This window comes from Mytilus trossulus, chromosome 4 (assembly GCF_036588685.1).
Source record: "Mytilus trossulus isolate FHL-02 chromosome 4, PNRI_Mtr1.1.1.hap1, whole genome shotgun sequence".
NCBI lineage: Eukaryota > Metazoa > Mollusca > Bivalvia > Mytilida > Mytilidae > Mytilus > Mytilus trossulus.
In genome coordinates, this window is record NC_086376.1 from 71703570 (window position 1) to 71847748 (window position 144179).

The 144179-nt window shown below is 31.1% G+C and overlaps 7 protein-coding genes and 1 pseudogene across 11 annotated transcripts; 4 read left to right on the forward strand and 4 right to left on the reverse strand.

The window, feature by feature from the left end:
- The first annotated feature begins 4824 nt into the window (after positions 1 to 4824).
- On the forward strand, positions 4825 to 6834 carry LOC134716789 (complement C1q-like protein 3; annotated as a pseudogene).
- Positions 6835 to 18363: 11529 nt separating this feature from the next.
- On the forward strand, positions 18364 to 24210 carry LOC134714153 (complement C1q-like protein 3). Its single transcript, XM_063575392.1, has 3 exons — positions 18364 to 18459; positions 20599 to 20670; positions 23817 to 24210. The coding sequence occupies exons 1-3, from the start codon at positions 18399 to 18401 to the stop codon at positions 24200 to 24202; spliced, it is 519 nt and encodes a 172-aa protein (XP_063431462.1). The 5' UTR covers positions 18364 to 18398; the 3' UTR covers positions 24203 to 24210.
- A 4818-nt stretch (positions 24211 to 29028) lies between these two features.
- Positions 29029 to 30144, forward strand: LOC134716790 (uncharacterized). Its single transcript, XM_063579798.1, has one exon. The coding sequence runs from the start codon at positions 29029 to 29031 to the stop codon at positions 30142 to 30144; it is 1116 nt and encodes a 371-aa protein (XP_063435868.1).
- Positions 30145 to 42726: 12582 nt separating this feature from the next.
- On the reverse strand, positions 42727 to 61624 carry LOC134715892 (F-box/WD repeat-containing protein 5-like). Of its 3 annotated transcripts, none has more exons than XM_063578432.1 (8): positions 61539 to 61624; positions 58258 to 58506; positions 56975 to 57150; positions 52693 to 52885; positions 51024 to 51148; positions 49300 to 49715; positions 48278 to 48490; positions 42727 to 44107 (listed from the first exon to the last, which is right to left on the reverse strand). In XM_063578432.1, the coding sequence occupies exons 2-8, from the start codon at positions 58415 to 58417 to the stop codon at positions 43894 to 43896; spliced, it is 1497 nt and encodes a 498-aa protein (XP_063434502.1). In that variant the 5' UTR covers positions 58418 to 58506; positions 61539 to 61624; the 3' UTR covers positions 42727 to 43893. The 3 variants fall into 3 exon arrangements, with proteins under 3 accessions (XP_063434502.1, XP_063434504.1, XP_063434503.1); XM_063578434.1 differs by having other exon boundaries at positions 58258 to 58488; positions 61539 to 61608; XM_063578433.1 differs by having other exon boundaries at positions 61507 to 61599.
- Positions 61625 to 61834: 210 nt separating this feature from the next.
- LOC134715893 (small ribosomal subunit protein uS11-like) lies at positions 61835 to 71446 on the forward strand. Its single transcript, XM_063578435.1, has 9 exons — positions 61835 to 61947; positions 64264 to 64340; positions 64976 to 65177; positions 66083 to 66210; positions 66582 to 66607; positions 67584 to 67658; positions 69583 to 69648; positions 70194 to 70308; positions 71369 to 71446. Exons 2-8 carry the CDS (start codon positions 64274 to 64276, stop codon positions 70299 to 70301), a joined length of 672 nt encoding a protein of 223 aa, XP_063434505.1. The 5' UTR covers positions 61835 to 61947; positions 64264 to 64273; the 3' UTR covers positions 70302 to 70308; positions 71369 to 71446.
- A 4299-nt stretch (positions 71447 to 75745) lies between these two features.
- Positions 75746 to 89958, reverse strand: LOC134715895 (calcium/calmodulin-dependent protein kinase type IV-like). The gene is made up of 12 exons (XM_063578438.1): positions 89815 to 89958; positions 88152 to 88230; positions 87265 to 87327; positions 86649 to 86731; positions 86198 to 86270; positions 85231 to 85269; positions 83817 to 83868; positions 82400 to 82474; positions 81594 to 81669; positions 80169 to 80286; positions 79634 to 79792; positions 75746 to 76549 (listed from the first exon to the last, which is right to left on the reverse strand). Exons 1-12 carry the CDS (start codon positions 89904 to 89906, stop codon positions 76472 to 76474), a joined length of 987 nt encoding a protein of 328 aa, XP_063434508.1. The 5' UTR covers positions 89907 to 89958; the 3' UTR covers positions 75746 to 76471.
- Positions 89959 to 92919: 2961 nt separating this feature from the next.
- On the reverse strand, positions 92920 to 109073 carry LOC134715894 (calcium/calmodulin-dependent protein kinase type IV-like). The gene is made up of 12 exons (XM_063578437.1): positions 108903 to 109073; positions 107301 to 107379; positions 106581 to 106643; positions 104827 to 104909; positions 99965 to 100037; positions 99319 to 99357; positions 98681 to 98732; positions 98193 to 98267; positions 97630 to 97705; positions 96811 to 96928; positions 96395 to 96553; positions 92920 to 94545 (listed from the first exon to the last, which is right to left on the reverse strand). Exons 1-12 carry the CDS (start codon positions 108992 to 108994, stop codon positions 94441 to 94443), a joined length of 1014 nt encoding a protein of 337 aa, XP_063434507.1. The 5' UTR covers positions 108995 to 109073; the 3' UTR covers positions 92920 to 94440.
- A 10367-nt stretch (positions 109074 to 119440) lies between these two features.
- LOC134715896 (interaptin-like) lies at positions 119441 to 142151 on the reverse strand. Of its 3 annotated transcripts, XM_063578439.1 has the most exons (10): positions 142055 to 142120; positions 135217 to 135259; positions 133133 to 133245; positions 132479 to 132617; positions 128801 to 129586; positions 128502 to 128654; positions 127625 to 127857; positions 125887 to 126657; positions 125074 to 125229; positions 119441 to 122748 (listed from the first exon to the last, which is right to left on the reverse strand). In XM_063578439.1, the coding sequence occupies exons 3-10, from the start codon at positions 133196 to 133198 to the stop codon at positions 121504 to 121506; spliced, it is 3549 nt and encodes a 1182-aa protein (XP_063434509.1). In that variant the 5' UTR covers positions 133199 to 133245; positions 135217 to 135259; positions 142055 to 142120; the 3' UTR covers positions 119441 to 121503. The 3 variants fall into 3 exon arrangements, with proteins under 3 accessions (XP_063434509.1, XP_063434510.1, XP_063434511.1); XM_063578440.1 differs by lacking the exon at positions 135217 to 135259 and having other exon boundaries at positions 142055 to 142151; XM_063578441.1 differs by lacking the exons at positions 135217 to 135259; positions 142055 to 142120 and adding an exon at positions 133350 to 133374.
- Positions 142152 to 144179: the final 2028 nt, after the last annotated feature.

Sequence of the window (144179 nt, forward strand, 5' to 3'; positions counted from 1 at the left end):
GCGTCCGTAAAATTTACGATTCATAACAGTACAAAAAACAAACCTGCTATTAAAGTAGAGCAATAAGTGCACATAGGAATGCATATAATCTGTCGATAAACTTTGTTGCCGAAACGTATATCAAAATTTTTAATAAGAAAATTAACAGCTTCAATTATTTCATCATACCTCCAGTAAGTATATCTAGCATATTTACCTTAAGTTTCTCCTAAAAGGAGAAGGTTTAAAATGAGTTGAACAAATACATTGCATTCGAATTCGACCCCTTAATTAAATAGGAGAATATTTGTTTGATAAGATTGTGTGGCAGTGTAGTGTAAAGAATTGAACAGTCAAAACTGTTAACAGAATCAAAATCAATACCAAAAGCACGTAATTTATCCAAAAGACAAAAGAATTTTTTAAACTGTAAAAACATTAATTACGTTATTTTCACAAATTTCATTACTCAAATTTATGATAAGTTCTTTGATTTCATAGCTTGTTTGTGCTGTTCTCTAGTTTTGAAGCTCGTGTGATGGTAAACAAGTAAAACTTACATTCATTCAACGTATTTAAGAAGGTTGTGAAGGTTTTACAACGAGTTCAATGATGAATAAGACTATATTAACGTATATGGAAGGAAATATTAACAAGACGTTACCCAAGAAGGAAATATGTTTTTTCATTAACGAAATTTAAAAAAAAATATATAAAGCTTTATCTTTATATTCTACTTGTTTCTTTTAGCGGTTTATAATTAAAATCTTACTTAAATACATCTTAGTATAGTAAACAACTTTAAAAAAAAACCTTGATAATGCAGATCATTTCTGTATATTTGTGTAAAATTCACAGGTAAAACGAAAAACAGTCAGCGACACTTCTAAATACTAAGACCAGTACAGTTTGAGATTTACAAAATATAAGCATTGCACTACGGGGTTTTGATAACAGTGATAAAAGTGCTGATTTTTGGTTCTTGTGATATAGTTTAGAAAAAAACGTCGTCCAACATTTTCTTTGATTAAGTGCAGGTTAAAAATGAATCAGATATACCAGGATCATATAATAGAACTTCAGCCTGGAGTTTCGTCTTTCAAGACTCATTAGCTGTGCACGAGTAAAAAAAGTTGAAAGGCCAATCAAAAAATTGAAGAGCGTTACCACAACTGCAAATATCGGAAGGAGATGAATTGATTTCGCATATATTTAATGAATATCGGAAATTGTTGTTCGTTGACCTGTATTTAATAAGAATCTTCATACTTGATAATTGAATAAAAAGTCCTTTATTACTGTCGGAGCTGTATATAAAAAAATCAAAAAAAGATAATAAATTGCTATATTAAACAATGCAATAACGAAAGCGACAACTAATATTAACGATTTCTAATCAATTACCTCCCTTTATTGATCTGCATCATGTGTTTTATTAAACATGACCCCGAAAATAGAGAAAATGAATGAAAACAGCCCCATGTGAAATGTTAAACTGAGTTCATTTATTATATCACGATATTTCTCAGACATTTTGTTTGCAGTTGGTCAAAAGCTATGAAGTAAAAAGTGTCGTTTAGTTCAACTGTAATGTGCTCTAATAAAAATAATTGAATGAGCTGATGCCATTGAATGGAAATCAAATTATTGTTGAAGGGGGCCATGGACGTTTTGTCACATACTTTCTAGGGCATATGGATTTCCCTAAGCCAAGGTTGTTAAATCTTTACCTTAAAATGTTGTTCTGTTTAACCTCAGTTTTAGTTTGGAACCCGGGTTTGTTTTCTCTCAATCGATTTATGACTTTCGAACAGCGGTATACAACTGTTTCCTTTATATATCACGAAGTTAAATGACTTTAATATACTTATATATAGTTTTTTCCTTGGTGTTTTTTTTTTAACTTACCTTAACCAATTAGATAATTGAAACTGATATCGTGCATTGATTCATATGTTAATATTAGAAAATGTGTTTGCGTGCCAAAGAGATAGCACTGCATCAAAGTCACAATTTGTAAGAAGTAAACCACACCAACAAACGACAACTACTGAACATCAGATTCATATGTGCTTGATTTGTTCTATTGATAATAACATGTTATCTGACGATACTGTTTGTAAATCAAAACATGAACTGAATTAACTGGCTTTATGATAACATTTTGAATAATTATTTCGACTTCAGATGTATCAACAAGGTATGTTGTATAGCAGTGATGTGAAGGGTCATTGATTATTTGTTATGTTTTTATATGCAAAATTTGAATCAGGTTTGTCACGAAAAAAAATTTACTACGAAAGCAACACACGAATAAATTTTACTACGAAAGCTACACACGAAGAAAATTTTACTACGAAAGCAACACACGAAGAAAAAACTGACAGAAGCATTGGGCGTGCACTTTGATCGAGGAGATATAGGAAACTTAGATCGATGAAACCATTTAATTATAAACAAAAACTTTTTATTTTGTGTTGATACAGTAAGTACTCAATGCATGTAGAAACATTCTGAAATGTACGAGTCGTCTGAAGCTTCAGGGTTAAAATCCCCAAAACAGTTATAACAGACATTGGTAAGGTAACTGTCTTTATCGACAGTTGGCAACATTTTCAATCCAGATAATGAGTTAGAACTAACCAAATTAAGAATACACCAGTGACGGTTACTTTTCATTTTTGAATTCCTGTTTCCAATTTTTATTTTCGATAAATGTTTTTTAACCTACATCTAACCATGGTAAACATTAGATATATTGAAAAAAGAATTAATAAGTAGCGCAATTTGTTATACCAAAAATGTGTGTATTCTTTAATGCGTTGCATATAGCTCAATTGAGGAATGGCACGAGTCAAAGGTATTTTAGTCATATATATTTTTTAATTTAATCAGCGACATCAAAAATAAACCATTAATCAAAAGGACATTAAATGTTTGTTGTTCATCATGATATTTCAAACAAAATTATTTTTTATGCATATATATTTATTTTTCGAAACATTTTCGTTTTTTAAAAGTTGAGAAAAAAAACGGGAAAACGTTGACACATCTATATGCATCATGCAATTTCCATAATTTGGGACGCAGTTATATCATATTTACCGTCTGGCGTACTAAATTATAATCCTGGTACCTTTGATAACTTTTTACCAACAGATGTTACAATTCTATCCATCATGGTATTTTTTGCGGCTGGAACAAATATATATATATATTCTGTTTAGTATTAAATTTATATTAAGATCTATTCTGTTACATCTTGTGATCAATTTTATTTGGCAATCGCCAATGGCAGTCAGCAGGGTTAACGAACATCAGTTGTTCGACCTGTTAGTCAAATGCGTTTTGTTTAAAATACTTTTTCACTTTTTTGGTCTTTTGGAAAATGTTGTTTGTGCTGTTTTTAGACCCTTCTACAACGAAATTTGTTTTACATGCACACGTATAAAAATTGCGGTTTTTATCAAACGCAAATCATAGGTTTGAACGTAGTTTTCAATTTAGACTCGTATATATATATATATATATATATACAACTCGTCTAAACATCAACCCAACAATGTTAGATCTGTAAATTTGCTTTCGCAAATTTTTGGTTCTTCCCTCGCCGGGATTCGAACCCATGCTACTGTGATATCGTGACACCAAATCGCCTGCACTGCAGCCGTCCCGCTAGACCACACGACCACCTGGGCATATATATATATATATATAACAATAACATCTTCATGCCTTATATATCATGTACTGTAGTACGCCGCTAGATTAAAACTGACGTGGAAAGGTAACATATGGCCACCGAAAGCTCTTTTTTTGAGAGCCCAGGTGGTCGTGTGGTCTAGCGGGACGGCTGCAGTGCAGGCGATTTGGTGTCACGATATCACAGTAGCATGGGTTCGAATCCCGGCGAGGGAAGAACCAAAAATTTGCGAAAGCAAATTTACAGATCTAACATTGTTGGGTTGATGTTTAGACGATTTGTATATATATATACAACGAGTTGTATATATATATATGTATATATAACTCGTCTAAACATCAACCCAACAATGTTATATCTGTAAATTTGCTTTCGCAAATTTTTGGTTCTTCCCTCGCCGGGATTCGAACCCATGCTACTGTGATATCGTGACACCAAATCGCCTGCACTGCAGCCGTCCCGCTAGACCACACGACCACCTGGGCTCTCATTAAAAGAGCTTTCGGTGGCCATATGTTACCTTTCCACGTCAGTTTTAATCTAGCGGCGTACTACAGTACATGATATATAAGGCATGAAGATGTTATTGTTACAGATCAGCTAAATTATCTATAGTAAAGGATCCTTCAAATGAATGTAAGATACAGTCACAGAAAATAATTATATTCATAAGTACGTCTGAGTCAGTGACAACCCTACAACAGATGTATCCATCGGATCGCCATCAATGATGGTGATACATGGCTGTGTACATAATGTATATACAACTCGTCTAAACATCAACCCAACAATGTTAGATCTGTAAATTTGCTTTCACAAATTTTTGGTTCTTCCCTCGCCGGGATTCGAACCCATGCTACTGTGATATCGTGACACCAAATCGCCTGCACTGCAGCCGTCCCGCTAGACCACACGACCACCTGGGCTCTCATTAAAAGAGCTTTCGGTGGCCATATGTTACCTTTCCACGTCAGTTTTAATCTAGCGGCGTACTACAGTACATGATATATAAGGCATGAAGATGTTATTGTTACAGATCAGCTAAATTATCTATAGTAAAGGATCCTTCAAATGAATGTAAGATACAGTCACAGAAATATATATTTCTATGTTATCGAAGCCGACACAATACAACTGCAGACATGATTCTTATTGTTCTTTTAGCAAGTTTGATTCCTTTTGGAAGTCTGATTCAGTGCCATAGTAAGTCAAACATATATAATTTACATATGTATTATAATAGAGTAAAGTATAAGAAAATTCATTATTAAGTTCCAATGAAATTTCAAAAAGTCTAGATATACTCACAACAATATCTTGACTCGCTATAAACACTTCATAGGGTTAGTAAAGATTCAATCCAAATTGATAGGAATAACATAATTTTGCTTATGTTGTAATAGTATTTGTTATTGCTTCGGACGCATGAAGTTTTATGTTTTTATTTGGTTTGCATTTGTATGCATACATGATTGTTCGTGGTATCATTTTTTTAAAAAGTGAAGTTAAATATTTTTAACTTAGAATTTATTCAGAATATATATTTTAAAAAATACTGATTTTATGATTTCATTTATAAGCGTAAATGTTATTTCCAATTCTCCAGTCAACAAAACTTGTTTCTTAGTTACTTTTTATTAAACCAATTGTTTGTTATCAATGATACCGCCTTTGTACTCCTCTATGACAGTTTGTTTTCTCAGATCCTATTTTAAAATTACTGTCACATGCTGAATTTTGTAAGAGAGGCAAAATATCTCTAAAGTGTATTTCGACTCTCGTACAACATTTAGCATGCACAGAGAAGTTTTTTTATTAATTCAAAACGTTTCAACAAACGATTCAAGCATATAATCTTAAAACTCTATATTCATTTTTAAAATTTTGATCCAGTTTATAGGGCAAAATCCGTATTAAGATGGTCTTTTTTTCCTGTCTTTTACTCACATCTTTCTTATTTACAAATTTTTGTTTGTTGTATATAAGTGCCTCTTTGTAAATAAAAAATAACAATACTTTTGATTACGAAATCGTTAGATAAGATTTGTGATTTTTTTTATTTATAACACAGAAAATGAGATAGTTGAAGATCTACTTTACATTATCTTTAAACTGAAGAACAGTAAAGAATATGGGGGAGGTAAGTTTTTATGCTTTGTTAGTGCGTGTTTGAAGCGAAGGATTCGGTGTACTGTTATTTTAGTTATTGTTGATTGCCTTTTCATTAACCTATACACCAAATTCTGCAAGCAATAACCAAAAACAAGTACACGGGACTCCTGGCGTAGTACAGGCACTTCAGAATGTGGTGAGTTAAATTATTAATTCGTATTAAACATATTCCCCACCTTTAAAGATAAACTAAACATAACACAAATGTGTTGTAACACATTGCATAGGTAAATCAACTTTCATCTATCTAAACCAAAAAAAGTAAATAAAAATAAAACCTCTTTCCATAAACATATCAATGGGGGTAAACTATAATAGCGAATACTATTTCAAGATTTATTGATTTCCTTTGATCTAGTAAGTATACGTAAACCATTTAAGATATAAATGAGATACAAATTTCCCAGATGGTTGTTCTAATCTTTTATAGAATCCATGAAATACAGTACTCATTGAAACACACAACTTTCTCTCAATCCTAGAAAATTGGTTGCCACAAAAATATGTGAATCCCAGAAATTAACATTGAATTAACCCGAGTACCGTTGGTACTTTTCTCAGAACAGCTTTATGGACTATGATAATCACATTTTTTTTTTATTTAATATTCACAGGTCAAACGTCTATCCCAGCTTTTACTGCTACTTTGTCGAAGGATTTAACTCCACAAGTCAATGAGATCATAATATTTGTCCGTAAAGACAAAGGTTGGTGGACATTATTCTCCTAGTACTGGAGTATTTACATCACCTAGAAATGGCCTATACTAATATATGATATCTGCAACTATGAGGTCAACTGCTACAAAGCATTTACATTGTGAGCTATGGGTAAATGAAGGTATGAAAGTGAAGACTTTTGGCACTAATTACTCGACTGGAACAATAAACGCCGTCTTAAAATTAAAGAAGGACCACCGTAGTGGAGAAGGTATACTTGGACGTGAATGGTCAATGTTTTCTGGTTATTTCATTACATAAAAAGTATAAATTTAGCATCAATGAATACTTTTAAGAATTCTTTATATGACTTTGTTTGTTTGCTTTCTTTTGTAGTAGTTTTCAGTCGCTGTAGTATTTAGTTTACCGCCCATAACCTACCTTGTTAATTCGTTGATACGTACGGTCTTAATTATATAAGTTCAAGAAGTCATTGACTATGGCTGAGAGAGACGTATGCACTGTCCAATAATATAAAGTGCAATCAAAAGCACTAACGGCAGGCGAACCGTACTCTTCTCAAGTGCAGGAGGTCGTGGGTTCTAATACAGACCAGGTCAACCAAAGAACCTTAAACTCAGTGTTTCCTACTTCACTGATTAGGACGTGGCATCAATGTGTCAGAGCATATATATGTCATGTTAAATGATATAATAGTGTTACTAAACAGTAGGGATTTTTTTCTCCTACATTTGTCCCTAACTAGAGGGTTGTCAAAACGCCGCAATATAATTAATACGTTCCCACGCCTATATGATACACAATTGTCTAAATTATTACATAACTAAATGAAATCAAAATATCATTCAGGACAAAAAGAAAAATAGTATTTCAGTACCAATAACTCTGCCCCAGATGACTATGTCGACAAGATATATCCTTTCTCGATACTTGATGCCAAAATATTTGTAAATACAAAACTTTTCAAAATAAGAACAGCGTGTAAAAGTGAATGAAAAAAAATTAGCCAAAATTGGACAAAGAATCAGAGCTTTGCATGAGAGAGATATGTTCCCTTATTTAAACAAATTTCCAACATTTTTGTAACAGCAAATTTTAGTTTTTGTACGCAATATGCGTATTTTCATTCCAGTACTAAAGGTCTTAGTATTAGGCTGGTGATACTCTCGGGGACTATTCCATCAGCAGAGGGAGGTGTCGATCCAGTACTAGTGATGGTAATCACATTAGTGCCAAATTTTCTGCACCAATTGCGCATTTCTACGAAAATATATATTCAGTAATGCTCAAGGCCAATATATATTTGAAAGTAGAATTATAAAGAGCAAAATTATTAAAGAATCTCATTTATTTCCTGAAAGTAAATTGTCACGTCTTGAATCACTTTGTATTAAAGTATTTTGTAAAGACACATATTTTAATTATCAATGTTTTTGCGTGCCTAAAAAAAAGTATACAAAACGTAGTTAGAATTCGAAATGTATCAAACAAATGACATTCAAAAATATCTGACAAACTTTTATAGTTTTCGAAACTTTAAATAATATAAAGTGTCGACAAGTCAACCATTCAGTCTATTGCTAGTAAAAAAATATTATATATATATACATGTATATATAGAATTAATTAAAAGCTATGATTGCTTGTCCTGGTTTGGTTTTACTTTTATTCCTATATTATTTTTTTATTTCAATGACACGTATATGTTTTTTTTTAGGTTTTTTATTCTATAGATTGCAGACTTTCAAATTTGTTTCGCTTGAGCTTCACTGATGAATAAAGACAACAGTAGTATACCACTTTTCCATATCCATAAATCGTTTAAGCGAAAAGAAATCTGGGTTACAAACTAAAATCGAGGGAAGTGCATCAACTATAAAAGAGAAAAAAGGCACAACAGAAACACTGAACTGAAACAAACACAAACGGCAACATGCAGAGAAACTGACTATTTGATAGCGACGTCCATATTCCTGACTTGGTACAGTTCAATGCGATATTCATTGTCGTATATCGAATCTGGTGCAATTATATTGGTAACGTTAATATTTGACCGAAAAAAGGGATTTTGAAACTGGTTTTTTTTTCAATTGTTTTAAAGAATTTTTTGACTCGAAATTTCATCTAAAAGAGGCTAGCTCTTATTTTTTATCATGATGTTTTATCAAATTCTTGGGGAACTCACTCAATTATACCACTGTCCCAGGTTCTGTGGAGGGGGGGGTCCCGCTAAAATGTTTAACCCCGCCACATTATTTATGTATGTGCCTGTCCAAAGTCAGGAGCCTGTAATTCAGTGGTTGTCGTTTGTTTATGTGTTACATATTTGTTTTTCGTTCATTTTTTTTTACATAAATAAGGCCGATAGTTTTCTCGTTTGTGTCATTTTAGTCTTTTGTGGATAGTTGTCTCATTGGCAATCATACCGCATCTTCTGTTTTATAAGATACAATAAATCTATGTTTTGTAGAAACTTGAATAAATATTTATACATTTGACCTTAGATATTTACAAGAAGACGAAAAACGATATATAAGACACGATACAAAAACAATGTGAACCACAAAAACAAAAATATATAAGCTAAAGCAACAAATGATATTTACTTTAATCAACTACTTTTTGCCATGGCGTTGGCAGTTTATTTTCGATTTATGAGTCTGACTGTCCTTCCTGTACCTTTCGTCCTTCTTTGATGAGCATGACCATTCCATGATAATAAGATTGATTTCCACCTTAATATCGTCATTAATTGGTGAAACTATAAATATGCTCAGGCTGAAGAGGAAACCTTTAAACATTTCATATAAATAAGTTCAGAATTTGTAGTATCAAAGCTTATAGAACTGAATTAATATAATGAGAAAAGGTAAGTAACCTTACACTAATTTGATTAACGTATACTGGAAAGTGTTGAAAATATAGATAGAATTCAACAAGGAGGTATATCTGTCAGTGCTAATATTTCAAAATGAAATACACTATATATAATAGAAGGTGGAAGATACCAAAGGGTGCAATCAACAGTTTTTTTCTATGACGTCATGTTTTGAGTGACCATGCATATGTGACCCTTACTGGTGGACTGATTAATAAAGATACTTGTATAAAACTAGATATCACTGGAATCAGAATGTTCTCTAGTTTATAATGAAATAAAAATAATGTGTACTTTTGATATATTATAAAAATTACATCCAATGAACATTGGGGGGAAAAGGTATAATTTTAACATAAAAAACTTGAAATCAGGTCATGTGCACACCCATGAAGACATAATCCTTGCACATTTGTCATAATCAAAACTGTATGAATTTTGTAGGTTTTTACCTGGCCTTTCAAAAAAAACTTGTTTGAGGGTACGGTTTCCTGCTCCGAAAAGAGCTACAGTGGCTGCAAATAAGTTTTCAATTTTCACTACTAAAAAACAGACTGTTTACAGTGTTGTCTCCCCTCGAAACATGTATATTTAATATAATTTTTAAAATTATTTCAATCATTCAACCTGTTTTAATTGAAAGCTAATTAACTACTTTTTACAATCAAATACAAAAAAACATGATACTTTTTCACCAAGTAAGTAAATAAACAGGTTTCCCTCCATAGTTATTTTTAGTCGGGGAATAACCCCTAGTTTTTATTACGAAACTGTTTATAGCACCCAAAAGGAGAATCAAAACTAATAAGTCGTAGAGAAACCGTCAACATTATTTCGTAAAAACGAAAAACGACGAATCGATAAACAGCCGTCAACAAAACGACAAATAATCAAGCAAAAACAGAAAATATTCTAAGGTTTCTGTAAAATCACAATACAAATTGATTCATTCAACTCAAATGAACTGTTTTTATGGCTTTATAATCGAATTCGCTAATTGCGTTTACACACTCTTCGTTTTTAATTCGATTTAATTCGAATTGCCTAAATGGTATTATCCGATTATAGCGAATTTGACGCGTATTGCAATTCGAATTAGAATTTATGTTTGGACGTTAAACGTTTCGAATGCCAATTAAAATAATTCGAATTAGAAAAGGCGAATCGAATTCGGATTACGTGTGAACGCAGCATAACATGTCATAGGCAGCAAAATGAGAAAATTGACTAGTTTTCTTGATTTCAAACATAACCAACCGTTCTATAAGAAATCTGATGCATGCTGCAAAATTGAAAAATAAATTCTTCAGGTAGCAATAAATGACAACCTCTGAATAACAGCTTTCCAACTTTGGACAGGCACATCATAAATATAGATTACCTAAAACATATTTTTGAGATTTCAACAATCTCGTTATATTGGTCACTGTTGTTACTTCAAGATATAAGCGCAAACTATAAACATAATTTTGAAAAAAGATTTGAATTTTTGCGCCTGTCCCAAATCAGGAACCTACGACCTTTGTTAGTCTTGTATTATTTTTAATTCTAGTTTCCTGAGTAAATGTCGGAGTCCATTATAACTGAACTTGTATACATTTTTGTTAAGGGGCCAACTGAGGCACACCTTCTGGTGCGGGAGTTTCTCGCTGCATTGAAGATCCTTTGGTGGTCTTCGGCTGCTTCTGCTCTTTAGTCGAGCTGTTATCTCTTTGAAACATTCACTATTTCCATTCTCAATTTTATTCTTTTCACCTCTGGGTTTGGTGGCTCTCATTTTGTTCCTCAATCTGAAGTTTTCTATGAAGAGTAATCTTCTCTCTCTCTCTCTCTCTCTCTCATTTGAAAGCCATAGATTTATGCTTACTTCAAAATGTAAGTTTTATGACTTAAAGGGACTTAAAAAAATAAACAAATTCAACATTGCCTAAAGAAGTTTTTATAAAAATGTGGGATGTTTGCCAATGAGGCATTTATCCACCTTTTAAATGGAGTAAATGGTATGCCTTTAGTTAAGTTGATTGAAAAAAAATTAGACAGGAATAAAGCAATGTTTAGCAAGCTTACTTTAAAAAGCATGCTAGATTGACATGACCAATGCTATTGACATAATAAATTAATAAATCTGGTAATTTCCTCGACATTGAGATGCCAGTTAAAGGTTATGATGACAGAACGTTATATATATGCCATTTTAACGTATCTCGAAAAACAACTTTATTTCTATTTAATAAGTTATCATATTGAAATTCATCACAAAAGTATTTGATTTTAACTTTTATTTTTATTATCTGTAAAATGTTTGTTTATGGTTGTTTAATTTTAATTGTTTTTCAACATGACCCCGAACATATTGAATATCAATTACAGTAAAACAACCTCATGTGTAACATGTGTAAATGGTAAATTGATTTTGTTTATTTTATCAGAAAAACACTATCACTACAAGTTTTTGATGCACAGTTTACTAAATGCAAATGAAAAAAAATTACAGACTATAACTGTCATTTTAGTTGAACAAAATTGTTTTTCGATTGATTCTGATAAAACAAAATCCACAAAAAGCAAAATTACAGTTATTTTTTTTTTATTTTTTTTTTAGTTTATGAAGATATTTAAAAATAAAAAATGTGATATGATTGCCTATTATATAAAACAAGAAAAGCATGAGATGAGAAAAAGAAAAGGATACCGAAAAGTAAATAACCGAACTAGAGAACTCCAAAGAAAATTTAAAACAGAAAGTCCCTTAACAAATATCAAAATTAAAATCTCAAACATGCGAAACGAATGGAAAATATATTCCTGACTTGATACAGGGAATAGTTTGCAGATTACTTGTCACGCAATGGCAAAAATTTCATAATGACAAAATGATAACAAAGACAAGAAAATAAAAATACAAACGATGGGGTATAGTTCAGCTTCTATCAAATGAAGTGAGAGTAAGACATTACATGTAACCATAATTCCTTCGACAATGAGATAAACCCATACCATGAGGTCAATTAAAAGGCCCCGACATAAATCAAAAGATGTGAAACAAGTGAAACAAGAAAACTGACGGCATAATTTATAACAAAACAATTTACGAAAAATCAAATATGACAAACATAAAACACGACAAACAATAATTTAGGCTCCTGACTACTGGCAGGCACCTCAAAAATATGACGGGATAAAACATGTGTCTGTGCAATCAACCCTCCGTTTATAACCTGTGACAGATATGTTACAGAAAAATATAACAATTAACTGTAAAAATCAATAGCAATTGGCTTATCATAAAAGATCGATACATATAACAAAAACAACTATCATAAAACCATATAAACGAAGCACTGAAATAAGAGCATTTTTCAATAAAGAAAACTAAACAATTAGCAACCACAACCCCTTTAGAAAATTGGATAGGATTTCATGTACTCCGAATGGAAAGCAGTTCCTGGTTAATATGTGACACTCGCCATATCACTCCTATAAAATATTTTGAAAAGATATAGAAAGTATTACTTATTTAAAAATTGAAATTGACAATTGACTCTATAACCATAAGGCATCGCAAAACTCAGTCATGCAAATTTTCTTATAATACAAATTGAAAGATAAAGTGCACACTGGTCAAGATGTTGTTTTGAAGTACAACACAAACATCATTAAAACAAACAGTGATAGGTGAGGATCGAATAATTTCTGAGGCACATATAATCGTTCTTACCTACGTTCATGTTTCTGTACCATAAAATGTCAGAAAAGTCGATTTCATAAGATGGCTTCCTTTTTTAAAAATTCTACTATTAATTGATCAAATTTACATTTTCCTAATAATCAGTAGTATTTTCGTATCTTGATATCATCAATATTTTACAAGACTTTTCATCTTAAAATCTTAATTATCCTTGTACCTGATATTTAATATTACACGAAGTCTGTTACTTTAACATGGTGTTAAATATCACTTAGAGATGTCACTTATATAGATTGAAGGTTTAACCTTAAAACGTGTTTCAGAATGATATTACTTTTCACTCTTATCTCTTGGACAAAGTCTACAAAAAAGTCATAAAAGCCTTGACAATTAGAAAATCTGAGTAGATTTCCATTTGTTCCTTCGATCTTTTTTTATTCCTTTGATAGATTTATATATTTGCAGATATTGATAATGTGAAGAAGGCTTGTTGAAGTTTTATCAATGTACAAGAAACGATCTATAGCGATAAAGGAGATGTGGAATATACAAAACATTTACCCTACGATAAAATTAACAAAAAAAGACATCAGAGAGTTGTAATATATCTTTGTACAACACTATTTCATAAATTAATTGCGCAAATGTTATTCATCTAGCTGATCTAATTTGATTGCCAACAGTAGCATATTAATGTTGACGTTGGTATTTTATAACACAACCGTCAGAAGGCTAGGTATATTTTTGTTTTCAAGAGTGTCATGATTTGCAGCTAGTCTGAAACACACATGTATATTGAAAAAAAATATTGATAAGTTGCATGATGACAAACGAATTCGTTTTTTTTTATTTTGCCTTCAAATTGAATTAGTTTCGGGCATCCTGGTATAGATAAATCTACAGATGCTCTTTGAGCGCACAAAAGTTAAAAAAATGCAATTTCAGTTGTGAATTTTGAGGAAATTACTGTTTTCTTCAATGGTTAGCAAGAGGATTATTTGATTTCACATCAATTAGATCGAAACTTGAAAAAAGGTTAAACGAGAATATTTTTATTTTATCATGAAAGTATTTCATGTCTGTTGAAATTCTATATGTGAAATTGATTAGAAACAATTGATTGCCCAATTAAACAATAGTAAAACAAAAAATAAAAATAAAAAGCAACTGTTTCTTATCCTATTACTCTCATTGTAAGTTGTAGATTTATATTATGAGAAACGAAACTTGAGATGACCCCAAATATATTGAGTATAAATTAAAAGAACCACATGTGTTAATGGTAAATTAATTTCATTGATTTTATCAGCAACACACTATCTCTACATTTTTGGTTAGAGCTAGTCTAAAAAACACATGTATATTCTAGGTACAAGCGTACTGAAAATAAAAACAATAATTTAGAGGTAGTATAAGTTTTTATCCAATGGTTAACATGAGTAATATATGATTCCACATTATTTAGAGCAGAACTAGAATAAGATTTGTTAAGTGCTCATTTAAAACTATAATATTTTACTCTTTTATGGAAGAGCAAGCGTTTCCTACGCTGAATTTGGCAAAACATTTAGAAATTTTGGTCCTCAATACTCTTCAACTCAGGGGGGGGGGGGGGGTAACTTCGATATTTTTTTGGTAAGGGTGTGCCATTTTTGCCTCAAAAAACGTACCCATTTTAATATAACATTCACTGAAATTCAGTACCTATAGTTATATTAATATTTAAGAAAGAATGACCTATACTTATATACAATAGGTGAACTTTCAAATGAATTGATTTAGTTTGATATAATAATTGACCATTAATAATGTAAGATTCTCATCCTGATAGATCATACCCCAAATTAATATATAGTTATCAAACGTAATTGCATTTCAATATAGGATGTCATTAAAAAGGAGGGTCGTTTTTATATAAAATCTCGCAAAATTATGACCCATATTTTTGGCACATCCCCGTATACCCAATAATAGGAAGTTACCCGCCTCCCCCCCCCCCCCCCCGTGCTTCAACTTCGTACGTTATTTGGCCTTTTGAACTTTTTTGGATTCTAGCGTCACTGATGAGTCTTTTGTAGACGAAACATGCGTCTGGCGTATTTACTAAATTTAGTCCTGGTATCAATGATGAGTTTATTCACATTCTTAATGTGAAATTCATTAAAATCAATCGATTGCTTAATAAACCAATTGCAAAGCAAAGAATTCATAAAATCTTCTCCATCTAATCGAATAGCTCTCCTTGTAGGTGTGCATCGTGCGATAAACATGACCAGGAAATATTGAAAATAAATTAAAACATTCACTTGTCTAAATATTGAAATATCTAAATGATTTCATCTATTTAACAAGAAACACACGATCTCGAATTCACATGAAAAACACACGATATCTTAAATATCTTGTCTGCACAGTCTGTCAGTTGGCTATTGAAGTTAAAGAAAAGCAATTACTCGTTTTTCGTTAAACAGCATTTTACGTAGATAAATTCTGCTTGCATAAAAAAAATGGAATGTAAAGCAATATTGCAATTATATCTTAATGATTTGATGATAGTTTTAGAAGAACATGAGACAGAGACAGAGACAGGAAATAACAAGGATACAATAAACATTAATAATTCGGGGAGAAACTGTCAAAATAAAAAGAAGAAACGAAAAACATGACAAAAAAACATACAAAAAAATAAAGACTTAGCAACATGAACCCTTACAAAAAAGGAAGAAGCTGTATTTGGGGTGCTCTGGAACAGTTGCTTGTTTCAAAGGTTATTCCTATGAAATATAAATATAAGTTATATCAAGTGATATATCTTAATCCTATTGCAGATTGATAATTTACTTTATCCAACCCTAAGAATAATAGAACTCGGTCATGTTAAATTTCTACCTCTAAAATTTGACCAAATATGAAACATGAAATTTCTGGAGCAAAATTGTTCGCTTTTACCTGGGTCGTGTTGCTGCATTTCAATTTTTTGTACGGTTGTTCTATTTTTTTTTGTCCTTTGCGTAGTCTGTCTTTCTTTTGATTTAGATTTGCGTTACCACCTGGTGTCTTTTTTGTTTTTATTCAAATTATATATGTATTGAACATAAAGCAATAGAAACATTGACTCATTTGTCCTTGATTTTGTTCTTTTTGGTTATTATTTTGATAAGTACAACTAAATGTAAGATCGAATAATTCTATCCTATCATAAAAGTAAGCTTCATAACTAAAATCTGAAAGTTGACATAAAATTCATGTCAGTAGCAAGGGAAAAGCCTGGTGATTACATGCGTAGTCCGATGGCAGTAGCATTGGTTCTGTACAGAATATATATCAGTGATATCGGAAAGATAGCGGATTGCTTTGGACACTTGTTCTCGTGTGCAACTTTTTCTGTTATATCAATAATTTTGATATAACTTAGAAATGCAAAAAAAAAACCAGAACAGAAGAAAATGCATGACGTTTGGTTCTCCTTTCGATAAGAGAGCTTGTATTTTTTTGTATTTTTTTTAATTGTTTAATAGTCTGTTTTTTTTTTAAATTTTCTTTTAATTTGTTTGTCCTTTGCTTCTATTTTCTTACTCTTAGTGTCAATCGATACCTAGCATATATCAAAATAGAATGATAGAGAATATCTACCGAAAATATCATTCAAGAATACCGTATATAATTTCGCACTACTGAGGTACACACAATAAATTGTAAGAATATACACATAATCTGATGCAATATATGCGGATATGGAATGTTTCCCTTTTCAGCGTAGCTCAAGTTCGTAAACATGTATCGAAATTTGTAACTTTTAGTAGAAAAGAGGAATCAAAGTATGACAACCACAGTGTGACTGTTCAAATATTTGAATATTCGGGTTGCTTTACTTTTTATTCCATCTTAATGCCTGATTGTGTTATTTATTCGAATACTCGTACATACATTAAAGATACGTATTTTTTTATGATATAATGTATCTCAAATGCCAACACTAAACGCTTGGAGCACATCAACAGTGTTAACATACAATAAAATTCTAAGGCACTTGGTACAAAAAAAAAATGCTTCAAGAGTTGATTTCGTAATAGGTAAGCTTTCATTGAAAATTTTACTGATAAAAGACTAAATATAAATATTGAGTTGTCTTCAAAAGTTTAAAACCCTTCTAATGAAAATAAGTAGTGTGTATATCCTCGATGCAAGAAATGTCATTCCAGAAGAAAGGTCTTCTGAAAACTCAGATCAGAAACGGTTAATTACAGAAATTGGCAATTTAAGTTCTATGATCTCACGGATTATTTAACAATTTCCCGATACTCAGTGATATTTTTGTGTCTTCGCATCAACAACGTTCAGTGTACAAGTAAATCATGTTTGTACCTAATGTTTTATGTGGTATAACGTTTGGCACTTTTACATCTGGTTCCATATTACGTGAAAATGACATTTGAGTAAGTTGAAGGTTTTCTCAGCCCTTAAAAGTTAATTTATGATGATGTCATTCTTATCTCTAGGGAAAAGTCTATACAAAAAAGTCAATAAAGCTCTGACAATCAAGGAATATTAAGACATTTTCACTTGTCCGTTTATTATTTTCCATTTTAGGTTAGAGATTTATTAATCTTGATAAAGTAACTTCAAGTTACTTGGTGCTAATAGAAAATGCTAAGAATCGGTAAAAAAAATACTAGTGCAACTGTTTCCGTTTATGACTTATCAGCTGATTAAAGTATTATGAGTTATGGGTAAAAATCCTGCAGTTGTAGACAACGAATAGGCCCATAGCTTTACACGTTTAATTGTCAAAGAAGATGGGGTCGTTTGTCTAGTAAAGTTTTAAATAATATTTCATCTTCATTAGATACATTAATTTTGTCAAGATAATAATGCATATTTTAAAAAAAGACATCAAAATCTATTGCATAGATATAGAAAGATGTGGTATTAGTTCCAATATGACAACTCTCCATCCAAGTAACAAATTATGATAGTAAACCATTATAGGGTAAGATACGGCCTTCAATACGGAGCATGGCTCACACCGAGCAGCAAGCTATAAAGGGACCCATGCACATTTTGATACGAAAATTTCAATCTGGGTTTATTTGTCGCTATCTTTCCGTTGGCTAGGTATTTTAATAGAACGCAGAAGAAAACTTGACATTTTCTGCATCACGCAATGTCCATAAGTTAACATGCAATCATATTATATTTCGTAACAGCTGCTACAATTCTATACCTCAAATATATTGTTTCGTGGTTAGGAAAGGGTCTATGTTTTGTTGTCTATGCTAAGTTAATACAACTGCAGATATGAATTTTTGTGTTCTCATTGCATGTTTTATTTGGAATGGAAATCTTGTTCTAAGCAATAGTAAGTTCATATCAATTATTATATAAACAGTCAAATAATAAATAAGAAAGATACAAATAAAAGAAAAAAGTGTTCTAAGCGGCAATGTATTTTCATATGTGAGTGTAAACAAACATTATGTAAAAAAAGACACTGTGGTATGACTGCGTTTGAAAATTACCTATCCGGGACTAAACTATGTAGACGTTAGAGTCCTATTCTGGTCTTTAACTATTAGCCATTCCCGTATCGAATAGTTAGCCACGAATTGCATCGACATGACTAGGTATAAAACAAAATAAAAACAACAGCTTCATTTATGATATAAATAAAGGCAACAGTAGTATACCGCTGTTCGAAATTCATAAAACGATTTAGAAAAAACAAATCCGGGTTACAAACTAAAACTGAGGGAAACACATCAAATATAAGAGGAGAACTACGACACAATAGAAACACAACATCAAAATGAAACAAACACAGAAACGAACTATAATATAACAACGGCCATTTTCTTGACTTGGTTCAGGACATTTTAATGGATAAAGGAATAACACATTATGACAAACAGTAATCAACGATATCAACTGGATAACAGGCTCTCAGCTGTGGACATGAACATACATTATGTTCCAATTTGAAACATGTCTGCGAGCGCTCAATATTTCCAGGAATCTTGGACAGTAACGTTACAGCACAATTTAAGAACAATCTGATAATATAAATTTGAAAGGTTTGTACAGTACCAAGTCAGGAATATTGCCATTGCTGTATTATAGTTCGTTTCTGTGTGTGTTACATCTTAATGTTGTGTTTCCGTTGTGTCGTTTGTTTTCTCTTGTGTTTGAGTGTATCCCAAATTCATGTATTTGGTTTGATGTTATATTTGCTATTCTCATCGGAGTTTGTCTTATGCTTAGTCTGTTTCTGTGTGCTTTACATTCTAATGTTGTGTAGTTATTCTTCTCTTATATTTAATGCATTTCCCTCAGTTTTACTTTGACACCCCGATTTTTTTTTTGTCCATGGATAAACGAGTTTTGAACAGCAGTATACTACTGTTGCCTTTATTTGTATTCAGATTGGACTGGTACTCACTATCAGCTTACAAAAGAAAAAAAGACACAATGTCGTCTGAACTTGAATCAAACAAATTAAAACACCAAAGTACCGAGATTATAATGTTTCCCTTCTGCTTACGGATTTTTTTTTGGAACTCGTTATTTTTGTCATTTTGCTTTATCATGTCTTTTGTCGTCAATTATTAGTCATGTTGACGTCTCTTAACAGTCATAAACATAAATATTACAACGGAACTATAACTGCGATATCGATAACATTGCGTACGTCATGTTGTACTATGTAACTTTTATCATATACTATCCAGATTAGCTAGATGGCTAACATATGAACAAAAATTTTATGAAAAAGTGTCGTAGAATGCTACATAACAACTAACGTATGTCTAATTGTTGTTAAAGTTTACTGCAGAGTCAATGTCTTTGTATATATATCTCGCATTCCTTAATCTCTATAGATCGTTTCTTTCATATTGATAAAAAGTTCCAACACAAGAATCTAAAAGTAAAGACTAAAAATACGTCAGAAATATCACTAGGATCAACTTTGGTTCAATTTGCGAATTGATGAACTTACAAACGATGTTTGATAGATGACTCTTGGGTATGAGTTTTTTCTAATTTTCAGAGACCGTACGGCTGGCTATGTATGCTCACATCCACTTCATCTGAACTTTGGTAGATATTTGTCTCATAGGCAATCATACCACATCACGAAATTAAGCAATATCGATACATCTTCTTTGTTAAAGTGTTACGTTTAGCTTGTTTTCTTGTTTGCTTGTTACTGCTATGATGAGATTTGCAAACACGTTTACACAGTATTGTCATTATTTGTCGAATGTATTAATTAAGAACTTTCTCCTTCTTTAGACTTTCAAGCTGTGACTTCTTATTCAAATATTAGAATGCGAACTCGCTCTACCTAATTTGTTAATTTTACATTTATATTGTTTTTTTGTTTGTTTGTTTCTTCTATAATAAGATTGGCAAACACGTTTATACAGCATTGTCATATTATGTCAAATGTCTTCTTCTTTTTAATATGCCTTTTTATCTGTGGTTTCTTTTTATCAAATAGAACAAGAGATAATTGAAGATCTAAAAAACATTATCTACAAAATAAAGAAAAGTGGAGACGACTTTCGACCAGGTAATTTGTCTTACATTTAATAATTTCATTGTTCTAAACAATACAGAAAGAATATTTAAAGTAATAAAGTAAAACAATATTTCAAGATGGAACATATGTGTAGAATATCGAAGGTGACATTTGTATTATTTCCTTGTGTATAATAATATACTCATCATATAAACAAGGATTGAAATTTTATATATTTTTTTTTTAAAATGACCAAATAAAGTAGAAGTTTGAAGAGCATTGAAGACCAAACGTTTCTGAATGTTTTGCCAAATACAGCTAAGGTTATCTATTCCTCAGGTACAAAAGCCTTAGTATCTCAAAATTCTAAGTTTTTGTAAACAGTAAATTTATAATTGAAACCATATCAATGATAATCAATACCAACACCTGCGTGCTAACGACTGGGCTTGTGATACCCTCAACCAGCAGTTGCATCGACCCAGTGCTTGTAAATAACTCATCATAGATACAAGGAATGATACTTTATATTTGTGCCAGACACGCTTTTCGTCTATAAAAGACTCATCAGTGACGCTCGAATAAAATAAGTTGAAATGACCAAATAAGGAAGAAGTTGAAGAGCATTGAAGACCTTAATTCTTAAAAATTGGGCAAAATACAGCTTGGTTTATCTATCCCTAATGTAGTTTTGTAAACAGATAATTTATAATCAACATCAAATCAATGACGATTCGTGTCAACACAGAAGTGATTACTACTGAGCTAGTGAAATGTTCATTCTGATTAAAAAAAATATATGCTTATGTTGATTCCCTATAAATATCCTTATAGTAAAAAAAAATCGTAAACATTCGTAAAACATCGTACACAAGAAAGAAAAAGTGATTGTGTTGGTTAATCCTAACAACTTGGATATCTGTGTAACAGTGACTGTAAAAATCCGAATGAAATGACTTGCAACTTTGAATTTTTCGAAATTCTAAGGAATTTCTTATCCCAGGCATAGATATCCTTAGCCGTATTTGGCACAACTTTTTGGAATTTTGGATCCTCAATGCTCTTCAACTTTGTTCATGTTTGGCTTTATAAATATTTTGATATGAGCGTCACTGATGAGTCTTATGTAGACGAAACGCGCGTCTGGCGTACTAAATTATAATCCTGGTACCTTTGATAACTATTTACACCACTGGGTCGATGCCACTGCTGGTGGACGTTTCGTCCCCGAGGGTATCACCAGCCCAGTAGTCAACACTTCGGTGTTGACATGAATATCAATAATGTGGTCATTTTTATAAATTTCCTGTTAATAAAACTTTGAATTTTTCGAAAATCTGAGGAATTTCATATCCCAGGCATGGATTTCCTTAGCCGTATTTGGCACAACTTTTTGGAATTTTGGATCCTCAATACTCTTCAACTTTGTTCATGTTTGGTTTTATAAATATTTTGATATGAGCGTCACTGATGAGTCTTATGTAGACGAAACCCGCGTCTGGCGTACTGAATTATAACCCTGGTACCTTTATATAACTATTGACTGATTAGAATTGTATATGTTACAAATAACATTTTAAAAAGAAAAAAGGTATAATGTTGCTTTGATCGATCATTGCTTTATTTGAATCATTAAAAAAAAAACACTGAATTATTCGTTTGAAGAACATGTTTAGCTAAATCTTATGTAACTTTTTATTTATTTTGTAAGAATGAAAGCAGGTCGATCATATATTTTATTGCTCGCTCCTTTTTAAAAAATCAGTGTTTTTGAACCATTTGATTGAGTTAATTTCAGGTCACAAACTAATTTATCATTACATCAAATGTATTTACATATTGAAGAACATTATCAATTGCTGAACTCTAATTGGGTGTAGTGTTTGCAAATTCATTATTCACAAATATCTAAAGAACTGCTTTGAATGTTTGGCAAAAACACGGGATACTGCAGGCGTGATATTTCGTTAAAAAGATATATATTGATAATATTTATCAAAAAAACAAAACCCATTTGTCTGTAGTACAAAATGTATGTTAACTTCTTGCTTTGTTTGTGTCATGTAAAATTAAAATTGAGAATGGAAATGGGGAATGTGTCAAAGAGACAACAACCCGACCAAAATAAAAAAACACAACAGCAGAAGGTCACCAACAGGTCTTCAATGTAGCGAGAAATTCCCGCACCCGGAGGCGTCCTTCAGCTGGCCCCTAAACAAATATATACTAGTTCAGTGATAATGAACGCCATACTAATTTCCAAATTGTACACAAGAAACTAAAATTTAAATAATACAAGACTAACGTCTTTCTCTTGAGAACATTATTAACACCTCATACATCTTCATGCAGATAAAACGAATAACTATTATTATTGTTTAATTTCAACAGAAGGCAAATTAACTATATGATTGTCTAAAGTACAAAATAGTATCTATAATACTAAAATAACGAGGTCCAATTTGTCAGCCGTCAACACGTAAAAACGACGAATTAAAGAATTCAACTTTATATATAACTAATATAGTACAAAGGTATAGATTTAAAATTACACAACTCCAGGTCCTTTTGTTTTCAACATAATTGATATTGCCAATAATTTAGAAGTTCCGGGTCGAGTCCGATATCGATAGCAATAGTATATTCACTTGTTACCTATTACCTTATCTGTATGTTCTGCATCTGACAGGCGCACCACCAAACGGTGTATTCAGGATTAATATGCTATATACACAGGTCATAATCATAGGGTTGACACTAATACATTGTCAAATTGTAACCTATTGTAGTATTCTAATCAGTAAGACTTTCTAAGATAACAATACGAATACTAAAAATCTGGACTAAAAATAAGGCGTATAGGTACAGTTTCCAATTTGTTAGCGGGCATGACGTAAAACAGCGAATAAAGAATTCAACTTTATTTAAAACTAATATAGAACAATGCTGTTGATTAAAAAATACTCCATTCTAGGACCTTTTGTTTTCCAAATAATTAATATTACCAATAATTGATAAGTTCAAGTTCGACGGGTTCAAACAGAAAGATTTGAAAGCAGAGAAAAGAATGATTTTGAACAATTCACATAGCAGTTTACAGATGATATCTTTGATCTGTTTTCACAGGGATGCATCATACAATAAGAGAATATACTAATAAAACTAACAGAACTTGTGGTTTTATTCTATACTTTCAGGTCCAGCGTCTATTCCAGCTTTTACAGCGATTTTGTTGAAAGACTTTACTCCACTATCCAATCAAATTATAAAATTTGATTCCGTGAAGACAAACATTGGTGGACACTACTCGACTAGTACTGGAGTATTTACGCCACCAAGGGACGGACTTTATATGATATCGGCTACAGTGAGGTCAAACGGTGGACAACATTTGCATTGTGAGCTATGGGTTAATGATGCTATGAAAGAAAAACTCTTTGGTACAAATTACACGACAGGAACTGCCAACGCCGTCTTAAAACTGAGAAAAGGAGACAGGGTTTTCATAAAGAAAGACCACCGAAGTGGAGAACATATGCTTGGACGTGGTTGGTCGATGTTTTCTGGTTATTTTATTGCATAATAGGTCTTACATTAGGATAAATAAATATCATTTTTGATCTGTTCATGCTTGTTGTTCTTTGTTCTTTTGCTGATTTGGTGATGTGGAGCTGTTATAAAATTAATGAGATTTCTTTGTATTCCTTGGTTGATTTCAAATGTCCGAAGTGTCCATAAGCATTTCAGCTAGCTCAGTAAAAGGCAACGTTTTACTCAAAATGTAAAAAAACAAGTATAAGAACTAGAAAAACTGATCAAAGACAATTCTCTGTCAAGTAATGTTTAAACAAATGGTCGAATTTACGAAAAAATATTCATGACCTTGGAAGCGTGTTGAACATTATACTTGCATATGCAGCTTATATTTTTTTTTAAATGAAAACCTATCAAAATCAAGAGTTTCTGACTCGTGGAAATAATCTGTGATATATTAATATTATAACAATTTTTTCAAACTTCATGAACACAATTAATCACATAAATACAAACATAAGCACGAGTAAATAAAAAAAAGAGACAAAGATAAAACAAGTTATTCCAGAAAGACAAAGGTCAGCACACAACCCATCATACTGAACACGACCTATTGCCCAAAATTACTGTTTTACCTAGTGTGTATTTGCATCGCTCTACAACTCGTCTCGTTATTTTATACATCCAAAATTCATGTATTTATTTTTGATTTTCTGTTGTGGTTTCGGTAGAACAATATATTATGTCTGATCGTTTGTAGTCCACATTATTATAAAATAGCCTGTCAATACCGTCATTTTCATAATAATTGTTTGGAATGGTATTGTGAAAATAATTGTATGAAGTTCTTAATCGTTACATAAGTGCGTTACTGATTGTGATGTACTTCGCTGTCTGTCGTTAAAGGAATATTTACTTTGTTGTTCTGCGGTTTGCATGTTATGTCGACCATTATATTATTTGTGCGTTTCTCTGTGATGAGTGTGTCTGTATGTGTTTGTGCTGTCTTCTGTCACGTAGTAACAGTGTTCTCAGTACCGCCACGCTATATTTTCTTCCCATGACGCTTTAATAATTTCTGCGACGCTATAACTATTTTCAGGGTGTTATTTTTCTCGTTTCTATATGGCAAAGCCATGACCTAAATTTTGAACTTTCATTTAATTACCGCTTTTGATCTTAAAACATATATCACCTTTAATTGTAATCCCTTCAAGTTTAGACAATAGAGTCAACTTAAAGTGATTGAATGCTATTATGACAATAAAATTGAGAATGGAAATGGGGAATGTGTCAAAGAGACAACAACCCTACCAAATAAAAAAAACAACAGCAGAAGGTCACCAACAGGTCTCCAATGTAGCGAGAAATTCCCGCACCCGGAGGCGTCCTTCAACTGGCCCCTAAACAAATATATACTAGTTCAGTGACATTGAACGCCATACTAATTTCCAAATTGTACACAAGAAACTAATATTAAAATAATACAAGACTAACAAAGGCCAGAGGCTCCTGACTTGGGACAGGCGCAAAAATGCGGCGGGGTTAAACATGTTTGTGAGATCACAACCCTCCCCCTATACCGCTAACCAATGTAGAAAAGTAAACGCATAACAATACGCACATTAAAATTCAGTTCAAGAGAAGTCCGAGTCTGATGTCAGAAGATGTTACCAAAGAAAAAAAACAAAATGACAATAATACATAAATAACAACAGACTACTAGCAGTTAACTGACATGCCAGCTCCAGACTTCAATTAAACTGACTGAAAGGTTATAATTTCACCATATGAACATCAGGCACAATCCTTTCCGTTAGGGATTTAGTATCATACCATCATAAAATATATGAGAAGTTCCGACGCAAAGACCTTATCAGTGACTCAATATTAACGCCAAAATATGCAATCTTTAATGACTTGACAACAGTATCGTAATTATATCCCTTCTTAATAAGTCTATTCAAAGGTTTTGTAAGTTTCTGAGGTGAATACTGACACCTTTGTGCTTTATAAAGAATATTTCCATAAAAATTTGGAGGTGAAATACCTGAACGTATAAGAAGTCTGCATGTTGAGCTATATTTACGAATGATGTCTTTATACCGATGATAAAATTTAGTAAATGTTTTGACTACTTTGTGATATCGAAAACCCTGGTGTAATAATTTTTCAGTAATACATAAATTTCTCTCGTTAAAATCTAAAACATTGTTACATACACGAGCGAATCGTACAAGTTGAGATATATAAACACCGTAAGATGGTGACAAGGGAACGTCACCATCTAAAAACTACTACTAGTTTTGTCATTATAGCAATTTTTTTTAACATTTCTAGATAAGCTGGAGGTTTCGCCTGCCGTGAATCTTGGTTTAATCCACCAATGTTTTAAATGTCCTGTACCAAGTCATTGTTTGGTATGGTAATTGTTATCAAGTAATTTTTTTCTTTGTCTCATATTGATCAAAATGATTTAAATTTATTGTCGCTTCACTTGAATATAATTTAATATGTCACTTTAAACACTTTCTGATTTTCTCTACTGCATCTGTTTGAGCTCTTCGCTGATATCTTTGCGTCTGGGTAGTATTTATTTAGTATGAATCGGATTCACAAATCTAAAAAGGATATAACTGAACCATTGGTCTGATAAGTTTAGAGTAAGATGTTCGGACCGTCGCAGATCGCACAAGGTAATCGTTTCCATAACTACATCTCCTAGTTTTACACTTTGATTGTTATTTCCAAACACTCGGTGAAATTCTCGTAAAGAAGTCAAATATTCGTGTTTCCATCTTGCTAAGAATTGTTCAATAAGACGGACTCTTCTTTTCGCTTGATCGTTCATAGTTTCATGATTGTTTGTCAAATCGGAACTATAACCGTCTGTTACATCTGTATGTAACGGACACGGAAAAGATTTAATTTGTCTTCAATACAATAGATGCGACGGGGTAAGCGGCTCTGGATCGGCAATGTCCGACGATATATAGGTAAGCGGTCTATTGTTAAGGTTATCTTCAATTTCCACAACTAATGTCTGTAACAGAGCAAAAATCTATACATACGCGTCCGAGAATCTTTTTTAGTATTTCCTAAAATCAGCCGTACCATGAAGCACGTTTTGGTATGACTTTCCATGTGGTTCAAAATTTGCCTAACTTGTCATGTAAAAATTTAGAGTACTTTGAATTGCCTTTATTTTTCATGTCGAACCTTTTATACCCGACTATACGGTTTAGGTTTTTCGCATTGTCTTCATTTGCTTACATCTTCTTTATTTGAACTTTGATGGATAGTTTTCTCGTTTGAGAATAATACCACATCTCCTTTTTAATAACGTACTAAGATAATTTAAAAATCTAACATCATCACAAAATTACTCATATTTGTACAAAGGTCTTTGTACCACAAATCACACACACAGAAAACGTCATCACAAGGTGTTTCATACAGACAACCGTTAAGACTTAAATCTTCACAAACTAATAATCAACACAAAGTTCATCGTACGTACAAACGTCAGCACAAGGTTAGTGACGAATGACGTCAGCGCCAATTTTATCACAAAAAATCACGTCAACACACAATCATTCGCATAACGTGAATCCCAGAAAAACATCAGTGAAAGTATTGGACAAAGACATATGGTTACACACAATTCAATACAACATAAAAGTCAGTAAAAAATAAGTCACAAATTCAAACGTCAGCACACAGTTCCTAATAAAGACAAATGTCAATTAAAAGTTTATCTTGTAACTAATCATAAAGATATACTTCAGCTGAAATTTAATCAAATTCAGCACCAAGTTCAACACACAATTATCAAAAAGACATACATAGTTTTCAGTAACAGACAAGAATGTGTCCATAGAACACAGACTCTCAACTCGCACTCTCATTTTCTATGTTCAGTGGATAATGAAATGGTGGTAAAAACTCTAATTTGGAAATAAAATTTGAAAGATCATATTATAAGGAAAATATGCATTAAGTGTTATGTTGATTGGACTTCAACTTCATCAAAAACTACCTTGACAAAAAACTTCAACAAAAAACTTTAACATGAAGCGGGACAGACGGACGAACGAATAAATGGACGCATATACCAGAAAACATAATGCTCAAAATTGAGCATAACAAGTTTGGTAACCTGAAGTCCCCTTCGATGTCGTCGGTAGGGAACTTGTAATGAATCAAAAATCTTCATTTACTGAAATAACTCCTATCATTGGGTAATTGGATAACGGATATAAGAATTTTGACTCAGATTTTATGTTTAATAATGGTTTCTGGATAAAAGACATTATTTTGTTTTCAGTTAATCAAAGTTAAATTGCACTTTAAAATACAATTTCTATACCCTAGATTTTATATTATTCATAAAGCCATATGTTAAGTTTAACTGAAGTTGGTTCATTATTTTCAAAGAAGAAAATATTGCAGTAGTTTACACTGATGACTACTGATGACAAGTGATGGCATATAAAACCTACAATATTAGGACCATAAATAAAGTTTTAACTTTTAAAATATTTAAACATGTTGTCAATTTAAAATTCATATTCCCTATGATACAATAATAACAAAAAAAATTCGAAAAATCAATTCATTGACATTGTTTGAATGGAAAATGAATAGATACAAAAGAAAAAGTATTTTAAATCTAAATTAAACAATGGAAACTACTGTGCATGTTATAGAACGATTAATCATACTTGAATAATATATATCAATTTGTATATGTAATCATAAAATCTTCAAACAATTCATATAATTTATGCAAGAAGTATGATTTAAACTAAACAACTTATTTACTAAAAGTTTTACTTTAAGCACAAATAAAAAGTATATGTATATCTAACAATAATGGCGTCCTCTTGGTCTGTTATAAGAAGTCAAGCCCCAGCTAAATGTGGAATATGTGATACTGATCGATCAATAAAGTGGAAATGTATTGACTGTAGTAGATTAATGTGCAATCGTTGCAAAGAAAAAATACATCCAGAATTCCGAAACTCCAAGGATCATCAGGTAGTAAACATCAAAGATGTGGGACAACAAACTGTTGTAGCACTAAACATCTATAAACAATATCAAACTGAACTTTCTGGAGTTGTGGAACAACCGTCTATCGTAGAACTTCAAATCAATAAAGAATATCAAACTGAACTTTCTGGGGTGGTGTGCATGTCTTATTGTGATGACGATTCGCTGTGGATATGTACTTACCACGAAAAAGTATTACAGAGAGTAAAACCTGAAGGAACCAAACTGAACATACTTTCCAACTTTAATATCAAGGTTGTTAGTATGGCTGTTACTCAATCAAGTAATCTACTTATAACTACTGTTGCACCAAGACTCCAAGAAATCAGTAGTAATACAGGTACACTAACAGACTCAGTATATGATGTGTCACCTTTCATTCCTACAGCAGTCCATTGCACCAGTGACAATACAGTTCTAGTAGCAGGTGTTAATAAAGACTACCCTTACCCAGGAAGAAGAGTTGTTATACTTATGAATCAAAATGGAGACCACGAGAGAGTATATGAACATGATCAACATAACCAACCTATACTCACCAATCCCAAAACAATAACAACAAGTACTAGTAATGGGAATATTCATGTGGTGGATAGAGTAATGAATGACAGAGGCAGAGTAGTAGTGTTAGGACAAGGTGGCGATATAATCAATATCTATGAAGGAGATATAAAGATCAACAAGGTCAGACCATTCATGCCAAGAGACATAGTGACAACACCAAGATACAATGTTATTGTAGCTGATCCAGGTACTAATACACTTCATATCTTGAACAATACTGGTCTGCTGATGACATCGTATAAAACAAGTGACATAAACATAATGTTCCCAATGTCTCTTGCTTTCACTCAAACAGGAAAAGTCTACATAGGATGCTTTACAACAGATGACAGTAAAGCCAAGATATATGAAGTGACCATGTCAGGATGTTAAAACAGTTTCGTACCATTTATATCTATAAATAACTATAAACATTTTCTGTCTGCTAATAGTAACTTTGCAGAGTGTCTGCAGTGTAGAACTTTATGTGAAATGTCCAATAGATTGTAACATTATGTGTGTTAGCCTGATAGGAATAGATTAATCAATGACAATATCCAGATGTTTAAACATTTCTTTAACATTTACATGCATTATATAAACCATTGCCGATAGAAGCTTGTGTGTTAAGTTTACTTAATTTTTATGAAATCAATAAAAAGTGGAGTATAAACTACTGAAACTGCAACCTTACAACTTTATTTCATCATTGATTTATAAACTGGCATTTTCATGGATGTACATGATGTGGTGTTCTCTAAATTATAACCATAGAATATTTGTAATTTGTTGAAAATTTCGTGGTTCCCTGTACCTATGAAAGCCCCAATAATTGGTATCCCACAAATACAGAATGACACCAAATAATTTCATTGTTTCAAATAAACATATAGAAAAGTAAGTAACAAAATATGTTATTCTCAGGAAAATTCTATATAGACAGTCCCTTTTCAGATGACAAAATCAAAAGCTAAATTTTTGTTAAAACTGAATCAAAGGTTTTAGAGAAGACAGATATCACGAAAGTATTAAACGCTCGATAACGTTAGTTCTTTAAAAGATTTTTTTATAGAGAAAAATTTGAAAAAAATAACAAAACATCATAACAAAAACATCCACTAAAGGTTGACTATTGCTTGGTCATACAAAAAAACCCATTTACTAGCCTGCATCTTGGATTAATTTGAATTGAGAGTGGACGCACAAAAGTATATCACTCTGTCCTGCATACTGTGAAAGTACTTTTATTATAGGTAACCAATTTTCGTGGTGTTCGTAGATGACTTTATACACGAATTTAGGTGTCCAAAGAATTATAACAACTGTTGTCCAAATGAAGACACGGTAATATATAAACTCATCATAAATTCCAGGACTAAATATAGTATATACACCAAACGCGCGTTTCGTCTACAAAATACTCATCAGTGACACTCGAATCCAAAAAAGTTAAAAAGGCCAAATAAAGTACGAAGTTGATCCTGATGTAAGGTTATCTACATGAATACAGGCAATTAATATAGAACTTTTTATTTTTACAAAAAGGGTACCAGTTTTACATACAGGATTTTTTTAAGAAGAAATATTAGAAGTAAGCAATATCCTTTAACTTTACCATCCGCTAAATAGATAATGTTCTCTCACAAAATAATTCAAAACTTTGTGACTATGTTGAACGAATCTATCCCCTCTAACTAGAGATACTACAGATACAGTTAAGTCTGCCTCATATCTTGACTTACATCTAGAAATTGACAATGAGGGTCGGTTGAAATCAAAACTTTACGACAAAAGATGATTTCATCTTCCCAATTTTTCCCGTAGACTTTGAGTTTAATATGTTCCAATGATTATACGAAGAAATCAATGAATGTGATTGAAAACTTGTAATACAATAAATGTTTTTCAAGGTGTTATTTCTGTCAAATTACCATTGAACACTCTTTGATGTCAATGAAAGTCAATAAACATTTACAGAATACATTTGACAGTACTTGTTACTTAAATCTGTTTGGATTTACTTTCAACTATAGTTTGAAGTTGATCTATGATAATAAAGGATTTTAAGTTAAGAATCTTTATATAGGTTGAACGTTTATAAGTACAGTCGTTCTAAGGATTCATTAAAAAAAATTCTAAGGAAGAGTCGTTTTGTAGATAAAGGCAACAGTAGTATACCGCTTTTCAAAAGTCATAAATCGATCCTGAGAAAACAAAGTTGGGTAACAATCTAAAACAGAGTAAACATATAAATTTTAAGAGGAAATTAACGAAACAACAGAGAAGAAATCGCAGTATGGGGCAAATGATTTATTTATTTGTTGTTATAGGCTTTTAACTAGTTTTAGTAGCTGCAACTACTATACGATGGGTATTATGTGTCGTATGCCTCTAACTTTTAGTTGTTACTTTTGTGTTGAGACCATATGAGGAGTCAAGTCCTTTCCAAGCAGTTTGTTTAAATAGTGTGTTGATAGTCGACTTTCTAAAGGTAATGAAGGATTGAGTGCTCACCAACATATTACACTCCGTCACATTAATATGTACCTGTTATCAAAATGCAGTTTTGTGGTTGCAGTTGGTAACTATATGTTATATTGTTTTTCATTCATTGTTCTGTCATAATCTTGAATTTGTTTTCTTACGTTTTAATTGTTGCGTGACTTTCTTTATCGGGGATTTTTATAGCTAACTATATACAGTATGGGGTTAACTCATTCTTGAAGACCATCCGATGACCTATTAAAGTTAACTTGGCAAGAAAAGGATATTATGTTAAATCGAGTTTTATAATTTATTCCCACTAAAATCCACTGCTTCGTAATATTTCAAACATTCAATCTATTGTGTTACTTTTGATGGTAGAATGAGAGAAAAGATTCAATTATCAAAGAAGTTTCTATAAAAATGTATATTTGAAGTTACCTTAGCAATATCTATTCATATGCATAACAAAAAATCATGTTGAAAACTACGGTATTATGAAAAATTACATGTATGAAATATCAAGTAAGGTCAGCAGCAGATGAATTTTCAGTGATAAATTGTTAAATAGGGAACATTATTAATTACAGAGGAAATACAAGAAGCGTCATGTTTTAAAATAATCATGTTGTATGCTTCTTAATCATTGTTTTATGTTTACATGTACTTTTCAGTTTTGGTCCCTTTTCCAAAATTATCAAAACTGTTCCTGCCTGAGGGTATATTAGATACATTAACACTTTTTTTTATGTGTATGCTTTCTTATATATAAGAAGACAGTCAAACAAATCTAAAGATAACTCGTGTAGTATATTTTGAAGATTGTCATATGTAAATTTTCTGGCTGGTTTGGTAGGAACATTCAATATCTTGGATATGAGAATTCTGCATCTAATCTTTTTTTCAACGGTGGTTGTTATTTGCTTCTTCGTGCTAAGTGCTTGTAGCCTGCTATCATATTGTTTAAGCTTCTTACAAAAATATATTACAATATTTTACTGTTTTAAAATTAAGGGGGAATATTTTGTCAGAACAAGAGATATTTTGATTCCTTGGATTACAGGTAACCATAAATGAAATATTAACAAGTCCACTGACATCTCTCTTTTAAGTGGTACCTAGAATATGTCGATGTGAATATTTGTGGTATTATTTATTTTTGCTGCATGAATCAGGTTCAATGGCAGATGAAATGTTCGCATGTACTTTCAGTACCATTCTTTCACGCAGACGAGTTCGACAGAATCAATTTCAATCAGATATAATTATTGTTCTTGTAATCTAAGAAAAGGTTGTCCGTATTGTATGAGATATTAACATATACCATAATCTGTATTGTGGATCTGTGTATGTTAATATAGGCACCCATTCAGTATGAAGTTATAAAATCAAGTCACCAAGAGAATAATCACAAGAATGTGTCCATAGTACACTGATGCCCCACTCGCATTATCATTTTCTATGATCAGTGGACCGTTAAATTGGGGTCAAAAGTCTAATTTGACAATTAAATTAGAAAGATTATATCATAGGAAACATGTTTACTAAGTTTGAAGTTGATTGGACTTCAACTTCATCAAAAACTACCTTGACCAAAAACTTTAACCTGAACGAACGAACGAATGAACGAACGAACGACCGAACTAACGGACGGACGGAAGGACGGACGCACAGAACAGAAAACATAATTCCCCTCTACTATCGTAGGTGGGGCATAATAAAATTCTGTAAATTATACAAGTATGTCAACATATTCCTTCACCAGTATCACACACATAGTCTTAGAAATTTAAATAATTTTCAAATAAAAATTGATACACACTCCACACACAATTGGTCTTTCTTTAGTTTTCTCTATCCTTTGCTTTGAAGCTTGTACCTTTGCATATGCATATTATATATATAAGTGTTCTATAAACTGGTTCATCATAAAAGCTTATACTGCTACATTAAAGGTCATACGAAACAGTTTTGATCCTGTATTTACAAGTTATTGAAAATTTGCATATAGGCTATTTTTTACTTGATTAAATTAGATATGTAATAAAAAATATACCTTCATGTGCTACTTTCTGAGTAAAATGAGTTCGAAATTTTGTAAATTTGATCAACATTCAGATTTTCGGCCATAAATTCTTTTTCGAAAGAAAGACATAACTTTTTTGTTATAAAAGATAAACACAAATTGTTTTTTGTTAAATAATCGGCAATTTCTGTATTTTATAAGTATCCTAAAACATTATGCATTTTTTATTCAGAAATAACTCATATTTATCAAAAGTTCACGAATTGAGGAATATACTTTGCTGCATGTTTATCAAAATTAAAAAAATATCCTCTATTTACAGTTTTATTAAATTTGGGTCACATAATCTCCCTGCAAAATGAAACAAATTGCTGTTTTGAAAAATAGGGGTCCATGAACTCGTTTTCAAATTAAATCAGTTTGAATGATAAAAATCAGTAGAAAAACACATCTTTTCCCGAAATGTCACAGTTTGACGTCGTGAAAATAACATTTTACGTTAGCAACGTCATTACCTCTTTTGTGCTTATAACGTGACTCTGTACTTTAAAAGATCCCGTCAGTATGATATTTGTCTATAATATGTCATTATGATATATTTCTATTATGAATTACTATATACGTTGAACCACAAACGTCAAAATCAATCAATGGCGTAGTGGAATTGACAATTTTTGGATTCTCATAAATTCCATGTATAACTTTTGAACTAGTTTGAATCTCGGTCTATTTCTGTAATTTATTCTTACATACTTTTGATTTTTTAACTCTGTATGCGTACATTGCCTATGAAATTTTTTTAAAATTGTTTGTATGCACATTGAACAACAAATTTATGTGACGTATTTAATTTTTCTAACGTCAGACACTCAAATCAATCCATGTGTTCTTAGACAGTAGATGTTATTGTGTCCTGTTAAATTGTTCCCTTTAAAAAGTTTTGGATTCTCATATATTCTATGTATAATTTTTGGACTAGTTTGAATCTCTGTCTATTTCTGTAATTTATTCTTACATACTTTTGATTTTTTAACCCTGTATGCGTACATTGCCTATGTAAATTTTTAAATTGTTTGTATGCACATTGAACGACAAATTTATGTGACGTATATAATTTTTCTGACGTCGGACACTCAAGTAGATCCATGTGTTCGTGGATAGGTTTTTGTGTCCTGTTAAATTGTTCCTTTTAAAAGTTTTGGATTCTCATAAATTCTATGTATAACTTTTGGACTAGTTTGATTTCTGTAATTTATTCTTACATACTTTTGATTTTTTAACCCTGTCTGCGCTCATTGCCTATGTAAAATTTAAAATTGTTTATAATCCAGGTACTTTTGATAACTATTGTATTCACATTGAACGACAAATTTATGTGACGTATATAATTTTTCTGACGTCAGACACTCAAATCAATCCATGTGTTCGTAGATAGTAGATGTTGTTGTGTCCTGTTAAATTGTTATACGATGATGACTGATGTTCCCATATTTTGACTATTTTATTGATTGTGACTGTTTATTTAACGCATCATGTAAATGTAACGGAATTTGATGAGACTGTTATTAAAGTGAGAGGGTTAGCGCTATAGAACCAGGTTTAATCCACCATTTTCTACATTTGAAAATGCCTGTACCAAGTCAGGAATATGACAGTTCTTGTCCATTCGTTTTTGATGCGTTTTGTTTTTTGTTTTTTGATTTTGCCATGTGATTATGGACTTTCCAAATTGATTTTCCTCTGAGTTCAGTATTTTTGTGATTTTACTTTTTGTAACTGTATCGTATGCCCTTAATAGTTCTATTGCGGAGACAGCATTTCACAAGGTGTTAATTAGCACAGGGGTTACGTTTACATCCAAATAAATGTTAAAAAGTTCTAACATTCTACGACACTGCTCACATAGTAATTTAAGAAGATTTTCTCTCCCCAGTGCAGTATTAGATAGTATGACGTGTTCTATAGTTTCGTCCTCTTAGTTGCAGATTTCACAGATAAGAGGTATATCACATTTGTTGAACCTTTGCCTGCTGAATGTAATTTTCTGTTGTAATTTTAATCTGAAAGGTATTATGTTGATGTCTCTACAGTTTGGTGTGTTTGTTGTAAGTAGTTATCAAAGGTATCAGGATTATAATTTAGTACGCCAGACGCGCGTTTCGTCTACATAAGACTCATCAGTGAAGCTTATATCAAAGTATTCATAAATCCAAACAAGTACAAAGTTGAAGAGCATTGAGGATCCACAATTCAAATAAATGTTGTGCCAAATACGGCGAAGGTAATCTATGCCTGGGATAAGAAAATCCTTAGTTTTTCGAAAAAATTAAAGTTAACAGGAAATTAATGCAAATGACCACATTATTGATATTCATGTCAACACCGAAGTGTTGACTACTGGGCTTGTGATACCCTTGGGGACGAAACGTCCACCAGCAGTGACATCGACCCAGTGGCGTTAATAAAATCAACGGTACCAATTTTGTTGCACCAGATGCGCATTTCGACAATACATGTCTCTTCAGTGATGCTCGTGGCCAAAATTTTTGAAATCCAAAGCTTATATAAAAGATGAAGAGCTATAATCCAAAAGGTCCAAAAAGTATAGCCAAATTCGTGAAAGGAATCAGAGCTTTGCACGAGGGAGATACATTCCTTAATTTATAATAATTTTTAATATTTTGTAACAGCAAATTTTAATAACACAAAAAATCCGTATTATCATGCCAGTACCGAAGTACTGGCTACTGGGCTGGTGATACCCTCGGGGACTAATAGTCCACCAGCAGAGGCATCGACCCAGTGGTAGTAATAAAATCAACGGTACCAATTTTGTTGCACTAGATGCGCATTTCGACAATACATGTCTCTTCAGTGATGCTCGTGGCCAAAATATTTGAAATCCAAAGCTTATATAAAAGATGAAGAGCTATAATCCAAAAGGTCCAAAAAGTATAGCCAAATTCGTGAAAGGAATCAGAGCTTTGCACGAGGGAGATACATTCCTTAATTTATAATAATTTTTAATATTTTGTAACAGCAAATTTTAATAACACAAAAAATCCGTATTATCATGCCAGTACCGAAGTACTGGCTACTGGGCTGGTGATACCCTCGGGGACTAATAGTCCACCAGCAGAGGCATCGACCCAGTGGTAGTAATAAAATCAACGGTACCAATTTTGTTGCACTAGATGCGCATTTCGACAATACATGTCTCTTCAGTGATGCTCGTGGCCAAAATATTTGAAATCCAAAGCTTATATAAAAGATGAAGAGCTATAATCCAAAAGGTCCAAAAAGTATAGCCAAATTTGTGAAAGGAATCAGAGCTTTGCACGAGGGAGATACATTCCTTAATTTATAATAATTTTTAATATTTTGTAACAGCAAATTTTAATAACACAAAAAATCCGTATTATCATGCCATAGTTATCAACAATTCCAAAAAGTTGTGCCAAATACGGCTAAGGTAATCTATCTCTGGGATAAAAAAAAAATCATATTTTAGGCATGTTTCCTTTTCTTCTACATACCAGCTTTCAATTAAAATTCGATTTTGATTCTTTCTTTTTTTTTGTTAATATTGATGATTTGGCTATAGTGTTGTCTCCAAAACGTTTTAAAACTTTGAGGTATACTTACGTCTCAATTGGTATTATTAATATAATTATGTATATGTCCGGGTCAGTTGTTCGTTTAGACACTGTGAATATTTGTTTTGTGCTTGTTTTATGGAACTGTTGAATAGTATCCAAAATACTACCTATTCCAAACCATATGTCAGAATATGTATTAAAAGAGTTATTTATGTTTCGGGGTCTAGTATAGTCTCCCCATGCAGGACTGCACCCATTAGGCTTTATCATAATTGTATTGCTTTCTTGATGTACTCGTCTCAATCGATTTTGATGAGTTTGTCTGACCTTTTTGTAAACCAATGTGACGACTGTCATAGGATTATTGCCTTGGTTAAGTCGATGAGAAAATGAATTATCCGATTAATTAAAAGTAGGAAAATGTACACTTGCATATTGTCTAGTTGTCCAAGTGATCGAGTGTGCTACACACATTGTTTTGTTTGACTGAATTCAAGAATAAATAAACTGTCGATATAAATCAAAAGCCTTTTAAAAAAGCCGTTACCACGGCTGTCAAATGGAGAAAGTTTATGATTGTAGAAAATTCTCGTATTTTACCAAGAATATAAATTAAGATCAACGCCAGAAAAATAACATAGTCAGATCATGGGCTTGTCAAATGTTGTTTGTACTGCGGCTATAAAAGTGTACGATAATAACAGAAGTGGTTAAATGTTAAACTTAAATAAACTCAAAAACTTGTTTTCTACAGAAAAAAAAAACAGAAAACGATAGCCAATGATTATCTGCGATTTCTACTTGTGACTCAAAGCAAAAAATCCAACAACAATGTCTTAGCAAATCTTATTGTGTCGTTGCAGTTGAATTATATGCACGTTTGTGTCACACTGATAAACACTTTTAATTACAAAACATAATAACAAAAGCGGTATAAATCTGATCCAAATTGTATTTTGAAACAAATCTGCAAGATACAATAAATGCGAGGAAAATAATCTGTAAAATTAATTGCATCAATGCGCATAAACAGAATGTGAGAAAAACATTATTTTCCGACTGGTAAACAAGTGTAGTATAACTTTACAGTGTTTGAAGTTATAAGAGAACATAAACATTTAACAGTTTGTAGAATCTTTTCCCCACACTATTTAGTCTGAAAATCTCCACGAATGCCAAAAATACGTATTGCTCCCAACCGGCCATATTTCAGTGGGAACTATGTGTCTCCATGTTAAAACTTAACCAACAGTAAATGCGAAGCGGTTATAGAAGGCCTTCAAATCATCAGGCACCTGGAATTTCAAAACATTTCAGTCTTTAGGTGCTTTTTTTTAATTAGCCAGAGACTCATTGATGAATTTTGACTGCAATGTTTACAACTCGATAAAATTATAGAATAATTTTTTTTGAATAACAAATACTTAGTAAATAATAAGAAACAAAAACATTTTAAAATCTTTCAATCTGTTGAGACTTGCGACGGAAGACTTTCGTTTTGATACCGAATGTTTATATATTCGTTTGTGATATGTAATCTGTAGAAATTGTTTCTGTTCACGTCTCAACATATCCCTCAAGGACATTCCCTAATTAAGTTTGGTTATAACACGGCTTGAAGGTCAGCTTAATTTGTGGTCAGTAACTGACTGTTATTGAAAAAATCAAATATGTTTCTATAGACGTACATAAATAATGAACAGCTGAGGTCAGATATGCTTACTAATCAAATGAACATCAGGGTTTATACTTTGTGACTGGATCTGATACTGGTTATTGTAAAGTACTCCTTGAAGGTTGCTATTTTTATTAGATGTCGGACATTTCTTTTCATATCTGCCTCGAACTGATCGGCAACAACACACTTTCCTATTACATCTCCATAGAAAAACAGTCTATTCTAGTGGGATTAAAACGTGATAACCAAAGAAAGGCTTAATCAGTTCATATCGGTGCATTTCATTTGCTCGCTCTACTTTTACATTTTTTTTGCATACAAATCATCACATGTTCCATCAAGTAGTAAGTGTATCCTCCTCACTTCTATTGCATGGTGTTTCGAGCTCTCCATAAACTTGATATATGTAGTTGGTAGAAAAACAAATAGGCATCGGTGTCCTGAATTATATTCTCTAAGTCGGAGACAAAAAACTGTTTACTTTACAATATTCATAAATAAATTTCATGTATCATGTATTATGACTCGCGGGGTTGATAGTGGCCATTCGTATATACAAATAATCCCGAAATTTCCCTCTATAACAAAACATTTGTTGTCTAGGTAATAAAACCTTTGACCATAATAGGAAGTTCTATTAATGTTAATTACCCCCATAGTCACTGTGAAAAAGTTTTACGTCAGTATAGATATAACACATTTGATAAACGATATCAATATATCAGGTTCTCGGAATCTACAGACTGGAAAAATATCACCCTTGATTCAAATTGCAGTGAGTGTGTATGAAGCTTCATAGACAGCTGATATTTATATTGTCATAAAGCTATAACTAGAAGTGTGCAAATTTTGTTATGAATTAAGAAGATCAAACAGTTCAAATACACGACGTAACAATTGTATATCAGTAAGTCAATTGGCACGAACATAAAATCATAAAGATAAACACCTTTATCCGACTGTTTATCAGGGGGAGGACAATACTAAAGCCTATATCCTTGATTTTAGGTTAAAAGCTTTATAAAAAATTAAAGCACATGCATGCACTTAATTTAGACAGGTAAATACTTTATAACATAAATGATGTGGTATCGTCTTGTTTATTGACGTTACAAGGTTGTGATACAGGAATTGTTGAAGAATAGAAAAAAACGTATTATTTTCATGAACATTTGTCTCCTCTTTCGTGTTATCGATATGGCTTCCAATCTTTACTCTTGAGACCTGAAAAAATCATAATGTTGAATGTTTATATCGATACTGTCATCGATCCTTCCAATATCTGGGTAGTTTGTGCCATATGCATCTTGGTACATGTTTGGATTAAGTGATATGTTTGTAGCACATGCACTAGCCATCATGTTTAGCCTTTACATTTTTCCGAAAGTCAGCATTGGAATTTTCTTACATGGCTGACAGAGACCAAAGCAGCAAACAAGTAAAATGACCTTTGGAACATTACAATGAAAAATTAAAGCCTTTTAGAAAAACACAAGAACACAGAATTTGACGATGTTAACAGCCTTAAGACCAACGTAAGAGACTTGATTTTAGATGCAATCGTCGTACACGTACCAACAGGAACACATTAACAAAACACTCTCTTCCGTGAATGAACACAGGTATAACACACCAGTAACAAAGAGAAGATAGCTTAAAACTTTGTCAAAATATGTGGTGAATGAAACGTGTAACAAGAAGAGATACAAAACTTCTTATGCACGAATACAGAAGCTTAGACATCAACACAATTCTTACATTGCAGATGTTGTAAGTAGGGAGAAAACCCTGATAGATTCCGTAAAGAGCCAGAAACAAGATGCATCATAAATTGAGACATTGAATTCAAAAGATAGCTCCCTCCAAAGAAAAATAGGTACTAAGCATTCATATACTTAACCAATAATTCCAGTCTGTATACACCCAAGAAGACACGAGTGTGTTGCCTAACTTTGTTATTAACTCACGTCCTATCAAAGACAATATCACTATTCATGAAACACGTTTAAATATTCTTAAAAGATCTAAGGCTATCCAAACTGACAGGCCCAGTTGATGTTACAGCTTACATTCTCTCAAACAGGCAAGTGAATCACATTGTTTTGTTTATTTTACCATTTGTTTCCCATTATTCAAAGTTAAACTTTTTGATAACAGTTGTTTAATGTTTGGTCCCTTTTTTATCAGGAAGGAATAATACTAAATCAGAGTGTATATATGTCTCTGACTAAATGTATTGCCTTTCATCTTCATAACATTTTTCCCTTTCCCATTTGTGCTTTGCTTCACCAATTTTCTAATGAGGTGTCACTGTTGATGTTACTGCATACAGAAAATTGTAATTACCAGAAGACAACATTAATTCAAAGGCAGAAAGTTTCTGAAGATTTGAATAAAACAAAGGTATTTACTTTGCTTTTAAAGAAAGTCTGTGAACATGTATTATATAGTAAAACAGAGTCATTCAAGTTACCGAAATATATAAATTTGTTTTGGTTAAATGTAAAGGGATCATGACTATAACTCATTCAGTCATCCGATTATTTTGTTGCAAACAGAGATTATTTAGCACTGGACATTATAAGCATTTTGCCTGCTGCTAGATTTATTTTACCTACTTGTATTTAAGTTTTACTCTATCAAATGTTTTTTTCTAGCCGTTGAGAACATCTAGGTTTGAAAATAAGATACCCTTAAGATCATTCATCACACGTCTGGTTGAAATTGGTTCAGTTGCTTCTAAGGAGGAATTTTAAAAAAAAAGTGATGACAATAGCTCATATGGCACCATGGGTGGAAAACATGTTGATCTTTTACATTGAAGTAACAGAAACTAATTAATCACAAAAGAAAATGCATTTTAATAGGATTCAGCTTACAATGAAAATGAGTTCAAGGTTAAATTCCACATGTAAGACTGACATAGATACTAATTGAAGCATTTCCAGATTACATGTATTTAAAGGAGATATTTTTGGTCTTGATATTCACTCTCATAATTATCCCATCAATAAAACAATCAAAATTGATTTTACCGGTTCATGAACTATATATGAAAATGTTGTCAAGAACGACTGAAATATACTGAAACTTAAAACCATAAGGCATCCCTATTCTAAATATGTATTGTGCAGCTTTTTATATCATCCTCTGATATTATGAAGGTTTATATTACATGCCAACTGTCATCATTTTAATAATAGCATATTTTATACTGTTTATTAACAAATCAAATAACAAACATTCATAAACAAATTTTCTTCAACAAACATTCCTTGAAAAAGAATCATAAACAGCATTCAAATAATATTAATAAACAATCTGAATCTATCAAACTTGGTTTACATTATAATATTTACCATACATTCCTATGTAGGGTCCAATTTATTAGAAAAAATATCTAAGATGTACTTAAATACAAACTGTCCCAGTTTCGTCAACTTATAAACAATATATAACACCTTACCATTTAACTTAATGTTACTTAAGACAACTCTTGTATGATATGTGAAATCAATGAAAAATAGAAGCTTCAAGAAGCCTGAATCTCTTACCAGGCAAAAAATGTCATACTGTTTTATTTTGGTATTTCCACTAACATGAATTCATTTGGTTCAGTAGTACCTGTAACATGTAACAGAAATATTTGTTTGCAAACAGACAAACAAGTTGAATTGCTGTAATAACTTATAGCATTCTGAAATTAAATCTAGTAATCCACATCAAAGTCAACAAAAAAAGTTTTACCTTCAAGGTACTTTAAAAAAAAAAAATCTTTTTGATTCTCAGAAATATTTGTGTGTTCTACCTCAATAATATTTTTGTTTATAAAATATAAAAAAAAAAACATTTAAAAAAATAAAATATATCTTATTAAGCACCACCATTTGCTGTCAGATTAAATCTTCTTTTTATCTCAAGCATTCATAAATATATCTCATCCAATAATAACTAACCTGTATTTAAACTACAGTTTATCTAAGAAGATTTTAAGATTTCTAGAGGAATTTTGTCGATTTATTTCTGTTCGAAAAATAGTCCATTCAATTCTACTTATCAATGTTCTAAATGTCCTAAAGTTAAAATAGTGATCAAATAGATTGTACTAACACTTACAGTTTGAATAGCTGTAAATATAGGGTTTTTTTTTTTTTTTTACTGGGAAATAAGGATCAAAACACTGTAAAACACATTCAACATCTGAATGATTTGGAATTAAAACACCAATAAAGATTCAATCATGTAGCTCTTTATCTCTATGACAACATTCTCTCATATAATGTCTTGCTTACTCTTCTCAACTACCAGTAATCCTATTCTTTAATCTCTTAATTTCAATTGCATATTTTATAATTCTATAAGTATGAAGAATCAACTGGTTGTAATGTCTTCATCCTATTTCTTGACCTCCATATTCTGATCGTATGGTCATCACCAGATGTCACCATTGTCTCACAGTCTTTAGGGTTAAATTCTAGACCATTGACCACACCCTCTTTGTGTTGTAATGTAGTAATCAAACATCTGTAATATCTATCCCATAGGTAGGCTTTAGCTTCTTCACTTCCACTGGAAAATAATTTTAAATTTCAAGTACTGTGAATTCAAAAATTATTGCAAGACTTTTATTAAAGCGAAAGCGACTTGGTGAGTCGCAATAATAAGAACTTGCATTTTAATATCTATTACATATATCTGTATGCAGATTTTCTTAAATCAAAAAAATTTGTCTAGCATTTTTGTCCTTTTAAAAAAAATCGCAATAATAAATGCACACAATAATTTCTGAATTAACAGTATATTTATATCATTTAAATAATCAAAAGCAAAGATAGTAAAATCTAATTAAGGAAGCTCGTGGGTACAAAAATTTCAGCAAAAAATTAAACGTTAAATTTTTTCATTACAAATTTTATTCATTACACTATTAGTCATTACTTTATGATATGGTACAAAAATCAACCCAAAAAATAAATTCTGTTTGGCCCCAGATGACTTTTAAAATGGTTATATCATTGAAAAAGCTCCAAATTATCTCCCTTTGGTGCAAAAAAGATTTTTTTTTTGGCATTAAATTTGAAATATCTTTATTAACTCATCGGTGACCTATATTTTTTATTACAGTTTTCAAATAAGCTGTACATAAACTAAATAATTGTATAATTTAAGCGATTTCTGTTATTATGTTATTTTTTTGTTTCGATATTTATACCTGTTTTTCTCCCATTAATTAGTTCACCAGAAAAAAAGGACATTAACAAAAATGTATGCTTCTTCCGTAGGCAGATTGTGAACTTAAATGAACGGTGACACAATTTTTTTATTTCATTTTTCTTTTAAGTATATGGTGAAGTTCATTTTTATAAAAATATATAGCCAAATCCTATATTAGAAAAAAAAAGATTTATACCCAGGAGCCCCCTTAACATTATTTTTCCTAATATGAAACATGCAAATATCTAGCTTTTGTACATGTACTGAAATTCATCATTTACATAAATATCATATTTGAACATCTTGGATACAGGTTTTAATGCAAGTACAGTAAAAACTAATGAAATGTTATGTTGCAGTGTTAAAGGGAAAATTCACGATTTTTTACTTATGGTTTAAATATGTTCATTATGACATAATATATATATTCACAAAGTTTTATCGCTATATGTGCAGTAATAAAGGAGAAATTCAATATTTAATGAAAAAATATTAACTACTTCCTGTAGGTCGTGACGTTTTCTCCTGGTTTTTGCATGCCGGGATTTAAAATACAATCATTAAAAGTCTTGGTTTTTAATCATATTTTAACGTAATCGTAAGCGCGCCGATGACTTATGCTTTATCTAAAACACCATCCGATAATAAGAAGATAAAACGCACAGACGTCCAATTGTACATATTCATGAGATAAATTTTCTATGTTAAACGTATATATTCGAATTATTTTTGTAGACAACACAAAAAGTTATAAATTTATTTTTAATTAATATATTTTCGGAATGATAAGGTGAACAAAGTAAAGTACAATAATCTGTAAAGACAATATGTTGGTGTACTCTTATTGACCTTTTACTATCTCTGCTATGACTTGGTTGATACGATGTGTGTATTCACGGTTCTGTGGCAATACTCGTAGATGGCTTGTTGAAAGGTAAATTGTTATTTGCACTTCGGTATTTAACCACGCCTCTCGGGCACACCTTGCCAGGTGTGACTGTCTATTCGGATCAGTGAATTATAAGACAAGGGAGCATTCAATACCCATATTTAAAATATATATTCAAGTTGGTGACAAATAAAAATTGATCGCCGTGGAATTATTTAATTATGTTTGGTGCTATTATTTATTTGAATTCAAATAAGTTAATTTACTAAGAAATACACAATTTTCGGTTAAAGACGGGAAACTTGAATCATATGTCCGATTGAAATGATTTACACCTTTTGTCCTTGATTGATGTCTAATAAAAAGGAGAACTTAGAAATTATAAATAGCTTTACCAAAGTATTTTTATTTGTCTTTATTAGGCAAATAAATGAATGAGAACACTTAGATTTAGACTTTTTAAAAGCCACGTATAAATTAATAACTGGAACTCACTGAAGATAACTCTACCGAAGCGGAATATAATATGAACGAATAAAGAAAAAATATTTTTCTACTTGAAAAGTTTTAAAAAATTAACAGCAAATTTAAGGTCTTCTTGGAATGGAATCAAAAAATTACGAATAGATACTCTTTATCAAGTGTGAAAAACGTCAACCAAATTTAATCATAATCGGAGACGTCCTTATTAAAATAGTCTTCGTCTCACAACGTATAATACTTAATAACTATTTGACCAAAGATGTTTAAAAACAAAAGACAACGAATTTAATGTCATCTTTCCCTATTTTTGAATGTAATTATAAGTCTGTTCAACTGGCAAGAATACCCCTAAAGCGGACAAATATCTGACAAGCAGTTTATTCTTTAAATTTGCTGTCATTGAATATCAAGAAAGAAAATAAATCCCGAAAATGATTTGAAACTTTAATACTCAATAGCTTTCCTAGAAAATATTCACATCCCTCGGGGATTATTAGTGTACGTCCAGTTGCATATGTCGGAACAATTGTGGTGATGACGAATTTCTTTCTTTATTCGAGAACAATCTAATTGATATATAAATCTGTGATTTTACTATGTTCATAACTTCGATGAACCAAAGCAAGTTATAGATCGACCTGTTTTTAAATAAAATTGGTCCTCTTCTTCTTCTTCTTTTGGTATACAATAGTCTATCGAATTGGATGATTACATACTGTTGGTATATGTGGACTAGTCTATTTACAAAACTTTTACCCCAATTTGCACAAAATGTATGTTTCTTTCTTATGTTCAATGTATACATGTATATATTTTAAATTGCGCTGTAGTTCCGTAACTTTCTATCCGGGCGTATAAACGAATCATCGACAAGGTCGCACATTTTTTTAATCAACATTTCTGGAATGATCCAACTATGTCCTTTACTATTGACAACGAGTAAATATTACATTTTCCCAGAGACATATAATACAATTATATGTCTCTGATTTTCCCAAATTAACCCTTGGAAAAAATACGTATATTTGTATATCTTCAATTTTTTTTTTTTTTTTTTTTTTTTTTTTTTTGTATCATTTTTTTTTTTTATAAATAATATTCTTTACACCAGAAATTTTATTTATAAACAAGCGTATAAGTTAAGTAATGACTAGTATATTATATCACTTTCGGACACGCAAGACAGAGATGAATATTATACATGCACCTGATAGTTCAAAATGGAAAGTTATAAGTTATCGGCCGTGTATACACTGATCAATACCTACAGAAGTGAAACGATGCATGAACTTGCAAGCCCGACAGGAAATCGCTTGAATACCTGGACGTGTCACCTGACACCCCTCACAATACCTTTGGGAGTAATACCTTAAGCCATGCGGGTGATCAGTGGAGCGAAGATCCTAATTTATTTGAATAAAGTATATTACTTTAAAGAATTATGAACGAATTAGATTTTCGAAAACAATTTTCACGGAACACTTATTTATGATTTGAAATTAGACTTTTTAACTAATTCCAATATTAACAGTTTAAAAATAACAGACTATATGGTTATTAAAAAAATAAGAACATTTTCCGTATCAAGTTAGTTAGTCAGATAAAACAACCGTACGATTGACAAGATATCGACACGTAATTAAGACTACATCGGTTACTGTAGTTTTGTTTCTTTGTGGTTTATAGACATATCGTGACTTTTATTTGGACAAGATAACAAAATGGCGGAAGGCAGAGAACTGATACTCAAAATTTAAAATCGATGGTGATCTCTTATCTAGCGGAATAAAACTTTAATATTTATAAATTTGAGCATTTTTATACAGAATGGACATAATATCAATTTTTGATTTTTTTGCGAAGTTTCCCTTTAAATTGTTTATTTATAAGATTCTTGTCAGTACCTGTGGATGTGTGACTATTAAACTTGTACACCTTATCAACATTGTAAAATAATTGGTAACTTTTTAAAAAGTGTATTGATCCAGATTGAAATGGTGAAATACACAACTACAATACTACCTTAAAAAAAAAAAAATCCTCTTTTCTTTCATACAATTAAAGGGAGAAATCTTTTTTTTAAACCTAACCTTGCAAGTTTTTTTTTCTCTTTTCTCTCATACAAACAAAGGGGACATTTGTTTAAGCCTAACCTTGCCACAATATCATCTGAGGTATCCAGACATATGTACCATGCTGGGTATTCTGAGAAACCTTTGTGTCCCTCATAGACAATATCCGGCATTATCTGCTTTGTCTGCAGGTCTATGACATTAACTTGTAGATTTTCCTTCAGGTGTAGATAGTCTTCCCATTCTTCATTTTCTTCTACTTTGACTGCTTCACGGAAATTAAAATATAAATACCTGGAATAATAAAATCAACATGTGTTTATAAAACTATTAAAGCTGTAAAATGAGAACTGGAAGATAACTGCACTTCATGTGATGCTTTCTTGTAGGTATCAAAGTAGTGCAACATCTTTATTTATGTGTAAGTATTCAAATTGTCTAAAAATATCTTCTACTCAAATTCTAAATTTCAAGTTAAAAATTATTTTTCAAATTTCATGGAATTTTCTCTTGCCTTCCTATATATGTCATGTATAAGAAGGAAACATGAATTTTAAACTAAGTGTACTATTCCTACACATAGTTTTTTGTGTGAATTTCACCACAACCTGATTCCTAGCTATAGCCTGACTCCAACTTAGAAAAATAATCTTATTGTAAACATTGGGGACAAAAATCACTGATATATCTGTCTTAAATTGAATTTACCTACCATTTTCTGCAGTCTTTTTATTATTTTGTTACACTTTGAAATTTCAAACAAATTTAGGACAAGCGAAACTGAGAGTTTAACTCTGGTAATCACATTGCATGTACATAACCATCTCTTTTGCTTGATATCTTATTTTTGTTGTTTCACTCTTGCATTGTTTTTCATACATGTATTTCATGATTAGCATCTCAATTCAAATCTAAAGTCAGAAAACAGAATCAAAGTACATCACTTAAAATGTATTATAAGTACTGACGACCCATCTGAAATGATTAAACATTGATGTCATGAAAAAAATATGATGGTTTGAAAAAGCTGACATGTTGCGATAGAATAACCTCAGAATAACCAATAGTTATGCTCAAAAGCAAAACAAAACATCTCGTCTCACCTGTGGTCATGTGACAACTTCATACCAGATATATACTGTCCAGGTCTTCGTATCACATCATAGCTGAAAGGTCGAACTGCGTTGGCTTCATCAAAATCTTTTGTTGTTTGAACATCCTTTAACTTGTGTAAAATTATACAATCATGAATTCCTGCCACAAAAATTAAGTATTTAATACATGTATCACTATTATTTCTATCTGTGTTGTATATCACAGAATTTGCGTTTCTATTTATATCACATTTTGGCGTCGGAGGTTTTTGTTTGATTGGAACATTAGCTACCATTAGATTCATAGTATGATTGCAATCCGCATAAAATGTACATAGTCTATTTCCATCTGTATTATCTAATATCTCCTGAGGGTCTGGAGGCTTTACTGTTTCCTGGTTCATTCTAGTCCTTTTATCTGGAACCTGTCAAATAGTATTATAATTAATTCATAGTTGAATGAGATTCCTTAATGTGTTGAAAGTAAGTATGATTTTAGAAGGGTATTTTCCTTTTTTTTTTTTAATACTTGAAATACATCAATTGAAAATCGCCTGAATTTAGTTTACCTTATGTAACCCAAGAAAGTGTAAACAAGGGGCAATGTTAAATGATGCATCGTCAATGGATAAATGGTGGACTCTTTTATATAAGAAAAATCTATTTTCTATTTTAGGTGTAATATACTTATACAACCAACTTCTTTTAACTGAATTTTTTCATATTTTTAGCCCATTATTATTTACAGCTTTTTAACAGATAAAACAAGAATGTGTCCAAAGTACACAAATGTCCCCACTTGCACTATCATTTTCCATGTTCAATGGCCCGTGAAATTGGGTAAAAAAATTAATTTGGCATTAAAATTAGAAAGATCATACCATAGGGAACATGTGTACTAAGTTTCATGTTGGTTGGACTTCAACTTCATCAAAAACTACCTTGAACCAAAAACTTTAACCTGAAACTTGCACTTCCATTTTCTATGTTCAGTGGACTGTGAAATTTGGGTCAAAAGTCTAATTTGGCTTTAAAATTAGAAAGATCATATCATAAGGAACATGTGTACTAAGTTTAGAGTTGATTAAACTGCAGCTTCATCAAAAACTACCTCAACCAAAAACTTAAACCTGAAGCGGGACAGACGGACAAAAAAACAAACGAACAAACAGATGGATGGACAAAGGGACGCACAGACCAGAAAAAATAATGCCCATCCACTATTGTAGGTGGGGCATAAAAAAAACATTGTTTTATTCATAAAACCAAGTTAGATATTTTCATAGTAATGTACAATGTAAATTAACATTATTTTACTATTCATGACGGATTCATGAAAATAAATAAATTTAGCGGGTTTACAGCTAGCATGCAAATCAAGACTTGATATACTTATAGACAACAAACATATTTTTTTTCAAGTTCTCTAGTGAATTACACAGAACTGTTTTATATTTGAATGCCTACACATTTTACACAACATGTAAGTGGGCAAGTTTGTATTATAAAAAAAAACAAGGTTTCAAACCAGTTCAATCATTCAAAAAGGCAGTTTGAATTTTATTATTGAGAAACATCATTTAAATCAGTAATACATACACATATTAGTAAATGAATGTGTTATTCTGTCACTCTATAAGTATTTGTCTATGTTTAAATTCTTCATTTTGTCATTCTATAATCCAGCTCTTGTAGAAAAATATGTGTAACTCACATTCTTGATAATACCATACCTTGAAAGAATTAATAGTTAGGTGATCATGATTTGTGGCATATCCACCTAAACACACTTCTGTATCAGCCCAATCAGCAAACAGATGAGGTGGATTCATACCCATCACTCTAATTATAGTGAAACCTGAAAAAATAGAACTATTGTAAATGCAGAATAAATATTAGAATGAGTGCTGTGACTTTGTATACAGTGAAATCTGTAAAGATCGAGTGCTGTGACTTCTTATTATTAAATCTAAATAGATGACAAACTATAATTTAAGAGAAATGAATTTTAAAAAAAGGCAACATTATTTACTTTCGTCCTTTGAGAGAATTGTGAAAACATTTAAGGTTCATCCATACACTTTGACTAAAACACATGTGTTTACACCATGGACAGATACCACTGTGTAATTTGAAAAGTTTAAAATACTGGCAGCATCTAGGTATATATTATATTGTATTCATTTTGTGTCTTAAAATATTAAATACTTTTGTGGATTTAGCTAAACATTGTCTTTCCTTGCCACATGAGGTGTAAAAATAAACAAAGTCTGTCGATATCTTTGAGGTGATCTCCCTCTGGTAACGATTTTTATTGTATCATATTGATTGAAATGGACAATAGAGGGACAATAAAAAAAAGAAAAAAAGTGATTTTCATTTTGTAAATAGTGTAAATTAGTAAACTGTATCAAATTAAATTCATATGCTTGTTTATTTTACCATCTTCTGTGGCAAGGAAAGAAAATATTCATCAAAATCCATATTTAGGTTTTTACCTTAAAAAAACAGAAAATTGATGTACCATTTATTTATCTAGGTGCTGCCAGACTTTACAACTTTTCAAATTGTACAGTTTTGCCTGAACATAAAGAAATTTTATGGTGTAAACACAGGCATTTTTGTCAAAATGTATAGATGAATATCTTATTTATGATCATTATTATGTATAGATGAATATCTTATTTATGATCATCATTATTCAGAGAAAGGAGTTTTGGCCCAAAAAAATAAAATGTTTGATAACCATTTCAAATTGGCACATAATGTTAAGAAATGCATAGGGTCAAGAAATATAAATGAAAAACATAAAGATTTTTATATGATGACGTCTCAATTACGTCATAATATGTACTGTTTTCACAAAAACCATAAAAAATACAGAATTAAGGCAGTTTTCTGTCTTTATTTCCGTTGTAGAAACATCCTGCGCAGCCGAGAAACAACAAATTAATTTAATAGAAGCTTTATTATAACTATTGGCATAATCTCACCAAATATAAAGATGTTTCTTAGCTATAGGTGTGCACATACTTTTTCAATCCAAAGTATACTTTAAATTTGATGAAAAAAACAAGAAAAATCACAGAATTTAACAAAATATGCAAATTAGGTCATGATTTGTTGGCATTGTAACTTGTTTTATGTCAAATTTGTTTTGTTTTATTTTAGAACCTTATACCTTAGTCATGTTTTCAATAATTTAAGAATATGTATGATATCTTTTAAATTTGCAGTAATTTTGGGCCAAATAAAGGCCTTATTGCCCCATTTGTATACTCCTTTGTAAAATGAGTGGAATCTCAGTTTAGTTGAAAAAGCTGTATCCGCAAGTTGGACAAATATCTTCATCTTAGTGATTCAAAAGCATTATTTGAGCTTCTCTCAGAATTTTGAGCCTACCTTGTGTCATGTCAAAGATTGCTCCATGTCCCATGAAGAACTCGTTGTAGTACGGTCCATTGATGTTAACACCACACACCAATAAAAAATCATCCGTTTTGTTAAACACAGCATATTGGGTTAAACTCCATTCTAACATTTCTTTTAAGTCTGCTGAATACTTTAGGGTTGTTGGAAACCCAATTTCCCATACCTTGAAAAATAAAGAATAAACACCAAAATCTAACAAAAAAAACAATCATTATTTTAACAGAATTTTATGTGTATATAAGCTATAATAACATTGGATCAAAATTTTGATTAATTATGATAACCTTAAACTAGAGGCTCTAAAGAGCCTGTGTCGCTCACCTTGGGTCTATGTGCATATTAAACAAAGGACACAAATGGATTCATGACAAAATTGTATTTTGGTGATGGTGATGTGTTTGAAGTTCTTACTTTACTGAACGATTTTGCTTCTTACAATTATATCTATCATGAACTTTGCCCATTAGTAACAGAGAACTATATTTGGTAAAAATTTACATAAATTTACCAAATTAATGAAAATTGTTAAAAATTGACTATAAAGGGCAATAACTCCTTAAGGGGTCAATTGACCATTTAGGTCATGTTGACTTATTTGTAGATCTTACTTTGCTGAACATTATTTCTGTTTACAGTTTATCGCTATCTATAATAGTATTCAAGATAACCAAAAACGGCAAAATTTCTTTAAAAATTACCAATTGGAGGGCAGCAACCCAACAACCAGTTGTCCAATTCATCTGAAAAATTCAGGGCAGATAGATATTGACTTGATTAACAATTTAACTTCTTGTCAGATTTGCTCTAGATGCTTTGGTTTCATAGTTATAAGCAAAAAACTGCATTTTACCCCTATGTTCTATTTTTAGCCGTGGCGGCCATCTTGGTTGAATGGCCAGGTCATCGGACACATTTTTCAAACTAGATACCCCAAAGATGATTTTGGCCTAGTAGTTTCAGTGGAGATTTTGTAAAAGATTACTTAAGATTTATGAAAAATGGTTAAAGATTGACTATAAAGGACAATAACTCCTAAAGGGGTCAACTGACCATTTTGGTCATGTTGACTTATTTGTAGATCTTACTTTGCTGAACATTATTGCTGTTTACAGTTTATCTCTATCTATAATAATATTCAAGATAATAACCAAAAACAGCAAAATTTCCTCAAAATTACCAATTCAGGGGCAGCAACCCTACAACCGATTGACCGATTCATCTGAAAATTTCAGGGCAGATAGATCTTGACCTGATAAACATTTTTATCCCATGTCAGATTTCCTCAAAATGCTTTGGTTTTTGAGTTATAAGCCAAAAACTGCATTTTACCCCTATGTTCTATTTTTAGTGGTGGCAGCCATCTTGGTTGGTTGACCAGGTCACGCCACACATTTTTTAAACTAGATACCCCAAAGATGATTGTGGCCAAGTTTGGATTAATTTGGCCCAGTAGTTTCAGAGGAGAAGATTTTTGTAAAAGATTACTTTAATTTTCGAAAAATGGTTAAAAATTGACTATAAAGGGCAATAACTCCTTAACGGGTCAACTGACCATTTTGGTCATGTTGACTTATTTGTAGGTCTTACTTTGCTGAACATTATTGCTGTTTACAGTTTATCTCTATCTATAATAATATTCAAGATAATAACCAAAAACAGCAAAATTTCCTCAAAATTACCAATTCAGGGGCAGCAACCCAACAACCGATTGACCGATTCATCTGAAAATTTCAGGGCAGATAGATCTTGACCTGATAAACATTTTTATCCCATGTCAGATTTCCTCAAAATGCTTTGGTTTTTGAGTTATAAGCCGAAACTGCATTTAACCCCTTTGTTCTATTTTTAGCTGTGGCGGCCATCTTGGTTGGTTGACCAGGTCACGCCACACATTTTTTAAACTAGATATCCCAAAGATGATTGTGGCCAAGTTTGGATTAATTTGGCCAAGTAGTTTCAGAGGAGAAGATTTTTGTAAAAGATTACTTTAATTAACGAAAAATGGTTAAAAATTGACTATAAAGGGCAATAACTCCTAAACGGGTCAACTGACCATTTTGGTCATGTTGACTTATTTGTAGATCTTACTTTGCTGAACATTATTGCTGTTTACAGTTTATCTCTAACTATAATAATATTCAAGATAATAACCAAAAACAGGAAAATTTCTTCAAAATTACCAATTCAGGGGCAGCAACCCAACAACCAATTGACCGATTCATCTGAAAATTTCAGGGCAGATAGATCTTGACCTGATAAACATTTTTACCCCATGTCAGATTTGCTCTAAATGCTTTGGTTTTTGAGTTATAAGCCAAAAACTGCATTTTACCCCTATGTTCTATTTTTAGCCGTGGCGGCCATCTTGGTTGGTTGACCGGGTCACGCCACACATTTTTTAAACTAGATACCCCAATGATGATTGTGGCCAAGTTTGGTTTGATTTGGCCCAGTAGTTTCAGAGGAGAAGATTTTTGTAAAAGCTAATGCCGGACGACGGACGACGGACGCCGGACGCCGGACGCAAAGTGATGAGAAAAGCTCACTTGGCCCTTTGGGCCAGGTGAGCTAAAAAAGTCATATGGAATCAAATTTGTCCTAAAGAGAAATTAATGGAGTTTGTTCCTTTTCTTTTGCTTTTTTTTCTGTTGTGTATATACAGCATATGGTTCAATAAATCATATCATTATCTTGGTTTCACTATGAAATAATCCAATATATGTCATTTGTGAAATATGTGTTGTGACGTCACTTGTTTAATATTTTTCTGTATTTGAAATCTTGGATTACCACTTAGTGGGTTATTTTCGCGGGTGTTAAATTTTGCAATTTTCATTGAAAAGGGTATATGCAATATTTTGGTGGTTATTATTTTGGCGGATTGAAAACTTTCATCAATACATTTTGTACCTTTGCATGTGCCCTTTTAAGTTGGCCAAATTCATTTTGGCGATTTTATTTTATCTGTGAAAATGAGCGAAAATTTACACGCAGCAAAAGTAACCCACTATACAGTAATTATACTGTAAATATATCTGAGTGAAAAACTTGTGTGTTATGAGAAAAAAGTCTAAAGATAATTATTAACTTCTGTAACAAAAAGAATCTCATTGGTAAATTATTTTGTCATAGATGGGGCAATATGTGTAATTGTTTCACCATAGGCGGTAATGGTAACGTTTTCTTCTGTTGCTCAGCCCATATTGTAAACTTGTATATGTATGATCGTTTGTTTGGAAGCTGAGACATTTTTACATATGTGGTTAAATTATCGGGGTGCAAAGTGTGGTTCATTTTTCCGTAAATTAGCAAACCCTGAGTATTCTTTTGCGATGTGGCTCCTCATGGTAAAAAATCACATTTTTAACACAATAAGTGCTTTCAAAATTTAATACTTTGAACACATTTAATAGCTCCATAGTTTTCACACATTTATTCAGTGTTCCCCTACTTTCTAAATTAACACAAATGGTTCAGCTCAGTCATTTTTTTATGATAGAAATGTGTCAAATATCACTACACAGAGATTTTTCGTTTACACATGACTTTTGTGTTCCTCTTTTCAAGGCGCATTAGGGATATTGTCCCAGATAGCAAAATTATGTTTCGGAAACATTGAACATGAAATGTTAAACTAAGGTGTGCCATTAAAAATTTCAGGAGAAAATATATATGTCAAGTTAAAAATTAGTCACTCCAAGTGTAAAATAAAGGTCATTGTAATTTATATGTTCTGTGAATGTTTTATGGACATGAGTGACAGAGCATAAATATATATCTAACACTGAAAATCACGGCTTTTTACTTTGTACCAATAGAAAACCTAAACCCTACATGTATTTTCAATTCAATTAACATTTAAACCAGCAGATATTCTTAGGAATTTGGAGTCTTAGACAATTGTTTTAATATTTTTAAGACTTCTTATGGTATGTACACAGACAATGACAGAACTTGGAATACTATTAGAAATTTCAAGAGCTTTTTTTCCATTTTCAATGTGATCACAATTTAATTTAAATTTGTAAGTTTTGATTTGGACCCCAAGGGTCTATAATAAGTTTTTGAACTGAAAAAAAAGTTAATTTACATTGCAAGAAAAACTGTTTAAGTAACATGTATCCAAATGTTTCAGGAATGCATGTGTATTGAAAGATTATTTTTGTATTTATATTGAAAAGGGGATCAAAGGGGTTTGGAATATGGTGCCTGCCATAATGCACTCAGTATATATTACATACATGTATCTCACCTTGACAGTGCAGTCTTTTGAAGTAGTACAGACATATTTTCCATTATGAGAAAATGCAACATCTAATACTTCATCAGTGTGATCAGTGAGCACTTCACTCTCAATTGCTGGTGTGTGATAATAGAATCGTTTGTACTCACTGTACCAGGAGTCTTTACCTGGAGCTAGGTCTGTATCTGAAATGGAGGAGATTCAATTATAAAATCTTTGCTCTCTGCAGTGGATATAGTTTTTCCTTCAAACTTAAGTATATGAAGGAGCTCATAAAATAATGTTTTAATTAATAGTTATTGAAAAATGGGGCAAAAATTTCAATATTTAATAATTTTTTTTGCGTAGTTATCCAATTTTTCGATTTTGAAAATGCATTGCAAGAACAAGTAATTGTAAAGTATGGGCTTGAAATGGACAACAGGAATGCTTTTCTCAAACAATACAGGTTCAACCATTTAGTTGTAAACTCGAAAAAGTTACAGGACATAATTGCAGATATTTAAAAAAAAAACCAAGACCATGCTGTCCATGTTGTCAGAGAAAGGATGAAAGGGTAAAACTTTACTTTAATACTTTTGGTATGATTTATTGAGCACTGTGTACTCCTTTCATAGAGTTTTTGCATCTTTTCAATTCTTTTTAAAGTGAAAACATTCCATGAAATAAAGTCCTTCTTGACAGCAAAACTTCTGCAAAAGCTGAACTGGTACCTGCAATATTTAACCTACATTTTGAATGTCTACATGTGCAGCTATACCTTGTAAACAAAAGACATATGCACTGCATTAATTAACTGTATGACTAATTTTTTATTCATAAAAACTTCTTAAATCTTATCAAAAAGTATTGCCTTTCGTATGAATATCAAGATGATTCCCAGTATTAATTTTTCTAATGATTTAAAAGTTCAGCTTACAAGAAAGGTTAACATTCTCTCAAGAACTATTTTGTCTATGGACGGTTATCAATTGTTATGTAAAAATACCAAAAACCATAACAAAAAGGATCTATTTATTTTCTGATTTTTCTATGAATTGTAAAAACATGCACATAAAAGCGAAAGCTGGTATAGATATGAAAAACATACCAAAGGAATAGCTCAAAATACCATCTAATACCAATAAACATATGAACAGGTTAAGAATGAAATTCTGTATTGTACATATTAAGTATGTAACCAAGTTCAGAAAGGTGCTTGGAAGTCTGGTCAACGGTAAAAAAGAATTGACTGCATCATTTTCTAAAAACCAACATTGAAATCATAAAATGTGAAGTACAACTTTATATACTTTTGAGATTATATGTTCTCCTGATTAACTTTCTCCATAAAGTTTCATCTAAAGCCACACGCTGCCATTTCTTACAGACTGCAGTAATGTTCACCAGGTCTTGAAACTTTAAATACTGGAAAATCTCTAACAACCATGTATCTGGAATGTCCTGCCACATATTACTGTCTTGACAAAGGTTTTCTAACTGGTCATATCAACACCAACTGGCTTTTCAAACCTTTTCATTATCTGGAAGACAATTGTACACTACAAGAATAAAAGAAAAATCAATTAAAATGCATGTTATCATCGATTATTAACTATGTAAAGTCATCTTATCTTCTTTAATTGAATTCTTATGATTTCTTTGCTCTAATAGAATTTTAAATTCTCTGCCCTTTGAAGATGCCTTAATTACACATCATTTAAGTGTAATTTCATGGACAATGGAAATCTAATTTGTCTGTTAGGCCAAATGAAATAGTATGTGTGGTTCCAGTTACATCTTAAATTTTTTTAGAGTAGGAAGGTAGGGTTTTTTTTTTATCTTCTGTTTTATTTTTACATTGACTCTATGGGAGCAACATTTTGACTTTAACAGTGCTTAATGCCAAATGGCAAAAATATCTAGGGTAGGCTATTTAAGAGACTAAAAAGTAGGGTACATATAGGTAGGGTAACTGGAACCACACATATATTTTTATTTGGATCTATCTTCAGAACACTGCTCATTTACAAGCCCACAAGGAGCAATTTTTGAAGGCCTTGTGAAATTACTCAAGATTTTTGCACATTCAGTTTCTTTGTATAATTAATGAGATGAAACATCAACCTCTAATGCCAAAAATTGTGCAAACTTGGATAAAATCATTAAAGGCATGATTTTACATCTAAAACTTTTGTGGGATTGTAAGAAATATTTTCTTATACAAGTAAATTTTGAGAAAATTAAGGGGAGATTATTCAAACATTATTTATTTACTTATTTGTGTATATTTTTTTTTACTTCTATACATTGTAAGTTAATATTTTAAAAAATAACTTGCACAAATAGTACCCCTGACTGATAAACCAAAACATAATTTATATTAAGATTTTTCAGCACCAAAAAAAAGTAAGAAATTTAAACCCACTTTATTTTGAAACAATGATTTTTTTTTTTATAGAATACACTAACCAAAACATAGATTCAGATTATTCTACACAAAAAAAAAGTTGTCAGAATCTCACCTTTCTTTTCAAAACAATGATAAAATTGTTATACTATAGCAATACAATCAATTACAAAGTTATTAAACACAAAACCAATTAGGGCTGTTCCAGAAAATACTATGTCCCCCCCAGGGACGGCACTTTTTTTTTAACCCCCACCACCCACAGAAATAAAATTTAATTAGAACAGCATTCCCTTTGCATTTTGGTATTTCAAATACAACCACCCACATAATATTTAAAAAAATTGCCTTCCCTGGGTGGACATAGTATTTTCTGGAACAGCCCTTTAAAAATGCTTGAAAACACTAAAGGTGAAATAAAAAATATATAGTATTGTACATATATAAAGCATTGGATGTAGTAGATTCAACTACAATTCTGAACAAAGGAAGATAATTCCAATTTTTAAAAATGTTTTTAACAATGAACAGTGGGTATTGCATACATGTATTGGAAAAATGACAAAAAAAACATCTTTCTTGTAGTATATTATTAAGACAATAGCATACCTGTCAACCTGTGACGATGAAAATGCAGGTCATGACCTGCATTGAAGAATCAAATCTCAGGTCATAACGCGTACAAACTTTTTCGAGCTGAATTTCAGTATTTATGGTACATTTTCTTATAATTTATATGGAAGATACCAGAACATCAATGCATGTTCACTTGGTTAAGTAATTTTTAATTTATTAGTTATTTTTTCACTGCACTTTTTAAGATTTTTATAGTTTTGTGTATCATAGTCTTATGTTCTTTACTATTTGTAATCATCAAATGCTAGAATTTATTTTTCAAATGTAATGTTAAATTTGTTTGAGCCCACTGGCTGTGTAGCCATCCTATTAAACACATCATACCTCTATTGAGCAGGAAATTAGAGTATGACAAAAATATAGTAATACAATGTACATGTAAGGCAGTGTAAATGTAAAAAATAATTTTCAACTTTTTTTTCAAAATTGTATAAAGGTATTAAAATAATGGAAAGTTATTTTTCAATATGTATTTGAATTTTATATTTTTCATGATTTAACCTTTTTCACCCATAAAACATAAATATAAGGAATAATTTTAAATGGTGACAAATAAGGGGAAGTAACTCTAACTATTTGAAATATGTTTGTAAACCAAGTGCAATTTATTTACGACCTAAAGCTAAGGTAATTGGTGTTAATTAACAGTGTGTTTGACACCAAAGCTGTCAATTGAAGCCATGCACTTAATGGGTCACTTAATTTGACAGTTTACATAGCTAGATGAACTTCCTGTTCATGGAATAATTAAGAATTTGCCGGTATTTCAAAGGAATATTACTTATGAAATCAATCTCAAGGCTAAGAAATACAGGTGGGTCATTTTCGGAATTCCCGGGTGATTTCAATGACCCGACAGGTGTCCCGGGTGATCCCTCAGAATTGTGAAAATCTTGGGTCACACCCGCAGAATACGGGTCAGTTGACAGGTATGCAATAGACAATATTTTATTAACACAAACACATTTACATTAAATGGTTATGACATACAAAATTAAGACAATACACTGACAATAGTTAAATGCATTATAATTATATTAGAGTGACAGTGGTATTCACAGCGAAGAAAAAGAGTATAAATATCAACAGTGTACTACAGCGAAGAACAAGAGTATAAATATCAACAGTGTACTGTTGATATTTATAGTCTTTTTCTTCGCTGTGAATTTATAAATGTTCATGAACAAATAACAAAAGAACACAAACAAAAATTAGGTTGCATATATTAAAAGAAATACAAGTTATACAGATGTTCTCAATAAACAAAAATCATTAAAAAGTAGGGAAGGTAGAGTTACTGTAACCATTTATGTATTTTTTTTATTTGGCCTGAGCTTGATTGATTGATAGATTGGTTGTTTCTTAACGTCCAGTGACAAATATTTCATGCATGATTCCCGAGCTTGAGGAAACAGATTCTAACAGGATTCTGGGGAAGGTTGTGAAGGTTGAAATGATTTTTGATTGTGTTGTCCGCAAATATTATCCAACATAGTATATAAATCATATGACATACGGCTAGATTTAACACAGATATGAGTTTCATACCAAAAAATGTTTCTGCGTTACCAACATCAGATGATAGATAACACCACGATACCAGTTTTTGAACCAGTTGTCATCCGAACTGAAATAACTGAATAACTATTTACCACAAAGCTTTAAAAAAAATATAAGCAGGAAGGTAAGATTTATGAAAATAAAATTATTGATTTTGTATCAAATTTTAATGCAGTAACTTTATTCATGATCGATTTCATAATTTTAATAATAAAACGGTTGATAAAATAACTGATAGATATTTATAACATGTATATCAAAATTCATTTTATATGACGAAGTCTGTCTGTTGCATAAAAAGAATTAAATATTGTCTTTAGTTAGACCATCAAAAAGATTTCGGACTATTTCTAGACTTTTCATTCCTCCAGATATCAAAGTCAAAACACAGCCACAGGTTTATTTCTATTTCTTTAGTATAACAGTTGTTATATCATCATGTGAAAATGATTGGATGAATTTATAGATTTTTTTTTATTTAAAAGCTATATACATAAAACATATTTAGTATGTTAAGTCATAAGGTGCAAACTGCATAGCTGAGGCCAGGGACAGCCTAACACTAACAGGTCAATAACCACCAGTTGGTGGATTATATATACCTCAATTGACGTATAATCCACCAATTGAGGTACATGTATACTGGTATAGACCAATTGACGTATAATGCATTTTTTTTTGTAATAAAATGCTAGTGTGAGATAGGAGCATGATTTTGCAACTTGCAACCTATTTTATGACCCTTATTTCACCACCGAACACTACCGAACACCCCAAAAGTTCATTATTTTGTCTTTTATCGTTATCAATGTGAATTAAATATAATATTCAAGTTATTAATTCAACAATTCAGAAGATTAAAAGTCCAAATATCTACAGAAAGTTTCAGTTTTGTCAAAGCCTGCTGCATCTCTTGAGAATGCATGTGTACAACAATTCTTTTGTTGAAACATTTGTACTATTGACCATGATCGACTTTTGATAATGAAAGTCAAGTATTAACAAAGAGCTCCATTCACCTGTGGAGTTGTACTCATGATGACAGTAATGATGTCCATTGACAGGTGATTACAGGTAAATTTGCCAATCAAGAATAGACAAGATAACAATAGAGGAAACTGCAAATACAATTATTGATTAAATGCAATATGTTATGTCACTATACATTTTTGTACTAAACTAGGAATGTTTGACAAGTTTTCATACCATAATATGGTTTTAAGAAAACAATGCTCCATTTTGGTAGAATAATTTGTTTTGAAAAACAAAGAATTATACACCAATTGGTCTATACCATTATATGTCAATTGGTGGATTATACGTCAATTGAGGTATAATCCTCCAATTGGTGGTTATTCCTGACGTGCCTAAGCTCAACATTTATAGTTATCTACTGATCTCTGTTGTTGGCATGTTAGATTTAACTTAAAAAATGTAGAACTAAGATATATAAGGGAGGGTTGGAGGGGTCCTTATCCCCAAATCCCAGGCTTAAAAACATGAAAACCCAAAGTTCCCTGACATCCTGAAATTCGAAAAAAGAATACTTATCCCAAAATCCTGAGCTTAAAAACACCCAATGTCCTGCCCCCCCCCCCCTCATAATTCACTACAGTACTTTATCATATATATAATATATCTCATAAACACATGTATATAAAGAGCCATGAACAAATCAACTGTCTTTGATTGTCCACGTGTGCTGTTCTCAATCATTGGTATTGAAATAAATCTAGTTACATCTTTTATGAGGGTAGTAATGCACTTTACCATCAAGGTCAAGCTGTAATTTTTCTTCTATTGTTAGTTTCAAATTGATAAAAGCTTTACAGTGATACGTTAAAATATCTGTACTATCAGAGGTCTCCATTAACTCTCCAATAATTATCATTACAGTTATTTTTGGAAAAAAATTTACACGATTCGTCAAAATCATTTGATTTTTTTATTGTCAAAAAGGAAGTGCATATTTTATTGTCATGCACCATAAATTACAGATTATGTCAATTTGACAAGAATTTTTACCATTATTCATCATGATGGTACTCCCATTACCAATCTCGTTAAGCTGTTGATCTATATTTATTGAACAGTGCAGCAGAATCTTGAAAAAATGTCTCTTTCTTCTCAAATTATTTTTCGAGAGAGTAAATGTCCTTTTTAGTGCACGTGCAGTACTGAATAGTGAATATACAAACTAAAATGTGAAATCTGTTCTGAATTTCACATTTATCACTAAAAACCTTAAATCAATTTGTTTGGGATAATAATGCATGATCTCATGATTATTCATGAACACTGTTTCCCCATGTAAAAATTAGTGAGAAATATGACTTGAAACCAATGACAACAAAACACTTCATTGTACATAACATGTACAGTACCTGAAAATGAAACCCAATTTTGGCCAAAGAATCTAATTACAACAACAACAGAAAGTTTTGAATGAGACAATTACTGCGTGTATTGGTCCAAATCAATGAGCAATTGAACCTGACAAATTTAAACAGTTGTAATTATTATATGTACATTATACATTGTATATATAAAAAAGAAGATGTGGTATGATTGCCAAATGCCAATGAGACAACTGTCCACAAGAGACCAAAATGACACACAAATTTAAAAATTAATATAATCCAATTCATGTGGCTATGATTTTATGTGTATTTATGTTTAGTTAAGTTTAATGGTCTTAATCCCTTTTTTTCAGTGAGTGAAACATGTCTTTAATCAGGTCTGTGATTGGTGGATTTAGAAGGGGATATACCTGCCTATTTATACCGTCAGGTAAATTTTTCTAAATAAACTTTAATAATAGTTGATATAAGTCTATTTATACTGCACTCATTCTATTAGATCAGTCAAAATGCGTTGACTGTATATTTCTATGTCATATACTACATGTACTACAATACAATACAATACAATACAATATCTTTTTATTTTCCAAATTAAAGGGCCCATTAAGAGCATAACATGAATTACCACATGACATAAACATTACAGAGTGATTAAAGAAACATAAAATAAAAATTCAAATGCATGAAGAAAGGATCAGTGGTCAAGGGGAGATAATTTATTTTGACTATACTGTCACTGACCCAATATCACTTTATTGTTGATTTGTCAAGTCAAAGCAAAATTATTGTCTATGAATCTAGCTTTTCTGCTAACAGTTATAACAAACTAAGGGAAATAACTCAACACAAAATATTGACTATATTGAAAGGGCATGAATCTGGTATCGGTTCTAAAATATATCTATCAAGTCACTGTATAAGCAACATTTAAAATTGGTGTTATCTCCTCTCATATCCATCTACTACTATGGTAAAAAAGGATACCTTCCAAAATGCATTGAGTTGTAAATCTGTTGTGGTATTATTTTGATTAATCAGTTATATTTTTTGATATATTTTTAGTTCAAAGACAGAATAGCAATGTAAGAAGTTGTCATAAATTTCCGACAGATGAACCACCCAGTACCATACCTGAGAAATCTGAAGGAATTGTTGATGAAGAGATCCTGGATTTTTTAAATGATGAGGAATTCTTTGCTAGATATACTGATGAAGAATCAATTACACAAAACCAATCAGCTTCCAATACACTGGACTTAAATAAGTAATTCTTTAGGGCTTATACTTATTCTGTTTTACCAAAATTTTAAATACTGTAAGTTCAGAATTTTTTGCAATGTTTGTATTATTGTGAAAAATGAGACAGGGTTATAAACACAATAATTTAAATTAAAAAAAAAATTATACGAATTAAACAGATTTTATCCCAAAATTGCCAAAAATTGAAATTGCATTTTAGTCTAAAAAGTGAAAATCACAATAATAAATGCATGCAATAATTTCTGATTTTACAGTATACTGAATATTTATATATTTATAATATTAATCCTATCCGTAGTTTATAGACATCAAGAACTTTGGTAGATCCTTTATGCACAGAAAGTTTCATAGTGAAAAATAGATAGCATCTAAAGAATTTTTTGTTTGAAATACAACTCAACATTTTTCTAAACATGCTAAATGGAAAATAAGGCATATCTGCAAATATGTTTAGGGCAAACGTCCAATTTTACCTTAATGTGTTTAACTCAGATCAAATTGAACAACGATTTCCAGTTTTTCTGTCAAAGGTAGGACAAAATTTAGTAGGATGATATAGCCTATGTCACTTTTTATAATAACAAACACAAAAATGTTTTAAACATATTTTAATCATCAACTTATAAGTGGCAGATCGAGGGGGAGGATTCCGGTGGTTGGAACCCCCTTTTTTTTGGACGATCAATGCATTTGAATGGGGACATATAGTTGGAGCCCCCTTTGTCCTAGGTTGGGACCCCCCCCCCCCTTTTTCAAATGGCTGGATCTGCCACTGCTAAACCAAAAAATAAATGTTATGTGTTTGCAATAATTTTATATCTGAACTTCATTACCTTAAACACACACTTTTACATTTATAGTCTGTATAAATGATTATGAAGTAAGATATGTTATATATTTTTATTGTAGCACTACTGAATTGTTCCCAAATGCTACACATATGGACATGTTAGTGGATGGAGTACCATTTAAGGAAATACCCATTGTTAATATTAAAGCCACAAGCAATAACACTTTAATGGCTCTTGTTAAAGATAGTAAGGATTTGTTACTTTATTTAGAGTTTAAGATTCCTTCAGTAACAGTATTCATTTCTTTTCATTTGCTTCTAAGAAAATCTTAAAAACACACTTGTGATTACTAATTACACACCGTCAAAAAGTTAATATACACACTAAAAATATGCACTGAGAATTAAAGATAAGACATTAATTTAAGATTGAGAAAAATAAAGCACCCACTGAGTGTTGTAATCTCTTGTGCAATTTAAAAAAAAATAATTGCTTAAATATTGTTTTAACAGCTTGCCATACTTTCGTTTTATTTCCAGTTTAATAATTTTTCTGTACATTTTAATGTCGTGGATTCTATAAATCAATTTTTCTTAATTGATGTTCCTTTTTTTCAGACAAAGTAGTGACATGCTCAACTGGTGTAAGTATCCAATAAGCCTATATTTTAACAATCATAAAATCATGTGTAAAGTTTGAGAGAAGAAATAGCTGCATTTTACATGTTTTAACAAATTTTATGTGGTATCATATTCAATTTTTACAAAATCACAATTTTGACATCTAACATTTTCAAAGAAGAGAAATTTCCATCAACTTAAAATGAGTGCTTGGTGGCTATATTACACCTCTGTAAAAGAAGGGAGCACTGGAATGTCTATAAACTGACTGATTTAATTGACTACTTGAATACATGAAAGCAAAATATTTTGAAAAATGCAGATTAATCAAGATATATACAAATATACAATTTGATGTCTTGATGTTCAACATGATAATTAAAGACTAAAATGCATTGATATGCATGATATGTGTCACAAAAAAATCAGTTGTACATTTTGTTTTCCGTCAGACTGTTTTAACTCTTTTAAAACTAATTTTAGGAAACAAATGCTTGGACTTGGTATTCATATCCTGTCTGTTATTTCCCCCTGAAATACATATGATCATAATAGAATCTTTCTTATATTCATATATATTCATCTGTGCAGTGACTTATGATTTGTGTTACTCTGCCAATACTAATGTACATTGATTTAAGTTTGCACTGTATTTTTATGCCCCACTCACGATAGCAGAGGGACAATATGTTTTCTGGTCTGTGGGTCTGTGCGTCTGTTTGTCCGTCTGTTTGTCTAATCGTTCGTCTGTCCATGTTCAGGTTAAAGTTTTTGGTTGAGGTAGTTTTTGATGAAGTTAAAGTTCAATCAACCTAAACATAGTATATATGTTCCTTATGATATGATCTTTCTAATTTATATGCCAAATTAGAGTATTCACCCTGATTTCACGGTCCACTGGACATAGAAAATAATAGTGTGAGTTGGGGATTCGTGTACTGGGGGCACATTCTTGTTGTATATGATTCATTATGATGAATGGCAGGTTTTATTTTGTAGGGTAGTGTTGGGTTTAAAAATAAGAATAAATCTAGTACAGTTGCAGCACAGACTGTAGGCTTTGATATAGCACAGGTAGGTTTTTAAATTGATATACTTAGAAACACATTACTCTGATCAAATAGAAATTTGAGTAGCTTTACTGCAATGTTTCTTGAGTTATGTCCCATAACAACATTACATTTCAACATTCGCCATTTATTTGGTATGATTGCCAATGAGATATATGTCCACCACAGGTCAAATCAGATGAATAATCCAGATATGTTGACATAATTAGACCTTCTGTAAATTCAGAAATTATGAATGCATTTATTATTGTGAATCAATAAAACTGGAAAAATGTGTCATCTAATTAATATGATTGCAAACTTTTTGAAAAGAAAACTCTCTTTTGAATTTATGAGTGCAGGTTTAAAGTGGCTCGTGGGTACAAAAATTTGAGCAAAAAATTAAACCTTTATTTATTCATTACAAATTTTATTTGTTACAATATTAGTTGTTACTTTATGATATGGTACTAAAAACACCCCAAAAAATTGATATGGTTTGGCACCAGATGACTTTAAAAATTGAAAAAGCTCCAAATTATCTCCCTTTGGTGCAAAAATGCAATTTTTTGGCATTAGATTTGAAATATCTTTTTTAACTCATCGGTGACCTATATTTTTTATTATTGTTTTCAAATAAGCTGTACATAAACTAAATAATTGTTAAATTTAAGCGATTTCTGTAATAAAAAAAAAAATCATTAATACCCAGGACCCCCTTAACTGCAAAACTTATACTGTCACATTTTTAACATTAATAAAATCATCACAAAAAGTTCCAAGTTTACAGTATTTAATGCTTTTGCAATTCAAAAATATATAAAATGTTAATATTTTGATAAATAGAGAAAATGCATAGTATTTATAACAAAATCAGTGGCTTTATAAGGCCACTGTTTTTTTATTTGTTGGTTTACGGATCCGCCGACCCGATTTTTCCGATTTTCAGAATAAAAATAAAATTGACTTTTCATGCTTTTTTATTCCTGCCAACCCTTATAAATGCATTATCCCTGAAAAATAATTAAAGTTTTCTTTTATTATGAATTGAAATGCATTAATCATTAATAAAGTTGCTAACACTTTCTGTTGTGAAAAATGAAACTTCCAATTTACGTTTCTAAAAATAGACAAATCAATTATAACTGACCTTGAAATGTCTTTTGCGAAAATAATAATGCGGAACGAAACCTGTGTTTAAAACCAATTACAAAATAAGTTCGTTTTCCTTATTTGTCATCAGTCCGTAAGATGCATCATCTCAGAGAAATAGACTTGTCCAAATGTGGACAGGTGGAATACATCAATTAAAGTACTGAATATTAACAAATCATTTGAAATTTTCTTGTTTCATAGATAGGAAAAAATATCAATCAATGGGATAAAAACCGGATTTCATGACAATTGATTAACCCGATATTGTAGTTTTTCCAGTGGACGAGTCTATTACGTTTTTCGACACGTGTGTTGAAACTTATTTTTGTACGACGTTTTTATATTTTTTTTCTTTATCAGTTTTTGTGCTTGAAGATCATTATTCACCAAGTTTTCTGGATTTGATTGAGAGCTACGCGAATCTGTTTTTCTTGTTTGTGAAATGACGATTTAATTTTGTCTTTGTCCGTGTAACCCCCCTTTTTTACAGGAAATTATTAAACGATGTCATGCGATGTTCATGATCACTGATCAATAATATTTCATCGAACTTAATATTAAGAAATGATGACAAAACAGCATATAAGACAAACTTTTTGTTAGTAATGTGAAATATATTTTTATTTTACATATTTTTTCTGTTTTGAAAGATATTTTATTTCTCTTTTTTTCCGACCGACCGACCCGACTTTTTTATGCGAAAAATCCGTAAACCAACAAATTAAAAAACCGTGGCCTAATTGATGATATAGACTTTCTTTTGGTTCAATTAAAAAAATCTTCTATAATTTCAGAAAGCATTATTTCATAACATCAAAAATGTTCGAATTTGTATACGAGGCTTCAGTCAAGGGAGATTGGTAAGTATTTACTGATATAGAGCTTTAACTGTTATAACTATTATTCAAAAATGAAATTTATGAAATGTGTGGGGCTTTTTTTCAATCACCTTGTCCGTCTGTTTGTCCATTTTTCAAACAAATGTTTTTGTTAAAATTTTCTCAGAAACAACTGAACAGATTGACTTCATATTTGGTCAGCAGACATACAGTGTTACATGTTGTGTTTGCTTAAACTTTTAATAATGTGATATGCTGAATGAAATTAGCTTCTTATTTAGTCAGCAAATCAACAAATGTGAGAATTAACACCTATTATTTAATGCTTATGATTTTGAGTGTGGTATACTTACCATGACAGCCTGTGCATTCTTGTTGTTTATATTAAGAGTTTAATTGTATCCTTTTAGTGACGATTGTTTAATCTTTGACCTTTTTGTGTTTTGGAGGTTGCAAACAAAACAATAATCAAACAATCCATATATTGTTTTAAAATAAGTAACATAAGTATACACAGTTTGTACTCTTAAAAACTAGCTAAGATCATTTTAAATGTTTTTAAATAGCCTGCAATAAAAGCATTAGAGACGGCTGGATTGAACATTGTTTCTATAACTGATACAACAAGACTAGCTTTTAATGGTTGTAAACCAAGAAAGGCAAGAAGAATGTGATTCTATGGTAAGTAAATTAAACTTATAGAATGAATATTCACAAGACTTTTTGGTTTTACTTTCAGTGTAGTTGTGATTTCGTAAGGGCATTTACAGAGATATTTATTGAAGGTCCAAATTCAAAGCACATCTAATAAAGTTTTGATAAAAAAAACAGATAAATAAGTAACTGAAACTTATGGATATAAGAAATAAAATTAACGTTACCAATTTTCTTGCACCAAGATGTGGTGTGATTGCCAATTAGACAACTCTCCATCCAAATAACAATTTAAAAAAGTAAACCATTATAGGTCAATGTACAGCCTTCAACATGGAGCATGCACGTACTGTGGATTCCTTTATTTTTGTGGGTACCAATTTTTGTTAATTGCAGAATGCTTGCATTTTTATGGGTATTTAATTTCAAGGTTTTACTAATCTGCATAAAAAAAACATGGAAAATGTGTGAATCGTTGAAAACCTGTACCCACAAAAAGACAAACATTGGTATTCAACAAATAATGATGACTCAACAGTAATTGTAAGGATATCAGTTGTTTCTAACAATTAAATGTACTTTATGGTTAAGATAGCATAAATTGGTAAAATGTAGCCTATCAGCAAATCATTTAGATTCCGCATTCAGAATATTGGAGGTGCAATTTCCTTGAAACCATACAATGTGCAGAATTTTTAAAATTTAAAAAGCTGACACTTCCTCTGTAACAACATTATAAACGTTGTGAAATTTGTCTGTTGTAATTAAATTTTCCTTTGATTTGTCTTGTGGGATTTTTTTGTTGTTTTTTTTTTTTACTAATTTTGAGTAATTATTGAATCAGATGCCTAAAAAATTAACCAAAAAAACAGCGAAAAAGTTACAAACAACTATTCCCCCCCAAAAAAAAATGATGTCTGACTCATGCACAATGACAAATTCCCTCAAAGAAGTATTTACTTCCTCTCTAATTTGATACAAATTTGATACTGAAATAGATGTGAAAATCCATTTCATGGGCCTCCGATTCTACATGCATCTTTAATATGTACTACAATTAATAAGAATTTTTTTGTTTTCTTGACAGGTGGACAAAAGTTTGTGCTGACCAGGTCGAAGAACAGATGTATGATTATTGTAAAATTGAATAAATGTATTCCCTCTATTTTGTTTATGAATATTGATTGATCTTAAACCACTAACAGCTGTAAAAGTTGATGGTATTACATGAGCATGCCCTCATTTTTTTTTAGGATCATGTGATTAATTTTTTGATTTTGTCTCTCCTTGATGGAGTCAAAATTAGCTATGCTGTTTACAGCATGCATAAGTTGATGATTAGGTCAGTTTATGAGGAACCACAAGTGCTAGGTCAATTATATTTGGTATGGAGTTGTATAAGCATTAGCATATCTTTTTTCCATGGAGATTATTTGGACCCGCCCCCTCAGTCATGGTCTATTGACTTTGAAACTTTTGCTTAGTAAATATGTTAAGATTTTAAGACTTGCAAGTTTCATTTTTGTGGAGATTATATAACCCCACACCTTCATTATGGTTCATTGACATTGAAACTTTTACATAGTTTACAAGTTAATGTTTGTGTTTGGGTTTGTTCAAAGGGAGCGACTTAGTGGATTTCAGTGGTATTTGATATAAAGTTGTAAGATAAGAAATAGATACTTATAGGTTTCATAATAAGTGAGAAGTTGATATTGCATGATGCAACTAGAGTTATTTTATTTTAATATAATATGGATTCATAAAAAGTTGTAGATTTTGCAAGAATAAATCAACCTTCGATTAAGATGTTCAACAAATAATCAATTATCATGTAGGATTTAGCAAAACCTGGAAAATAACCAGGAAAATACAATTTTCTTCAATCCACGAAATTGGTTCCCACGAAAATACATAAATGCACAGTAGTAAAAAGAGAGATTTGTTGTGACCTTTGAAAGTTATGTAACACATTACAGGATGGCTGTTTTGGTAATTTTTGATCATATCTTCTTTTATATGTGCTTTAAAAAAATCTTTTCATGCGACAAATGGATAACAGGCCTGAACTTTAAGAGATTTCTTAATACCCTTAACAGTTCAGGGCTATTTATGTCCATTAAAATGCTAAAGATGTAGAGGTTAAAAATACACTGACAACCTAATGCCAAAAAGACCATAGGACCATCAACAGTTTTGAAAACATTTAGACAGTAAAGATTGAGAAACACAAACCCTACCAAAACTAGGTGACCACAGGTGTTTCTGAAGGGTAGGCAGATGCTTCTTCACTCACCAAAGATAGGTGGTCAGGAATGTGGAAACGACTATTAAAACATATCTGCTGTCATCTGTGAAATAGATATTATATGACAGTCAACCAAAAAAAAATATTCAGCAGAGGTTCTACTGAACAATTGGTTTCACATGTGAATGTTGCTTTCAGTGCAAAGTGTATAGTAGATTGCGAAAAAGTTTGGAGACGAAAAACTCGTGTCTGGGGTACTTAATTATAATTTTGGTACCTTTGATAAATACATGAAGAAATATTTTTAAATTCTAAAAGTTTTTGTTATATGCTATTTCTTGATTTAGATAAACGCTTAATTCAACGTTTACGAAAACATTTATAAGTATTTAACTCCAGGTCATCTAAATTGAGAACTTTCACTTTCAAACTTTACCATTTTGTCATTAGAAGCTTTAAGATTTTAAAACCATTAGCTGAACATGTCATAAGTTAATGCAAGGAATAGGAGATGCACCCCATACAACCCCATACCAATAACTGGATTTTTATAGACAAAACAAAAGGAGTAAACATCAACGTGTTAACTGGTGTTACCTACAAGGTTATAATCAGCATTCTTCTTCGTTGACTGTCTGTACTATCAATGATACGTTGCAGCCCATCATATAACAATAGCTCCCTTAATATTCATGCTATTTTCACATTTCTCGATCGGAGCAAGAAAATAATTCTCATCTATATGTTGACCTCGCATATAAACTTTCTTCAAATCGTTGTTAAGGCAGGATAAACTTTGTTTATATATTTGAGAAACAGAATGTATATATGTTGTATTATATTTTTGAATATAACGATATTAACTTTGTGTCTGCTGCCTGAAAAATATCTCTACAAAAGAGACGAAAGCTAACTACGTAGTTTATCCATAAAAAGATGTTTTTCTTCACAATTTTAAGAATAGGTCATCTCGGCTATTGTTCATGTATTTGAGATCTTCTTGGTGTATTGCTATTCATTAAATGTTTACATCGGGAAAAGGTGCGTTTAAATTTGCTGAGTTTTCTCATTGGCACTCATACCAAATCTTGTCGTCCCCGAGGGTATCACCAGCCCAGTAGTCAACACTTCGGTGTTGACATGAATATCAATCATGTAGTCATTTTAATAAATTTCCTGTTTACGAAATTTTGATTTTTTTCAAAAAACTAAGGATTTTCTCATCCCAGGCAAAGATTACCGTAGCCGTATTTGGCATAACTTTTTGTAATTTTGGATCCTCAATGCTCTTAAACTTTGTACTTGTTTGACTTTATTTTGATATGAGCGTCACTGATGAGTCTTATGCAGACGAAACGCGCGTCTGGCATGGTAAATTATAACCCTAGTACCTTTGATAACTATTATCGTATTAGTAACTTAGTTTATCGCTGTTCAAGAACAACATTAACCAATCGTCTATTCAAAAAACAAATCCAGACCAAAAACTAAAAGCGAGAGAAATACATCAAACCTAAGAGGTAAACAACGGAACAACAGAAACACCGAACCGTTAAACTTGTTTATCTTTGCTGCAAATTTATCAATTCAAAGCTCATCTACAGTGGTATACTTGGCATTTGCTATTTTCTCAAGGAAATGATAAATTATATAAAATGTATTGCAATTCATTTTTCTTGCGAGTTTATAATATCGTCCTTGCCCAAACATTGAAAAGATAAAGTTTTCAGTGTGTGCAGGGGATGTAATATTTCGACACTAGATTTCCCACTGGAACGTTGTTCATATTCTCAATCTCAGTGTTGAAAGGCAATGTTCCCTGTAGATAAAATACTTCATTTGATCGAAGCCGTGTAATATGAAGGACTACACATTTTATGACATTGTACTGTTTTCATGTTATACCAATTCTGATTTAAATTTCCATCAAAACCTACCCTCTATGTCTCCTGTCACATGATAATGAATTGTAGAAATCGGAAACATGTGATCAGTCAGAAGTATGTTTATTCTTGCATTGTATATGGTGAATAATATGAAAATTTCACAATTATATTGAAACCTATTTTTCTTGGCATGTTGGAAATTATTCAAACATTATTAGGCAAACATTATGAGGAAATATATGTTTGTGTTTAAATTGTAAATAAATGTTTATTGTAGTATAACAGTTTTCTACCATCTTCATGCGCTGCTATATGATCTTGTATCCAAAGAACAATTGAATATTCTGTGTTTTCAAAGTATTCTACACACTGTGAGCCTGTTTTCAAAAATACTTATACTAACAATGAAATCAACAAACATTTATTCAGATAATATATAACATTCTGATTGTCTTGTCTATATATACTGCAAATACAATATTTAACTAGAATGTTTAAAAACAAAAGGAAGAAAAATATAGTAAAATAGTAAAACATATTTGTATACAAAATCAATTATAAACATTAAATAGTGTTAAAGGGGCACTAGCTGTCAAATTCATGGTCACCAATTTGACTCAAATTCTCATATTTGATTAATAACAATGTAAAACATTTATCCAATCTATCAAACGTTTAAAATAAACAAGTTTACAGAGCATGGGGTAGATGATATGTAGGTTCATTTCGTGTGTATTTAAATCCAGACGCCATCTAATTAACTATCGATTTGACCTCAGATGACCATATAAGCGATGTAAACACAAATAAAGATATGAATAGGTTAAACCAGCACGTGCAATTGGATTTTTATAGGTCTGTTTGATTTGAATTTATAGATTAAAAATATAAGTTACTCATTGTTTTTAACCGTATAAGAAATGATTTATGTGGATCGAATTAGTAATCAAATGATTTACCGTAGTCTCACTTTCATTGTTGACATTTTTTCTTCTTTAAATAACCAGTTCACGTACAATGCATGCGTTGTCAGTCTCTAGCTAGGGGGTTAAGTTAAGTTCACCTGAATACCGGTTAGAATGATGATGACGTTTTAACTTGCAAGTGAATCAGTCAAAAATTATGTATAATCGCTTATTTCAACAAAATTAAAGCAAATTGATTGCTAAAAGCAAATTATTATTTCATTATTCCAATTTAATTAATGATTAATCTAAAAAAATATATACTTTATTTTTTTTATATATATCGTAGCTAGTGCTCCTTTAAAACTATGTATATAAGTAGATATGTAAAAAAGCACTGAAAAGTACCAAAATGCAATAATTGAACAGTCAATTATAACTGACAAAGGAACACTTCTGTATAAAAAAGCTTATGTATTAATATTTTACATTTCAAACAAAAATAATATGTAGAAGTATAAATATTAATGCAATATAAGTATGTAGTAATCCAAAAACGTATTTCCGTAAAAGATTTGAAAAGACATATACGACAACGAAAACCATACACATTTGTTGTAATTTTTTGGACTCTTTGTAAAATGTGTGCAGCAGTTGCAAACAAAATCAGCCAATACATGATCTAACGTCAAGGACTATATTGCCCAGTCATGGTTTGGCAAAAAATTCTTTGCAAATATTCTTTGTGAAAATCAGACCCTAGAGGAGAAAAAACACTTCAACAATAATCACTCTATAAAAGATATGACAGTGTAGGTAAAAGAAGGGCAAATTTATCAGATCTTCAATTTACATAAGACGTCTTCGATCAATTTGAAAGTGGTTACATTAGCTATAAATCTTGAAACCAATGATGAAATATTTAAGAATATATTGGCATTATTGATCATTATTAACTTTCTTCATCAAAATGTCATTTATTTAACCATATTGTAATTAGGTATCCTTATGGGACATCAGGACATGTACTCTAGTTTATGCTAATATACAAAATGCAGTCAATTAGTACAATTTAGCAGATCTTACATAATAAACAGCTTCTTAGAAATATGTATAAATTGACAAATCATAGTCTTTGTCAAAAGGATAAGTCAAATATCACTAATTGAACCAAGGAGTTCTTGTACACGTCCGACTCGAGCAGCTAATAAAGTTACATCCATAGTTGTCTACAATAAAACAAACATATACATCTTACAATCATACCACACAAATGTACAAGTAAACCTCAAATGAAGTATGCCTATGCCAATAGTGTACGAGAAACATAACTAATTGCTAAAATTGGACATGATATAATGGACCAAACAATGAGGTCAAGGTCAGATGAACCTTGCCTGACAACATGTACAACATGTACACCATGTTATCATTCCTCACACAAAATCTGCATACAAGATATGAAGCATCCATGCGCCAGGTCTCCCTTCCTCTGAAACTATATACAAATTATGTAGACCGTGGCCGGACCGCCGCCCCGGATTGTATAATTACTATTTCTTGCATTCTGCGACTTTCGTCGCAGGCCAGAGAACATTTGTGAGTAAAATTATCTACTGCTATGCAATGATGTTTGTATCTGATGCCTATTTATTATTATAAACTGAAATATGGGGATCTTATTTCATATGTTCGATAAGAAGCTAAACAATACTGGTCAATATAGTAGTTGTTTTAATCACATATTTAAACAAAACATGAACACTGTGATTTTGATTTAAAAAAATATTATATAAACAATGTTTTTTTTAAGAATTTAGAACAACATATAATTAAATTACATGAAATTCAATTCGCGATGGGAAATCAAATATGGGTTTGCAAAAATTGCAAGATCAGATTAACTTCAAAATACAGAAAAAAATACTTCATTCTTTCTTACATTTGCCAGATTTTTGAGATACGATTTTTTATGTGACTTGTTCTACTTTTGCCCTTATTTATACAAGGGAAAATAATCTAATCATTGATACCAGGATTGGTTTTTTTCATTAACGCCAGACGCGCGTTTTGTCTACAATAGACTCATCAGTAACGCTTGAATAAAAAAAAGTTTAAAGAGGTAAAATAAAGTACGAAGTTGCACAGCATTGAGAACCATAAGTTCTGCTAAGGTAATATATATTACTGAGGTCGAAAAGCCTTGATTATTTCAAAAATAATTTTGTAACAGTTAATTTATGTTTATGACCATATCAATGATAATTCATGTAAACACAGAAGTGCTGACTTCTGGGCTGGAAACACCCACAGGGACTCCTCCAGCAGTTGCATCGACCAATTGGTTGTGAATAAACTCATCATTTATACCTGGATTTTTTTATTTACACTGAAGGAGGCCTTCAGGTTAGATTATGACACAATGTTGACTGTACCCCTTTTTGATATTTTTTCCTATTATGTCAACATCGTTGTCAACATAATACGACTGAGAGGATTAGCGAGCTACAAAACCAGGATGGAATATGAGTCAAATTAATTACGGACTTTCCATGTTTGATTTTCCTCAGAGTTCGGTATTTGAGTTATTTTACTTTTTAGTTTATGTTTTTCGATATAGGTTTAAATGTATTATTTAAGTTGAAAAAATCGTTGATATAATAACAAAAAATTTGTTATAAATGGCAATGCCAACATGGCAAACAAACATGAAATATAGGAATATCAATACGATTCATCAATTTTTTAAACACAATAAAAACAGTATTTAATTATCACCATTTGAAACTAGACACATTGAATAATGGAAGCTATGAATGAAAGGTCCCTTCACTGAAAAGATTGAACTGCCAGGACACTGCGAGCGTCACTGATGAGTCTTTTGTTGACGAAACGCACGTCTGGCGTATATACTAAATTTAGTCCTGGTATCTATGGTGAGTTTATTCTACCTGGGAATTGGAAATGATACTGACGACTTTTTGAATAATAGTTCTTACGAGATTATATAGATAATTCAATCAATAAAACTGAGATCCTGAGTAAATTCAGCTTTATTCCATTCATCAAAATATGTTACGTTTTGACATTCACATATATCAATAGAATTAAGGAATGTACGTACATACGTGCTATCCATATTTTTAAAGATAGGTTGTACATTGAATCCAGTTTATGAAGGTATAATAAGCAATAACAGATGTTAATCTATGACGAATCTCATAGAAAAGATACAATTACTTATTTCGGAATTGCATGGAATCCAAATATATTGGATCGGCATATCTCATTTTTAAACCGTGGATATCAACATTTCACTACAGCAAAGAGGAACCATTCGATTTATATATACAGAACAATAATACAATTTATATAAAGTTAGGTTTGAATTCGCTTAGCTGCACATGTTTTTACTGCCTAAATTTTTAAAAATTTCGTTTCTATCACACAATACACTTCATTGCATTGTTCTTATAAATTTTGATTAACATATCTAGTTCGTATATAATTCTATATATATATAAGTTTCAAAAGCTAATTTTTCATCAAGCAATATTTTAACATCAACTATTAAACATAAGGGTTTCAACATTAGTAAAGGCGACACACCAAGACATTAAAGTATATTTTTTCCATTTATTCCAAATGCATTTTAAATATGAAACTATATTTTTTTATGTTTTCACTTGTATTCAATCATACATTTTTGTAACTTTTACATGTGATGTATTAGTACTATATCATCTGTTTTTTTGTTCACACGTTTGTCAATACAATGTAATTTTATTCGAATGTCAAACAAATGAAAAATGAAACCAGGCTTAATCCACCATTTTCTACATAATCTGTACTAATAGTTATCAAAAGTACCAGGATTATAATTTTATACGCCAGACGCGCGTTTTGTCTACATAAGACTCATCAGTGACGCTCAGATCAAACTAGTTAAAAAGCCAAATAAATACAAAGTTGAAGAGCATTGAGGATCCAAAATTCCAAAAAGTTGTGCCAAATACGGCTAAGGTAATCTACTCCTGGGGTAAGAAAATCCTTAGTATTTCGAAAAATTCAAAGTTTTGTAAACAGAAAATTTATAAAAATGACCATATAATTGATATTCATGTCAACACCGAAATGCTGACTACTGGGCTGGTGATACTAAGTCAGGAATATGATAGTTGCTATCCGTTTTGTTAAATAAATGTTTTTGAGCTTTTGATTTTGCCATTGATTTGGTACTTCAGTATTTTTGTAATTTTACATTTTATCATAATTTCTTTATTTGTACATCCTTAAAGATATGTAATAATTACCCTCATCTTTCTGTCTGCATTGAATTCTTTTATCTTATTCTGAGCTTCAGCCATATGTTCATTCTTAGCTGCTGACCCTTTGACCCATGGATGTTGTAATGCTTGATCTACTGTTATTCTTTTCGTAGGATCAAGTTGTAGCATTTTGCTTATTAAATCCTGCATAAAAGCCAGATCATTACACATGTAGAATTGGAATGGTCTTTGTTCAAAATAATAAGTTATGCCATGGATAAAAACGAATAACTTAAGACAACAAGACAAATAATAATAACAATACACAACATAGATAAAAAAAAAAAAAAAAAAAAAAAAAAACACAAACCCCTCTGAAATCTGGGGGTGATCTTAGGTGCTCCGGAAGGGTAGACAGAGCCTGCTCCACGTAATTAATTACAACTGCATTTTGGTTTTGATACTTTCAAATGGTAAATCTTAATAATTAAATCTATTGTACGAAACAAATTTAACAAATAATTTTTCGAAATATTTAATGTGAGGAACTTAACTTCTATATCAAAGTTATATTACCAACCTTAGCATTCCATGAAATACTGTCCCAGAATGGTGAATAAAAATGGTATTCTCCTTTCAGTATTTGTTTGTATATCTCTCTGTCGGAATCTCCATAAAATGGTCTATAACCACATAGCCTGAAAATTATAGTGCATAAAAAGATTCAATTTTTAAAACTAGAACTACACATTTTTACTTTGACTTAGTGGCTGCAGTGCTGGTGGATAAAAATATCTTCATCTTTTGCTCACATTGAAATAAAGAAATATAAGGGATCAATGTATTGAGAAGGATCCATGAAATTTGCATATTAGATTGTTATCAACAATTATTCAACATATATGAATAAGTTGGAATTAGTGATATTGAGTCGTCGAAAAAGGAACAATTATAATTTTCATGCACTTTGCAGTATTTTTTTTTTAATTTGCTATGGCAGGTACAATGATGTTTTTAAAATCAACCAATTACTTTATTTATTGCCGAAAAAATATGTTGTGTTCGTTAAGAATAACACATTTCATGTTTGTTGTAGCTTTGATAAACATGTGGTTAACCTCTTCAATTATACTTCAAACTTTTAATGAGCACACCAAATGATAATATTCCATTCCTGTATACTATTGTTAGTTACTGTATTGAAGCTAGTCAATTTAATAACCTTACCGTATATATCTACTAAGTTCGATGTACAGTTTTTAATTATATTAATCTCGAGAGAAACAGAAATTTTCTAAAGACTTCTAAAAAAAATTTAAATCCCAAAAATACTGAACTCCGAGGAAAACTAAAAACGAAAAGTCCATAATCAAATGGCAAAATCAAATGATGGAATTTACCAAACGAATTTCAAACAACTGTCATATTCCTGACTAAGTACATGTGGTACAGGCATTTGTTTGTAGGGGTAAGATAAGGTATGATGACAGAAAACTACTTTAATATTGTTGAAAAAAATGACATTTTGAAGACGACTTGGGTTATCACCATTAGGATAAGTCGAGAGCCTGAATTGCTGATTTGACTATTTTCGCTTATTAAAGTCTTTATCTTTTGCCATATATTTTAAGAAATAAAGGCACTTATGAATAATTCTTCAACTGACGATTTTGGTCATTTGAAATCTTAGAAGATCTTCTCTTGCTGATTATTTTTGCTTATAAATGTCTGTTTTATTTTAATGTTATCATTATGATAGACAAAAATGAAGAAAATACACCCATTCTTCATTCAGGGGAAATAACTCATACTCATACAGATACACCTATATTATTGGTTAAATTAGATACATCAATATCATTAGTAGTTTCATAGTAGATAAGTTTTGCAAAAACAGTGAAGCAGTTTGATTTGTGTTTAAGAAGTTCGAGTCGATTTGAAAATTTATATTTTATAATGACACAACAATTAAATACAAATACAAAATAAGAAGTATATAACTTACAAAATGTAGATAATTACTCCACAACTCCAAATGTCTACTGCTGGTGTATATGTTTTTCCAGTCAGTAATTCCGGTGCTGAAATTTAATGTAATTTTTAAATTTCAAAAAATTATCTTATGGAGATATTTCCTTTCTTGAACACATCCGTATTCATATTTTTTTTAAGTAATGTGCTTACTTGAAATGAGTACAAAATAAAGGGTGTAATTTCATGCAACTTTCTATATTTCATATTACATAAACGGTTTGTTCTCTTTTTTAAATCTTCCATTATTGATTTTCTCCTAGTTGTCTTCGTTAAATTTGCACTTTTCAAAAAATTGTACAGAAGTAACTTGATTCAAATTAAAAAAAAAAGTGTTATCCTGTCCAGTTCTATATACAAAATGTCACAAAAAATTTCATTGCATATGAGAAAATGGTCATTTATTGTTTTACTTGTGTACAAGCTTTAGTAACCATGTTTAACAAGTTTCCAAATATTCTTTAAAAATACCAAAATAAAATATAATGATGCTTTGAAACACTAGAGGTATATGATTATGACGTAGAAACATTTTACTGCAATGAAATGTAGATTTACATTTGTAATAACCTACCACTGTCAAATTCAATGGACGATTTATTTCGATCGTTTTTCGTATGTAACCAGATGTGACGAACTATGATTAGGTGGTACATTTGTATTAAATCTTGGATGACAATAAATAATAATGTTGATACAAAACTTCAATGGAATGCATAGGCTTCAGCTATAACAGAATGTTATAATGTAAGGTTCCTTACTCCTGTTAATATTACATACCACCGTAACCTGGCGTTCCACAAACTGTATTCATCTGTACTTCATGGTCCAATATTTTAGATAATCCAAAATCAGCTGTGAATTTAAATTAAATACAAATAATCTTCAAATTTGAAAGGTCATATCGTCGATGTTATTTCAAATGTAGTAAAAAAACTAATTTCTCAACAATAAGGTGAACAAAATATCACCAGCAGGCCTTGCAAATATGGTTGTTATATTTTCTTCTAAAATGTCTTGTATGAACTTATCATTTTTGTAGACGAATGTAAAATAAAAACTTTGGCATTTCTGAATAAACCAAATATTAACCTTATTTTCACAGAAAATAAAGAAATGAACATTGCAAGTTCTTGATTTCAAACGCCATAATACATCAATTTGACACAAAACACTTAGGAAGAAAATTTCACAAACAATTAAGATGGGCAATAATTATTGCCACATGCCATTTTAAAATGTTTAATTGGTATATACGTTTGATATTTTTGAATATAGATATTCAATACTGCAAATCAATGAAATTCGTATACAATACGTTTGGAGCCCATCTGCGATATACAAAACATTAAAAACTCATTACAATTTAATTTTATGTCCAAGCAATGCAATGATTAAATACATATCTGCTCGTATATATCAAACGCAAATATCAGTTAGTATTCACAGAGCACTATATGCCTATCATGTGCCTACATTTACTTGTGAATTTTAAAAACAAAAACGTGTTAAACTTTAACCAAATTATATTTTAAACACTTAAAATCAAAGAGGACTTGTGCGGGAAAGTTTATATTTGATAACACAACTCCATGATTACTAAACCATAAAGTCGTTGACATCACTAAAAGAGGGACGAAAGATACCAAAGGGACAGTCAAACTCATAAATCTAAAAATAAACTGACAACGCCATGGCATATATCTTTAAATGTTTCACTCAGAATACATATGTGCATTATAGGGTTTCAAGTAAATATGATCCAAAGTTCATGGTAGAGTTAATCAAAATTGTATTATGATACATGAGAGACAATACAGAGCGAGGCATAGCAATTCTTACATTATTCCTCCTTACTTGAATTATCAAGGACACAAATATTGTATTTCAGGTAATTTTCTGAAACTATTCTGAACTTTGAAATTCTTGATACAGTATCAGGATTGTGTGGATTGTGGTTTCAAGCATACTCTTAGGATTCAAAAGGAAAGATTGAAAGTAGTGGTCTGAGAGATCCGAATAGTTCTAAAACACCGGAACTCATCAATGTCAAGCAGGTAACTCAATATGAAGTCATTCTGTTCAGTATTTTCACAAAAAAAAATGTTACAGGATTATTTGCTGGACAAACAACCAGATAATTATGTGAATGACATTTTGTACCCACTCCTATAGTAAGGTTTGATATGTATCATACCAATTTTGAGAGCTGAGTTTTCTGTGAGATCTTCATATAATAAGTTTTCCGGCTGAAAAAGACAATTTAATATTCCATAATTGATATTTAAGTTATGATTGATTCATTTCATGATATACTAGTAGTATGGGTTCAAAAATTGATTATGACATGTCAGCTTTTACAAAAATGTAAGCTATTACAGTCAGAAATCTACTTCGTCTTTGAACTATTCCACCTTCTTCTTTAAATCAGGAAATTGACCCAAATAAAAAGAGGAATCATTGTTAATGTAGCTCTTACAAACCAATAAATTTATTCATACATGTATACTGTTATTAGGATCCTGTTTTTTAAATGTATTTTATATGACAAATTTGCTCACAATTAATCATTCTCTCATGATTGTGGATCGTTAGATGTTCCTGCATTAAGAAGTATTTAACGTATCATGCTGCTCAGATTGTGAAACGAAAAAGAGATACACATAATGGGTATATTTGATAGGCTCTGATCTTATATTACGATATTTCTATTGGCTATTCGTAAGGCCATATTGGAGACTTTTAGAAGTAAAAATGATGTACACGTGCATTTCGAATCCAGTAGACATTTCCAAGAGGTTGAAGACTAATTGCCCGAAATCACTGACACACAGAAATGATGATTTTGTGCTATGTATCTTTAACATCCAAAAGTAAAATCTTGAACGGTTTTTAGTAATGAATTACGGAAATGTAAAGAAAAATTCACAAAAATACTGAACTCCGGGGAAAAATCATATGGGAAAGTCCCTTATCAAATGACGAAATCAAAAGCTCAAACACATCAAACGAATTGACAACAACTGTCATATTCCTGACTTAGTACAGACATTTATTTTTATTTTGACAATGGTGGACATATCATAAACCTGATTTGAAAGCTAGCTAAACATCTCACTAGTATGACAGAAGCATCAAATTCCGTATTTAAATGAGTCCGATTCTCGACATTTTTAATGTATATTTCACGAATTTGGGTAAATATAAATTTAAAAAATTAGTGGACGGAAAATGTGTCCCATTCTCCTCATTTTTAATGTATATTTCTAGAATTTTGCTAGATATATATTCAAAAATGAGTGGACGGAAAATAGAAATAAAAAATACAAGCAAAAAATATATTTAGTGTTCAAACATTTTTAATGCACAAATTTTCTTTAAATGTTTTTCAAACTCACTTACTCTATTATAAGGACTCATTACAAAGACATTTCAATCGACCAACATAGCAGTTTACTCAAAAACATTTACTTCCTAAATGTAGTAGTATTTCCCCGTTTTTTTGTTTGCAATCATATTGTTGCTATTTTTTTTTAGATCTTAAATCCAAAGAAAAGTTGTCAGGGCTAAAAATCAAATGTATTTCCTCTCAATTACGTGAGCATTCTTACCTTCAAATCTCTGTGCACAACTCCATTCTGATGAAGATACTGAAAAAGAAAACCTTATAAAAAGCAGTTGGTGTATGTACTAAATTGGTAAACATGTCCTCTAGAGCAGTTGATATAAATTAAATTTCAAATATCAAACACTACGCATTCACCAATCGTATAATATTGATTTCATGTCATGTTTATTAAATCATGCCCCACCAAATTTATATATGCGCAAGATAGTAGACGATTCAGTTAAAATCACTATTGGTAATAATTTTCACAATAAAAAGTGATGATTGCAGGGTGTTTATTATATATAAAAAATATCTACCGTCATTAAAAGTTCAAGTATTGAACAGAGTAAAAAATAATAAGAGACGACCAATTAATCAGAATTAACTTGTGATGTGGCTATCTGATTATAACTAAGCAGTGATTCGATTAGCTTTCTCAATGCAGGAGTACTCACATCAGCAGTCGGGAGTTGTCGAACTATTTTGATATGAGCGTCACTGATGAGTCGTATGCAGACAAAACGCGCGCCTGGCGAACTAAATAAGAATCCTCGTACCTTTGATAACTATCAATTGTATGAAGTGCGTGTTTGCGAGTAGCAGAAATCTATTAACGAAAGCGTCTGACTTATTCTATGGGTTAAGCTTAAACCTATGATATTTTTTTTAATTTACATTAAATGGAACAGACACAAGTAATTCATACTAATAAAGCCTCCTGAATATATAATATCTGAGTATGTGTATATAATGAAAGTTGCATGCATTTTAAACCAACAAGTTTATTGCATATTTCAAATTACAAATGTAGTGCTGAAGAAAAGAAAGGCATGATGACATTGTTTTAATGATCATATCAACGATGATGATATTCGTTGTCAATTTCAATCACACTTAATTCTAAAAAGGATAAGAAATCTTTTTGACTTTAAAGCTATATGTTTGATGGCTGTTCTTTTCTATCTTACTTGTACAGCAATAAGTATCTGTTTTACAGCAGCAGCTGCATCTTTTTCAGAGTAGTTACCTCTTGTCACTATCCTAAAAATATATTAATAAATATCAGATTAATATTGGAAATCATCAAATTACATAAACTTGGATATGTTTCACAAAGATAGAATTTCATCAAATGTAGTTCTCAAAGGCATCGTTTGCTCATCCCGGTATAAATTCAGGCAAAAGTAGAGTACCGTTGTTCAAAACTAACTGACTAAAACCGAGAATGACACATTAACTGTCCAATAAGAAAACAACAGAACAACAAAAACAAGGCCAAGGATAACAACGGCAACCCTTAAACATTTTTAGTAAAACTATGCAATATCAATATAAGTATATACATATATGGTCAGGACCATACGTGTATGGTTCAATTACAAATTTCTGGAAAATTTACACAAAATTAGGCTATCTCACCTTTCAAACAGTTCACCTCCTGTCACTAGCTCTAACACCAAATAAATGTGTTGTGGTGTTTCAAATATTTCTTTAAGTCTAATCTAAATTATGAATAAAATATATATTAAACAAAATATTTCACAAAGTTGGAACACAAAATTGTAGGGAGCTAGTTTTCAAATATATGTCATTCATTGGTTTTATTTATACCATTATTGATTTATGTATTTCTCTGTCTTGGGTGTTCTAGCATTTATTTGATATGTTTTCTCGTCATTACCTTTGATAACTATTAATATTGTAATTTTAGTGGTATATTTAACATTGTAAGTAAGCGCAAGGTTTGGTTAGCTACAAACCATGTTCAGCTCACCATTTTTCTTTAAATGTCCTTACCAAGTGAGGAATATGACAATTGTTAACTTATAGTTCGTTTCTATGTATGTTGCGTTGTCGTTTGTTTTACTGTTGCACTTCTTTTTCTTGTTTCATTGTTTTCCTTTTATAGTTGATGTGTTTCCCTTGTTTTAAGTTTGTCATCCGAATTTGTTTTTTCTCAATCAATTTATTACTTTTAAATAGCCGTATACTACTGTTGCCTTTGCTGTTACAATATCATTTAATGTTTACATACCACATTTGGATGATCTAATTTCAATAAAACACCAATTTCTGCATTGATTATTTTCAAGTTAGCCTTAAAGTATAAAAATACATAAAATATAAGATACACTCATATGTTTGTTAGATTTAGAAATTATACAAGTTTGACTATAACTTTCCATGTTGACCCTTATCTACACCAGTAAACAGGTTGTAGTCTAAAACGGTCATTTCGATCATAACTACATCTCAAAAGTCTTACCACAAAAAGAAGAGGTATGTTAAAAGTGTAAGTATATTTCAGATATCGTTGTCAATTCAGTATTGTTCAGATGATTGGCAACCAGTACTGTTCAATAGCTTTCAAGATAATTCTGTAGTTTTTTTGTTGTTTTGTAATGGTTAATTACAAGAACCGAACAGTCTGAAAATAGACTGAACCCATTTTTATTGATTGCAAGAGGACTGTTTTGATGTACTGCATTTATCACAGCTGATAAGTCTGAAAACTGTCTTAAGGGCATACGATACAGTTACAGGGGAGGTAATGACGTTGCTAACGTAAAATGTTATTTTCGCGACGTCAAACTGCGACATATCGGGAAAACTAGCTGGGTTTAAACTTTTGATTTTAGCCATTTAATAAAGGATTTTCCGTTTTTAATTTTCTTTATAGTTCGATTATTTTGTTATTTAACTTTGTTCAAAGAATTATGGTGAGCCTTATGCTTGCTCACTTGTTGAAAAGCTCCAAATTCATTCGACATTTTTTTCTAAAAACCCATTTTATAAATAACAAATAATAAATTGATGCGTGGACAAATTTTTATAAACATAAATTCTAAATAAATATGACTCTTCTTTCAACCAGGTGAAACCATTTGTTTTATTATTTGCAAAAGTTTGTAATTTACTTACCCGTTTGGTAAGTATTTTCACAGCCCATGCCTTGCTTGTTCCTTTATCAATACACTTGTGTACTACAGAAGTAGCTCCTCTGAAAACACATATTTAATTTGTAGTGAAAGCATTATCAAACATATTCAAAATCATTAAATTCATTTCCTTCTAACACATACTTGGAATGCCAATAATATAGTTCATCACTTTATTATTAACGTCATGTAACAAATATGAAGAGACAATAGTTATTCCAAACAGTCAGGCGTCTCTAAGCAGAATAGCAAGCAAACATAAAATGGAAGTTAGTTTTGAATATATACAAAACTTGATGGGATATCTACCATCTATATAGTAAATTCACAAAAATACTGAACTACGAGGAAAATTCGAAACGGACAGTCTCTTATCAAATGGCACAACCAAAAGCCCAAACACATCAAGCGAATGGATAACAACTGTCATATTCCTGACTTGGTACAGGCATTAATTATAAAATGTTCTTGCAGGTTAGCAATGACAGGTTGAATATATAAAATTGTAAGTGTCAAACATGTAATATTGGCTAGGCTTGTCTAGCTTATGTGTCAAATTGTAGCATGCTCGACTAAATGTTCTTCTCTAACTGTTAATGGAGCGTTCCACTAAATCCATTGGATGTTCGATTTCTAATGATAACAACTTTTGATTCTTAACTGAATACTCTGAGTAGGTGTTATTGGCTTGTTACTTGTAACAGCAAGCACTTTAGGATCTGTATTCTTATGTTTTTCTGGTTGTTAGGAATGTATACATCCCCTGTCACGTCCAGTCTGTGTTTTTGTTTGATATTGTCTCTGCATTGTATCCTTTCCAATTAACTTTTATTGTTTGTTTTTATGTTGTACCGTCACACCACTATCCTAGGTAAAGGGGGAGGGGGGGTTGACGTCAGCAAACATGCACGCAGATTTTGTATATAAACTTATCATAATGTGCTTGTCCAAAGTAAGAAGCCTGTAGGTAGTGTTGGTTCATGTCAGTCATATTTGTTTTTTGTAATATTTTTTATTAATTAAGCCGTTATTTTTCTTAATTGGACTGTTAAAAATTGTTTAAGTCGGGGCCTTTTGATTATAGCCGACTATACTGTATTGTTTTTTTTCTCATTGCTGATGTTTGAACTTTGGTGGATATTTGTTTCATTGCCAATGATACCTCATTGTTTTAGTTATCTTAAAATGAAAAGCATTTTAACATTGAAAAGTGAAACAAAGTGAAAGACCGATATTACTTGTCGTATTCATAACATGACACAAGATATTATGATCTCATCAATTGAATATTGTTAAGTTGTTCTCGTGAAATAAGTGTATGAAAAATAAGACACTTTACATTTCTACAACAATGAAATCAATGGAATATGTATAACTGGTCTACTCTCCCCCTTTTGTATTAATATAATCACTATTATATCACTATCCTTGGTAACAGATTATCTATTTGAATAAATTGTTTTAATCAATCATAATCTTGTTTAATTTTGTTTACATGTCTGAATTTATGTTTAAATTTACCACTAACAAAGATATATATTTATTAAGCCTTTTAAATCCATCGTTTGATATAAATAACTTTTTGAAATTCGTATGGTAACTAACGTGGTTCTTTAATTCTACCATGTATCTTTTAGAAAACATACTTTCCCAATTCTGTCAGAATTTCATATTTTTTCTCAAACGATTCTTCTTTGATACTTTCTGCTATCCAATAGTCTTGTCTTTGTTCTGGCATTTTTATCGGAAATTCAGAAAGCTTCCTTGTCAACACGATAATCACTTGAATACAAAACGAGTTCCGAATGGAAAAAGGAATTTTTCGCGGGAGTATTTAAAATGAGTATAAGCGTTGAAAGGGATGTAAAACATATGTTTGTTCGATATTTGGTTCTAAAGCATACTTCTATTCTTAAAATTAAAAAAGAAAATGTAAATCAAAGTCAACAGACCATACTTTGGTCATATAGGCTAACGTTCGTGTGTACAAGATTTATATACTTCAAACACAGTATCCAGGTTATAATTTGTCACTTTGAACTCCTTGTTTAATATCAACAAAACTTAAGATTATGTTGATCTTTGTTTATATCCATGCCACTAGCCTTGTGGAATTCAAATTATATGCTTAAAGAAGCAGCTGATTATTTAACACTATACCATATACTTATATACTATGCTATACCAGAAATCTTTAAACACATGATCGAACCATCCGCAACGACAGATGAGCAGCCAACATTTTACCAGTCTTCGCATACAAAAAATTGAACACAACACGTTTAATAATTTAATGATTTCGAATCAAACGTAGAAAACACAACACTCCTGACTACTGACTTGTTTCATTGACTTCGATATGATGTGAACTGATGGAACATATTGAACACAGCACCATACCATCATATATGACTATGACCACTATTACTATAACATGGGTTCAGAGCAAACAGATCATGCGAAACCCGCCTCCTGATACTACTAACTCTTGATAAAATTGGCATGTATCTACATGTAGATAGAAAATAGAAACATCCTGATAAATTTTTACAATGTGTTTGACAAAATTCCCCAAAAATTACTCTTCCGAGAAAATCAATCATCACGGAGTACTAGGATTAACCCTTCGCGATATTTTAAGACTTTCTCGGCAAGAAATCTCAATCTCTCTGGGTTGAAGGACATAAATCCAACCCCTAAACATAATACCAGTCATACCACAGGTGGCGGTCATGAAACTACTTTTATTCCTGTCCGACATTAAAGACCTGCCAGAATCTATAGCACTTGAGGCAAGGGTATTCTCAGACGACTCCTTAGTTTATAGGAAATTCAAGAACAATGGCCACCAAATACTACAAGACAACTTAAACAAACTTTCAAGTATCAGAAACAAAAAGCATATCAATTTCCATCCAAAGAAGTGCATTTTGATAAGGACAACCAACAAGATAAACTCACTAATTACGAACTACCAACTACACTGTCGCATCTTAAATGAAGTGGAAATACCTTGGTCTTACAGTTTATCTCGTATAACAGAGGAAAACGTACATCAACAAGACAGAAGATAAGACATCAAGGTTTTTCCAAGAAAGAACCTAGGGCTTTGTCATAGCTAATGCTTATATCATCATAGTAAGATCAACTCTTTTTGAAACCCCCTACCAGAACAAAGTACCCAGAAGAGTAGTAAAGTTTGTTTAAATTGAATACTAACTAACCCTCTAGGTTGTGTTAGCTGTCAAATGTAGAATACTAGTAAGCAGGGAGCCAGTTGAAGACCGATTATCCAAGGATCGGCCATGGCTTTTTAGATCCAAACATATTGGTAGACATTGACCCAACTAAATATAATTACAAACTTGAAATTTCACGGACCAGAGGAGGTACACGCATAAACCAACAGTGATCACAAAAAGACCAGTACTGATATTCCTTCTTTCCAAGATCAACTAAGGGATGTACCCTATTCCGGATAAAGCCACATCAGCTACACTAAAGATTTCAAGGCCAGTTCTACCATTCTGACTAACAGGAGCTTTCCACATCTATGACCCAATATGTCTTAGATGTGCATAGCGTTAATTTATTTATAAATATTGTAAATAGCTAGCCTACTGTTGGATATAAAAGCGGTGGAGTGATGACAGTATGATTCAACAGGCAAATGTAAGTTACACCGAAGAGTCCAACTCTCTACTTAAAGAAGACTGATATCAAAGTTCTTAGATAATGGATTTGATCGATTTATAGTTGGTGTTTTAACCACTTTCAGCACTAATGGTCGATCATGGCGATTAATTATTACTGGCAGAGGAAGCAGGAGACAGCAGGAAAATGGCCATTACTAGTCAATCAAGATTGGAATAAAACACACCTTACCACGAACATGTTTTAAATTGACAACCTCAGTGTGGACAAGCAGTGATCCATGTGGATAAACTTCTCCCCTTGTTCATAGGCCCTGTAATTTGAAGGAGTGTAATTTTTATGACATTGCACAGTTTTTATGCATTACTAATTCTTGATTTAAATTTCCATCAAAACCTACCCTGTCGTGTCACCTGCACAATGAAGTGAAGATAAAGGATGGTTCAAGTTTGAAAATAGGTCAGAATTCATTCAAAATCTTTTTAATGGTCTTATATATTATCAGCATGCAGGAATGTTTTATACATTACATGAAATCAAAAGTGTTTTTATCATTGCACTGAAATTTGCCTGGATTTTATGGTTTTGTCAATATTCTATTGAAAACATTTTTCCATGGCATATTTCAAAATGAATATTCATTAATACATCATTAAGCAAAAATGTACAGAAATACATGCTAGTATTTAAATTGTGAATGTAACATTAAGGTTTACTTGGAATAATATATTTCTGTCATTCTTGATGATCTATGCAGATAAACTCATCAAAGATACCAAGATTAAAATGCTGCATGACATATGTGTCAAAGAGACAACAACCTGACCATAGAACAGACAACAGCAGATGGTCACCAATAGGCCTTCAATGTAGAGAGAAACTCATGCAAACAGAGGCATCCTTCAGCTGGCCCCTAAACAAATATCTATACTAGTACAGTGATAATGAACGCCAAACTAAACTCCCAATTATACACAAGTGATACACGTCTGATCCACAAAAGACCCATCAGTGAAAACAAAGATCAACTCAACATCATGTGTATTCATAGTATTTTACACTGCAATCATTGCTAAATAGTTAAACTAACAATGAAATCAACTAGATAACAAATATTTATTTGAATAAAATATTACATTTCATTTTTCTTGCCTTTGTACTGTAAATACAATTAAAAAAATTAATGTTTTCAAAAAAAAGGAAGAAAAAGATATTAAAACTATCACAGAATAAAAGCATATTTGAACATGTTGTAGACAAAATCAATTATAAACATTAAATATAGTAAAAAAACTATGTAAAGTTAGATATGTACAAAAACTACTGAAAAGTTTTTTATTATACAATTATCAAAGTAAACTATATAAATGATGCACTTAGATTCCTTTCATCAGTTTCGAGTTGCCAGCTGACAAAGTATCACTTTTGTATAGCAAAATATGTGTATGAATATTTAACTTATGTTCAAACACACACACAAAAATCATTGAGTAGAAATGCAATTAAAGTATGTAATCTACCTAAAATAAATTACTGAAAAAGATTCAAAAACACTTATATATATTAATGTGTGTAGTAGATACAACAAAATGCAGCCCTGACATGCACTAAAATTAAGGACATCCCCTCAAAATACAAAATCTCATAAAATTCCCACTTTAGCTGGCAGTTGCGACCACAATCCTATGACAATGAATTGTTTTGATCTACCATTGATTGAAAAAATAAAAAGTGTATTTTCACATCACTTGTTTATTTGGCAAATAATTTTTATTAGTTTTTCCTTGTGAAACAGAGACACTCTTGTAGAAGAACACTTCAAGAATAATCACTCCAAAGGCCATATGACAGTGCAAGAAAATTAAAATAAAAAATGTATGTCAAATCACCAATTTATAAAAGACATGTCCAATCAAAGTAGTCACATAATTTATACATCTTGAAAATATTTAAAAAAATATTCAAGAATAAACTTGCCATGATTTAGACATTTCATTTAACTTCCATTCATATTACTATATATTACTATATTATAATCATGTACTTATACTAGGACATCATGACATGTGCTTTAATTTAAGCAAAAATAACAACTTTTTGTGATGTTTGTTACTGTCAATTGCAGTCAATAAGTACAAACGGACAGATAAAACATAATTAACAGCTTCTTAAAAATATACATGAATGTCTAATTTCTTACAAGATCTTCTTATTCTATTTAATTTACAAAAGGATAAAGAAAAATAATGAAAACAGAAGAATTTTGAAAAAAACAATTATATTTGAAATTTAATTCACTATTTCTTTTGAGTGTATTTTAACCTTTTTTAAGACATTGGGTATGATTAAAAATCATCATAATTCACCAAATTGTTTTTGTTTACAAAATGGATAATCAGCAAATAGGTTCCATTACTTTTGCTTAATGTTAGAACAATAAATATAACCCTTGTCCTTTATATAACCTAAGACAGAGAACAAATAAATAGTTTTCTCTCTCTCAAATATCACACTAAAATTCTTTTGGATTGGACGGAGTCAACATTTTCCATGATATGATGATTGCAAACCATTGTGAAGTAGTCAATGTGTTAATATCACAGTCTTTACAAATACAACTACATTTCCATAGGCACAGATTGTTGTGATACATCACTAATTGAACTGAGGAGTTCTTGTACACGGCCGACTCGAGCAGCTAATAACGTTGCATCCATTGTGGCCTGCAAAAATAAACAAAAATTGTGAGCAAAAAATCTTCTTCCATAAGGCATACAAAGAGATGTAGAGTACATTTTTAAATATTCTATTAGGAACTATGCAATGGGGTAAAACAGATATTTATAAAAACAAAAAGGAAAATTTCATTTTGTAATTTTCTAAATCATATAAAAAATCAATGGTTATCTAAGAACTTCAAAAAGACATATCATTCAAACATATTATAATGAAATGCAAGTCAAATATGATGGTTTATTGTATGTATGTGTGTATACATTTATTAAAGTCAAGTTCAACTCCAATATACTGGAAAATTAAAAAACAATAAATAGATATACAACAAATATTTTTTTTGAATGTGTTAATCATTGCAAATTGGACTTATATAATAGTTTTACATGGTTAATTGTTTCCCAATCTACCATTATTATAAACTCAAAATATAAAGGAAAATAAATATTAAATCAAATTTAATCAGTGTACCAAATTCTGTGGCATATAAAACAAAGGAAAATAACATCAGTGGTAGTGTCAAATTCAAAACTTGTTAAACAAAAACTTTTCCAAATAAAATCAAGTGAATTAGGAGTTTGACTGCAGGTTTTAGAAATCATACCTTCATCCTAAAGAAAAACAAAATAAAGCAGAAGGTGGAATTTTCGTTTTTATCAAAATATTAATTATTTTTATTTCTTGCTGGGTATTGGATATGATAAAGGTACAGTCAAGATTTTGAATAACAATTTGAAATGCCTTTAGATAAAACATTCAATCTCTTATAAATAAAAATAAGAAATGGGTGTTTAGTTGCGTTTTTTTATTGAGTTAAGCCTTCCAATTGATATTTCATAGTGTGATTTTCTATGTTGTGATGTTATGCTATTGTTTCAGAAAAGTGAGAAGGTTTGGTACCATTAAAACATTTAATCCTGCTGCAAATGTTTGCACCTGTCCTAAGTCAGGAATCTGATGTACAGTAGTTGTCATCTGTTTATGCAGCTCATACATGTTTCTCGTTTTTACATTGATTAGACAGTTGGTTTTCTCACTAGAAGGGTTTTACACTAGTAATTTTTGGGGCCCTTTATAGCTTGTTATTCGGTTTGAGCCAAGGCTTTGTATTGAAGGCCATACCTTGACCTATTATGGTTTACTTTTATAAATTTTTATTTGGATAGAGAGTTGTCTCATTGGCACTCATACCACATCTTCCTTTAACTATTTATTGAATTCATCAAAACATGATATGATTTGAACTATTTTTAAAGAGCTCCTGTACTATTCTGCATGTATTAATTGAATCAGAGATTTGTATGTACACTTATAGGTATGAAAAGCTAAAGGTGTCATAATTCATACTTTACTATCTTCAATTATATGTATGCAATTCTGTAAATTTGAAATTCCATCTTCTCAATGTTTAATTTGTAACACAAAAATATTGAACGTCTCAGAATAGCATCTTCTACTTGCAACTCTGCAACTATGTTTTTCAAAATTTAATTTAGATTTTTCGGTTCAAGTGTTTTGACAAATGAGTTGGTATATAATTTTAAGAAGGATACTGTTTACCAAGTTAAGTGGTATTTTTCTACCCCTGACTATATATGTAATAGATATAGTTCAAAATTAGTAAAGGCGGCACAACAAGCTTAGGCTGAGGATTTTACTATACTAAATTGTACTTCGTTAATGGCGTATAAGGGCAGTAAGTAAGTAAGAAAATGTACTTATATACAGAAAAGCTAGTTTAGTGTGTTCATATCTGTAATGTTTAAAATATTTTTAAGTCAGTTTAAAGTGTTCACATCTTTACTGTATAAGTTATCTCTACAACCCTTTAATATTTACCCTCATCTTTCTGGCTGCATTGAATTCTTTGATCTTATTCTGAGCTTCTGCCATATGTTCATTCTTAGCTGCTGACCCTTTGACCCATGGATGTTGTAATGCTTGATCAGCTGTTATCCTTTTCTTTGGATCAAGTTGTAGCATTTTGCTTATTAAATCCTGTATAAAGATAAGGAGAATTTGACATGTTATATTTGAAATGTGCACCCTTCAAAATAATTACATTTTTTAAAACAAAAAGTTTCTAAGTCAGGAATGGTGCAGGTAAAGTACCATGTACTTATTACTATAAATTCAGAAAATTCTGGGATATTTGGCATAATTAATTTTAAGCAGCATTACCTAAAACCACAATATAATTATCTAACTTATTTGTATACACAAAATAATCCTGAATTTAATATGTGATTTCTAACCTTAGCATTCCATGAGATACTGTCCCAGAATGGTGAATCAAAATGGTAATCTCCTTTCAGTATTCTTTTATATACTTCTCTTTCCGATTCTTCGTAAAATGGTTCATAACCACATAATCTGAAAGGGAGGGTTAAAAAATGTTTTAAATTATAACCTGAAAACCAGAATGAGAAAATAACAGGAAAATGATGCAACCATTTCAAAACACTATTGTTGGAAGTGTTTTCTCTGGATTTATCAGCTCCACTTGCAGTATACAATGTACATGTGTATACAAATGTCTTCAATATATGTTTCAAAAGGTAGTTTTGTTGATTTGAAAAAAGAAGGAGGGTTTGAATGTCATGAAGTTGTCAAAATCTTTTTTATGGAGCAACTAAATTTTCTTGTTGCAACATATTTTCCTAGATCACATTTTATTTATGTCTGCTGTATGTTCAGTCTCATTTGTTATTGACAAACAAATGTTATAAAATTCAGTTGTAAGTTTGCAAAAGGCTGAGGATAACACATACCGGTATATATAAAGACAAGTATGATGTTTAGGGAACTGTGAAATCAGGATCAAAATCCTGTTGATTAGCAATTAATTTAAAATGTTTTCATTATAATGAACTTATAGTTTGGGAAGGTATTCCAAATGGCTAAAGGTAATTGGTCCTGAAACCTATTGACGCCTTTAATATTTAGGTTTAATATTTTGATACCATTCATATTAAAACCGGAGAATGATTAAGTTGATACTCAGCTAATGAAATAATAAGAAAAAAGAAAGTGTAATTTATAATTCACAAAGAAGAAGAAAATATGCTACTTACAAGATATATGTAATAACTCCACAACTCCAAATATCTACTGCTGGTGTGTATTTTTTTCCTGCCAATACTTCTGGTGCTGAAATATCATGAAAGTAATATTTAAATTTAATATCTTTACCTGAACTTATATATTTCCACAAATGAATACCGTATAGCGGGTTATTTTCGCGGGGTGTAAATTTTCGCTTATTTTCGCGGAAAGAACAAAATCGCCAAAATAAATTCCGCCAATTTAAAAGTGTACATGTAAAGGTAATGTTAAACATGCTGAATCCGCCAAAATAATAACCGCCAAAATTTTTCGTATACCTTATTCAATGAAAATCGTGAAAATAACCAGCTATACGGTAGATACATATCTTTATATGTTTCCTAGGTCTCCTGTCTTCTGCAAATTTAACAAAGGATCTACCAATTGTTTATATTGCATCAGAATTGTTGCATTCTTTTTTTTCCATTATGGAAATATTTCATTCTTTTAAGGATGGCAAAATTCAATATTTCCCTATTAAAATGAAAAGTCATGGCTATAAAATGTTTCACCTAAAAAATCCAATACGTACCACAGTAACCTGGTGTTCCACAAACTGTATTCATCTGTACTTCATGGTCCAATATTTTAGATAATCCAAAGTCAGCTAAAAATTACAAGAGTAATTAATATAAATAACCTAAAATGCATAAGAAAATCAAATATATTCATTAAAAAAATCAAAGCTAAAAAATGGGCACAAATATTGTATCCCAGGTTATCTTAAAACTAGAAAATTATTTCTGAACCTTTCCTGAAATTCAAATCAATAATAAGGTTGTCATGTAACCATATCCCTTCTCCTAGTTCAAAGCATTGATTAACAGGAAGTTTGATTTGAAACTAATCATTGTTAATCTGCTGACAAAATATAAAGTAAATCTGTTCTCTTAGTACCCGAAAAAAGCGTGACATGTATATTTGTTTGACAACCAGACAGACAAACCACTGTAGCTTTATCAACAATGGGAATGTAATGTAGCCCCCACTCTTTAAGTGGAAGTATAATATTTTACATACCAACTTTGAGAGCTGAGTCTTCTCTGAGATCTTCATATAATAAATTTTCAGGCTGAAAAAGAAAATTTAAATACTATTAAATTATTGCTTCAGTTTTAATTATGAATACTTCTCATCATCAGAAAATGTATCAAGTTATATTTCACAGACAAGATATAGCATGTTAACAAATAATTATTTTCTTGTTCTCTGTTGTGATTTTACTAAATTCCTGAATGGTACCGGTTTTGCTAATTGTTGAAGACTTTAATTTTGACTCAGGTGAAAAGGTCTCATTGGCAATCATATTCATGTCTAATTATATTTTTAGTCAGAGAAATTTCATATAACAAAAGCCATATAAGCTTTGGTAAATAATTAATAAAATGTACAGAGCATGTGTCAAAATCAAACTTATTCTAGCATTGAAATTATTCCATCATTCATGTCATAACAGGATAACTGAAAAAAATTCTTAATGACTGAAAATGTACAGGTTTGAAATCAAGATTTTATGGTACAGTATATGTATGTTAAAATTTTTTACCACTTTTTAACAAAATATAAAGAAATTTTTTGCTGTAAAACTTGAAGACAAAAGATCACTTTCCCTCAATTCTAAAATGTGTTTCTTCTATGAATCTCATCAGTATTCTTACCTTTAAATCTCTGTGCACCACTCCATTCTGGTGCAGATACTGAAAAAAGACAAATGATTCATAAATACTTGTAGGTTTTTTAGCTATACAACAATCAAAATCTGGTTTGTCTTTTTACTGAGTTTTGATTCAACGAAAACTATGAACAAGATGACTCAGAGGGCGATTCAAACTGAAATTCCTCACTATCCATTAGATGATTGTGTATTTGATAGGGGCATAATAAGAGTGTTATCATTCTAATCGTAGTTGTTGATTGTTTGACTTGAATATGAATACAGAATGGTAGTGAGTAGGACTCTAAGCTTAATTTAGGTTGTACATTACAATACAGGGAGATAACTGGTAAAATCAGCTCCACGTTTCAATCATATTTTATTGTTAAAGAAATATTAAGCTCAATGATCAAAATCAGTGTTTGTCAAATGGCTACATATTCAATGAAATATTCCGATAAAGTGTGTGATTCAATTTTTTTTTAATTTTCACATTTTTACCAAAGGATCAAAGTCAATATTTTGTGTAAATTTTATGAATACTAATTTTGCCAATTTTATTATAGTTGAGGTGTTTGGTACCACCTTAAAAAAAATTATGAAAGGGTCTGAATAGTTTTATGAGTTTTGGCTGTTCTCTCCTAGCTTACCTGTACAGCAATAAGCATCTGTTTAACTGCAGCAGCTGCATCTTTCTCTGAGTAAAATCCTCTTGTCACTATCCTAAAAATATACTCAAAATGTTAGGCAACGAAAAAAAAAAATAATACTTCAATATTTTTACAAACAATCCTCTTGTCACTATTCTAAAAACATACTTAAAGACAAATCCTTCTATTCAGATCTACCAATAATATTTTCTTTATATTTTATATTTCTTTTAGGTTAGGTAAAAGCTTCAAAATAAGCAAATAAAAAAATGGGGTCACCGACCTTGTTTTCGATTTAGAACGCCGTCTTTTTCATGGAATTTGGAAATCGGGACCTCTAGTCAATAGCAGTGTAATATATTTTTTTTAAGTTGGTTTCCCATAAAACTTGTTTGTTCTGTTTACCAAGTTGTTAATACAAATTATTTTAATAATATTACCAATTTCTGAGGGCAAAATAATAGCAATAAGTTGCTATAATAATTTTCCCGCCTTTATTTATTGTGAAATAACTATGAAAGAATGATGTTTAAAAAAAATTGACCAATAATTTCTTGATGAGTATTCAACAGAATATGCGTTGTTTATTTCTAAATAAAATAATGAAATAAAAAGATGGGGTCACCGATTGGAAAAAGAGGTATTTCTACAAAAGGGTTAACAATTTGAAAATGGCGGGAATACATTGCGCCAATTCTAAAATAAAGTTGAAAGTCGTTCCGCCGGTTTTGGGCGTTATTCTTTTCTTATACAAATTACGGACAACTCAGTTTTCGTTATTTGCTGTTATGTTGTTTGTTTGTTTTCAACTACTATTAATGCATATTAATTTACACGTGATAGACGTACTAAGTTTTCAGTCAGTTTCACAGGTCTACGCGTAATATAAATGTGGTGGTTGGAAAACAATGCGTAGAACAAATGTACACGCGAATTGATTATGCTTCTATGAACAACATTTCTATTCAGGTTATTTATATATACATGTAGTGCTTATGTGTTGAACAGAAATTCTTCTTAGAATAGTGAATACATTTGTTATATCATTTCATAGTTCAGTCAAAGTATATCTGAAAGACAAGACAGACCTTTGCTTTCGATATCATGAATTCTAATTTCGCGGTTAAGAATTCCTTTTTATTTTGATGATAATAACTTAAAATCAATAGACCCCTAACAATAAAGAAAGACGAGCCGATATTGCAAATATGAGAAAGATCGGACTTAAAAATACCACTTCCAAATGTAGTTTTAAAAAGATCGTTTTTTTAGGAACCAGGTTCCGTTCAATATCGTAGCGGCGACGTAATGCTACACAGATTTTGATCTTATGAACGAGTAACTAGGCTAGCTACATGTTCAATAGTCATAAATCTACGTAGCCCTATGCAGCCACTACAATATTGAACGCAACACTGATCTTTGTTTAAGTTTAAACGCTTAGATAAATCGATCTACAATTCAAAATGTTTATGTAGATATGAAAATAAATCTGCGCATGGTCAGTTTAATGTATTCTTATAAGTAACTGATTTCAGAGTTTCATCCGTATACTCAAATGATTTGACAGAACATGAAGATAAAAAAAAATGTATACGACGTTAATTTGCATCATTTTTCTGAAAGATAAATTTATGATAGCAAATAATACAAATTTCCACAAGAGACCAATTGACACAGGAACTATTTATAATAGGTCACCATACAGCCTTCAACGATGAGCAAATCTCATAATGCATATAAAGCTATAAAAGGTCCAGAAATGACAAATGAAAAACAATTCAAACGAGAAAATAACGGCTTAATTTATGAACAAAAAATAAATAAATGAAAAACAAATATGTAACACTTTAACGACAACTACTTAATTACAAGCTCCTGACCTTGGACAGGACCCGTTTCAGTGCTCAACTGATACCGTTCTTATTCATTCCGTATTCGCTTAATATACGTGTGTTAATCGGTGTACATTTTAAACACTATCTTTTCAATTGTATTTATTCATTATTTTATTTTTTTATTATTTTCTGTAAATTCCTCATCTTCAAACAAAATGGCCGTTATAAGTAAAATTACTCTGACATTTCTTTGTTTTTAAAAGGACTTATGACATATTAATCAAAAAGAAAATTAATAAATGCAGAAGCACAACTAATGAACCAAATATTTCCTTATTCTAATTACTACGAGGTGGGTTTCTTTACGAAATGACCGATTATTTTAGGATTTCAATGTATACTAAATTTAAACGCACAAGTTCTAAAAAGATCGTAAATGCGAGATGCTCCTAAAAGATTGAATCAATTTCGTGCAAGTGTGAACTGGGTCTATTTAACATACTTTCTGTTTTGATCTTTCATCCATAGGCATCTATCATATCGAAATATTCGGTCATGTTGCTAGAAACTCGGTCTAAGCATACTCACACAGTTGTCATACCGTGATTATGAATGGAACCTAGTCCGACTTTTTTTTCTCAAATCAACTATTGATTTTTTATGCCCAATCTACGATATTCCCCACCTACGATAGTAGAGGGGCATTATGTTTCATCCGTCTGTCCCGCTTTAGGTTAAAGTTTTTGGTCAAGGTAGTTTTTGATGAAGCTGAAGTCCAATCAACTTGTAACTTAGTACACTTGTTGCTTATGGTATGATCTTTCTAATTTTAAGACCAAATTTGACTTTTGACCCCAATTTCAAGGTCCACTGAACATTAAATATGAAAGTGCAAGTTTCAGGTTAAAGTTTTTGGTCAAGGTAGTTTTTTTATGAAGCTGAAGTCCAATCAACTTGGAACTTAGTACACATGTTGCTTATGACATGATCTTTCTAATTTTTATGCCAAATTAGATTATTTTACCCAATATCACGGTCCATTGAACATGGAAATTAGAGTGTGAGTTGGACGTCATCCGTGTACTTTGGAAACATTCTTGTTTCATATCATGCATTCCTCTTTAATTCTTCATTCCGACAAATTTTAAACACAGGCAGGAATATGTTGTTTTTATATAAAAATTGCGTACCTAGTACATAAATATAAAATTTGGCATATCGGAACATACTCGGGAGTGGTCAAATACAAAAACCTACAATGTTAGAAGCGTAAATGTTAACTTCTCTAGATGGATCTTATTTTACACGTATGCGTCGTTGGGTTACTGATTTGTTGGTGCTTATCAGAAATCTAAATATTATATTAGAGTAAAAATGTAATCGCCTTACACATTCAAAATACGTATGTGTAATTTGCCATATCCATATAGGTACGTAAGGTTTCTAATTCTATAGATACATTGAATTTTGATGACATGATTGATGATTTTCGTACTTTCTTAATGATTTGTGGAAATATAAATACAATTTACAACCTAGGCTACCAAAAGAGATTGTCTCTATAGAACAGATAAGTCCATACACGAAGCAAATTATGGAAATTAGTTTTATATTATAATATGATTGACCCATTTCGAAATCCCGGAGGTCCCGAATTTAAATAAAGTAAAGTTAAAAAAGATTCTCGGATCCCGAAATCCCGAGCTTAAAAACACCCGATCCTGGAGTCCCGATAAAAGTCCTATCCCCCTCCATCTTGTTGTCGAGTATCCAGATTTTTGTTTCGTTTCTTGACAGTTGTTAGTTTGCTGTTTAGTTGACTCTCTTTTTATTCATATATTTTATCATTTGCTGTTTTGTTGGTAAATTGTTTCAGATACACTTAATTCACATAATTAATTTATATATCCAATTCTGGAACATGTCTATTATAAAATTATAAAAACAATTTTCATTTCCTTCTTGGAAAATCTACAAAAAAAACCCGAACTCTCTCCATCGGCTCTAAGAGGAATTACTCTCATTAACGTTTCGATTTCGCGGAAACCACAACGTCATAAAACGCTGACGGCATAGTACTGTTGCGCTTGTATATGCGCATAAACAATAGAGGGATTTGTCTTTAAATTTTTTTAGGCAACTTTAAAACAACAAAACAAACTAAAATATATATGTTTACAGACAATCCTCTTGTAACTATCATAAAAACATACTCAAATATCTGATTTCTATGGCATATCAGTTAAGAGGCTGTCCATTTAAATATCAGGCAAATCCTATGATATGGGTGGCACATTATTTTATTCCCAATGAATTTTTGCTTCCAATGCAATTTTTATATCATACAAAGGAGATATATGTCAAAGGTATTTTTGAATCAACAGTGGATGGCTCAGTGATTTTAAAGTTCACTAACAATGCAATTTTGTTTGGTACAAAATGAAGAGTTATCTCCCCTTTTCAATGAATTTTCAGTGCTTCCTATGTATTTTTTTTCTCTTCATTTATTGCAGTTAATAAAAAAAAATAACTTTGAGAAAGAATGAATTTGTGAAATGAAATAGATGAAAAAAATTTTGAAAACAAAATATGTCATGTGCCATCCACTGCCTGGTTTTTCCATGGACACCCTCTTAATTATAAAAAATTGAGAATGATTTATAAATAGAGAATGTCGATAAATATAAATACATGTACATATTGCTAACCTGGGTTTAAGGCCAAAGTCAATAATAGTCAAATCATGCAATCTCTATGTAAGTTCTGAAGCATTATTCCAGTTATTAAATGTATTAAAAAAGATTTTAAAATTTGTCCTTGCTTATCAAAATTTAGTTGTGGTCAGAGGGCAATCATCATGCAAAGGTAAGAACCTTTCTATCACAATGCAAATAAATTTCAACTCTTTATACCAATTTTTGCAATTTTTTCAATACTGTACATGCACTCTGACAGTTTATGAAATATTTTATAACCAGTCTTTTTCATTGTACAACTATGTTTAAAATAATCTGGTTTCCTTACCTGTCAAACAATTCTCCTCCTTTAACTAGCTCTAACACTAGATATATGTGTTGGGGGGTTTCATATATTTCTTTAAGTCTTATCTAAAATGCAAATAAACATATAAACTAAGCAAAATATATAACATACTTGAAACAAAGGAATTGAAGCAAATGAAATAAAAATACTTAATCTGTTCAAAAGAATGATGCACATGTTTTTATTCTTTTATGGAAGATTTAATTTCCAGTCTTTGTAAGAATCAGTCAATTTAGAAACATTTCAAAACGTGGCTGAAAATTACCCATGGGCAAAACCACCAAATTTTAGAGGAACTATCATTCTAAGATAAAAAGGTTAGGTCTTTTGTTTCCGTGTGTCTGGTAATATGAGAAATATTCAGAAAAAAATTTGTAAGGGTTCCGCGGAACCCAGTGTCTAGCCTACTTTTGCTATTAATCGCAGGCTCAACAAAAATTAGGCAAAAAAATCAATAAAAATATTCCTCTTGATACTATCCTATGATTGTAAAAATCTACGATAGTTAATGAATCTAATAAATGTTTTGAAAACTTTAACTGCAGACTGTATGTAATGTTCACTGAAGAAAATCTAAGTCAATTTAAAAGTAAAATACAGCAAAAATGGAGTTATCTTTATACAAAATTTACTTCTGGATACTATCTTTTGGATCATAAACAAGCTTCTGTCCAAGTTTGGTACAAAACCCAGGATAGTTTAAGAAAGTTATTTAAATTTTAAAAACTTTTACCACAGAGTGAATGTAATGTTTCCCTGCAGAAAAACTAAGTCCATTTAAAAGTAAAATAGCCTTAGGGAAAAAATTGATTTATTTTTTTACAAAATTTGCTTCTGGATACTATTTTATGATCATTAACAAGCCTCTGTTCAAGTTTGGTACAAACCAAGGATAGTTTAAGAAAGTTATTAAAATTCTAAAAACTTTAACCACAGAGTGAATGTAATGTTTCCCCGCAGAAAAAACTAAGTCCATTTAAAAGTAAAATACGGAAAAAATGGAATTTTATTTCTACAAAATTTACCTCTGAATACTATCTTATGATCATAAACAAGCTTCTGTCCAAGTTTGGTAGAAATCCATTATAGTTTAAGAAAGTTATTAAAATTTCAAAAACTTTAACCACAGAGTGAATATTTGTGGACGCCGCCGCCGCCGACGGAATGTAGGATCGCTTAGTCTCGCTTTTTCGACTAAAGTCAAAGGCTCGACAAAAATTGGATAGAATTATAACTCCCCTCAAATATAAATTTCCAGTGCATGTCAACTAAATCATATTTCGAATTACTAAAACAGGTAACATAAACTAATATAATATTGCTGCACCATAATACATTCTGAAGTTGAACCATTCTTAAACTGAGAAGGTTTTTCTTGGTTTAAATATAAACAATGAATATTTTTACAAATATTTTTGTTAATAATTGTCTCCCTTTCAAATTTATTCAAATTATTGTATGACAAAAGTCAACATAGTCAATGTCATTTACAGAAACTGTTGACACTGTTTACAAATGTCAAATTCAATTGTACTTACAAGAGCATACTGGCAATCTAAGTATCCCCATTTAAAATGGAAAATTTCTGTTCATCACATTAAATAAATTGATTAATACCAAAACTGATGTAAAAGTGTACAAATGGTGAAATTTCTATATTTTTTGTTGTTGATGTAAACAAAATGTGTGAATCTTCCTGCCAAAAATTGTCACTATGTCATTAAAAGTGTACATACCACATTTGGATGATTTAATTTCAGTAACACACCAATTTCTGTATTGATAACTTTAAAGTCAACCTAAAATTATAAATTTCAATACATTAAAAATATTTAACACATATGTTACAATGTAGGTATCAAAACTGCATAGAAAGGGGTGGATTCATTTGTTTTCGTGGATTTCAATTTTTAAAATTGAGGAACAATAACTTTTTTATGAATATTTGATTTCTTGATTTTGAAAATTTTAAACATTTGAATCCAAGGTTTACATATCCCCCGAATAACAAGGAATCAACAGTACAAAAAAAATGTACATGTATCTCCTCTATAATAATATCCTATCAAAATCTTGCATTTAAAAGTGAATGACATATATATATATGCATGTATAAAATAAAGAATGATCAAATATTGACTGTAAAAATGTATGTCTACATGTACATTCTTATTTCACATGGCTAATATATCGTACTTTCAGATTTAGATATAATCATATCTTTAAGTAAGGGTTAAACTGCAATACTGACAATATCACTAACACATAAACTACAAGAAGTAACATTTTTTAATATAAACATACAAATCCTAATTCCTAAATGCATCTGTCAGACCCTGATAACCAGGTGAAACTTATTGTGTCTTTATAATTCACCACACATAAATTATAATTATATATTATATACTATGTATTATATTATCAACAATCTTTGTAAAATCTAATAATTTACGTACCCGTTTGTTTATTATTTTCACAGCCCATGCCTTGCTTGTTCCTTTATCATTACACTTGTGCACTACAGAAGTAGCTCCTCTGAAAGCAAACAAATTTGGAATGAAAGCACCATACATAAATGTTCTTAATACGTCAATTCAAAACTACAACTACCTTTTTACAAGTATTGAAGTGCCTATAATATCTACCAATAAGTACCATCGCTTTATTTTTTTTCAACATGCAAATATCTATAAACATGCAAAAGCTCATCAAGGAGTTAAATCTGACTGCTAAAACAATGGAATCGTTTCAATACAAGTTCACAAATTAATTGGGTCCAGTATAATACAATTTACATAAATCTATTAAATAGTAGATTAAACAGACATAAATGATGTATGTACATAAAATTGTTGTAATTGTTGTTATTTATATTATCATTCATTCATGTCAAAACATCTATTTAATTTTTTCATTGGTACAACATTTACAAGGACAATGATTCAAGGACATCATTTGTAAATATAAATCAACATGGCACAGACATCTTATAATGTTAAAGTATTTCTGGCACATTCAATCTTTTATTGGAATATTCTCTACAAAGCACAAAAAATGTTGGAATTAACCTCAAATGCCAGCAAAACCTTGAATCAAACTTATTTAGAAGGGTATAATTACAGCTACTGTGGTCAGATCATTGAAGATTGCATATTTAGGCTTTAATATTGATTCACATATAGGGTCTTTGCATCAGAGATGAACACATTTATTCTAAAAACCAGTTCAACTTGTTGGCTTGAAAGGTTTAAGGTCTTCTCATAAATTTTATGATGGCATGAAATAAGATGAAATTATTCAATTTTTATCTTTTATCATTTTTTTTTCTCTCCAATGCATGCATGACTAAACATTGCTAAAACAATTTTTTTTCTCAGACAAGTGCCTGTGTTCCCAACCCAGGATAAAGGGGGGTTCCAACTATATGTCCCCATCCAAATGCATTGAATGGCCAGAAAAAAAGGAGTTCCAACCACGGGAACCCTCCCCCTGGATCCGCCACTGCTATAAATAATTCTATTTTTGTAATATATATGCAAAATCAGGTAATAACTATGAATGTGCTGTATCACTGCCTGCAGCGGATTATATGTTATTTTCAAAAGTTGCCAGACTTAATAAATGAATTGTCTAAATCACTAAAATTAATGTCTCTGCATGGTCTAATTAAATTTATTAACTAGGCAGATATTCTGATCATTTTAACATAATAGTTTTCAGCTGTTCCCATACTAGAAATTAATATATAAAATATAAGTCACTTAAAAATCAAGTTAGAACTAGCAGAAAAATGAATGCTCTGACAATGTCCCCCCTTTTCTCATGTCACCACGATCACTGGTAACACTGAATACATCCGGATAAAAGTTTATCGCTGATCATAATTTTGAAAGTCTTTTTTATCAACATGTATGCATTTATAGTTTTGTTGACCACAAAAAACAACAAATTTTGGGGCAAAAACACATTTCCAGCCTTCAAGGGAGGTAATCGTTAGATGTAAATAATGCGGTAACTAACGTTCTTCACGGGCACCTTGTATCCTTTAGAAAACATACTTTCCCAATTCTGTCAGGATTTCATATTTTTCTTCAAACGATACTTCTTTAATACTTTCTGGTATCCAAAATTCTTGTTTCTTTTCTGGCATCTTGATTAGAAATTCAGAAAGCTTCCTTCTGTTGCGATGCTGTCAACAAGATAATCACGTGGATACTAAACAAGTTCCGAATGGAAAAAGTAAATATTGCGGGAAATATAAAATGTGTAAAACGTGAAACTGATAGATTTTCTATTGTTATTGGTTTTATTTTAAAAAAGAGTTTTTATTATTTTTAAACATGATCACAAATTAAAGAAAACCAAGCAAATACTTTGGTCAAAATAACTTGCTATTGAATTGAATAATCAATACCGGTATACTATAATCTATATAAGAGACATATATACATGCAGAGACATGTATTATATGTCTCTGATACATGTCTCTGACTATAATGTGTATATCTGGAACAAATAATTTAAAATATACTATTTTTCAATGTCGACAGAGACTATACAGGGGCGGAACCAGCTATTTTAAAAAGGGGGGTTCCCAACCACAGGCACTAGTCTTAGAAAAAAATCCTACATACCTTATTAAGGTATATAGGATTTTTTTTCTGAAATAAGGTAAATAGAATTTTTTTTTTCTGAGACAAGTGCCTGTGTTCCAAACCCAGGATAAAGGGGGGTTCCAACTATATGTCCCCATACAAATGCATTGATTGGCCAGAAAAAGGTGTTCCCCTGGATCCGCCACTGCTATATATAATAATCATATACACATATGTATATCAATCTATTTTGATATGTATATATGTCTCTGGTGCCGGGTAATTCCGCACACGTATAAGTATTGTATTAATACTGGCCGTATCTTAAATAACTCAATATGCTTTATAATGACACGTTGTACTCAACATAGTGCTTTATATGCATTTAATTATATTCACGTTTTCGTTTTATAAAAAAAAATAACTATTGTCCTCCCAGGACTAAGTAATCCTGAACATGATGCGTGACATATTGTCATTGAACATGTTTGAGGTTACACAAACAGTCAACGAATCAATTCAAGTTAAAAAGTCGTTTCCAATGAAAGCTTATTTATCTAATTTATTATTTACCATCATATCATGCACCACTCCACAAATACAATACAAAACAATACAATATTTTTATTTTCCAAATTAAAGGAGCCTCGGTACACCGTGACTGAACCGGACTGTCGGGCCTCTGATAGTATTATACTATACATGTACAGTACCTGGCCAAAAGTATTCGTCACCTTCATTTTTTGGCTATCTATTCATATAAAAACGCATTTTTCAAAAATTTGTTTTGTGGGCATTTATGGTTGGATTTATAGCCTCAATTAAAAGACGTAGAAATTGAATTGTCTAAAGTATGTTTGTTTATAATATATAACCAAATAAACAAATAAACCTGTGACAATTCCGCTTCTATTGGTACCAAGTTGCTTAAAATCAAACCAAAAATGACCCCAAAATATGTTTTTAAAAGTAGATTTATATACAATATATATAGGAAAAAAACTCAACACGGGTGTCATTCGGTTTATCGAGAGAAATGATCGTGAAAGAATATCTAACGGCGGTCAAGTATTGAGAGACGATCGTGAAAGTTCTGGTAACGGATCGTGAAAGACATTTAAGGTGGTATGGGTGTCTTTCGCCATCTTGGATTGTAAAAAACAGAGAATCTAAGGTCCATATTTTCTATCAAGTTAGCAAAATTTGATGCAAGAATGCAGATATTTCATGTGTTTTAACATTTAAAAGATCCAATTTATAAGAATATAACTTATAAATATAAATATATGTACAAGTGTAGATTATTTTTGGTTGTTTTTAAATATTTTGAAATTGTCATTTTAAGGGGAGGTAACTAAAACAGTGCATTTTCTGTTGGATTGTTCATGGAATTTTTCTACTTTGTATTTTAGCCGGAAAAAACGCACGGTGACCCTATTTTTTCTTTTGATATTATTAAAGCATTGTTTGAAAGCTATATTTTCCTAATTTATTTTACAATTCTATCACAAAATAGGGTTTTTTCCTGTATAATCCATACAAAATTTGTCATTTTGTCACGACCCGTAGCTTGAAAAAATGCACGGTGACCTATCATTTTAATAATATTTTTTAACATGTATCAATAGATACTACATTTTGGCAAAGTATGAACAAATTCTATCATTTTTATTTTAGACTCCCATACCACCTAAATGTACATTCTTGTTCAGAATCTTTGAAAACATCGCTTAATTTTCAAAACGCGGAACAAATCCGAACAAAAAAATATGTCTGTTAAAATGGTTTAACTTCCTCAACATAACTGTGAAAGAAGATAAAGAAAATATGAAGTTCTTTTTGAAAAAACACAAAAGGCGCAATGCGGGTCTAGGAAATTAATTACAAATAACACGCTTTTTGTACCTATAATGGTCATATTTCAGAATATCATGATATATTTGAAATTTAATCTTTGGTGTATCTGATAGTACAGAAAAATTTAAGTATGTTCTTCTATTAAAAGCATTAATTTGTTTATGAAAACCTTGAATTTGTTGAATTTCTATCAAACTTGATCGTGTAAGATCAGGCAACGTATTATTTCGATCGTGAAAGAAAATGCGTTACCAGCCTTAATACTAGTAATCAGAAATAAGCATTTCTTTTACCATTTGATAAATCTGCAAGTGGTTGAAGCCTGTAACTATTTTGATTAGGATGAACATTAAAGCTATTATCTTTTTTTCTATTCAACACTTTACCTCGAAAGTTAAAAAAAACAAACTAATAACTTGTCTCGGCGTCACTAGTAGGTCTTGTGTGGACAAAATGCACTTCTGGCGTATTAAAATTTTGAACTTATTGCCTTTTGTTGACTGTTGTTCGTGTGATTCTTTGTCAATTGATTTCTCCAATTTATTTATATTGTAGTCCTGTGGTGTTGTGTTGTCATTTTGATGTTATATTTCCCATGGTCATAAAAGTGCGAGTATTGGCATGCCACAAAACCAGGTTCAACTCACCATTTTTTTCTTTAAAAATGCCCTGTACTAAGTGAAGAATATGGCTATTGTTATATTATAGTTCGTTTTTGTGTGTATTACATTTTAACGTTGTGTCGTTTGTTTTCTCTTATTTTTTAGTGTAAATTCACATTGCGATTAGACGTGTCACGGTACTTGTCCAACCCAAATTCATGTATCTATGTTCGTTTCTATGTGTGTTACGTTTTAGTGGTATGTCGTTGTTCTCCTCTTATATTTAATGCGTTTCCCTCGGTTTTAGTTTTCTACCTCGATTTTGATTTTTGTCCATGGATTTATGAGCTTTGAACAGCGGTATACTACTGTTGCCTTTATCTAAAGACAGAAGTTCAGCTCTGTGAATCGGTCTAGTGCACTTCAGGCAGACCGACACTAGTTAGCAAATAATATGGATATGCAACGTTTAAACCAAAATGTTATCCATCAAATAAAAAATCATAGCAAAAACAACACATTTTATGTGTAATTTGGGATTGAACGATAACCAAAATTTTGTGCAACAGAACTCTTCAAGTTCTTTATAAAGAACGCAGATAAAGATTGATTTAACTATATAGTACATACTATAGAATACCAAAGCGCAAATGCTGTAATGTCGTTTGATTTACTTATGATAGTATATTTGTTGAACGTCTATAATATCAAGTTTCATGTTAAATGCGCTTAAGATTGTCCATGTTTCATAAAAAAGGTCAAGGTCAGATGAACCATGCCATACAGTAATCTACAAATATCCCGTACACCAAATAAATGTGTTCTGATCCTTACAGTGTCTTATTATAGAAACTGACAAATGTAAAAGTTATGCTTGGACAATTAATTCGGAACATAAGGTCAAAAGTATATGAACCCTGACCGACAGCGAGACATAGACATCTTACTATCATTTAATAAATCAAACACAATTGAAGTCATCATGGTCATATAAGAAACATGCAAACAGACATGTACACCATACACGAAACACCTTGTCGCTATAGCATACAGGTATATATTCAAAAGGCCAAACAACAGAAAACAAACATTGCCGAATGATGCATGAACATGAGTTCAAATGTTAGTTGAAACCTTGCACAAGTCGAAAATATACACCTTACAATTATAACAACAGACAGTTATCCTAAAGCTTAACGAATCCTCGATACGGACTTGAACACTAAAATGAATCCATGAAATGAAGTAAATCCTGTCTAACGGACATTTAGTTTATAGGATCCAATATACAAAATATGAGAATAGCCGTAGTTGTTATCTCTTTTCATTTTCTGAAAATAATAATACTTTGAACTGATTAAACCTATTGACGATGTTGACCTATCTAGCATTTCTCAATAACAATAACAAATATCAATTATCATATAATGGAAGAATAATTTAAACGTCTTCGTAGCATCAGATCTTTCACGATCCTTTTCACGATCTTCAAAAATGCGGTATGTGATCTTTCACGATAAAAAAAAACAATTGTGTGTAAATAGTTCTTTATTTACCAAGTTTTAGATTATATTTAAACAAAATAACTATGAGAACCGTTTAATTAATTCAAATACAATGCCCTTATTCTGATAAACGTAGTTTATCTAGTCGAATTTGTGAAAAAATCGTGTTTGTTTACATTTTTTATGTCATTGAAATGTCGAGAAGCAATCTGCCTTTTGTCGTTTTGTAATAACTATATACTTTTGAAACTGGATATTCTGACATACTGATCATAATGTTGAACCATTTTGACAGACAATTTTATTTTGTCGTAAAAGTGTATGTGTAATTAATTAAATTAGGATATTTACTGACTTTTCATATGTCTTCTCGATTAAATGTCTTTCACATGATCCGTTACCAGAACTTTCACGATCGTCTCTCAATACTTGACCGCCGTTAGATATTCTTTCACGATCATTTCTCTCGATAAACCGAATGACACCCGTGATCAAGTGACGAATATTTTAAGCCGGCCCACACTCTGTACCTTTCACGTTACCGTGAGCAGCAAATAGGACGATTTAAGCTTATAAATCAACAAACATCATGTGGGATGGGATCTGCACTATCTATTTATATTAAATTATAATATAAACGATCACAGAAAGGAACGTTAGTCCTAATTTTGGTTTACAAAATCCCGACACAGAGGAGTATATATAAATTGAGCATCTGTTGAGAGTAAAATCAATATCCAAACTATATTTCAATCACTGTACACAGGGAAACAATTAAACTTACCAGAAAAAAAGTCAAAATATCTATGTCTCATGCTACACAAGTATCATACTTAGTAGTCTCCGAGTTACAAGTATTAATTTTTTAGTACATATTTTTTTTTAAATTTAGATTTTTATCTCAAAGGCACATGTAGGCTAGCTGGCTCAATAAAACTTATTATTAACTAGGGGCCGATCCAGGATTTTTTTTATAGATTGCCGAGCGGAGCGAAGCGAATTTTTTTTTTGGGGGCTAAAAACATAAAATAAGGTAATATGCACTTTTTTAAAAACCGTTCCTGGCGTGGGGCATGCATATTTAGTAGTTGCTGTAAAGGCGTTAGGGTTGGACATTTTCGATGCTGTATTCTCCTTATTTATTGTCTATCATAAAAGACCCCCATAAAATGATACTATGGATCCAAAGCTATGAACTGATGTGGGATTTGTCAGTAAAAAAAAAGACATGGAAAATTTTCGCCAGTTTGTTGTAAGTTAACTTATCTTAACCTCACAGATTTCGCCGGGCTATTCGATAGAATTTGAAATACGACCGACATGAGTAAAAAAAAGACAAAAAAGCAATTTTTATCGGATTTTTTTTAGTTAATATGTTTCACCTAACAACATTAAAGGGAGGGTTCCAAATTTACCAAATTTACCAAAGGCTAAGAATGAGTCTGAAATGACAACGAATTTATGAATGACGGCCGACAAATGGATACATAAAGGCCACATCCAGCATGGCGAAACAGACATTCCGGTCAGACATTAAAACCCCTGCCACAAAAAATATGCCCCTTTTATTCATCATGTTCATTAAATGCTATACAATTCTGTTGGAAATATTTATTTCTAATAGCAAAAAGGTGGACAAGATTTTTGTTTTTTAATCCAGATACGGCCAGAATTTTTCATATATTAAAGGCCACACCCAGCAGGCAGGTTGCAGTCTGGTCTTGAAAAATGTATTCCATATATCAGTTCGGCGAAACAGACATTCCGGTCAGACATTACGGCAAAAATCAGAGTCATTTTTTTTCTCTCAAATATATAAGACTGTCCCCTTAAATCCATTGGTTCGTACTTATGTTATTTTAAAATAGGCTGGGGCGTTTGGGGTTTTTCGTAGTTAGATGACTCCTTTGCTGTGGAGTGAAAGTCTATAGGGTATTACTTTCTGTTTAATGGTATAGTGAAATAGAAGTCAATTCTGTGTTGCTATGAAGGTGTCATGATTGTCATCCTTACTCGGCCTAAGCATTGTGTTACTGTAATTTGACAGAGCGACGCACTGGTCAACTCAACCGTAGCGATCGAATCACATGACTTTGATAATCAGTAAATTCCATCAAAATATATCTTTCTAAGTAAAGAATTGTCGCATAAAAATTAAAAACTAGAGTACTAGAGTACACGGGAAATTGCAAAGTCTGAATAATCATTTTACCAAAACAAAAACAAAAAGTCCGAGCAAAAAAGGGTATACCCTCTACGCCCCACTCTGGACCCGCCACTGTTAACCTTGATAACGAGCTTAATTAAATGTAGTAATAACTATAGTAGTATAATAGTCCCAGACTTAATTAATGGATGCGTGAAATAAATTTTAAGACAAAGGATATAATTAAATCTTAAAAGGTTCCTTGTGTTATTTCTACGATTCAGTGCTGTTACTGTAATCTAAGACGATTCATCAGTTAAATCATATATTTTGTTCATATGCTATTTCTTTTTCATGGAGCATCTTAATTCTGCTAAAATTTCAAAATACTCCATGAAAGTTTGAAAAACTTATTGATGCCTGCAAGTTAAAATTGATGTCTGAAAAATTAAAACGTACCTATATAGAGAATGCAAAAAGTACCTTTAACCATAGATTTGTCTCGCTACCATGACTTTCCTGGTAGGATTATAATAAGACACAAATGACATCAATTTTAAGAATCTGTATTTAACTACTGTAAATAAAGTCTATTATGTAAATAACAAGCTTGCTGTTGTGAACTGGGATATGTTACAATTGTCCCAGGTACAGTTGTGTCCTTTTCCACGACTGTAAAAATTAAATCACCCAATGACACCTATCGTCAAATGTGCAGCATGATAGGTGTCACATGCTAAACAGGATCTGTTAAATCTTCAGGAGTACCTCAGAGATCACACCTGGTTTTTATTGGTTGTCTCTCTTATTTTTGCGAACTGAAAGGTAGTCTGTTTATTTGGCATATTGTGTTTTTCATTTTTTAGCCCTGGCTTTTGTCAGTCTCCCTCCGACGAGATTCTATTGTATCTGTGGTATATTGCACCTCTCCTTTGAGTTTTCACCAAAACTTCCGTTTACATATTTCAGGAAAGGAATAATTTGTCATTCAAGTCTTGCAAATCAACTTTTTTGTCCGGCTAACCGTTCCCCTCTATGATCTGTCCCATTTTGTGCTTTCAACTGTTTACATGTATGAATGTCTATAGCTAGGAGTACTGAATTCAAATTAAGGCTCACATTCTTTTGGCCATTGTAGTCCTATGATAAAAGAATTCGACGTTTTTTTTTATCCGACTTTATATTTGTCGGTTCGTATTGTCAGTAAAAAATAAGATAAAAACGTTGAATGCAAACGATATGGACCCACTTATTCTCGTATATTATTGAACATGAAATTCAATAGGTCATTATTAATTTTATAGACTCTCTTTTTTTAATTTAGAAATGTATGAATTCTTTACATTCAGGTCAGTTTGCTCCTCAGCGAGTCATATAGTTTACAGCCATATCCCAACATCACAGTTTAAGGCCTCTTCGAACATTTAGAGATCCCTTCTATGTATTGGTTACCAAATCGGCACACACAAAAAAAGAGTAAAAATATTGTTTTATCTCGGCCTGATGTGAGTGTTCTACAAGTAATCTTTAAACTTATCATAAACTTTCGTGATAAAGCATATGAAAATAGTCAATGTCAAACATTAACGTGCTTTCAATGGTCCTTTTGATTCTTCTGTTTTTTCTTTTCAACTCTTTCCAGGGACGGATCCAGCCATTAGAAAGGGGACCATATGCCCCATTAAAATGCATTGATCGGCCACAAAAAAAGAGGGGTTTCAACCCCAACCCAACTTGGATCCGCCACTGCTTTACACTACACAATCACATCCACACATTCTTATAAAACAAAAGTTTGTCTGTTTAATTAAATCGAAGTTTGAACAAGCATCTACTACCAAACTGAAATAAATTGCTTCACTGAACGCAGCTGGATACGACCGTCGATGTCAAACCCTGAATAGTTGGGGCCAAAATGGGTCTGAATTTGGATGGTAACTAAATTTTTGACACATAATAGGTTTCTGAATAACTGCAGTCAAAGAACTTCAAATTGTTTATATGATTTGAATTTATATTTAATTTTTGCTTTGGTGCAATACACTTTGGTGTTGAATAACAACCCCCTAAAACTATTTTAAAGATTTATTTTTTCTTTCTGAAGTTCCCCTCCAATTTTTTTCACCTCTCCCCTTTCCCTTATTCCCCCCCCCCCCCAAAAAAAAAATCTTTCCCTCAAGATTTGGTCAGTATTTGAATTCGAATTTCCTTGGAGTTTGCAGCTATAATTACCCATTTTAAATACCTCATAAAATTGACTTGGATTACCTCCCTTACAATGCTTTAATATGGTCTCAATTGTCCTTTAACCAAAACAAAAACCCTTTGTTTTACACATTTTTTTGCCTTAATTTTGAAATGGTTTGGGTCACAACCCCCAAAGTCAATACTGACCATCCCTTTGTAGTAAGGAAATGTGTGGTTTAATTTCAGAGAAATTCATACACTTTAACAAAAGTTATTGTCTGGAAACTACAAAAATGCTTATTTGGGCCCTTTTTTGGCCCCTTATTCTTAAACAGTTTGGACCATAACCCAAAAAATCAACCCAAACCTTCCTTTGGTGGTTATAACCCTTGTGTTGAAATTTTATTGATTTCTATCTACTTATATTTAAGTTATTATCTGGACACCATCTGTCTTTGGACGAAGCTGATTAAGACATGATAGCAATATACTACCAAAATTTTTTTGTGTGAGCACCTGTATAAAAATGCTTACTTGATGTTTAACTTGCCAGGGTGAAATCTGTTTCACAAATATCAAGTCAAAATCTTAAATCATGACAAAAACAAAAGTGTGGAAAACTTATTAATTTAAGTGAATTTTGTCCAAAGACATTAACTCTACACAAAAACATTTGACTGAAACAAAATACAACTTTTGTCTGTAAATTGTCACTATTTAACTAAAAAAACAATTATCAAACAGATATTTTCAAGCAGGACTATAAAAGTTAATGAAGTGTGGTAAACTGATTATTTGCGTGAATTTTCTGAGTCCAAGGACAATAACTCTGCTCCAAATAATTAGACATGCAGGTATAGTTGAAATTGATCTGTTTGTTACCTGTCCCAATAAAACAATACACCAAATTTCAAATCAATATCTTCAAGCACGAGGAAAAAGTGGGTAAAACTGATTTGCCCTACTGACAGATCATGACAGACAGACAGACAGGCTGGGTTCAAACCTAAATTCTTTATGAACATCATTGGTAGGGGACTAGTAAATTGATATAAAATGTATTGGCAGGTTGAAGCTGTTCAGATATGGGCAACAATTGCACCCCTTTAATTTCAGTTTTTGTCTTGTGCTGCTATGAATCTCAGTGAATGGCCAAACTCACTGAAAACCAACCATACTTAATTGATAAATTCAACAATACTTATTGCTTTAAAAGGGACGACTTTTGGATGGTGATGTTTCTTTAGCACCATATGCATTTTACAGTGTGCATATATCTCATCTTTTCTTTGTTGTTTATAATACCAATGTCTGTGTATATCAATGTTTTGGGTTTCAATGAATGTAATCTATGTATTACTGGTAAATAAATAATTATTGTTGTATTTTGAATTTTGTTACCATAAAAAATTCTTCCATAGATGTGGTAGTATTACTATCTCTGTATTATTTCAAATTATATTTTAATTTCTCAACAAACCAAATTTAAATGGTATAGAGACAACTTGATAGCACATCCTACTTTTTACAGAGATGTCGTTAACAAAGCCTATTTTTTTATTTGTACTGTAGATAGATATATATGTCTGATTTTTCAATTTCAGGTTAACATGTACATTATCCAGGAAATCCTGAAAAATTGGTATCCCTTAAATATTTTAATGAATCTGCAGTAGTCATGCCATCAAGTATTATAACAGAAAATAAATTTCATATATGTTTATTACCGGATATGTAGAGATTCAAAACAAAAAAACAATGATCACAGTCATAAATACTTGAACAAAACAAAATAATAATAAAGTAAATATATCACTAGAGTTACTGTAAACCAACTTTTTTGAAAGGTGAATTATCTTCACAACTTTCCAGAAGAGAAAAATAAATCGAATATAAAGCTTTGCTAAAATTTAAAAAAATTTATCTACCCTTACAAAATTTAACTTTGGTTTCATAAATATTTTGATTTGAGAATCACAGATGAGTCTTACATGTATGTAGACAAAATGCGTGTCTGGCGTATTGAATAATAATCCTGGTACTGGTACCTTTGATAATTATTAACTACATCAAGTGACTTTAAAAATTGTGAGTCGAAATAAAGTAACAGCTAAATAAGTTGGTTTACAGTACTCATAACTTCTATACAATTCCCAAGTCCCACTGCTATAACAATTATTTTCAAATTATTTCATATATTTCGTAATAGTACATATCTTTATATTTTAAAGAACTGCTGTATGTAATTTAGTGATCCACTTATATTGAGATTTTAAGGTTTTGTATATGAAAGACAATGCTCTTTAAAAAATCAATATAACTGTTAATTTTTATATCTAAATCTTACTTTTTTATCATGAGTAAGACCATATCCACTAAATGCTAATAGTTATATATGAAAAAGATACAATAAACTGATGTTTATATTAGATGTCAAAACTGTTATAACTTTACTCATATTGTATGTATATACTATTTATACACAGAGTTAAATCCAAGCAAGTTTTATTTGAACACATTAAGAAATTATTCATCATCACTTAATTGTTGAAAAATATTCTTTTCTATGATTCATTTATAGTAAAATATTATGATAAAATTTTATAACTAAACAACTTATCAAAAGGCCACTATGTTTTATGTAACAAAACAAAATATGATTGATCTGCCCAACAAAAATTTCTTATAAAAACAACAGATAACTTACTATTGTGAAAAGAAGGAATTTAAACACTGCAATTAAGAAATCATCCAAAAAAGATCTATTTTATACAATAAATGAAAGTAGAAGATGATAATACAAATTTCCTCTGTGTGTGTGTCTTACATGTAATAAACATTCCTACAGTGGCACAAATTGTTATTAATTACAAATATAAAACTCTGAATTAACACTGCAAACTTATCAAATCAAATTAACAGTATGGCAAAAAATATCAATGATAACTATATGGGTAAGGCATTGTTAACATATAGCACTATTACATATACATGTAGTAACAAAGCGACACATTTGAATATACTTTAACTTAAAAGAGGGGAGAGAACACCTAAGGGATTTAGCTCTTTTAAAATGAGCTAAATGTTTAGATCACATTCAATTCATAAAGAGACATCATTCTTCTCAATGATCGAAATTAGTGTTTGTCGAACTCCTATTTATCCAATAAAATCATTCCCGGAAATTGTGTGGTTAAAATTTCTCAAAAATTCTTTCACCTAAGCCTATTTAATTCAAAATGTCAACAAAAACATGTAGATTAAAATCTTTCCTTAGAATGACAATTAATTGAAAAGTAGTGATTAACAGTCAACAGCCAACACTCAATTTCTAATGTTAACCAAAGAAATTTATTACATCTCACCATTAAAAACCTTCAGAATATGTTTGTACAAGAGGCTAGCTACAAAAAAATGCTTTTTTATACCTTTTTTTTTAGCAATTTGCTTCATGTGAAAACTGAAACAATACATGACTACACATGCAAACAATTTCAAATTTTGAATCACTCTTATATATTCTGTGAAAATAACCTGTTATATTTTTGAAGATTCTTATGCTTTAACCTTTTTTTATAGTATCCCCTTAAAGATTCTCTAAAAGATATTAAAGAAAACATAAACCAAATTCTGTATTTTGAATTCATATGAACCTCCTGTTAAATTTGACACCAACAAAGAGTATTTGTCAACTGAAATGAAATTAACTATTGAAGCATCCCTCCCTTCTCAACAAAATATGAATAAAATACAATTACTTCAAATCATTATTCGTCACAACTAAGACCATTATCATGATAATCAATGTCTTCCTCATTTTCATCATCTTCCACATATTCATCATCATCCTCATTTTCATTATCTCCCTCACGTTGATTGTCTTTGTGGCTTTCATTATCTAAGTCCATGTCTTTATATACCATATCGTCATTGTGAGGCTCATAAGCTTGACCACCACCATACTTATTGAAATACCAGCTGTCAGGCTGAGTTCTATGGTAATCCCTTTCCTCTGCTCGGTGAAAGACCCAATCTGTTTTGGAACTTTCTCTGTATTTCCTTAAATGTTCTCGGTCTGTCATCCTTTTCAGATACCATGACTCATCTCCACAATCTAGATCTTGGCTGAAAGGATCACAGTAAGAAAAATCTCCAGGGCTCTTAGCTAAGTCTTCCTCAGTTTTATAGTCTTCCTCAGTTTTATTTTGGACTGTTTTTTCATCACTGGTATAATCTTTCTTGTCTTCTTCCTGTTCTTTTCTCTTTTTCTGATCTTTTCTTTTATTCATTGGTTTCTTTTCCTTTGGATTGAGTTGACTGCATCCATTATCAAGATTACAGAATTTCCCCTGTGACCTGCCATGTTTATGAAGACATGGGCAGCATCCATGATCAGCAGCAGCAAGTTGACGTCTGCCCAATTTCTCTCTACACTCTGTATCAACATTTGGATCAGAATAAGCCATGTTTTCAAACCAGGCTTTCTGACAATAAAACCAAGTTTTTTCTTCCTCTGATAAAACATTGATCCCTTTCTTCATTTTGAATTGTTGAAAATCTTCCATGATGTCAATAATTTGACCACATGGGAGATCATTCCTAGTACTGACATATTCAACACTTTCAAACAGATTCTCTAATTCTTTCTTCAAACCATGTGTGTTATGACCTTGATCAAAATCATACGAGTGCTTTTCATAGTGGTCAGAAGAGTGCTTGTCATCATCAGAATGTTTGTTATCAGAACCATCTTTATACTTCCTTCTAGAAGTTGAAGCTGTGAACCCATCTTGGTCAGAGTCATCATTCTGATTTCTATTGTGCTTATTTTTGCGAGATTTCTTGTACTTCCTTATCCATTTAGCTGATTTCTGAACAATTTTAGCTGCAGCTTTAACTACTTTCTTAGAGACATTGTTGACATTCTTTTTTACTGTTTCATAAGTGCTTGCCAAGATGTGATTGACCTTTGGCTCATGCTTTTTCCAAAGGTCACCTGACAGGTTCTTTACCTGAAAACATAAAAGTTTACTGAGATATAAATAAAATAAATATTTCAATAAAATACAATTAGCCTTTTTTGATGATCAATTTGCAAAAAACATTGATGTTTTGTTTTTGCTTTTGTAGAAAATAGATTCCTTTATTAAACTTTATTCCTAACAAACAACAGACAAGAGTGAAACAGCAATACCTAATTAAAAAAAACAATACATGTAAAATGTTGAGATCCTGTCTTCAGAGTGTGGTGTTATTTGACGCCAAGTTTGTAGACTCAAGACACTACTGTTTTTTCACCTCCACACTGAAGAGAGTTCAAGTGCTTCCATTTGTCAAGAATAATATATTCGGTATGGGTGTGACTTTATCAACTGATAGATGGCACAACATCGTTATCACAAATATTGGCTTAATTTGCCAAGGATGGAAAGGATGGAAGTGGATCATAACCCTTGATTAGCAAAGATGGCAAAAATTATGCCAGAATGAAAATCTGACAAAAATTTTAATCATGTATAATATTGCTCATGTGCATATCTATCACAAGGAATTTTGTCTTAAATGAATTAAAATGAAAATAATTGGAACCTGTAAAGTACTTTTTTATGCCCCACCTACGATGGTCAAGGTAGTTTTTGATGAAATTGAAGTCCAATCAACTTGAAACTTAGTACATATGTTCCCTATAGTATAATCTTTCTAATTTTAATGCCAAATTAGATTATTACCCAATTTCACGGTCCATTGAACATGCAAAATGATAGTGTGAGTGGGGCATCCATGTACTTTGGACACATTCTTGTTTATAGTACAAACTTTTTCATATTACAAACTTTTTTCATATTACAAACTTTTTCATATTACAATCTTTTTCATATTACAAACTTTTTTATATTACAAACTTTTTCATATTACAAACTTTTTCATATTACAAACTTTTTTATATTACAAACTTTTTCATATTACAATTTTTTTTATATTAAATGTTTTTTTGTATACAAAAAATAAGTGTTTCCTACAGGTGGTTTTGGCGTGTTATGGCGCCCTGCCGCGATTTCTCAACGCCCTGCCCTTTTCGGGAAAAAAATTTGGCGCCCTGCCCTAATTTTGTCGAAATTCCTGACGCCATGCCTTTATCGCCGTAATTAACAACCGGTACTGAAAGACATATTTTATGAATACGGCTCGAGTTATTTTCCTTCAAACGTAAACAAAAGTTCACAAGGACGCCATTTTGAATTTCATTAATTCCCAAACGATCACAATTCGAAGTTCGTTTGTCGTAGATTCGTCATTTTAAAGCATTTTTTTCACAATTGCTATAAATTATTAAAATGCCATCAAAAACTATCGCCAATTTCCTTTAAAAAATATTTTATAGAACTTTATTCAAAACGTTAAAATTGTCTTTACGAGTTAAACAGGTGCTTCCTGTACTTTGAGCTAAGCATGCGTGAAAGTAGTCCTATAACTATTTATAGACCCTGATGAATCCGGACTCGTTTTGAATTAACTATATACGTGTCACTTCCCGTTTTCGTTTCATTTTCAAACCGAAAGGAAAAAAACGTTATCTATTCTTGATTTGTTTACAACTTCCTTTCAGTCGTTTATATACTCGTTCCAAAAAGGATTTTATACAGTTCCGTCTTAATAGAAATGATTTCCAAATATCGATTTAGACGATTTATAAGGATAATGATTATGCAGCACTTGATAAAATCATTGCAAGTTAATTTCTTCTGTAATTCCTTGTTTAAAAAAAAATGAATCCAACTTGTGTTGTTCAGGAATGTCCTCTGGAACAAACTGAAGAGAAATTGTGAATCAAGTTTCTATATCCCATGTCAAAATCTTTCACAATAAGGGCCAATTAAATCATACAATACTGACTGCCAGTCATGCCTACAAGTCCTTTAAATCTTACAAAGTCAAATATGAAGCTAGTTACATACATCCTTGGTCCCTTGCTGTTACACAAAAAAAAGGTTGATTTTCATGGTGCGCAAAAGTGACTAAAGCCCTCCAATTCCTAGCTTAAACCCTGTAATATGTTTTAAACACATTTTCTTGTTTAACAATTTGTTTTAATGATTGATTACAGATGTATATGTCCTTTTTATAGCATTAAACTAGTATGTTTTAAATGAATCCATTTTATAGAAATTGCCTGTTTATATTAAGTAAGTGCCCTAAAATTGTTTTCCATCGCACTTAATCAGCCCTTTGAGCTAACAATTACCCTGCCCTTTTTAAAAGCTGCAGGAAACACTTATACATGTACATGTATTACAAAAATAATGTATGTTACAAACTTTTTTTATATTACAAAATACCTGTGTTAGAGTCTCCTGTATCTGTTTATTGACTGTCACCATAGAACTTCTCGTCTTATTCAAAATATCATTCATAGCATCAGACCATGATTTATATCCACTATCATTGTCTGAACTTGCTTTTTTCTTCTTTGTATGTGCATGTTCATTGTTATTCTGAATTTAAAATTCAAACATTTAAGTCATTCTTCATCTCCTATTAAGTTTATCAGTAATTTACATATTAAAGTTATTGGTAATTTGTTTCTTTACAGTACTCTAAATGGTAATGTTGACTAATTTGACAAAAAAACTAATAAAATATATAAAGTAAAAGATAAAATCACTTAAATATGATGATGTATATATCAATATTTCTGTAGGATACTGTAAATTCAGAAGTTATTGTGTGCAATATTTAAGACTAGAATGCACTTTAAGTTTGTTGAATTATTTAGAAATATTTAGAAATATGTTTACTTCCAATTGATATAAAAAATTTCAACACTTGAGTTTAAATTATTGTGATTATAACCCTGTCGCATTTTTAGCAATAATTTCTGAATATACAGTAATAAAAATCCAACAGTTGGGTGTTTTTTCATTGTCATCTGATCATTTATCAAGTAATGATTGATAACTTTAGAAAGAAAACAGGATTACAAATATGTTATTAACATTGGAAACTTAACTACAACAGTCAAAACTTTTCATATTCAGATTTCTTGTTAGATAGTAAAATTTTATACAATATTATTACATTTGACTGTTTTAAATTTTTTTTGATTTCCAGGCAGCACATGTACAGCAACTAACATGACTAATAACATGTACCTTTTCTTTCTTGAAGTCTTCTTTCTTTTTATTGCTAAATTCTACATTTCCCTTCTTCAACTTTTCAACTTCTTCTTGTGATCTTTTTTCTCGATCGTCAGCTGCCTTTTCCAGTTCTTTAAGTTTACTTTCAAGTTTAGATGCATATTTTTTGCTTTCTTTAAGTTGATTTTTGAGATGATCAACCTCTGTCTGAAGTTGACCTCTATCCTTCATTAGATCCCGATTTTCCTCCTTTTTACTATTTAATTCCTGTAGATAATTGTCATTCTGTCTTCCATCTGCATCCAGCCTGGCAATCTTATTTTCAAGGTCAATTATTTGGTCTTGTAATTTATTGTTCTCTTCTTTTAGCTGTGCAATGACACTAAGATCAGTTGTATCTAGTTCTACATTATATTCACTGCTATGTTTCAATTCCTTCTTTCTTTCATATTGTGATACCTTTAGTTGAAGGACATACATCTGATCTTCAGCTGTAAGAAGTTGATTTTCGATGTCACTTATTCGTTTGATTAAGGCAAGATTTTCATCTTCCAGTTCACTGATCAAATATTTTCTTTTTCCATATTCAATAAGTTCTTTTTTAAGATCAGCATTATCATTCTTCAATTCATTCTGTTTTTGCTCTAGTTTTGAGTTATGGTACCGCTGATGTCCATTTTCAGCTCTGAATTTGGTAACATGATGTTGTAACAGATTACCAAATCTGTAAATATGGCTTTTCAATTCATTGTCTAATTTTTGGAACCCAACATCTGAGAACTTGTCCTGTAAAATATTAAAACATAAAAATCAAATATCATTTCCTTTCTAATTTGAAATGTAAGTTTAAGTATACTGTAAATCAGAAATTGTTTTGTTAATTGAATGGACTAAAATGTAAGATTAATTATTGAGATTTCAGGCAAATCTGCAAACAGCTAAAAGTGTCAGATAACAGAATGAAAGTTATGTTAATTGTAATATTTACCAAGCTGCATTATAAACATTGAAAAAAAAACTTGAAATGAATTATGAATTTATAGTGACCTAAAATTAAAGATGTCTTTTACTGATCTGTGAGTTATTTAGTAATTTAGTAAATTTATTCCAAGAAAGATAAATCGAGTTGAATTTGATGATTGCTGTCAATAACGTTTGCTTTCTAGTGTTTGTTTTCAATGTATACAATATTCAATATACAATCCATACTAAAAAGAAAAAAAATCAGTGATCTCTACAAATCTTTTATATAAAAATAAGGATTATGACAACTTGAATTTTATTGCAGACACAGAAAAAAAGTGTATGTAAGTCTGTTAAAAAAAGGAAAGAATTTGGAGCAGGTCACTTGTGCAATTGTTTAAAATTAGTCTTTTCTGTTAGATAAGACTTAGACTTTGTGGAGCCTAGACAAAATATGATCCAAATATGAAAACATGACAAAATATAGCAAAGACCATTACTGTGAATTCACCACACAGCTTTTAAGCTATTTCACAAATTTTCTTGGATTGCTGTCTCATTGAAGAATATATAAGCTCAATTTTGGTAAGAAAAAAATCACAATTTTAATTGTTATATTGATTAATTCCAATTATATGCTCCCATTCAAATGCATTGATGGGCAAAAAAAAAGGGGGTGTTCCAACCCTGGATCCCCCCCCCCCCAAAAAAAAAACACAATTGTTTTCTGAATCTACAGTACTCTCATTTCTATTTTTTATTTATAGTTAATATTATCACTCTAACCTACCACATTATATCCCATATCTTTATACTTCCAATCTGTCTTATCCTTAACCAATTGATCAGTACTCAATCCCTTCTGCTCAAAGTCATCCCAAAGAAGGTTAACTGAAGTTTGGGTTGTATTTTTCAATAGTTCAATATCCTTACGTGTCTGTTCCATACCATTGGATGTTAACATTTCAACTTGTCTAGTTGATTTAAGTAGGTCACTGCAACACACTGAATGGTTTCCTACTCCTACAAAATACACTTAAAATGAACTAAAGAACTGACTTCTCTCAGTGGGAGCTTATTTATTATCTAATTAAACATGTTAGAGAGCAACCAATGACCTTCAAAGGGAAGGGTCATGCTCAGAACTATGTTTTGCACATCACCATCTTTTATAAATTCACTTCCAGGATTTTTTAATACATACATCAAAATATTAGTTCCTTATTATCAAATACACATGAAGACAAATAATCTTAGTAAGTAATATATCTTTTTCAGGGGCTTATCCAGACATTTCAAAAAGGGGGGTTCCTAACCCAGGACAAAGGGGGGTTCCAATTACATGTCCCCATTCTAATGCATTGATGGTCCAAAAAAAAGGGGACCCCCCCTCTGAATCCGCGCCTGTATTTGGTATATCCACAGGGGCAAAGTTTTTACAAGGACAGGTGTCTGGCACATAATGGTCAAGTCCCATAACTCTATCAAATATTGATATTTATTAAAATAGTGGTATAGAAGTGGTATAGACTGGGTCTCTGTGGGCGTTAATTTAATGGATCGGAAGAAAAGTGAAGTAGGAGACAATAAATATTAATAACTCTGCTTTCTATTGTTGTTCTCTTCTAAATTTTTTACATTGCTACTTATTCTTTGTTTATTTTTACCTTGAGAATATCCAGCCCAGTATGCAGCTGTGGATGCTACCAGGATACAAATTATTTCAACAATCATAATTATTAGACCATCTGTCTTTTCTAACTTAGGTTGTCTGACTGAAACTTCTGGTATTCTCTGTAACTGTGTGTCATCTTCTTCATCTGGAAATAATTATTAAATAAAACCTGGTTTAATAACAAAATCTCAATACATTGAATAATCCAAACTCCAAAGATATCTAATGTTAATGTCACACAATGAGTTTTTCATTTAACTGTTATAATAATGCAAAACACAATGTTCTTACTTCGAAAAACAGTTTCTTGTATTAAGTCATCACCATTTTCCATATCCCTGTGTCCATGTCTATGAACTAGACCCTCAGTATCTCTCTCTAACAAGGTAAAGGTATCATCTTCATAATTAGCACTGTCTGTCTGATCACTTTGGGGATCACTCTGACCTTCAACCTCTATCTCATTTCTAGCCTCATTTTCATTCTCTTCATGATCCATCAATGAAAAGTTTGAACTTTGTGTACTATTTGTCTCTTGACTTTTGTCACTTCCTGTATCAGTTTCTCCAGCATCTTCTTCTGTCTGTTTTTCACTATTTTCTTTTCCTCCCATATTTTCTTTTTCTTTTACTTTTAAGTCTGAGCAACTTTCTCCTGAGTCTGATGTGTGAGCCACCAAATGTAAGACTTCAGGAACACTCTCGTCTGATGAACTTTGACCAGAGGTGCTGAGAAATGATATGTCATCTTTGATATCTGAGTTGACAGATGAAGCAGGTTTGTTATTTTCTACCTCACTTCCAGAATTAGAACCAACTCTTTCAGAAGTGATTGGTTTTATTTCATCAGCTTCAGATATTTTTATTTCATTCAAAAATTCCTGGGTCCCTTCTGCACCATCAGAAGTAGCAGCCATTTCTCCTTGTATGGCTGCACGTTGTACAGTAAAACCTTCATCAGTAGTAGCAGTCGTCTCTCCTTGTATGGCTGCATGTGGTACAGTACAACCTTCCTCTTGTTTAGTAACATTTTTAGCTGATTCTTCCTTATCATCAGAGTCAGATTCTGTCAGCAGCTCTGGAATAAACACCAATACAATACATGAATTGTTGAAATTGTTGAGTTTTATTAACAGCAATCAACAGTAAACTGGGGACAAGGAAAAATCTATATTATTTATGTTATTGGAAGGGGGAAAACATCTATTATGTACACTGAAGAACTTATTTAATGAAAATTTTATTCACTGCCTAGAAAATTGGCTTATATATTTATTGTGTGCATTACTCTGAAAATTGAATGCACCTGAAAAATGTATGAAAACTATGACATTCCTGTATGCCAAACAAGATTGATAAAGATACCCTATATGAAAACTTTTTCACTTTTCAGGTACATGTACTTTAGATAAGCAATTTTTACGACTGAGTACTATGACGACTATATACTCTTAATAAATCTGTGTCCTATCAAAAATTATAACTTTTTAAAAATACTTGTACATCATCATGATGATAATCAAAACTACTAACAGTATTCTACCTCTAAACAGTAAAACCATTTTATTTTTACTATATATCATTTAATATGTACTTTAATCAATCTTATTAAAATAAGTTCTCATATCACTTGCTTTTTTTATATGTCGACACGGGGACATATAAAAAATCGAGGAGCAAGTGATGAGAACTTATTTTAATAAGATTGTACTTTAATTTCTAGTGTATTGATTTTCACTATATTGGTATTTCATCTGCATGTAACCTTCTTGAATTAGCATTATCTGGAGAGAGAGAGAGAGAGAGAGAGAGAGAGAGAGAGAGAGAGAAAATAATTAACACACCATTTACTTCTGTGTTTTTAAGCATATAACTGAGGTTAAAATGTATGTTTTAAAACTAAATATAACTCTTGTCTTGTTGTGAATTTAGTATTGTTACCAAGCATGTGGTCTGGTGGGAATTACATAAATGGACTATCCCACTGTTACTAAGATTCCATTTTTACCTGTCATTTATACTTCAAATTAAATAAATTATCAAAACAACAAAAAAGTTTAACATATATATAATGATCCAAAGCCAAGAAAATTAATGGGGAAATAAGTGTACATTTACCCTGATCAGTCTTATTATAAGATGTATACATGGTATAAGCTTTAAGTCAATGAAGACTTTTGAAATTTAAATGTTTATCAACATATTTAAAATCAGCTTTTTAACATTTGCATTGTTAAATCCAGTATGAAAGAAAAGTAAAGATATAAGATTTAAATCACTATAAATAATATTAATCCCTTAAAGCTACAACCATGCTTAGTTGGAACATCCAATTCATACAAGAAAGTCTTTATTGTAATTATGTGTTTATAATTTTCTAAAAGATTTAAGGTGGTACCCAACACTTTTACTAGAATTAATTTGGCTCGTATAATTTTCATAAAATTTTGACAAAGTATTTACTTTCACCCTTTAACAAAAATATAAAAATTTTAAACCAACCGTTTTATCAGAAAAATTACACTGGTTATATAGCAGTTTGACAAACACCCATTTTGTTCATTGAAAAGCTTAATATTCCCTTTACAACACAACATAATTAAAAAGTTTATCTGACTTTACAGAGTTATCTCCCTGTTGTGTTAGGTACCACCTTAAATAGACAGTTATATTTTTTTTCAGTTAGTCAATACTGTGGATTCACTTATTTTTGTGGGTACCAATTTTGAACTTAGGAAAACTTACATGTTCCTGGATATCTAATTTCATGTTTTTTCTCAAAGTTTACATACACGCCTATAGGGTATTTGTCATTCATTGAACAGTTAATTCGTGGTTACCCACCTTAACCCACAAAAAATTGTATCCAACAAATAATAATGAATCCATAGTATGTCAAATAAATAGTAATAAAATTAGTATATTATATAGTCCTATTCATTAGTACATACATGACATAATCTGTTTTTATCAAAATTTTTGTTACTATACATTTGTATAACTTGTGTGGTTTTTGTGGTCATACTAGTCCATGGTCTATGGGAGACAACTGGCAAACATTAAGAAAGTCCTGAAGTTTCAGGAAGTTTTAACATGCCTTTTCTTTTCTTTGGTTATAAGAATTTAGTGTACTTTACATAACTTTTTTATTATAAAGCCTTTGAATTCAATATTTTCTAATAATCTTTGGTTACATACGAGTTGACTAAAATGAACTCTTTCAAAGGTAGGCAGGTGGTAATCACCATATAATACAAAGGCTTGTGTTTGCACTTGTCCTCAGCCAGTTATATATACATGTAGGAGCCTGGAGTCAGTTTCACAAAAATCTTACGACTAAGATTGATCTTAAGTAAACTAAATTGTTTATGAATTACCATAAATCTTAGTTGCAATTTTTTTATGAAACTGACTCCTGATGTTCAGTGATTGTCATTTTTTTATGTGGTTCCTGTTTTTTATGTTGATTAGACAGTAAGTTTTCCCATTAGAATGGTTTTACACATGCCAATTTTTGGGCCCTTCAGTGTTTTCCCTAGAAATGTTTTGAAGGATGGTGGGATTGGCTGAATGGATGGTGGGCATGATATTGAAGAATGGGGACTTGTATAGAGTAATAAAGAATTTCAAGATTTGAAGGATGGGGGCCTAAATTAATGCATGGGGGTACCACCATGCATAAACCCTCTAGGGAAAACACTGCCCTTTGTAACTTGCTGTTTGGTGTGAGCCAAGGCCCTGTGTTGACCTATAATGGTTTACTTTTACAATTTGTGACTTGGATTGAGATCCAAGATATCAATCGAGATGTCTCATTGGCTCTAAATTACCACATCTTCTTATATCTATTGTGTCGTTCTAATACCACATCTTCTTATATCTATTATGTCTGTTTTACAGAAAAGTGAATAATGAGCAAAACATAGATAATAAATGGATAAGGAAAACTTGAATATTCATGAAAACTCACCTTTTGATCTTAACCTTAGAACAAAGAATGGACGAGATGGATCTGTTCCTGTATCAGAACTTCTTTGTGAAGAACTATCACCTTCATCTTCTGAGGTTAATAATTCAATAGAACTTTCTGAACAAGCATCATCTTCACTCTGTAAAAAGAAATAAGACCTTTCATAAAAAGTTTTGAAATTTATAAATATGATGTTGGTTGACAGATACAACTGTACATGTACATTTTCTACATACATGTAAGGAAACACCTGTACCAAGTTAGGAATATGACAGTTGTTTTCCATTAGTTGGATGTTTTTGAGTTTTTCATTTGATAAGAGATTTCCCATGGAACTGAGTATTTTTGTATTATACTTTTTTTGTATTTTGAAACCAAAATAAAACATATGTGTTGTACATTGACTGTCCCTCTGCTATCTTTCGCCCCTCTTTTAATTTGATTTACATAATGCAAGAGTAAATCAACATATATATGGCCCTGCCACATTTTAAAAATTTATTATGAACATGCAGTCCCCCCCCCCCCCCAAAAAAAAACAAAACAAGGTTTTTCTATGGTATTTTTTATCAGATACTTAAACTTACAGAATAAATGCAATTTACAAATCTTAAAACATGTTTTCACTGTGGTACGATTTTATCATAACATTACCTCTATTTCCCCTTCATTAGTAACTAAGGCCCAGTCACTACTGTTGCTTGATTCCTCTGTTGTCATACTGATTCCCTGTTTCACAATTTAACAAAAATCCAAAACAGTCTTCCCTGCAAAGACATACATCTATGTACTTTTAAATAACAACAAATCTAAGCCATATGTATTCAACATATATATAAACATGTATATAAAAGTAATATGCTCGACCTACCTTAGTCATTCTTAGAGACAACATGAAAATCTGGAGAAGTAAATGACATTCAGACAGCTTAATGAAATTTTCTTAATCACAATTCTATTAAGGTGAACAGGTAGAGAATGACCTATATCTTTGTACATGTAATTTGTAAATATGACATTAATAACTTTAAATCAAAATACATACATATATATGATATGTGTACTCTAATATCCTTTGAGTCCATGTCTTTACAATGTACATTATGAGGCAAACTTACAGGGATGATGATAATGAACACAGTGCATGTATTATGTATTAAACATTGAACTGATCAATAACAAAAACCATTAGTTTATTGAATATTCACTTTTATGCATTTCAGATAAAGGTTCTCAATTTTCTTAATTTTCTTAAATCATGTATACATGTAAATGGCTTTAAGTGACTTACATCAAATGCATAATAAATTTACACATATATTTATTTTTCATATTTCATTTCTGCGCATACACTTATACCCTAGAAATTTTGGTGATCTACATGTACATGTACAATTTGTAGCTGACGAAATTTTTTATCTTTAAAACTTATCATTTTTTATGCCTCAATCAAAATGTATATTTTTTTGTACATGTACATTGGTTTTGAACCCACAACATCTAAGTGTTGAGGGACTAGTTATATACTAACTCAATCATTCATTCTGCCTAAGAGGCCCCTCTCTCTCTCTCTTCTCTATCATGATGTTTAAAGTTAGATCGAATTCCCTGTGTTGGGTCCAAGCCCTTTCCCTTTTAGGCTTTATATAATTAGAATAGGTTAACAAACAATATTTCTGTAAACATGTATAGTATAGTACATTGTACTATCATGATTTATATTGATGCTTTCATTATTTATCAAATTAATATACTAGGACTTATATATATATAAGAATGATTATTTATACTGTATTACAATACAGGTTCAGTTACTCTTTTATAATTCTAAAAGTATTACACATTCCATGAATATCTTATTTTTTATAGATCTTTAATAGATGTCATATATTTTTTTAAGACACATTGATTAGAGCTTATAAACTATGGTAAAATGAGTAAAGAGAAAGTATGTACATTTGTAATAAAATGATTTGGGAGCCATTATCTTTATCATTAAGTGCATGAAGTGATTTTTTATGTTCAAACTACAATGTACACTTTTGTATCTATATATGCTCTGAAGAGCTTGTGTTCATCACCAGTGTAGGTCTGATGTTCATAATCAAAAATGGAATCCCTCCAACATTAGTGACATTGTTTAATAGATCAGAATTTATGAATGACAAACTTTGTTTTGTTGATCTTAATTGCCAATATTATTTTGACTGTTTATTTTCAGTCAAGCTATATCTTCTTAATTTTTTTTCTTTATTCTGCAAACCCCATATGCATCCAGACTCCCTTTTTAATTATGAATGATTTCTATCTATTACCCAAAGATCAAGAATTTTTCAATACTGATGCAAATTCTTTTTAATATAAAAACATGAAGAAGATCAAATGATTTTTACATTTTATTTTTTCATATATAATTTTCAATGAAATTGTTCTGACAAGAATTAATAATACATTTTTTTACTCAAAACTTTGCGTGCACACAACACACATGTATACATAGTTGTTTATAAATCATGACAGTTATCAATCATACTGGTAATGTGTCAGTTCTCCTTCATTGTACTTGCTTTAGAAATGAACTGGAATAGTATAGTGTTTCAGTTGATTAACTTTAAATTTGATAGCAATACACATCTTGTATCATGCAATCACCTTTTTGTAGTAGTTCATACAAGAATAAAATATTGATACATTACAATATTTGTTATGAACAGCTTAAATTTGATGCATTCAATTACCTGTTAAAATACTCCTATATTCAGCCACTGTATACATGTTTATCTAAAATTGATGATTGAAATGGTAGATTATGACTTATTACATGTACTAGTTACAAGTACTTTTAAAAAGTCATAAGAAACCTCAAATTTAAAAAAAAATGTATATGTTTTTTTTATAACTGAAAAAATAGTTTTCATTTATGTACATATACTTTTTTCTGAATATTTTTTTTAAATTTATTCATATTTAGAAGAAGTTTACATTATTTTTAAAATTGCTTTCTTCCAGGAAGCAATTCCCCCGACATATTTTCTGTATGCAAATTGACCTCAGTGTGACCGATCTCATAAAAAATCTGGTGATCGCAATAAGCATGGATGTCCTTAAAATAAACTTATTATCAAAATTTACATGTTAAAAACATGCTCAGTTTCCATGCTTTTTTGTTGATTTCTTGTTGATTGTTACCAAAAAGGTGACAATCGTTAAACTTTGGGTTCAAAACACAAACTTTAATTACGTCTGCCATATTTTCAATATCTAAAATAAAGATGTTTAATTTTGCTGCATAAATTTGTTTCTTGGCATATGCATATATACATGTACAAGATGATAAAGTACAAATGTGTTGATTTGAAAATATTAAATACATGTACATGAAGGTAGACATAAACCTGAATGCAAACTACAATGTACATGTAGTGTGTTGCACACATTGGTCTATGTGAATATCAAACAAAGGACACAGATGGATTCATGACAAAACTGTGTTTTGGTGATGGTGATGAGTTTGTATATCTTACTTTACTTAACATTCTTTGCTGCTTACAATTATCTCCATCTATAATGAACTTGGCCCAGAAGTTTCAGTGGAAAATGTTAGAGAAAATTTACAAATTTCATTGTTAAAAATGACTATAAAGGCAAACAAATCCTGAGGGGGTCAATTGACCATTTTGGTCATGTTTGACTTATTTTTAGGTCTTACTTTGCTGTACACTATTGCTGTTTACAGTTTATCGCTATCTTTAACTAGAGGCTCTCAAGATCCTGTGTCGCTCACCTTGGTCTATGTGCATATTAAACAATGGAAACAGATAAATTCATGACAAAATTGTATTTTGGTGATCATGATGTGTTTCACAGTGTTTGTAGATCTTACTTTACTGAACATTCTTGTTGCTACAATTATCTCTATGTATAATTAACTGGGCCCAGTAATTACAGTGGAAAACATTTTCTAATACTTTACAAAAATTTATGAAAATTGTTAAGAAATGACTATAAAGGGCAATAACTCCTTAAGATGTAAATTGACTATTTTGGTCATGCTGACTAATGCTGTTTATAGTTAATCTCTATCTATAATAATATTCAAGATAATAAACAAAAACAGCCAGATTTCCGTAAAAAATACCAATTCAGGGGCAGCAACCCAACAACTGGTTGTCAGATTCATCTAAAATTTTTAGGGCAGGTACATGTAGATCTTGAATCGAAAAAACTATTTTACCCTGTCTGAATTGCTCTTAATGCTTTGTTGTCAGAGTTATAAGCCAAAATCTACCTTTTTTTCCCTTTGTTCTATTTTTAGCCATGGTGGCCATCTTGGTTGGTTGGCTGGGTCACTGCAAACATTTTTAAACTAGATACCTAAATGATGATTATGGCCAAGTATAGTTTAATTTGGCCTTGTAGTTTTAGAGGAGAATATTTTAGTAAAAGTTACAACAAATTGGTAAAAAATTACTACAAAGGGCAATAACGGAACTCCTTAAGGGCTCAACTGACCATCTTGGTCATGTTGACTTATTTGTAGATCTTACTTTGCTGAACATTATTGCTGTAAATAGTTTATCTCTATATAGCAATCTATAGTAATATTCAAGATAAAAGCCAAAAAATGGTAAAATTTCCTTAAAATTGTCAATTAAAGGGAAGCAACCCATCAAGGGGGTCTCATTGGGGGGTTCCGATCCCGGATCCCGCTTACTGTTTTGTCAGATTCCCGTATCCCGCTTACACTATATACGTAAGCAATTCTTATTTTTTTGTCATTTCCTGGGTCCCGCAAGACCTCATTTCCCGTTTTCACGACACAATAATTCGACTTTCACGTGTCACGCTTACAAAAAATCAGCAATCCCGCGTCACGCTTAGAACCCAATGAGACCCACCATCAACCGGTTGTCGGATTCTTCTGAAAATTTCAGGGCAGATAGATCATGATCTGGTTAACAATTTTACACAAGTCAGATTTGCTCTTAATGCTTTGGTTATTGAGATATACATGTAACCCAAAAACTGCATTTTACCCCTATGTTCTATTTTTAGCCATGGTGGCCATCTTGGTTGGTTGGCTGGGGCATCATACACATTTTTTAAACTAGATATATATACACTAATGATGATTGTTGCCAGGTGTAGTTTTTTGGGCCAGGTGAGCTAAAAATGAAGTTACTGAACAGGATATCATATAAAAAGTATATACAATTGTTTTTCATTTCATATTAATTTAATAATAACAATAATTATAGTTCTCCAATGATTCAGATCCAGTGGTGTACAATATACATCAGCTACCATCGAGGAACTGAGACAACTGCTCAATGATGATCTCAATAGAGCTTATGTTTCCTGTATAGTATACAAATAATCTTCTTTAAAACAAGCATTTTTAGTGAGTATTCCATGGCAATAAATACATGTGCATGTAGTCCCCTACCATTTAAACCAGATGCTTCGCAGGGCATAGCTTTATACGACCGCAGAGGTTGAACCCTGAACAGTTGGGGCAAGTATGGACACAACATTCAAGCTGGATTCAGCTCTAAATTTGGATTGTGATTAAATAGTGGACACAGCATAGGTTTCTGACACAGAATGAATGTGTTCTAATGAACTTAAAATTTTTGGTTTCTCTTAGAGCAATTCACTGTGCTGTTGAATATTAATCCTCTCAAAAAAAATGTTTGATGAAATTTTCTTTTTATTTATGAAATTTCAAATGAGAAAAATTGAACCCAATTTTTTTAATCACATCCCCCTTCTCCTTATTCCAAAACTAATCTCAATTAAAATTTCTAATGGAGTTTGCAACAATAACTACTCATTTAAATACATCATAAAATATTAAGATGTAAAAAACTGCTTGTTATCACTGAATGGTAAAGATTATTTTAATTGTTCAGTTGGTAGTAAAAAGTGAATATACATTGTATATTGTATATAACAAAGATTTAAGTTGATTCTGGACAAAGAAAGATAACTCCAATTAAAAAAAAATCTTGCTATTGCAAAATATTGTGCAATTAGATATTTCTTGCTTACTATTCTGGACAAAGAAAGATAACTCTAATTAAACAAAAATTTGCTATTTCACAATATTGTGCAATTAGATATTTCTTTCCATTGTGCTATACTGTGCAATTGAAAAGACTTGCTATTGCACAATACTTAATATAATAATTTTAGATCCTGATTTGGACCAACTTGAAAACTGGGCCCATAATCAAAAATCTAAGTACATGTTTGGATTCAGCATATCAAAAAACCCCAAGATTTCAATTTTTGTTAAAATCAAACTAAGATTAATTTTGGACCCTTTGGACTTAAATGTAGACCAATTTGAAAACAGGACCAAAAATGAAGAATCTACATACACAGTTAGATTTGGCATATCAAAGAACCCCATTTATTCAATTTTTGATGAAATCAAACAAAGTTTAATTTTGGACCCCGATTTGGACCAACTTGAAAACTGGGTCAATAATCAAGAATCTAAGTACATTTTTAGATTCAGCATATCAAAGAACCCAACCGATTCATTTTTTGTCAAAATCAAACTTAGTTTAATTTTGGACCCTTTGGACCTTAATGTAGACCAATTTGAAAACAGGACCAAAAGTTAAGAATCTACATACACAGTTAGATTTGGCATATCAAAGAACCCCAATTATTCAATTTTGATGAAATCAAACAAAGTTTAATTTTGGACTCTTTGGGCCCCTTATTCTGTTGGGACCAAAACTCCCAAAATCAATACCAACCTTCCTTTTGTGGTCATAAACCTTGTGTCAAAATTTCATAGATTTCTATTCACTTTAACTAAAGTTAGAGTGCGAAAACTAAAAGTATTCGGACGACGACGACACAGACGACGACGCCAACGTGATAGCAATATACGACGAAAATTTTTTCAAATTTTGCGGTCGTATAAAAATTAATTGCTATACAATTAGAAAGAAATTCTAATTCATAGTCTAAAAAATTCATTGTACATTTGGAATAATTAACGAAATTTCCAACAAATCTACATGTATGGCTTCAAAATAATATTTCTTAAATGAAATTCAAATATATTATATCCTTTATCAAAAATAGATAATTATCTATTATAAATTACTTCATCCAAGAAAAAAATTAAACATATAGCATCCAGAAAATTAGTTTATACAGAATTCATACATGACATGTGACAAACCTACCACTAAATGCTTCAAACAATTTACCAAAGAAAAGGGAACAAATCCCAAATGTCATTTATCATTAAACATATTTTCACTTTTGGTATTTAGCTGTATCTTGCCTCTGAATGACCTTAGAGTGACTCCGAACTACCTTTTGACGTCAAGCAACAATAACTTTTCAATTGTGACGTCAAATATTTAAAATTATGATGTCAAAGTTTACTGGGACCTGTGTGACGTTACGCAATGGCGGACAAATTTGCATACAAGTGTAAATATGTCTATTTAAAGAATGACTGTTATATTTTTTCTGTCTATGAAGAAATAACATAAAAAATTTGGTGCACACTGAATAACATGCTTAGCGGGTTATTTACAGTGTGCACCACATTTTTTATGTTATTTCGAATAGACAGAAAAAATATTACAGTCATTTCTTATAATTTAATTCTAAGTTCCATTAAAGTAGTTCCAAAATTAAATTATAAAACAATATCTATTATCCCAGCTGCAGGTTTAACTCAACAAGAAGAAAAGCTAAAATCATGGAAATTGAACTTGACCTGTAAAATGTAAATTGTCATGATAAAATTTTAAAACAATACTCCAAATAACAAATCAATATCTTGAAACTTGAAGAGAAAAATACTTGAAAACTGACTTTGATGAATGGACGGACAGACTGTTGTTCTAGTCCAAATAATTATGATGTCTTGACAAGCTATTATAATTTTTTTCTTTGAAGGCAGAATACAGAATACAGAATTTGAAGGCGTCAAAGAAAAAAATTTATAATAGCCTTTCAAGACGTCATAATTATTTGGACTAGTGAAGTTCATGAAATTATGTACTTTCGAAACTGTAGCTCTAAGGTCCTTATGCTATTTTTTTACTATTTGCTGACCATGGAAATTATAAGAGCTACCCGATAGCAATACTTTGTTTGGCCAACATTGGTGATTAGTTGGCACAGTTGGTAAACAGTTGGCGTTGGCAGGACAGCAAGAGACCAACGTTGGCCCAACAACACTCAGCCAACAGTTATTTTGACACTGTTGGCCCAACAACTTGGCACCAACTGTCATTTTTGTATAGTTGGCCAAATGTTGGCCCAACATTTTCTAACCAACTGTTTTTAAAGTAGTTGGTCCAATGATATTCGACTTATGTCGTCCATTGGTTCAGTGTAAGATCTTCTGACTGAACCCACTGAACCAATTTTAAACAAACTTTATTTGAATGCTCATTCTTAGGATATATTTCATGACAATATTGAAATATAAGCCAACACTGTGCCAACAATATGCCAACGTATTCAGTACTTATCTCCCCGTTTTATACCACATATTTTTTTATTTTTTTAAAATATTATTCTAAAGTGCAAACAAAAAGATGTGCTCTTCAGTCTCTTTATCTAATATTTTCAAATCTGTGAAGTCATCTAAATGTATTTATCTTAATGTTTGAATATTTTTTTGCGCAAACAAAAAATATTTAAAACCAGCCCAAAAAAATAAATAAAATTTGAATATAGTTTCATTTGAATAATTGACATCAAATTGGCACCGACCGTGCAAGGGCTGTATAGCCAGTCAAGGTCGTTAAAAACTTCCATTTGTTTGTTGATATCAAATTCTTCTAATCATTTGACACGAGTGAAATATTGACAGTTGATTGAATAGTATTTGAATGCATATTATAATATACTGATTACTAATAAAAACTTATATGGAAAGCATAATTAAACGATCAACAATGACCCAACATAAATTCAAAACTAGACTATGTGGGTAGACTGTTGGCAAACAGTAGTTGTCGTTTGTTTATGTAATATATACGTGCTTCTCGTTTCTCGTTTTGTTTATATAGATTAGACCGTTGGTTTTCCCGTTTGAATGGTTTTACACTAGTAATTTTGGGGCCCTTTATAGCTTGTTGTTCGGTGTGAGCCAAGGCTCTGTGTTGAAGGCCGTACTTTAACCTATAATGGTTTAATTTTTAAATTGTTATTTGGATGGAGAGTTGTCTCATTGGCACTCACACCACATCTTCCTATATCTATTAACATTGTTGGCAGATTGTTGGCAAATAGTTAACTTTGTTGGCATACTGATGTTGGCCCAACATAGTTTTCCAACGTTGGCCCAACAATGTTGCCAACAGAATGCCAACGTGGGCCATACACATGTTTGCTATCTGGGTAGATCTACAGCTAGAAATTTAGTCCGAGATTACTCTGACGTCCGACGGACTACTAGAAATTATGCAAATCATTTTTGCATTCTGTACGTTATGCCATTCGCCAAAAATGTGTCCGTACATATACTTACAAACTCTCAACTTATATAGCATTGTCTCTACTCTGAATGTCTCGTTAAAAAATTACCTGTCTCTAAACAAATAAGATGGCATGCATTCATTTCCATTTCACGAATCATAACATCAACAAAGTCACGTGATAAACTTTGTTTTGATGATTCAAAGCTTTAGTTTCGTACTAAACTTGTGTTAGCTGATCAATAAAAACTGAAATTTTCATGACTTGAAATATCCAAATCGAAATTATTAATCTTTCGAAGTAATATTTGTCTCCTTAATAAGATAAATCTATGAAGTGATATCGTCCGAAAACATTTAATCTGCCAAAAAGAGCCAATCAGATTTCGACCTGTCTCCAATCAGTGGTATTGCGGGAGATTTCCAAAAATAGACTTGACTAATTTCCAAAACATTTAGGGCTACGATACCTATTTTCATTGGCGTATAAAACGGGAATAATCGTGTAATTTAACAACTTAGGTGAATTTCACATCTTTTCTGGCCAAAATTAACAATAAAATCGTAGGTGCATGGGGCATTTATTAAACAATATCATAACCATGACTTTTTTTGTTCAATCATGAGGGTGAAATAGTGAAATAATAAATGGGCAGTGGCTATTTGACCGGCACCGGCAAAATAGCAAATTTGCTATTTGACCAGCACCCAATAAAACTGTTCATTGATGTGATTAGTGGAGAACTTTTATCACAATATCAAGCATTAAAAATATAGATTTTTACAAGGATTTGTATAACTATACAAATCCTTGATTTTTATAAATAAATAATTTATAACTTTATAATATTAATAAAATGCATGAAAACACATTTGTAAATACATTATTAAATATATATTTTTTCCTAAAATATTTATAACAAAATGTTGATTTTCAAATTTAAATCTGTGTAAAATCTTTGGTTTAAATATTCTGCCAGTGATAAGAATAGTGTTAAATGCAAAACTACATCATACAATAGATATGATAGACAATATTAATAGTTGAATTTTCAAATGGACACATGATTTAACATTTGCAATTGTTACAAAACCAATTATTTGCCTTTGGAAGTTGTTTAGTCTAGCACAAGATAAATGTTGCCACTCAAAACAGGAACTAAACATAACATTGGCTTCCTTTGAATCTGCATCTTGTCTGCATATATGTTAAATATGTAGAAAGGGTTCCTTTTTTCCTCTTTATATACGCTCTAACCAGCCAGGGATGTAGCTAGTCAAAAATGATGTCACGGTACTAAAAGCTGGTGGTAAGTAATATGGCGAGGGGTCTTGGGGCCCCTCAAGGCCCCTGGAAGCTCTGGTGTTAATAGTGACTTATTAAACATGACTTCATAAATATCATATATAATCATTTCAAGAAAAAAAATAATAAGTGAAAAACAAACTTCTACATTTAAGACCTGTTGGTGACCTTCTGCTGTTATTTTTTTTTATTTGGTCGGGTTGTTGTCTCCTTGACACATTCCCCATTTCCAGTCTCAATTTTATTCTAATGTGTATAATTGGGTTGAGCTAGATTGGATAATAAGGAGCAGCGCCTGTTCAACTTACATGCTATTTTTTTCAAAATGAGAAAAACTTAAATAAATACAACATTTCTTTTTGTTTTAGTCTTTTTTCACCTTTTGATTCTCAAATACAATTCTAAAAATCGAGGAACATTTCCAGCTTCTTATACTGAAAAAAATGTGCCTGATGATTTTTTTGATTTTTTAAGACCAAGCCAGATATTAATCGCTTGATTACAATTGTATTTCTCAAGTATTCTCATGGTACTGCAAGACCATTCTGCGATTGCATCGGCAACACAATCACAATGCTGGTTACGTAAATGAAAAGAGTATCATAGTTTCCGGAATATAGTATAGCTACAAAGTGACTATTAGCATATTTATATTTTACTGTTTAATTTATCTTATCACTTCACTTCTATTCATAATAGATTCACCATATTTTTTTTGTCAAATTTTCGATGTTTACAGTTTTTTTATTTTTTTTATATAAGAAGTTTAAGTGTTTATATGAGCAACAGTAACAAAAGTTTTTAAATAGAAAATTTTGATATTTAACTATAATTTTTAAGTTTTAACTCCAGTTAGATATAATTTTATCAGAGCCGGCTAAATAGCAAATTTGCTATTATGCCGGTGCCGGTCAAATAGCCACTGCCT

What these genes read in the sequence shown, in the direction of transcription:
- LOC134714153 (XM_063575392.1), top strand. Translation starts at nt 18,399, where the DNA reads ATGAATTTTTGTGTTCTCATTGCATGTTTTATTTGGAATGGAAATCTT. An exon ending in AAATCTTGTTCTAAGCAATA is followed by an intron (nt 18,460 to 20,598) that starts GTAAGTTCATAT and finishes TTTATCAAATAG; the next exon opens with AACAAGAGATAATTGAAGAT. An exon ending in TGGAGACGACTTTCGACCAG is followed by an intron (nt 20,671 to 23,816) that starts GTAATTTGTCTT and finishes CTATACTTTCAG; the next exon opens with GTCCAGCGTCTATTCCAGCT.
- LOC134716790 (XM_063579798.1), top strand. Translation starts at nt 29,029, where the DNA reads ATGGCGTCCTCTTGGTCTGTTATAAGAAGTCAAGCCCCAGCTAAATGT.
- LOC134715892 (XM_063578432.1), bottom strand. Translation starts at nt 58,417, where the DNA reads ATGTGGCAGGACATTCCAGATACATGGTTGTTAGAGATTTTCCAGTAT. An exon ending in TAACTATTAATTCTTTCAAG is followed by an intron (nt 49,716 to 51,023) that starts GTATGGTATTAT and finishes ACTATTTGACAG; the next exon opens with GTTCCAGATAAAAGGACTAG. An exon ending in TCAGATGATATTGTGGCAAG is followed by an intron (nt 44,108 to 48,277) that starts GTTAGGCTTAAA and finishes ATTATTTTCCAG; the next exon opens with TGGAAGTGAAGAAGCTAAAG.
- LOC134715893 (XM_063578435.1), top strand. Translation starts at nt 64,274, where the DNA reads ATGTCTTTAATCAGGTCTGTGATTGGTGGATTTAGAAGGGGATATACC. An exon ending in CTGCCTATTTATACCGTCAG is followed by an intron (nt 64,341 to 64,975) that starts GTAAATTTTTCT and finishes ATATATTTTTAG; the next exon opens with TTCAAAGACAGAATAGCAAT. An exon ending in TAGTGACATGCTCAACTGGT is followed by an intron (nt 66,608 to 67,583) that starts GTAAGTATCCAA and finishes TTTATTTTGTAG; the next exon opens with GGTAGTGTTGGGTTTAAAAA.
- LOC134715895 (XM_063578438.1), bottom strand. Translation starts at nt 89,906, where the DNA reads ATGCCAGAACAAAGACAAGACTATTGGATAGCAGAAAGTATCAAAGAA. An exon ending in TTGTGCACAGAGATTTGAAG is followed by an intron (nt 83,869 to 85,230) that starts GTAAGAATGCTC and finishes TGTCTTTTTCAG; the next exon opens with CCGGAAAACTTATTATATGA. An exon ending in GGAGTAATTATCTACATTTT is followed by an intron (nt 80,287 to 81,593) that starts GTAAGTTATATA and finishes TATAATTTTCAG; the next exon opens with GCTATGTGGTTATAGACCAT.
- LOC134715894 (XM_063578437.1), bottom strand. Translation starts at nt 108,994, where the DNA reads ATGCCAGAAAAGAAACAAGAATTTTGGATACCAGAAAGTATTAAAGAA. An exon ending in GGAGGAGAATTGTTTGACAG is followed by an intron (nt 100,038 to 104,826) that starts GTAAGGAAACCA and finishes GTATATTTTTAG; the next exon opens with GATAGTGACAAGAGGATTTT. An exon ending in ATGCAGCCAGAAAGATGAGG is followed by an intron (nt 94,546 to 96,394) that starts GTAAATATTAAA and finishes TTATTTTTGCAG; the next exon opens with GCCACAATGGATGCAACGTT.
- LOC134715896 (XM_063578440.1), bottom strand. Translation starts at nt 133,198, where the DNA reads ATGACAACAGAGGAATCAAGCAACAGTAGTGACTGGGCCTTAGTTACT. An exon ending in TCTAAGGTTAAGATCAAAAG is followed by an intron (nt 129,587 to 132,478) that starts GTGAGTTTTCAT and finishes TGTTTATTCCAG; the next exon opens with AGCTGCTGACAGAATCTGAC. An exon ending in CTGGGCTGGATATTCTCAAG is followed by an intron (nt 127,858 to 128,501) that starts GTAAAAATAAAC and finishes TGTATTTTGTAG; the next exon opens with GAGTAGGAAACCATTCAGTG.